The sequence below is a fragment of the Anguilla rostrata genome, chromosome 14 (assembly GCF_018555375.3).
Source record: "Anguilla rostrata isolate EN2019 chromosome 14, ASM1855537v3, whole genome shotgun sequence".
Lineage (NCBI taxonomy): Eukaryota > Metazoa > Chordata > Actinopteri > Anguilliformes > Anguillidae > Anguilla > Anguilla rostrata.
Genome location: NC_057946.1, coordinates 21,691,020 through 21,797,122, shown reverse-complemented (window position 1 = coordinate 21,797,122; position 106,103 = coordinate 21,691,020). Strand labels below are relative to the sequence as shown.

At 40.0% G+C, this 106,103-nt stretch overlaps 4 protein-coding genes across 20 annotated transcripts in view; 2 read left to right on the top strand and 2 right to left on the bottom strand.

Moving 5' to 3' along the window:
• Window positions 1-7,792: 7,792 nt before the first annotated feature.
• On the top strand, window positions 7,793-14,686 carry c14h18orf54 (chromosome 14 C18orf54 homolog). Of its 4 annotated transcripts, none has more exons than XM_064309123.1 (8): window positions 7,793-7,940; window positions 8,612-8,921; window positions 9,777-10,550; window positions 10,747-10,903; window positions 11,330-11,417; window positions 11,935-12,117; window positions 13,019-13,074; window positions 13,394-14,686. In XM_064309123.1, exons 2-8 carry the CDS (start codon window positions 8,651-8,653, stop codon window positions 13,473-13,475), a joined length of 1,611 nt encoding a protein of 536 aa, XP_064165193.1. In that variant the 5' UTR covers window positions 7,793-7,940; window positions 8,612-8,650; the 3' UTR covers window positions 13,476-14,686. The 4 variants fall into 4 exon arrangements, with proteins under 4 accessions (XP_064165193.1, XP_064165195.1, XP_064165192.1 ...); XM_064309125.1 differs by having other exon boundaries at window positions 7,922-8,061; window positions 11,330-11,405; XM_064309122.1 differs by having other exon boundaries at window positions 7,922-8,061.
• A 2,643-nt stretch (window positions 14,687-17,329) lies between these two features.
• Window positions 17,330-75,821, bottom strand: wdr91 (WD repeat domain 91). Of its 4 annotated transcripts, XM_064309117.1 has the most exons (18): window positions 75,198-75,821; window positions 32,522-32,557; window positions 31,481-31,534; window positions 28,195-28,329; window positions 27,683-27,862; window positions 27,073-27,279; window positions 26,771-26,854; window positions 26,542-26,648; window positions 25,591-25,756; window positions 24,851-24,997; window positions 22,610-22,794; window positions 21,743-21,893; window positions 21,429-21,523; window positions 20,744-20,903; window positions 20,496-20,604; window positions 20,261-20,373; window positions 19,697-19,894; window positions 17,330-19,361 (listed from the first exon to the last, which is right to left on the bottom strand). In XM_064309117.1, exons 3-18 carry the CDS (start codon window positions 31,493-31,495, stop codon window positions 19,197-19,199), a joined length of 2,217 nt encoding a protein of 738 aa, XP_064165187.1. In that variant the 5' UTR covers window positions 31,496-31,534; window positions 32,522-32,557; window positions 75,198-75,821; the 3' UTR covers window positions 17,330-19,196. The 4 variants fall into 4 exon arrangements, with proteins under 4 accessions (XP_064165187.1, XP_064165189.1, XP_064165190.1 ...); XM_064309119.1 differs by lacking the exons at window positions 31,481-31,534; window positions 32,522-32,557; window positions 75,198-75,821 and adding exons at window positions 28,571-28,658; window positions 28,759-28,852; XM_064309120.1 differs by lacking the exons at window positions 31,481-31,534; window positions 32,522-32,557.
• On the top strand, window positions 35,211-76,954 carry rab27b (RAB27B, member RAS oncogene family). Of its 7 annotated transcripts, none has more exons than XM_064309130.1 (8): window positions 35,211-35,319; window positions 35,475-35,563; window positions 35,795-35,915; window positions 71,042-71,213; window positions 73,193-73,278; window positions 74,048-74,151; window positions 74,683-74,806; window positions 76,231-76,954. In XM_064309130.1, the coding sequence occupies exons 4-8, from the start codon at window positions 71,061-71,063 to the stop codon at window positions 76,415-76,417; spliced, it is 654 nt and encodes a 217-aa protein (XP_064165200.1). In that variant the 5' UTR covers window positions 35,211-35,319; window positions 35,475-35,563; window positions 35,795-35,915; window positions 71,042-71,060; the 3' UTR covers window positions 76,418-76,954. The 7 variants fall into 7 exon arrangements, with proteins under 7 accessions (XP_064165200.1, XP_064165199.1, XP_064165197.1 ...); XM_064309129.1 differs by having other exon boundaries at window positions 35,771-35,915; XM_064309127.1 differs by having other exon boundaries at window positions 35,765-35,915.
• A 13,465-nt stretch (window positions 76,955-90,419) lies between these two features.
• LOC135239072 (cingulin) overlaps window positions 90,420-106,103 on the bottom strand; it is a 38,383-nt gene continuing 22,699 nt past the window's right edge. For 4 of the 5 annotated variants that reach the window (XM_064307472.1, XM_064307473.1, XM_064307470.1 and 1 more), the window contains 17 exons: window positions 106,022-106,103; window positions 101,830-102,447; window positions 101,025-101,288; window positions 100,581-100,676; window positions 100,109-100,240; window positions 99,679-99,771; window positions 99,147-99,353; window positions 98,419-98,523; window positions 98,032-98,184; window positions 95,902-96,069; window positions 95,443-95,616; window positions 94,932-95,021; window positions 94,429-94,512; window positions 93,831-93,949; window positions 93,225-93,333; window positions 92,765-92,928; window positions 90,420-92,419 (listed from right to left, as the gene is read on the bottom strand). The exon at window positions 106,022-106,103 is cut by the window's right edge and continues 140 nt beyond it. In XM_064307472.1, coding sequence (XP_064163542.1) covers window positions 92,317-92,419; window positions 92,765-92,928; window positions 93,225-93,333; window positions 93,831-93,949; window positions 94,429-94,512; window positions 94,932-95,021; window positions 95,443-95,616; window positions 95,902-96,069; window positions 98,032-98,184; window positions 98,419-98,523; window positions 99,147-99,353; window positions 99,679-99,771; window positions 100,109-100,240; window positions 100,581-100,676; window positions 101,025-101,288; window positions 101,830-102,447; window positions 106,022-106,103 — 2,761 coding nt within the window. In that variant the 3' untranslated portion in view covers window positions 90,420-92,316. The remainder of the gene's footprint in view (window positions 92,420-92,764; window positions 92,929-93,224; window positions 93,334-93,830; window positions 93,950-94,428; window positions 94,513-94,931; window positions 95,022-95,442; window positions 95,617-95,901; window positions 96,070-98,031; window positions 98,185-98,418; window positions 98,524-99,146; window positions 99,354-99,678; window positions 99,772-100,108; window positions 100,241-100,580; window positions 100,677-101,024; window positions 101,289-101,829; window positions 102,448-106,021) is intronic. The other variant, XM_064307474.1, reaches the window with a different exon arrangement.

The window sequence follows — 106,103 nt, the reverse complement described above, 5'->3', positions numbered from 1 at the left end:
AACCGTAAGGCTAATAAACAATACTTTCTTTAAGCATTTGTCCTTTTGTTTAATCAAAAGTAAATTTAAGTTAGATTTGCTGCAGCTTAAGTTTATCTAGAATTGATTTTAAATAGTTGTGCTTGTTTTATGTCCAGTTGAGGTACTTTGAACATTGCAATTTAGTCAGATACAGTTGTATTGAAATATTATATTCCGGGTAGTGACTACATTGCACTTTATTATTATACTGCATTTGTCAACTTATTTGAAGTAGTATGCTCAGGTAGTGAGCAGTTTAATGTGAAAATGGAGACTGTAATATTCAAGAGTCCATAGTTAAACATTGACACATTCCCATTTACTGTATTTAGTCACAATGATACTCTATCAGTAATGCGGAGCTGTGAATAATTGCTTCTGGCCGGTGCAAAGGCAGCATTTTCATCTTTGGGAAATGGGAAAAAGGTTTTAGCTGAAATAATTCAGTAGATTGTGTATGCAACTCTTAAGTCCCTCTTTCAGTTTGCAGCGTGCAACGATTGTGGCTAGAAGAAGGAAGGAAGGTGCGATTAGAGAATATACTCACTGTGGTACTGTGGTTAAAGTGATACTGGCACACTCATCCTATCAACAGATGTCTGGCATCATTTGGAGTCGTTAAGTCACCTGTTACCCATCTTGCATGTGACTTTTTTCCTTCACTTTTATGTAGGGCAAGTGCGTAAGTAAGCGCTGAATACAATGTATTGATTTTCAGCGTTAAGCACATACTGTATACTCTCTTGAACTGCCTCCTATTTGTTCATTCTCTGAATTGTTTGTTTCTATGTTGCGACATATCTATACATATGATTCCAATGCCAGACGAGCAGCCTGATGACCGTGGAAGTTCAATGACGAAGACTATGCCATGCTTGCATGTAGTCTTTCTTCAAGTTTGTTTCAGTCCATCGAATTGTTGTAGGGTGCAAGAAGACCCCATGTAGAGAATGTTGTGATAATTTGTATGACAATATGGCCTTATACAGCATGCATAATGCCAAGTCTATTTCCTCCATCAAATACTAAATATAGCTCTGGGGCTCCAGGCACCGTTTCATTCTAAAAATAGCCATGTGCACACTCCAAATCCATTTAAAAATGTAATCCTAACTGCTCCTTGGGGTTGCCACAGAGGAGACACTGACAGTCAAGATTATACCTTTGCTTGCGTTTTATTTGGTCTTGAAGGCAGAGATAATAAAGAAAGGTTAGAGTTGAAATACTGGTCACTGAAATTTTGATAGCAGGATGAGACCCCAAGGATAAACAAGTGCGCCATTTCCTATAGCAATGAAAACATAAATATAAATCATAACTGTTGAAAACAATGTTTTAAAAGCAGCGTATGGAAGAACTGAGCAGCAAGAAACCGTCAAAAGCAGAGGTCTAAATTGGATTTTAACTTTTTTCCTACCCATTTCCCATGCTGGCTTTGATTGGGATGGTCAGAGACAAAGTGCAGCTGTATTACTGTTGTTGACCAACCATGCATATGTGAGAGGTGGAGAATGCCATTGCAGCTGTTCCCTATGGTACAGCAAGGGAGAGAGCCTGCAGCATCCACTAAACACACTCAGAACCTGAGCCTGGAGGCTGCTAGCACCAGCACGATGGTCACCTCTATGTTCGCTATGCTCCTGAAGGTAGAGCATGCTGGGGGGACACAACGAAAGGGGTACTGCCTGTGCTCTGCCTGGTATTGCTAGAGGGGTTCAGTTTTCTCATATTTCCATCATTGGGGGAAATATCTTTCTGAATCTTCCATTTGCCAGCCACTGCAGAGAGTAGCAGTGTTCACAAATGTGGACAGTTTTTTCTCCTTTCTTCATAATCCTGAGTGCATACCTTATTTGGCAGAAAATCAATGATGACAACAGTCCCAGAACTTTTATCCAAAAGAAAAGTTGACTTTTGATGAATAGTCCAGCCAAAAAAACAAATCAATCAGAAAATTATATGTGCATTGAAAATTAAATGCACAATTTTATAGCAATGATGATTAATTACAAAGGGAGGCTTTGGTTGAGAAACTTTAATTGGCATTTTCGGAAGATATCTTCAGCCTTGTTTGCAGTAAACAGTGAGACACACTGGAGGCATAGCAAGAAGATAAACCAATAAAAAAATGTTCAAAACACCTATTGCTTTAAACGAGAGTACAGTAAAATGAGTTGTTTTAGTGCACAAATTAAGTGATGGATATAGTTACACTTGCATTTCTTCATTAAAATGAAATGAGGTTTTAAACACTACAGTATATTTCTTTTAACATAATTTTTTATCTGCTTTTAGTGCAGAGCGTCACATATGTATTTTCTTTTCTGTCTAATCTGTATTAATTTATCATAGGGATCTCTTACATCTGATGTACTTGTGCCCAAAGATAGGTCATTCATGAGCCTAGATTTCAAGTTTAAAAAATATATATATATAAACAAGTAGCCAAAATTATGCATTTTACCACAAGTTCCTTAGTGTTGACATTTCATCTAAGTACTCTTGAGTTCTTGAACTCAGTTATCCATGCGCCAAGCGGTTAAAGCTTTGCCAGTTGGATCAGATTTGCACATGTTGTCCTGCCAAAAACGTCAACGCTGTTACCCTTTTATGACCTTCCGCAATATTTGAGTGCCGAACCTTATCGTCTGACCTTTGCCTTCTCAGTCAGGACACACTAGAATTAAACCCTTTTGCTTTTAATTCTACCCCACAACTCACCTAGAATATTCTGCATCAAGTTTGAATTTAAGTGTGTCCTTGCACTAGACTGCACATTTTATCAAATGATTTGCTGATGCTGTGATTTTTTTTCTTTCTTTTTTCTCTTACAAACAGTGCATCCAAAATCAAGTTCCTAACCTTTTGGCAACTTGTAAAACCCAATAAAGTGATTCAATAGGCAATCAGGAATACTGCACAATCACAAAACGGAAATGGAAATTTTGAGGAGTAGCTTTGTGGAAATGATTGCTTCTTGCCTACTTGTCTACAGTCATTTTTTCTTTTTTTGTATTATTTGCCTGTATTCAATAGTTTACTCAAATGGGGCACACAAACAAAACCCTCTGTAATAATAGTTGTGTTAGTCAGCATTCTTTCCCTTCTGCTTTCTGTCAGTTACTTTGTTGAAGAGCTTCTTGTTATTGACAAAGTAGTAGTGCTATATCTTGAATGGAAGACCATTGTATGAACTTTGTGGATGACGTTAGCCTGAGTCATCAGAACCATGCATATTATTTGCTTATTTACACATATTACATTTATTAGGACTAATGTCAAAAATTCAGCCCTTTCACCTCATCCTGAAAAGCGAGCCAGTGGACAGGCAAGGGGTCTGTTGTACACCCCCTAGGAGGTTCGTAGATGCTTGGTTCACATAACAAATATTAGCTGATACATCACATGTATGCCCCTAAAGGTGGTCGAGGCATTGCCTAAGAAGAAACACTGATCTTAATGAGCCTATATGCTTACTTAATACTGTAATTTCACTTTTTTTGTTGTCTGTCTACATTGATATTTTCGTCGTCAATTGGCGTCACACCTTCAACAGTATGAATACCACTGTGTCTGGCTCTCACACAGAACATTTTTACATTGCGAGTCCCTGAAATGTTAATCTACATCAGAAGTCCTTTAATTATTGCAACCTTTTCTCCTTTGTCATACATTATGCAATTATGAAGTGCAATTATAAATAGCCAGGATGTCACATTGCTGCATGGAGTCAACATTCAGTTAAAGTCCTCCTAATGGTCTATAGCATCATTAAATCCAGGCCATTTATGCCGTGCGACTCAGTATGTGGTGTATCTTAGTCTGGCACGCTTCATTTCCCCACAGAACAAGCCATGTGTGGAAGCCAGCCCTGACACAGGCCTCAGGGTAGCAGCAGTGATATATATGGCGAAGAGGGAGCCATAGCAACCAGCGCTTTGGAGCCGAAGAGGCCTCTACCGTCTCCAGGGGTCAAACCCAAGGTGTTCCAATGGCTTCCTGAACACATCTAAATGATGTAATCCCAACGCAGTTTTCAATCCCAAAAAGGCCATTTTGTTTTTGAAAAAGAATTTTGACCTTTACGTGATGCCAGTACTGTACATGCACACATGATCGTTTAGGAAACGGGCTGTAGAACCAGATCAGATGTTTTTTCTCCACTGGGTGTTTGTGACTGTTAAAGATGACAGAAAGGGAGTGGGGAAGGGGTGGAAGATCGTTACAGACACACAGTGTGAAAAACAGCAGAAGCAGCACAGTCGGCTTCCCCCACTCTTGCCTGCCCAAGCATGGCAGAGGGGGCTCTGCTTGCGCTCATCAGAACGAATATGAGGCAGAAGTCCACTCTCGCACTACACTCTATAGACTGACATCATAAATATCAATGACTGCATTCAATCCATAATTTGATCTAGACCTCTACCAACCCCAGGGGGTCTTAATTTTCCATCCTCGGGTGTGGAGGAAGAAGGCACCAATGGCCACATGTTACTCAACACATTATGTTTCATTAGAAGGTACAGCTTCAAGGAGATATCAGCCATTCAAAGGGTTTGACACAGATAGAAGGGATCAAGGTGTCCATCAATTTATTTAATTAAATCTAATAATTATCTGCACTCCTTCTGGATGCATCTTCCAGAAATCTGTTGTGTTTGAATTAGAAAGGAAGATGAAGAGTACAGTCTGTATTCCACACTTTTTAAAGCTGTATGGAAAAAAAACAGCAACCAGAGAAGAAGACACAGTAAATGCCGTTTTGCAGTACTTGCTGAGGTTTCAGGTATGATTATTGTGCCACTTAGCATTGTATATATAATTAAACGAATGCTTAGCAGCTGAGGTGATGTCCCAGCTCAAACTAGCTGGATTGAACTGAGATAATCATGGAAATATACAGTCACTGAGCCAACAACCATAAAGACTTTCGGTTTTCATAAAAGATTGAAGAAGCTAAGAACAGGAAAGGCTATATTCTTATCAAATGAATTCGATATCATTCTTGTCATGTGTTATTCAACATTGACTAGGAGAAATACAATGTTTTTACTTTATATTGTAATGACAATGAGCTCATGTACCTGGACAGAAGTGGACAAAGAAGATCTATGCAGCATACTTCCAAGGTCCAGCTTGATGGACAGCACAAATTCCTGTTCCCTTGAGTACACAGAATAAACAAGCGCGAGCTCATGGCTAAGCAGACCTTGATATAAGCAGAATTCAGCTAAGAAATGGAAAACAGGGAAGGAGAAAATAAGGTTGGTATTTTGTCTTATGACATACTATATATTTTTTATCAACAACACTCAGTTTGCTACTATACAAATGGTCTCAAAGTGAAACAGTATGTGTCCTATAGCTGTGTAGGTCATGTTGCACAGCTGTACTTGGCCATTTTTCCTTTTATGTCTCTTTACACCAGGTCTTACATAATCAGCAGGCTTTATGGACCTTTTCCCTATAAGAAATAGCCAACAGTGCCCGCTCATGCAGAAGCACCATGATTGATTTACTCTGTCAGTAGAGAGCACACATATCCACTGGGGTGGATGTGTTCTCTGACGTGGGCAGTAGATGTAGGGCATTATGAGTAATCTGCACCAAAAGCTGTTTTTTAATTTTATTTCATTTTTTTTTTTTTACAGTAGTTCAATAATGCAGTAACATGGTGTTATCTTATTGTTCTATTGGTGAGATTTACCTAATACACTCACATATACACCTTCATGTCTTCACACTGAAAAGCTTAGCTCTCAAACTAGCTCTAGTCAGTCCTAAACCATAATATACGACACTGCACTTAAACCAGCTGTGTCTTATTGAAAATAAAGAGCATCTATAAGCTAGTCATTTTCAACTGCATCACACATAGGCTACTTCCAAGTAGTTCCGAGACAACACTCACCTAACATGAGATCATTTTGTAGCGAATTACACTGCAGTCACTTGGACAGTTTATGACAGAGCTGATTAAACTTGCCATGATGGGATCACGCTGGGAGCGTGCCACCAGCAAATCTTGGAAAAACCGGTTTGGTGCACGACAACATTGCTTTCCTGTTTCATATACTTGGAAGACACCAAGATGGAGGATCTTCCCTGCTCATTATATTGTTTCCCAGTGTGGTGACTGTACAGATTCACCCCAGTCAATATCAAGCATCCATGATATTTCAGCTGTATGTGACATCTCAAGCACATATCACAAAGGAACAAGGGACACCATTACAGAATAAAAGCCAGATAACATACAATCCTCTGTATTCACCTGAAAGAAACCAAGACATAAGATGGAAACACAAATAATCATATAGGCCTTGGACTATGAAACAAAAGGTAGCTTTTATGCATTATCACACAGTCACAAAAAACTATGATACACCATTATGCAGTAAATGTCTTCAGTCCACAAGCATACAGAAAGCATGTCATATAACATCACAAGTCATTGTTTTGTGTATACTTAACATGTGTAATCTGTCTTCCAAAAGACCCTTAGTTCAGGGGTTTTCAAACTCAATCCTGTGGCTGCTTGTCTGTTCTGGTTATTGTTTTTTTATTTCTTGCTTTAAATTATTTTAATGCAGGTTTAGGCCATAGCCATTTGTTTTGGTATGAACTAATAATTTCCAAGATTTTTTATTTATTTATTTTGTGACCAGATATCCACAGTCCACACAGCAAAAAGGCCATTTTAAGACGCTAAATTAACACGACGAAATGCGCGGCCGCATCACAGTTACTAGTTGGAAGTTGTCTTACATCATTTTGTCTCATAAGGGATAGGCTAAGTTAAAAAAAAATGTTACTTTTCGTTTGAGTTTATGACGTGCAGGATGCCAAGCAAATTTACATGAACGAGTTTGTACTACAATGCATCCACTTATGTCATTGTGGTTTTCCTTTTTATACTTGACATCCAATATCTACAATTCAACCCCACCCTTCCTCTAAGAGGGAATCTTCGGCGCGGTTTTTCAGATTGAAAAAGAGGCGGGTTTTCCTATGTCTGTGTTTACGACAGACACAGATAGGAAGGCGGTAATGAGAGAGCCAACTAGTTTGATTTTACGGCCGTGAAAACTATAGAATTATGCAGAGGAGATAGAATTTTTTTTTTAATTAAATGCTGATTTTTTCCCCAACCTTGCTACAAATCAGCTATTTTTCTTACATACTAGAATAACATGTTTTTCAGTAATTTAGTAGTACCCCTTTAGTCAATTAAATGTTCTGATAAAAATAAACATGTCAGTGACATATTTGTAAAATAAAATGTTTTTAGATGACACAATTGCATCATTGTAAAAGGTCATTCCCGTGTATACCTTACCAGGTTGAACAGCAATTAATGATGTCTCACTTTCATTGACTTGTGATGGAACATTTCCATCTTGCCATTTTCATCACCATCTTTAGCAGGCCTTTCTGTCAGTTGAGGGCTGGGAACTGGTTGCCAGGTTTGACTATGAAGTCAATCTCCTCCATTGAATTGATTAAACTGTTTTTGCAACAACTTTTGGGTTTAAAACCCAATTGGCTGCACAACGTCACCCCAGACACATTCTTACAACATTTTGAGTTAAAATATCCCGATGAACACTCTCCTGAGAAAAAAAAAAAAAAAAACAGTTAATCGATTTTTAAACTGAATGCTGTGCATATTTACTCGTTGGAAGTTTTTATTTATTTATTTATTTTTTTAAGTATTGACAATTAAATAGTTTTTCCAAATACGAGCGTCGTTGGTACTCTACTCTATTCAGACTTTAACGCCATGTATCGGGGTTATTCGCACATGACGTAATTCGTGTTGAAATTTTGAAATAAACATGGCAACCCTCGCCGGGGGATTTTTTTCAAGAGAATTTGCTTCCTAGCAAGCATTTGAAAAGATTTCCTGATTCTCCAAGGTAGACTGGCTAGCTAAATGTAACTGTCTGGTTGGGCTTCCTGCATGTAATGTTTGCTATTTGTAGCCAGTCTACTATATTGCTAATTTTGGCTAATTTCACGTCAACTTGTTTGGATTAGGTAATATATGCGTTTATTGTTTAAACTGTCTTATCAGGCACCGACACGTTTCTTGAAGCCGGCCAGTTTTTACTTCTCTATTCCCTAACTTGTTAACGTAAACCTAACAATCACGTAACCAAAGCCAACTGAGTTTCCATAGTCTAGCTTGTCCAGCTGCAGATAGCCATATGGTGTCCTTGTTACGTGTAACTGACCGTCGGTTAGCGAGCTTGATAGTAAATTGAAAGTATAGTCTAACGTAAAACACGAGCCTCTTCATTTTAAAACGTACTGATTGTCCGTTACTTTACAACGTGTGTCCTGGATGACATCAAGAATGAACATAGTTGGCTGCGGTTGCTAAGATTATAGCTAGCTAACTGACTGTTGCGTTGCCGTGGAGTTTTCCTAGAAGTAGCATTCTTCCTCCCTCCCTTCATTTCACTGATATACTTGTACTGATTGAATAGGTGAAGTTTGTGCCTCTGCACTCACAGAGATTCCAATGATAGAAATGTCGTTAGCTAATGATAATTTAGCTAACGGTACCCCCTGTTCTTATTTTCAGGCTGATATGTTATCAGATGTCATGCACTGATACACAGTGATGTCTACCGACAACCTTCTCTCTCCGGAATCCACGGTTACTTCCCTCTTAGCCAGTTCTGGACACCTAAAGAGCTCGTTGACGTCCTACTCTGCGCGCTCCATTAGATACAGGGACAGGAAATACGAGTCGGCCACGGAGGCCCTGGATGCATACATTGCGGATTTCCAGAGGAGCCTGCTGGCCCCGGAGATGTCCACAGGGCGACTGCAGTTACCAAAAGACCCAGTCACCCCTATTCTTTCAGGAACCAGGTTCAGAAACAAGGATGGTAAACACAATGCGCAGATTACTCAACTAATCTATTCAGCGTCTATTCATGCTTGAAATTAGAATTTTGAATTTTAAAATAATTCACTTTATCCACCCACAAAGAGGATTCAAGTCCCCTTTTACAACTACACTTTTTATTAATCTAAGGTCGGTGCAGGCCAACAGGGCACTGCCATAGGCACTGTGAGAGGCTGTCTAGCTAGTGCACGTGCTGCCAGCATAGAACTCTCTGGAGACATAAATACAAGGAGTCCTTGCACTTTTTTCTGTCCAGTTGTGTTTGTACATCTATTGTACCATCAGGCAACTCCATTATCACAGCAGGGGTAAAATGAATTTATAACTGAATTCTGACAATACAATATACTGTCTTGCCACTTAATCTTGGCCTTCTGCTTGTGAGGGATCAATATGCAATATTTCTGCATTGTTACAGTAAGAAATTAGGGGGGAAAGCCCCAGAGAACAAGTCTTTTCACATGTTTTTTAAATGAGTATAACTATGTACACACTGCACAGTGATACAGTAAGTTTTCTTTGTAGGTGGCTGGGGACCTTCCATATTTTTTACTTTCTTTTTTCTGTTTGCTTATATCTCTCTTCATTAAAACCTCAGACTGGTAAGACTTACATCATCAAGTAGAGGATGAATGGGTCAGTCTTGCAGGATAAGGGTCTGAGTACTTAGCTGTGCATATGCAGTAACTTCTCTACAAATACAATACAATGAGGTACATTCAATTTTATATCCCAATTCAGGTATTGGTCTTATAAATATGAAAAGTCACTATACTCTAAATAAATATTTGCGAGTAATATTGTTATTCTTGACAGTTTTTCATATGATTTCCAGTGCTTAAAGAGAAGCTGACTGATGGGGAGCTAGACTTCCTGAACCTGCCTGTTGGCACTCAGCAGAGAGACTCAGATAGTCTGAGCCTGACCACTGATGACCTGCTGATCCTGCCCACTGACGGCTCCATGCCGGTCACCCGTACCTCAGCGTACCTGACCCAACGTGTGGCCCGCCCCTGGGGCGACAGCGCTAACTCCAGGTCCCTCAAGTGCCAGGACCTCCTCACATCACAGGGGATCTCTCAGCGGAAGAGGGGGCTAGGGAAATACCTGGGGGGAGAGGACTTCCTGGGCTCACACCCAAACCACCAGCTCAAAGGTACCCACCAAACACAGAGGGGGCCACCGGACGCAGTCTCCTCTCGACACTACCCCAGGTGGCTGACCAGCCTGAAGTCAGACATGGACTTCTCAGGCGTCACCAGTGTCCCGGACCAAGCGTACCCGACCTGGCTGAGGGACTGCGAAACGGCCTCGGGCCACGCCAGCTGCAGGACGCCTTTCAGGAAACTCGGGCACAGTCGCACCTTCCCGCCCTCACCCAAAGCACCGTCCTGGCTGGGCGTGCTGGAGTCCCCGTATGAGGAACCGCAGGAGGACACAGGGAGCCACCTGAGAGTGGAGCAGAGCGTGAGCGAGGAGACGGGAGAAGGCACCAGCGCACTGCTGGAGGAAGCAGGACAGCCAACACTCAGGGAGCTGAGATTAGAGTTTGCAGAACAGCTGGCCTCTGTTGAAGAGAGAGATGCACATAATGACAAACCCTTTAGAGGTTAGACTGTAACCACAAAGGGCACATTTTATTGTCCATACCTGCATTCTTGTTTTTTCTGTTCAGTTAACAGCATGCATGCTGAAATAAAATAATAATGAATAAATAAATAATACAGTGAAAATGAGGTAATACTTGCTACATTTTCACCACAGTCAGTATAGTATTGACTTTGATGTGGTATGCGTTCCTACAGATGACAAGATTGAGTCTTTGATACTGAAAGCAGAGAAGGCCCTGGGCTCCCCCTCACTAGGCCCTGGACGTCCCACGTTGAAGGACGGGAGTGGCAGTCCGCGCACTGAAGACATCCTGGACCTGGATCGGTCATGGGACAACCCCCCTGTTACCTTGTGAGTGCCAGTCTGTCTACCAGATTAACTGGATATACAAGTCACTTCCTCATTCTCTTACCAAAGCAGAATTTGTAAGCCTTTATGTCATGTTTTGAAAAACACGTTCTTGACAACTTAGATACTGTCATGTGACTTGTTCTGGCATTTACCAAATCAAAGTTACAGTCAGGAAGGCCCTTGACTGCAATTTTGTATAGAGGGAAGACCTCTAGACCCCTCCCTTTTTCAATTGTTTATTTATTCATATAATTTATTTAGAAATGTAATCATGACTTAATATTACTTTTGTTTGTTTTTATCATTTATCAAGAATTTTAGTGTGCCTTGGCTGAGAAAAAGTTATGCAGAATGGGAACACCTGTAGAACTGGGAGCACACACTGTTACACATCATATCCCATCTTTTTTTTAAAAACCTCTGCAGTAAATCTCCAGTGCCAGTAGGCGGCGCTGAAGACCAGCTCAATGTAAACAAGCCAGGAGTGGCCAGGAAAATGGAGGTTTGTAAACGAGTACGTTGCGCACCAATCAATCATTTTTCACTAAAAAGGAATCAATAAAGGAATCGTTTTCCCTAAAAGAAAATGTGAAGGTAGTTCATATAATTAATCATGCATTTGCATGTCCAGCTGGTATGTGTACTGCCGGAAGAACAAAGTTGCCATTGATTTGTTTTTTTTATCGATGCTGGCACGGTTAAATCTTTTATTCTTGATGGATCTTGCAGTTTAATAGATTGGTCAGATAACTGCCTATTTTAGTCTAGTTTGACTGCAATGCTGGCTGCTGTTGTTGTGGCTAAATGTCAGTACATGGGCTAATTATCCATTGGGGAAAACCATTTTATTGCTGAAACAGCCTAGTACAAAAATACTGGAACGGTTTTTGTTTTCTGTGGTCACTGTCCTTATTTAGTCTTCTAAGAAAGCATAATATAGTTTTGGGTGGGATGATGTAGACTGTGTGTGTTTAATAGACCAGCTGGTCTGCTATACTAAATAAGCATACCGTCAATGCTGCGTCCTTCAGGCCACAGCATCCATTTCCTCGGGTTACAGCAGTAGGAAACACCCAGGACCTGTTGAGGCCCTCAAGCAGATGCTGTTCAGCCTGCAGGCTGTGGAGCACAGGGTCAGGCAGGAGGGGAAAGCACAGGATGCCTCCACGCTGGAGACCAAAAACCCAGAAGAAGAACACTCGGAGGCCTGCACGGTAGGGACCCCAAAAGGCTGATGTGGTCTTACCCAGCCAGGATACTAATATGCATCACATTCTCAATGAGCACTTTGCTGTTGTTGCATTCAGTCGCCCCATCCCCATGGTGATAAGGTCTTCAAGTGTTCCTATACATGTTCTGAAGGCTCCTTTAAGCCTTTTGCACATTGTAGGGGAGAATCCCCAGGTCCGTGCCACTGTTTTCAGCGTGGTGTAACAGGAAGCCTGATTGCGTTTTCAGGATAACCGCGGCCTGTTGTTGACCAGCTTCCCCAAACAGTCTGGGACAGTACTGCATTTTTTTTGTAGTAGAAATAGGGAGCCTGACAGGAAATAGATTAACGAGGCTGCCATTTAAAGTTATTTAATTCTGTTTTATTAGGAAGGTTTATTGACAATGTTTGTGTATACTATACATGTTATCATGTGGCATAGAGTATGTAAAACATCATTAAAACAATGAACAGTTGTACATACTGCTTTAACCAGTGTTAGAACTGAACAGTGTTAATAAAAATTACTAGCTTATTTTGTCACAGACGCTAGCCTAAAGCAACTGTGTCTCAGGGTGCTTTGCGGCCCATTGAGCTGTGAGCGTGAAGCTGGGTCAGTTAAAAAAAAATTAAATCATGAAAACCTAGGCATGAATACACAGTGCTCTGTGGACAGCGGGAAACTTGTCCCAGCGCACACTAACTGCATTTTGTGTGGCAGTTTTGCCATGAACCCAGAGGCAGAGGCACTCCTCGGATCATTCACTCGACACACTGCATGGCAGTGCACAGCAGTGTGTATACACGGCCATCAGTGGTCCAGCAGTAGCTGTGAAAGACCCAGACTGAACCTCATTTTTGTACGTTGAAAACGTGTTTTTTATGAGATCCTGTTTACATTGCAGATTTTGGACCCGTGTGGCGATTACGAGAGTGCCCCTGGTGGTCAGTCTTTACAGAGGTAATTTGTGCTCTCTTTGAAATTTTAAATGGCCAGCACTGTGGAACTGACTATTAAACAACATGTCATTTCAGCATTTGTGTTCTAACAAGCAGTGCCACCGACATTCTCTGTACGTTTGAGAAGACAACTCATTTTATTGCCCATCAGAGCATGGTAAAAACTAAAGACTCTCTGTCACCATCTTGTCTAATTGGGTCATATTGTACACTATGCCAAAACTTTGACTTGGGTAATAAATGCTGCACTGTGCTCATAAATAGAGAACAGCAGTTGCAGAACAAGATGTTTTATTAAATAATATATTATTTGGTTGTAGGGCTCTGCATCATTTGGGGAGACTAAAGAGCCTTGTGGACGACATGAATGACAAAAAGGAGAGAGAACCTCAGGAGCAGTGATGTGCGAGAACAGTAAGAGACCACAGAGAAGAAGACTTGACCCCTCTATTTCTGGATTTTGGTTAAAGCTCCTTTGTGCCAAACTGAGAAGAAATTTGTTGAACTGTCATTTTTCAGGCCCAGTAATATCTTTAATTCAAGCAAATATACTGTCATAAAAACATTTTACATACATACTGTAGTGTGGGACAGGTGTGAAATTAAGAATCATGTGTGGTTGGCTGATCTTTTTCTGTTAATACAAGCACATTCTGTCACAACTGTATTTAAAACATTTCCTGGTTGTTATGGGAAAACAATGAACTACCAGCAAAGTTGGTGTTTCAAAGCCGTGTTCCACAATATGTTGGATGCTAGCCGTATATTGTATGTATGTGTACCACACCATTCCTGTCACCCTAAGTAGCTGTAGCTGTGTAAAATTACTTGCTGAGCTATGATAATAATCTGATGCTACGCAGAAGTGCTTTAAAATTCAATATGTGCCATCCAAATGCAGTCTTACGTCAGTGATGAAAAATGATATTGTGGTGTATATGAGATTCTGAGCTTTTCTTACAATAGTAAATGTTTCTCAGCTGACTTCAAAATTGAGAGCAGTTATCCTCAAGGAGCCAAGATTCAAAATGGATTGTTTGTCATTGTACAAACGTGAAAGCCTTAAATTGTATATTTTTAACGACAATATTTGACTAAGATGGTATTTTATATATGAAGGGTATTTAAAGAATGAATAATTTACTGTTGATTACAATTTTGTGTATTTACTGAACTCAGTGTTTAGTGTCGGAAAGTCAACTGTGATGCCATCAGAATCCAATTCCTTGTACTAATTCAATTTCCATAAAACTTTACTCACTTTCCTGTTACTCTTTAAAATGTATTTAATTAAATCATATTGTTTAAAATCCACGTTGTTCTAAAAGTGCCACAATAGCATTGCATTTTGTATTTGTACACTATTGTTATTTGTAAAATGTTGTTGCTGCTCCTGTATATTTGAATGACCAATTTATTAATATATTAAGCCAAAACAACTGTATTTTCTGTAATTATGATCTGTTTAGGGAAGTATTTCTTTAGCAATGCCTGATTCATGTTTGAAAGCACATTTGTCTATTCCAGGCTAGTTTCAGTGCTAAGCCAGCTACACACTGACCAGCAGCCTCAGTGTGTTCTGTTCAGACAATATTAAAAATAAAGAACCCTCACCAGTGTTGCTCATTGTGCTCTGTATTTCTGGACCTGTCTTATCCCTGTGTGGCTCTATTTGGAGCAGGTATTTTGGGCGTGGCCTCTCCCTCAGCCAGTGCCGCTAATGGACTGAGCGTTGCTCCACTCTCCTCGTATGGGATTAGTTTTCTGACGGGACGTGACAGCCGTATCTGGTGAAATTGAGGTTAATTTCATTGGGAAGGCCGGAACTGCAAGGGCCTGTTTCAGCCTGGCCTGCTCGTTTGCTGTTTTTGTTGTTTTACACTATGTACACGCTTAATCGTTTTGATTTGAGTTCTTTTTTCCATTATGATTTACTCCTAGTCACCGGCTTTGTTTCCTATTACTTTTAAGTTTACAAATATTTGTATGTTTAGACTTCTAATTTCCTGCTTAATTTCATTATTTAAAAAATCTATATACTTACAAGCAGTTTTGCTTGCTGTATATGCTGCATATTGGAGTGTAGCTGGGCCTTAATTTTTACCATTTTCCAAGATTTTAAATCCTGGAGGGATGACTAGGATTGTGATGGTTCTTAATGGGATACTGTAATACTGTAATACTAAACATAATTTATTATGTAGTCCTTTTTTCTTATCCTACATACATTTCGATCAATAAAACTGCAAATCAGCAATAATAGGTTTTAAATGGGCACCTTTTCATCTCAACCTACCTGCTACATGAAATGGTGAAATTCCAACTTGTAGGGAATTAATTAGTATTTAGACTTTAAGGGCATAGATTTTGTATTTTTTATTCCTGCCATGCCCTGACAGCAGAATTCTTGATTTTAAGACTATGAATTTCATCCTTTTCTGCCCAACCAATTTAACAAAAAGGTAACCAAGCTCAACTCCTCCTGCACAGCTGAGATGGCGAACAGCAAGCTGGAAAATAACATTATGAATTATTTATTCTCTCCACTCCGGGCAGCCGAAGTATCCTGGTGTCATAATAATGCGGGTTGGTGGACCAAGGACATGTTCAAGCTGTCAAGAATCTTATCACTGTCTCAAAATGGTGGCATGGCAGACTGATGAATATATACAGTATCCTTTCACAACACAAAACTGCAATAATGTTTTTTAGGCGGTGGATTATTTATGAAACTGGAAGGTACTGGATGGAAGAAACCAATGTTACAAAAATGGATACATACAAAAAAGTCTATAAAAGTTTCTTTTTTTTAAAGGATAAAAGTGCAGGAATTATTCTCACTGCCACAGTGATTTTCTGCCACACAGATGGTTTTAAACGTTTTATAGTTTCGTATATGTTTGTAGTATACATGACCCTTTTGTTTGAATCATCTCTGAGTAGCAGGGACAAGAAAGGCCTGTAGTACTGTAATGTGATGGATGGTGACTGGCCTTTGGGTGAGTTTTACAGTTGGAGGTGGTTACTGTCATAAAATCAGGTGTAGCTATTCACAAATGTTCATTTTTAAAAAATGCACAAAATCCAATTGTTACAATCCCCCCCCCCCCCTACAGAAATTTGTCTGCATTGCAAGTTGTGTTTCTCTGTTGAGATATGTAACTGCACTGCTTTCACTTTTCTCAGCTGGAGATGTGTTGGTCCACATCGGCTCAATTTTGGCCAAGAGCCTCCAGAAAATTACTTCCGAAGGCCCTTCCACAAAAATTAATTGTTTTAGCATTGCAAATACATTCTGACACTGTTCTGTGCCAAATACTAATTGAGTAATGCCCCATTGTTGGTAAGTGAATGTTACGCAGCAACACATATATTACTCACTGTGCCACAGGGCTGTTTTTAGCTTCTTCTAGAAGACTCACAGTCTCATAGCCTCTCCAGATGGCCAGATCTTCTCAGTTCTGTCAGTTCATCTACCAGAAACTTCAGTAGGCTTTGGGTGCTGGAAATGACACCTTTATTGCCTTTGGCAGCAGAGTCCTGTTCGTGCTGACAATTAAGGTTGATGTTATTCTTTCAGATGCACTGACATGTCATAACTTATGATAGTGTGAATTATGCAACTGACTCATTAACCATGTCTTACTGTCCATACTTTTTATTTGTAAAGCTACTCTGAATAAAGCTGAAACCAGCCTTTTTAACAACTTAGCCACATTTCCAAACATTTCAGCATTGTACATCACACTTTTGAATTTGCAATGCTGAAATGACTTGAAAACACCTGTTCTCTATAAAAGATAAGTCACAGTGCTGCTTGATCACTGATCCTTATGTTCTCTTCAAAAATGGAAAAATAAAAATCAAGTGGAAGAAAACATGACTAAATGTGTACAATGATATATATTTGTAGTAATAAGATTTTTGTTACACACAAAATGTATTTATATACACACACATTGGGCCTCGTTCAAAAAACGTGAATGATCACATCTGTTCATAAACTGTGTGCAAGAACGTTTCCAAGAACATTTTGGCATTCGTGATTTTTTTCTTACTGTATCTGTATTTGTTCATGGCTGTTTCCTTATGCTAATCACATGGACAGAATTGCGCAAAGAATTTACAGACAGCCAGCATTCATCATCCCATACACCTGGGATAATTTATATATAAGTTTTGTGAATGAGGCCCAATGTTATTGAATGTAATTTGTCTTATTTCCGATTCCACACAAAAAAAACTTCAGCAGTATGTAAAAATCAGCAGAATGTTTATTTAGTATAATCATCACTGTCAGTGCAGCTGTGTTTTCAGAGATATCCATTTTATCCTCCACAAATCTAGTGTAGAAGCAGATGCACTACGGCTGTGTAGTAGGGGTCCCATCGCATTTCGTAAAGCCAGGTGGCAGTTTATTGGTAGAAATCAATGCCTCCTGGAGGACTGTGTCTAAGATTTTTTTAATGCCTGAAAGTTTGAAAACTTCTTTGATAGTTACAACAAGCTTGTCAACCTTCAGAAAGTTACCTGGCCACAATGCCCAATGCAAATTAACTGAATTTGGCAATACATTTCACAGGATGTCACAGAAGAGTTGTAGGTAGCATTATCATACAAATCCAGTGGTATTGTTCAAATTCACCAAATTTGCATTTAACCTGTTTTGAATGGCCCCTACCACCATGGAACAGTTCACAGAATGGAGATGCACAATAGGCACCAGTGCGTCTATTGGTTCTCAATTCCTGTGAAGCAAATAAAAACTGGAAGAATGAATCCATTTTTTTCATATGTGACATCTACCCTCTCAGATTTTTTTGATGAGCTATTTAACACTGTTTTGTATGTACACCAAGTACTCCTGAGTTGACAAGCTGTTGGAATTGCTCCACCACTTGTCACAGGCGTGTCTGGAAAGTACAATATTAGATTTTCAATTTCTCTGTGGGATGTCAAGTTGTACATAATTTCATGCCACCCCTCACCAGGGTCATTACTGTTTTGTTTATTGACATAAGATGCCCATTCTTTCCTATGAAATTCAGCCACCATGTTTTTAGTGATTTCATGATTTCAAATGCTGCCATTTTTTGGGGTGAAACAATAAATTGTGAGTTTAGAACAAACAGTAACCAACGGTTTAGTGTAACAGACAGGTACTGTTGTGATCTTTAGCTTGAAGTTATTTTTTTCCATATTCTTTCTGCCTCTATGTTTATTTTTGCTGACAGTCCCCTGAAACAATCTTAGTTCAGTGACTGGCACCCTTATGCCATGTTCTTCAAGTGGTCGTTAGTAACTTGTATAATTACGTTCATTTGACCACTTGACACTAATCACTGCAGTTACGGTGCCTACAGTGACACCTTGAGGTTAATGCCTGAAATACAGGTTAAATGTGATGTTCATTGAGAACTCCTGGCCCAACCCATGTTAAAGCAGAAATACTGAAGTGAGGCCATTTAACTGCATGGTAACCCGGCTCACAGTGACTAAACCAGCAAGCCCCAAATGCCCCAGCTACAAGTGAGGAAATGCGGAATGAACATATTCATTCATGCTAGATGTGACACAATTAAATGAACAACTGTTTGTGTTTAAGTTACGATTGTATCTCACTGTGCCAGCTTTTAGCTTTCTAAAGGGTCTCATTTGAACAGTATGTTCAGCCATTATGAAATGAGTGGCTAAATATGCTTTGAGTTCTCAAAAAATCACATTAACTCCTTGCATATCACTTTCATTCCCTTGTGATGCACTGTCACCAAGTTCACAGAGATCAACTAAATTTCAAAAGAGTAGCAAAATGGAATATGAAGACCAGTAGAAAAGCATCTTTCTGGGTAATTTCCAGTGTCCTAGCAACGCAGGCCTACGTTTACAAATACTATTAAAAATAGCATTAGTAAAGACACAGGCATGACCGCCCACCTGACCTTCCCAAAATGGGAAAATAACAAGCAGAAGACACTATTTCACTAACAATACCAGAAAGAACATGGCGAGCCCTAAGAAAACTGAATTAAACCTTAGTCAGGCAGTCTGACACGCGGTCTCTTTCTGCTGTTGGACCACTACTGCAGGAGCACCCACTTCACGTGTCTGACACAAGCGGCAGACTCAGGACTTCTGAGCCAGAAGCGTGCTCAGTTTGATCTTGCCGTCCATGGAGGCGGTGAGGCAGGTGCCGCAGTCCACGGCAGAGCACCAGTCCACGGTGACCACCGGTGCCTTGTGACCGCCCAGCGGCAGCACGTTCTCCAGCCCGTTCTCTCCTCCGTTCAGCTGAAAGCAAGACGACACCAAGGACAAGATTACCATCTGGATTACAGGTTTATTCTTTTAACAAAGCTACATTCACCACCAAGACTTACACAGTGACTAAATCTTTAGTTCCACACACAGCAATTATTAACACACTAGACAACTCTAGACCACACAAAATCAGACAACTGTGGTAATTTTGGTTGATCTGCGTAGGCCTGATTGGCTTAGGTCTGCAGTTAGCCAAATTCGTATGAAGTAACATACTGTTCACACAAACTAGGTGGAAACTCCGCTCTAACACCGGCTCCATCCATCATCCATGCGTTTATCAGGCGGCTGGCGACTAGTCTTACCCTGTAGATGAGGCCTCCGCTGCTAGAGCAGGTGAGCACATGCTGTCCTTCTGAGTCGAAAGCGAACAGGCGCCCGTGGGGGACCTGTACTTGCTTGTAGCCGCTGTACCCAGAGAGCACAAAGGGCCCCGTTGCATCCTGAGGCAGGGAGTACTCCGACTGCTTCACACCACACCGGTGGATATTCCACTGGATAAACTAAACCACAAGGAGTCACATTAACACCATCGTGAAATGCCATTTTGGGAAACTCAATCCAGACATTCATCAATGAATACATTTTTCCACATATAAAGGCAGTATTCAGATATACTATGACATAAATACAGATGTATTTTTTTCTTTTGTTCCGTTGTGTAGAACAACAGTTGGTTCAGATTCTATAAACGGATATTCAGTTGAAACTAATCTATATTTGCATACAATCAATATTTGGGGATGGGGGGAGTTAGGATGACTGAAATGGCCCTCACTCACAGTGGCCCTCAAAAAAATGTAGGATGGCCTGGAGTGGTGGGGCCCCAATGTGAGGCCCAAAGTCCCTGGTCCCCTGTGTGTACTCACCTTGCTGTCCTCGCCGATGCTAAAGACGGTGTTCTCGTCGTAGCTGAACTCCACGCTGTACACCTCCCCGTCGTGGGCCTTCCAGCTCATGGCGGTCTCATACCGCTGCATGTCTGGAGGAAGGAGGGACACGGGGAGAAGGGCTTTGATGTGCCTCCGCTTCACGGTGGTTGACATTTTGGTCCAGAGCCTTGGCTTTTCTGATAAACGGCTTAAGATATCGACCGGCACTCACCGAACAGCCGGATGATGCCATCAGCTGCCCCCGTCACCAGCAGGTTGCCGTTGTGGTTGAACGCGGTGCAGTTTATGGCCACCGGGCCCGGTTCCAGGGAGAACTGGTGCTAAAAAAGGGTTGAGGTGGACGGACGCCATGGCGACAAACAAGAACAGGTGTCAGTTAGAACGCGAGGTCCTTGAGAATCCATAAATGACCGTAATACAGTATTCACTCCTGACCCCACCCCCATCTTCACGCAGTACCTGCTGTTTGACGGTCTTGGTGTCCCACAGAAGCAGCTGCCCTGAGACAGGCACCAGCACGCGACTGCCCCCCTCCGTTAGGCTGGACGTCCGGGAGCTGTGTGCCGCTGCAGAGCACACGAAGGACGTCCCACTGGGGCTGCAGGCCAGGGACAGGATCCTAAAGAGCACAGGAGACTCGTGCCAGCCCTCTTCAGACTCACCCACTCGCACCCTTTACTCACGCAAGCCAAGTGACCAAGCAGGCAGTACACTCCAAACAACGTAGGACCTTTTTGAAAACGAACCACTGGCGAACATGTCGCTGAACACTGTTGTCAGTATACTCGATGTCAACTCCATGCCGTTTCATGTGACTCTACATTCCCCTGGTCCGTCAACCATGAAGCAACCGACGATGTGATATTTGGATGGACCAACTGCAGACAGGGAGAGGTCTGCAAACTCATGGGCCGTTAGCGAACATTTCCCGCTGGGGGCTGGCACAAGCCGTGCCATACAAACTCAAAACACAGCGTCTTTTTGTCCGTCTCTTGTTCAGTTTCAATTGAGTACACTGTTGCCTTCACTGTCCCACACTGTCCTGCCTACCCACCCGCATCCTTCCAGAACATTCTTGCTCCGGGTGCTTCTCGCTATCCTATTCCAACCCAGAGGTGGCTGTACAGGGAACGTGCAGGCTTACCGTGGGTGTGCGTCGTCTATCGCCATCTCATACAGGTTCTTCTTAGCCTCCGTGTCATAAAGCCGCACTGTCCCCACACCGCTCCCCAACAGCAGCTGAGAGTCGACCACACAGCCAACCGTCACATTACTAAGCAGATGGACGTGCATCATTTCACAGTTACTTTAAACACGCTCACAGTCACGCCATGAGAAGCTTCACACTAAGAGTTGTGTCTGATGGCCTCTGTGAAGGACTCAGCCATTATGCCCATATTTGGACCTGACTCCACGCATGCACGGACGAGGAAAAGCGAGGCCCTGCTGGGCGTGTACCAGTCTGTCAGGCTTGGTGGCCCACTCCAGAGACAGCAGCGGAGACTTGGACATGATGGTGGCCTTGGTCTGCATGATGGGGTTGAAGGACCACACCTTGATGACTCCGTCCACATCCAGACTCGCCACCCTCCGCCCAGAGCAGTCCACCCTGAGGCACGGGAGGAAGAGTCAAACAGCTTTGGAGGAGGGCGTGGACGGGGTGGCACGCAAGCATCACTCTGCACTAGAGTCTAACAGGCCAAAACACACAATAACTATAATTACAATACACTATAAATCATTTGTTTGTGTCAATGCCTGATAACATATTTGCTGTACACACCTATTAATCAAAACACAGAATGTCTCTGTAGTTGTCTTATAGCACGGAAGCGTTCATTCCGATGGACTGGAATGGTTTTTAACCCTTGAAGAGAATTTTTTAGAATGTTTTTTTTTTGTAAATTTAAGTCTGTGTTCTAGAACTCCATTGCTATCAATTACCAGTAGTGATTGTTACATCACCATTAGATTGTTCAGTTAAGAGCATTCTAATCATTATTTGTGATCTTATACCTTAAAGGAATAAATATTATAGCTGCAGTTGAGACTTGCAGTTATTATCATTCCAGGTGGAAACAGGCCATAAGGCAAGGCTTTTTCTCCTGGAGGAGTGCAGGCCAGAAATTTTACTGTACCAACCCTCTGACCAAGGGTGGGAAATGGAAGGGTTCAGTCAGGAGACTGGCGAAACACAAAGGCCTGCAGACAGAGTGCGCTCCAGAGCGGGGCGGAGCTAAAACCTCCTCAGCAGTGACCCGAGCGAGACGCAGCTGCAAGCGAGCGTGAGAGGTGCTCCTTCCTGTCGGGCTTAATGGCGCACACCTGCAGTGCATAATGGATGAGTGGTGCTCCCCGTACTCCTCCTGGCTCAGCTTAATGAACGGCTGCTCCACCAGCCCGGCCCCCTCCCCCGCCGCTCGCGTCTGACCGGGAGGGGAGTCCGTGGCGTCGCCCGTCCCCTCGGGGTGGGGGTCTGCGTCGGCACCTTCTCCCCGCTTCTCCACGTTCTGCAGGAAACAGCGTCGCGGCGCCATAAATCTAGCGCACGCTCCTTTCCATTCTGCTCAGGGGTACACTTTCCCACATCAATCCGGAGACTGTAAAAACACTTCACGATAAAGTGGAGGTTCTCAACCAAACACAAGCACAGAAACATTATAAAAAAATATATATATTTATAAATATATATTTGGTTAGCATTTGTGTCAAAGTTATAGCTGTGCAGGTGAAAATGGCTGCTAAATTTGCAGTTGACAGTTTAGCATTTTCACCAGCTTTAGTTTTACTAGTCAAATTGGCTGAATTATCACCAATTTCACACTGATTTGCAGGCAAAAGAGAGAAACATTTAAATCACTTAAAGAAAGCAGTACTCCCGTTTTAACTAATGGCTAATGACAGTGCTGGCTGCTCACAGTCATGCTGGATGATGTCATTCGGTGTTAATCACTCAGCACTCTGTGTGATTTTAACAGTCTCACAGCTCATGTGGCCAAACTGTTCTAACAGCACAGGCCCACGGCCCTGTTAGAAGTGATAAACCCCACACACTTTCATTAATCGAGAGGCTGGGAGAAGGGTAGGTTTCACTGATAGCCTTACAAAAAGTGAAAAGATGAGACCAAGTCAGTGACCAGAATGCTCCTTATAAAGAAGATTATGTCCTTGAGGTTTCAATTGACTCCATAAACTGGCTTTTGTAAGACCAGTTATTGCAAAACTGGAGAGCAAACGTTTTCTCTCATGTATATCGTACACATCCAGCAGAAATGCACCTGAAACTGACTAGAGTGTCTGAAAATGAGGGTTTAAGACAAATAGGGCAGTAGCAGTGATGCTGCCAGATCTGAAGAGCCAAATCAGAAGGGTAAGATTTTCCTGACAGAGGCAAATGATCTCACAAATAATCTCCTATGCATAGCCAGCAGATGCCCTTTAAGGACTCACTGGTTCAGACACACAAAGCAATATTCTCAGTCTCCCACAGCCTTACCTCAGAAGGTATACGCTGATCTCATGCAGCAACAATGCAGGAACATGTATTACATCATACGAGTGGAAAATTTCATGAATTAGATCTGTGGCAGAAGTGTGGACATGCCAGCAGCCATACCACCATGTGCCCTTCCCGTGGTAAAGTGCTGCAGCTAAGCAGCTGTGGGCTTGGGTAGCACTTGGACGGGAGGCCTCCTGAGAAAATTAAGTTACTGCTGGAAGATCTGTTGAAGGACCAGTAGAGGGCACTATTCCCTCTGGATCAAAAAGAAAAACAATGCCTCAAAGTTCCAGATACTGGGGCTCGGTGGTGTAGACTGTGCTTTTGGACAAAATGTAAAACCCGGCTTCACCTTGTGGTCATTAAAACTCTTAAAAGCACTTATTTTTTTGATATGGTTATTAACCCTGGTGCCCTGGGAAATTTTTCACAAAAACTACTGGGGCAGAATACAACTGAGCTCAGTGATGAATGCAGTCTTCCCTGATCAGCCACAGCTCTCCTGAGGTATTAGATCATGTGTCAGGCGTGAAAGAGCTTCTGGCTGCCAGGCAAGTGCATCAGCTGCAGCGCTCCTTTTGCAGATTCAGGTGATTCCAAACTGAGTGGTCGAAAAAATAAAAATAATTATATACTATGATATTAGGCCTATTCTGTTCAGATGAGTTTTTTTTTTTAATCCAGAAAGTAACAGTTCTTATACTGACCCCTATAGGCAGATCTCACATTGGTCTTTAGAGACCATGTCATTACCACAAGCAATAGGAAGATCTGGATTTTGTTGTTTTTGTAAGAACATTTGTGCAAGCCCAACAGACCCATGTGTGGTTTGAATACAAGCTGCAGTGGTGGTCGCATGGCCTTTCAGCACACAGTCATTAGCCTCACCCCTCCCACTGCCCACAGACCTGGAGTCCAACCTGAGGTGGGCATCAGCCCCTCCCACTGCCCACAGACCTGGAGTCCAACCTGAGGTGGGCATCAGCCCCTCCCACTGCCCACAGGCCTGGAGTCCAACCTGAGGTGGGCGTTGGCCCCTCCCCTAACCACCCACGTGGAGGTCCTACCTGGGGGACCGGTTTGGAGAGCAGTTCTTTCCGCTGCTTCTCGTGGTCCTGGTGTCTCCTCTGCCGGACCACCTGATCACTGGCTCCTCCGCTGCTGGATGCCATCTTGGTGTCCTTGGAGGGAGGAGGATCTTTGGACTTCACTGACTGAAATTCACAAAGCCACTGGGTTTAGAAGAAACCAGTCTCTCCAACACAACTCTACCCTAATGGAAAACTCCAATAAAGCATAGCCAAAAACAGGGTCCTACTTAAATATGCATTAAAATATGTATTGCATATAGCATGCAGACTCACTGAACATCTAACAAGTGCACATCTTCATGTAATATTGTTTTCATAGCTTGTTTGCTTATGCATACAAGGATATAAGAAACAACTGCTATACATTTAATCCATGATACATCTATAATATATGATGCATTTAATCTACGATACCAAATATCAATCATTACCACTTACTATACCTTTTTACATACATTTGCACCATTATGTTTCTGTTACAACATACACATAACAGACAGAATTACAATAACATATCGCTAACATGCATTTTCTTCATATGCATTATTATACTGACATACATCAATATAATTACAGTAACATAATTACGGTTTCTGTACCAGTACTTCGGCTTACTAGAGACTGTGGGGACTTTCTAACTTTTATTTGATATTTTTAAGTTGATCCAGCCATACAGTCAATAGCTTCCTGTTATCTAGAGCAGCATATGGACTCACATGATTAGCCGCAGCATCCCTCCGCCCCATGGAGGCCTGTGTTGGTGAGGACCCTGCTCCTTGGGGCGTCTTGCCAGGTGCCCGTTTTCCTTGGGGGAGGAATGTGGAGAAAAAGTTCCGAGACGGGGTGGCCAGGCTGACATTCCGCTGGCTGGACACCAGGTCCCTGTGGAGAAATAACCGACATACTTGAGCCGCGGAGACACGGACACGGTAATCTGTTTCCACAACAGCGAGTCGTCTTTCTCGCTCCTTAAATCACAGGCCCCATTCAGGACCAAGCAATAAATCACTTCCTTCTAGAGAGGAATGGGCTATTTCAGCATGTGTGTTTGCGGAGTAAACATACTTTCTTGGATATCAGCTGAGAATATAAATAAAATGTTCCTTGAAAGACCACTTTGGTTTGTTGCCTGTGGCCTGCTGGCAGAACTGATCTGAAAACACTTTATCGAGGTCTGGCCCAAATGACACAACCAAGATTCTGTTATAAAGTGTAGTGGGAGTCAACCGATCTTTTCTTTGTTTTGGCAGCCATTCCATAACAGGCAGCTCTAATGTTTTATAGAGATAAGATTCTGAATAATCCCCAGCAGATCAAAAACACTTATTATACAATCTGGAGATTTTTTTTGAAGAAAGAGAGCTTAAAGTGTCCAAAAAATAGATTTTTTCCAGTTTTCAATTAGGAGATTAGTTTGTGGTGATCACAAAAAGCTATGCAACGTGAGACATGTGTTTTGGTAAACAAAATAACAATTCAGGCGAATTGTTTATTTGTATTTGATTGTCCTCATCCACAGAAAACACAAAAATACACAGCACTTAATATTATATACACAACTGATTCACTGCTTGTGCATTTAAGAGCATACGCAGATAGCTCAGTCATCTCATAAATATTTAAAATCCCCCTGCTCAAGTCATTCCGGTCCCACTGCAGATCCTCACAGCTCTGTGTCTCCCAGCCGGTCCATGTTCTGCACATACGAGGGCAGTTTGTGATGTACCATTTCCTCCTCCATCCTTGGCCGAGGCTCCGCCTGCCGAGCGAACAGCTGCAGGAGAAAAAGGGGCAGCCATATTTAAGCTTGCGCTTCAGGGCCTTTAGTACAGAAACTGCACAGAGCCGCAATGAAGCCTGCTAATGCCACCACCGCTTTCTTGCAGCTTGCCTCACCATTTGCCGAAGCTGTTCATTCTCCTCCTGTAGGCCGACGGTTCTCTGTGCTTCCGAATCAAAGCTCAGGAGCACTGGCAGAGGTAGGACTGTCAAGGAATTGACGTTATTCTTGTCAATATTAACCTGCCAGACTCTTACCCTAAATAATGCACAAGTGTCCATTTTTTCCTATTAAAGATCAAATCATTCTGTTTTTAATCCTTTCAGACAAACGCTCACATGTTTACACAAGGAATTGCTACACTGGGAAAGGGCAATGAAGTGCCGAGTTTAACTCGGTTCCAAGGAAAAAGGATATGCATGCACTGGAAGAGTACACTTAAGAAGTTGTGCAGGGAAACCAAGAAGGTGTCAGACCATTGGCGGGAAAAGTAAGAGGAGAATACAGGGTGCTGCTCAGGGGCGGGGATAAAGGGCAGGATAAACCAATCACGCCACTCAGGCTGGCCCTGTAGCTCAAGAGCCTGCTTCTGAAAAAACTCCTGTGTTTTCTCCATTCGGTTTGACTGGAGGGACAGAAAAAAACACAAATATATATGTAAAATAAAACAAATGCTGCAACTTATCAGTTAATACACATGTATAATTCAGTGATTTGAATATACGCATTTCAATCCCTCATTTCATTCATTGGATGCTCCATCCAAGCCAAAAGACAAAATTGTCCACCATACAGAAAGTTTTTCTTTTATAAATATACCTTGCTGCACCACTGACCATTTTGCTCAAAATTCAGCTCTGTTTGGGCAGGCCTGTTCATGTGCAGTGCTGGGCATGCTTTTTTCAGTAATTTTGTACTTTATTGTAAAAGAGTTTCGGAGTACAGGGGCAAAGTGCAATGAATTAGTGGGTGGGTGGCTCATTTACTCCATATTTACAAAATTTTGACTGTGGAGGTGGGGCTATTACCTGCACAGTGTACACCAAGTAGTATCGGAAGAGACTGGTCCTCAGCTTGTTAATGGTGGGCCGATAGACATCCTCCAATCGACAGAAAAGCTTCCGATCCAAATATCCCCAGTAATCTTTCAGTGCTGACAAGTCATAGCTCTGCATGAACTGTTGAAGCTGATCTATAATTTTATCCACCTGCATTAAAACACAGTATATAGCATCAAAGAAGTTGCAAAGGGCATTGGGCAATGGCTTTGGCAGAAAATCATGATAAACCAGTGTTCATTTTAGGTTTGTTGGTGAAATACATCAACACAATTTCAGGGACTAGGGGAATCAAAATTTAAGTAATTTTATTTCACAAGTCCGAAAACAGTTGTGATGCTGGCATCCCACACACGTGCTCTGTGGTTTGCACTTCTCCAGGACATCCCTTGAATCAATTCTGTTCGTTACCCTATGCCTTCGTATTATGTACTGTTATCATATTACGTTTGGTCCACGTTAATGATGTAAAAATGACCTACTCGGAATCCTTTCTCCTTGTCGACTTTGATTTCAGAGTCCAAATGCTTGAGAGTGCTGGTGAAACCGCGGTATATTAAATACTCTTTTACCAGGTCATCCATCCTCTCCACGGCTGACCCCATCGCTTCCTCTTCCTACATAAACAAAACAAGCAATCTACTTTACACAAATAACTCGACTGGAGGCAGTCAACGACTTACAGTGCACCAATGCTATATAGCCTAGCTGCAACCTAATCATCTGTCGTAATGTATAAACTGCTCACTAATAATAAACTAGGCATGCATCAAGAGATAAAAAGGTAGTTAGACCTGTCTAACCTGCGAGTACGATACACCCGTTTTCGATAATACAGTGTATCGTAAAAACCCGTACCTTCAGAGATGTTTGGATACTGCTAGCAAGCTAAGTTAGTTCTCCAGAAATTTTTCCATCACACTTCTCTAGATGGCAAGCCTGGTTTCTATGAAGATACAGGGCTCATTGCTTTTTTCCTTTATATGCTGATATGTAATGCAATAATAAAGGAATTAAATACACCAATTGCATAATAACACACTTACCGTACGATATTAAATCTTCTGGTATTTAGTTACTTCCTGTTTAGCTTTTCAGACCCGTCATGTGATTGAGGCCGCTCTACGTCACATGACTAGTGATACTATGCTCCGCCGTAGTGACCTCACGGAGGAGCCCTAACGCTCATCGTCGTGCTTTTGCTTAAGTATAAAAAAGTGAGATTTCATGAAGTATACACAAGTACTTGCAGATTCTGCAGCACAACTCTATACTGCCGGCTGCTCATTGGTTGGTTGGACGCAGATACAGGTCTGCCATCAAAGCCTCAAAGCAAATTACCTGACATCAGGGCAGCTCTAATTAGGTTAATCGATTTAAATTCACTTGGTTAGACCTATGCAAATATAAGAAAGACTGCTGTTTAGCAGAGGGGCTGTTTTATAACACCACCACAAGTAACGGTACAGTATTTTGTTATTCTTTTTTTATTTTTTATTTTAAAGAATGGGGTAACACAGCTTGTGTTGTAGGAGGCAATATTCTGTAAAAGTAGAACTATTTGTGAAATTGTTCTGATTATAACAGATATATTGTTGTAAGTATACTTCATATAATATTAATGTACCAGGGTGAAACAGTCTTATATTCATTGGGCCAAAAATGCAAAAAGGCAAAACCAAAATATATTAAAATACCCTATAATAAAAGATGAGAATCTGCTGAGAATCTGAAAATCAATTTGACCTCTTGTGCATTGTTTGATTGCGAATCTAAAATTATGGAATTCAGAGCCAAATCAAACACACACACACACACACACACACACACACAGCACCTGGAAATCTTAAGCTTCTTTGCAATTTCTTGCAGGGAATAACCTTGTCACAATATGTTAGCTTGGCCCCGCACATCTAAGCCAATCACCTTCTTCTTTGCCATACTTCTTGCAGCTTTAGTGCCTATTTTACTTACACTACAGGCTGCTTACACTCAATTTGTAGTTTTAAACAACTTAAGATAGATAAGATTTCAATCAATTTAACTACCTCTCCACCTCCCTTCCACCCCCTATATATTTGATAGCCTTCCAATAATTTGCTTTTACATTTTAATTGTAATTACAGCCAAATGAGACTACTTTGAGGAAAGCTATGTCTATGATTATTTTTAAGTAAAACTAATCTTTTTGTGTTATTATAGGTAAAAACAGAAAAAAAAGTTTCTTCTTCTAATCCTTCTCTACCTAATATTTTTTTTTAAACAAAAAACACAGGTGGCCTAATACTTTTGGCCTGTACAGTACATATGTGTGTGCATATATCATATATTGTAAAACAAGTTCATTTTATATAAAAGGACTGACTGTAGACCAAGGCCATCATTTAAATCAGGGGTTTGCAACCCTGGTCCTGGACAGCCATGAGCTCCACTGGTTTTTGTTTTCACCTTAAAATCAGCATCCAGTTGAGACCCAAGTAGGCAGGTGTGGTGAGCTAACTGTTTAAAACTGTTTTAACCTGCTCTAATTGAGTAAGTGTAGAGTAACAATGAAAATCAGCAGAGCCTGTGGTGTTCCAGACCTGGGCTGGAGACTACTGATCTAAATCAAGGTCACATGATATTACAAAATGTCTTGTGATGCATCTGCCTTCTTTCTTCATTTGTAATTTATGGTCTGGCTTTGAAAAATCTAATCATATCGATTTTCCATCCATATCTTGTCTTGATGTTCCACTGACAGGAATTAAATAAGGAAAAGCATAATGCTTTTTGTTATAAAAAATATTCCATTTTATACGAACAAAGTGCACTGTAAAACTTTCTATTTCATTATAAGCAGATTGTAATGGGATGTATTACATTAGAACATATTTGAAACACAATGGGTGTGGGGCACCCTACAGAGGGAATGAGACATTTCAGTCCCTGAAAATAACCATTTGTAGGGAACAAGGTAAGATTTCTTATGGATCAATGAGATAATAACGGGGAGTGAATTTCCAAACATAAGTGAACTGACCCCCTGCATCCTAGTAGAAAATATACTGAACAGGACAATTATTCACATAATGGAGGCACAGAACAATCTGGAGTGTTAGAATGTTTCATGAAAACACAAAGCAGTAGTGCGGCAGCAGTGGCATTTTTTCTTTATTTTTTTTTTTATCACCCAGCCTCTCTTTGTTCTCCTAGCTGTGCATGTACGAGGAGGAAATGAGGATATTGGTTTTCTAGCTCTGTCAGTGCAATTTGTTCGCCGTGGCCTGATCCATCCCCCTAAGGCCAGGGCCAAGCCGCTGATGAGAGTAATGTTTTTCAGCGACTTCATAAATGTTTCACCGCTAATGCTGGAGAATGTTCAGCTTTCAGCACAAGGGCTTTCTCTGCATTTAGCACCGAGGGTGTTTAAAAAGAGACGGGAAAAAAAGCTAAAATACAATTGAAAATGGAGGATAGCAAAAACAATTACTGATAATTAAACTAGACAAAATATGTTTCTTGGTCATCTAATGGCACTGCTGCTAGGTTTTGGAAATGTTCCAGCTCAATACAGACACAATCATTTTAACAAATATGGCCTGACCATATTTTACCTCAAATGTTATTGCTTAGAATGGCAGAATCATTCCTCTAATGTTCCAGTGTTTTTTAAAGGCACACAAAGAAATGGGGCTGTCCTTTTCTCTTAGACTAAAACCTTTATAATAATGAGATTTAATCATAATGACATTTCAGGCTCATGAAATCATTGGTGTGTTAATTTACCCTGAAAGTCATCATTTTAATAGGGTAGTTTCTCTTTGGTCAATCTAGTAGAATCTGTAAAAGCAGAAAACAGACAATGGAAATGCTTGGATTTTAAAATGATGTGATTAGAAAAACTAACCATTACCATTAATACTAAACTGTAATGTAATTTCTTTATAACCATAGAAATACATTAGGTGTTAAACCTTTTGTTTATCAATGAAGAAAATTGCAATAGATCTGGCTATTGCATATTTTACCTGTACTAAATGGACAATAAATAAATAATTGATAATCACCCTGAGGACAAAAAACAATTCACAAAGTACATAACAGGAGTAAACAAGGTACATTTTACAATATGCAGTTAGTATGTGCCTAAATATAATTAAGGCTTCACAGTGAGCCAGGCTATTAAGCAAATACAAACTTGTATTACATCCATTTGAATCATTTTCTAATAAATAATTCCTATAATAAATAATGTTTATGTATAATCACAGTCTAATTTCCAGTCAACCCTTCAAGAGTCATTCGTTTATGAAGTGTATATCTACAATATTTATCTTCTCATTTAAAGTTATATATAATAATCATGTCAAAAATTGAATTGACCATTATATGATCTTGTTCATTAAAATGTAAAAGCGAGGGAATGTTCTAGCACCAATGGATATTTTTGCACTCACCAAATCAAGTTTTGCACTTAAATGTGCTTGCTTTGGTAACTATTTTTTCATGCAGAGACTAAGAAAATGTATGTGCTGAATAATTATGAAGAATACTAATTTATTAACTTTTTAGGGACAAATATCAAAAAGATAACACAAAGAGGAGGACACCTACCAGACTAATGTAAGTTACTAAGCATGCATAGAACATTCCAGATGTATTTCGACTAGGCAGTTACAACTGTAACTCAGAACTCGATATCTCAGTTTTCTACATTCACATTTAACTGCAAATAATTTCATTGTGTTGAGGGGTGGGGTGCATAGATCGATGATAAAAAGAAGCAGTAGGAAGCTACAAACTCAAAATAATTCATAATAGGATTACCTTATCCTGAGTATCAATGGAGTGTTGACTTTTTTTCTCCACATGAGTGCGATACAGCAAGTCACAAGTTGATCCAAGGATACCAAGAAGACATACATTGAGAGAAGCAAGAAATAAAAACCATAATCGCAGAGCATTATGCAACCTTAAAATAAACACAAGCTTATTTCAGTATTAGCACAATAAAATATTTCGTTCACGCATAAAAATGGAAAACTTTACTTAAAACAACACTACTTCATCTTTTGGACTCGAGTCACATTACTTTGATCAAAGGTTAACATCTGGCACACCTAGACCTGCTTAAAAGAACTTTTTATGTATATGCCCATGTGACAACCTCAGCTCATCCAATGGGCACCAACCAGAGTTAAATACTAACAGTTCACTTGTAAGATGAGAGAAAATATGCAAGCAACAGTTACTCACAACTGTAATTTCCATTAAGAAAAGTTTTAAAGCTCTAAATATTACATTACAATATGAAATATAATGCACAGGTACACACACACAACCACAGACCCCCCCCCACACACACACACACGCACACATTTCTGATCAGATGTCTTCAGTTTATGAGGATTCCTTCTGTGCTGTTATGGATTCTTATTTGCAGCAAGAAGGAAAATGATGAAGTACAATGAGTAACACATATTTATTAAAAATTATAAATAGCGGAAATGTATTAAAGGCTTTATTAATTGCACATTAATCCTAATTTTAAAAATGTGCATTAAATTATGTATTAAACAGCTCCAAACCAATTATTTACATATTTAAATTTATTTGAGAGCCCACAAAAATAAAAACATTTGTTGTGAAAAACTTATAGAGCCTGAGGTCGTGAATGAATTATCAGAATCAACTAATGCTCTTTTCAACGTGCAACAACTTGTGTTTTCTTTTTTTGTGGTAAAACACCAATGCAACTCCCCAGTGTATCCTGTAATGCAAGAGTAGACCTTCATTAAAAATAATTAACAGTATTTAAGGCCACATCGGATCCCTAAGCATAAGACACAATCTGCAGCAGAGCTTTTTATCAGGCAACATTTTGCATTCATTCCTCACACAATCTCCTTCTTTTTACTGCAGATGGGGAAATACAAAAAGGTTGTATGAGTCATATACAAAAAGCAAGGTAACACTTATTAATTGGAGATGTATTTAACCATTGTTCTGGCTAACAGAACAAATGTTTTGATATATTGAATAATTAAGCGCATCACACCAAGTAATGAATGAAATGTTGGATTCACATGATGAAATGTTTATTTATCTTCATTTCTGTTTTACAATTGGCTTCAAATTCACAACAACATAATAGCGAGATGATGACAGTGAGGTATTACGTACATTAATCCTCAAAATGATCTGGTTTGAGGTTATATACTCTATGGTTCAGACAGTAGCTCTCTAAACCAGACCTGGGCATGTATTTGTCCATAAAATATTTCCAGTTGAATTTGTATTTTATTGCTCTTGGCACATTCTGGCATTGCTTGCTGTGTGAGAAGGCATATTAATAAGCCATCACAAACTGTCTGGTCTATAATTAAGCACAGCTGAGACCTTATTTTACAAATGCTGCACCAAAAATCCCCATTACTGCGAAGCACACAAGAAAAGAAGTTTGTGGAACAAATGATGTCCATAACCTTTATCATAACTTATCTGTTTTCCAGAAAACAGATAACAGTTATAGTTGTCATGGAAACTTAGCCTGTTTCTGAATATCTCTCTGTTCTGACAAACCTTCAGAAATGTTAAAGATATACACACATATAACACACTCACATCTCAAACATATATACATACATTTCTCTGTCTCTCTTTGTCCCTCTCTCCATCTCGCTCTCTTGCTCTCTCTCTCTCTCACACACAAACACACACATGCACACGCACACACATGGTAAAGTATGTGAACTTAAGAAATGAAGATTTTTTAAAATATGTATAAAGATAATTATTAATGTAAACATATGGGATTTTTTTTTTTTTTGGCTTTCTGATGCAATGGCACGGTTTCCTCCATGTTCCCTGAAGGAACAGCAAGAAAGTTGCAAATGAACAACAGTGACAAATAAGCAGACACAAGAAGATTCCATTTTAAATGTTTCCATAGAAACACACAAGATGAAGAAAAAAATCTGCTAACTTTCATGCTGCAAACAATGACTGCACATGCTGTGACACTGTACTATCTCAGGAGTAATGACTTTGACATTTTCCTGCAGAACTATGTCATAAATTGAATGTATTTCAGTCTAGGCCATGCTGAACAGGTAACTGAACACCTGTTCATTATACATATCCACAGTAGCAGGTAAATTCAAATGTTATTAAAAATGTTTGAATAGCATGCCATTAAACCAAATATAATGATATATGCAAGTAGACCTCCGGCAATGGGAAAAACCTTATCAAAATGCAATCTGGGTTGTCTATTCTGCTGCTTATTAACCAATTTTCCGTCTGCATAGACCTGGACATGAATTATTTCAGAAAATCCAAACAAACTCAATAAAACTCGAAACACAATAAAAGGCCATAGAAATATTTTCTAATTATATAGTCAAGTGACTTCATCGGAAACCGATTTTCTCGTGGTCTCGTTGGCTGACGAATCAAGGCGAACACAACCTGTTGCGTTCTGAGAACCGCATCTATTGAGGCAGGAGACGCTCGGAAAGGGCGCTAGGACCCTGGTCGATCACAGCAACCAAGTGTTATACGTTCAAGTGTTGGCGAGCTACACAAGGAAGGAGGCAGCATGCAAATCGAACGGGTTGTGTGAGGTATGAGCAATTTCAAACTAAAATATACGTACGGAGACGTTAAATGGGTCCGGATACATTAAGGTGAAGAATTCCTCTGTTGCAGACTAGACTAAATAAATCTATCGCCAAACCATATACACCATTATTTGCGTCTTTGCCTTTGGTTTCTCCAGGCTTTTGAAGATGAAAATGGTTCAGCGCTGGGGGGAAATGGGCTAGGCAGACACCTGCAAGCAAGAATTGTGCCTCATTTTACTGTTATGTAAGTGATGGATTTGATTATTATTATTATTATTATTATTATTACTATTATTTCTTGTTGTTGCTGTGACTGCACGTTTAGTTGAATATTTTAGTATGTGATGCTACTGTTGCAGTTACGAGCAATGGAAATTGTGTTGAACGAGACATTTTATATTTTCTTGGTTTTTTTTTTTCTTTTTTTTTCCGCTATCAACGTAAGCTACAGTTCTCATCTGCACCCCCATCACAGCTTCTGAGTCATACCAAGCCTTCGTGATGGCAACTTGTTCGGAAATACCGTAGTCACAAGCTGCACCATTACTGTATTGCACAGCATCACAGCATAACGGATTTACAAGCAATTGTTGAAGGTATGTTTTCAGTGTGTTATCAAGTGCACAAATAACACATTGGTTTTATTATTTCATGAAATGGCGTATAGCACTAATTAGGCAGGGAAAGATTCGAGTCCGCTTGAGTTTCGAGATTATTAGCTTCGTTCCCCGGTATGCATATAACCGGTGCATTGAGAGAGAATAGCCTACGTTGCGCATCGTTTTGTGGTGGAATAAATAGCGATAGAAATTTATGACGCAAATTTATGCTACTGTGTATAATATCATAGCAATGTTTGTTTGGATGGGTCACAATTTTCGATATTATGGGAAAGAGCAAAATCACATTACAACACATAGTCCATCCACCCCACCTTACACGAGACGCTGAATATTTTCTACCCATTCAGTGCCTTTGAATCAACGCCCAACAACCTGTTGACAGGTGTAAAGTTAGTCATTTTGGGACTGCCTCGTTTTCAGATAACTCCGATCGAAGGCTGCACACTAAATTAATATAAATAAATAAGATAAGTCCGTTTTACTTCACTGGTGATTGTAATTACTGAGAATGACGTTTTCATCTCATGGCTGGACAGAATGGTGAGAAACCATGGCATGGCAGGTGGGATCCCTCTCACACCAATTGTATACATACATGTAGGCTGGGAATTTGGTAATCAAAAATCAGACCTGAAAGGTTTCCTTTAAACATGCTACCACTGATTTGTGTTGAGTCTTCACTACACTTCTGTAGTTACATTTCTTTTGGTGGAACAGAAAGCCAAATTTCACAATGGCTGTTTTTCAAAAAGGTGAAGGAAATCCTTCTGTTAGTAAGTTACCATATTTGTTGATACCCATTGTCTCATGCCTTCAAAGGGTTAAAGGAAATAAATGTTGCCCCAACCACATTAGGTGTGTTTGGAAGTGAGTTTAAAAATCTTATTTCTGAAAACAACCTCAGCTTGGGGGAAGTCCTCATGTGCAGGGGTCCATGGACCTGTTCATCTTGTAGGCTGGATACTTCATACATGTAAACTATTAAGTAGATAAGTAGATTACAAAAATTAAACTCCCAGAGAGTGCATGTTTTACTCATGGGAAAATTTGTTAATTTCTCATTTAACTGACAGTGAATAGCCATCAGACTGTACCTGAATTTCAGATGAGCAATTATTTCATAAGATTTTACCCTTAAAATGACATCATATCCTTAAAACACAGATGCTAATAAACACAACTTGTCATGTATTGAGCATGTAGGCAGCCCCTTTGTAACTAACTCAAGTGCAGAGCCAGAATTTGTCAAACTGACAGTAATTCTATTGGAAGGATCATTTTGTGACATTGTGAGGATACATCATTGTGCTACAAAGTATTCAAAGTATTATAAGGAAACATTAACTACTCAAAGGGTCAAATCGATATAAAATGGTTGCATTGAAATGGTAGAATGCTGTACACTAAAACAGAAAAAAAAATGATGCTGCCCATATTTAATTAACCCACACCTACTTTCTCATTCATTTCTGTGAATACTAAAACAGTACACTGTTTGTATGAAGAAGAATGCTCTTTGTTTTCCAACAAAGAGCAGTACAGTTGTATTTTATCTGGGTAATGTTTAGGGTCCACTTTTATCTGTAATGTTCATATTTTGCATTTTATCTTCTTTTGATAGTGATCATGCTTTAAACATTCATTAAATCAGAACAAAATGAAACTTTTTTTTTGTGAAATATGAGGTTACAGAGAAGGTATGAACATATTACAATACTGAGGAACAGACTGCACTGTAGAAATTTTTAAATCAAAGGGATCACGACTGAGACAGAAAAGAGTGTGTTTACTACTCTGGAACATTTACACACTCCAGTTGCCTTTTATACCCCATAATGATAATCTGCTCCATGCGGAAACTTGCCAACACACAGCACTGTTTCATTTCATTGTTTCAGTCATTCCGCTGCATCACAGATTGTCAGATGAATATTGTGAATAGATTTTTACAATTGACCATTGACTATAAAATGTTGAACACTTTTGCTTTGAAAGTGGGGATGACATGCTTGGCAGAATTCCTTATTCAGCGTGACAGGACAAATCATACTGTACAATGCTGTTCATATACTATTAGTTAATATACTAAAGCAATTCATATTAAAAAATAAAGGTGCAAGAGTGATGAATTTCTGGTCACAGAACTTTTCCACCATGTAACACCTTGACTGATTAAATGAGGCTAAAGAACAGGTAGTAACAGTTTGACAAATTCTCAGTACTTTTGTTAACAAAAAAAAAGACATAAAAATATGACTGACCATGCATCTTTAATACCGTTAATTGTCCCTGAATGATGGCCCCCTGAGCACTTGCCTTGTTTCAGAACTAATTTTTTTTTTTTTTTTAATTAGCCTTCGTCCTGCCGATGCAGGGCTCCTGCAATCACTGTCTGTCTGTGTGCCGTCATGCACAACGGCCTGTTGTTCCCATAAATCATCGCACAATGAAGGAACTGGGAGCATGTAGTAATTAGCAGAAGCAGCTTTTATTACCATTTCAATATGTCCCAAGTGCTGTTATCTTTTATTACTTTCATAATTCAATTTCTAACCATCCCCCACTGCAGGGAAATCAGTAGTGAATTGCAACGAAATTAATTCATTAATCAGTAGAAGATCAATCCCTTTTCTTTTTTGGGTGCATCAGTATTCAGTTAGCTTGATGCTAACTGTTAGAATTTGATTTAGTCGTTTGGACGGAATGTTGTTTTCCTGAAGTTGAGAACTGATTGAGGTTTAATAAGCATTTAATGTTCTTCGCGGATCATTTTTTATTGTGAGTGCCCTCTTTTTAATTTCTTGTGCGTGCTGCTGTGATTTGACAATGAGAAAGTGACCAAGCCTGAGGCAGCACTTAACATTGGATAAAATGCGTGAATCCACACAGTGCCATTAGAGGTTTTGCAATGTGCAAACATGGCTGTTCTAAAGAAATGCAGTTCCTCTGAAGTGTTTTCATATACAGCCTTTGTCTCCAATGTCACAACCATATCTGCACAGCATAACTAAGTTTTGTTCTTTAGTATACTTACTGCTGAGCGGTTTGTCTACCAGCACTCTCTGACACCGAGCCCATTCTATGTAGATTTCTACAGCATAGCTCGTCATTGCTGTGGAGGTGCTTGCTTCTTTATCTACCATAAAGTCCTAGTCTGAAGAAGTGAGATCTTGGTGACTAGATTAAAGGCACAGTTTGGGGAAAGCTCAATCATATTTGACTGGGTTAGGAGGGGTATTACAGCATGTTAGAGAGCCATAGGCAGAGACAGAGAGAGACAGAGAAAGAGAGAGGGGTGAGTTAGAGAGTTCTGTGGTTCTGCTGTGGCTCGACGGGTCTGAACCTGGAATGCAGCACCTGCTCAGCACTCTGCTGCTAATTAGCGAGGGTGGGCCTGCTGTGTCATGCTGGGGGGTAAAAGGTCAAAGCAGGCCCCAGCTGTTGAGGAAGTGTTCCCCCCAGAGGGCTTTGTTTATCGACAGTCTGCCGGTGAGTGTACCCAGGGAGCTTCACCTGCTGGATTTAATGCTGGAGCAGGAAAAGTACTCTTGCAGATTTTTCACTGTGTCCCCCTAACAAATCCTCGCCAAAATAGCAACTGGTTATCTAAATGTTTTTGGTAGTACGGAGGCAGATGTCTCGAGGAGAGATGGAGATTTTCTATGGAAAGCATTTTGGTACTCATGCATGCTAAATTAAAAATACAGGTAATGTTGCAGTCTAGTATAATCTAAAAGATGATGCTCCATTTTATTACAATGGATTCAGAATTCAAAATCTGAAATGCGAGTAGACCTTACTTTACACTGCTATTTTACGGAGAGTAAAACATTCATAACCCTTTTAGAGTGAACTCTGAATCATTTCCATGTCATGGCCGTAGGTACACTTTTCAAACCCAGTATGTAAACCCAAATTTGAATTTAATCTTCCACTAGCCCTTTCCTCATCTAGAAAATCAATTTTTATTGAGGCGTACCCTCCCAGAGATGGTTTCATAAGATCCTTCATCTGACATTGCAAATGAAATTGACCTTTTTAGAACAGAATGGAAAAGAATGGAGTTTTTAAAATTTTTAACCTGGTCTTTAATATTTATGGTAGCACACATACAGAGCACTGCTGTCGGGTAGAGATGGCAGAAAATCAACAAATCAATGGATTTTACAGGGATCACTTGTATTAGATTACACAAATCTGATTAGTGGATCCCATTTTTCTGAGGGGGCTGCAGGTTTAGTGCCATATACAAGTGTACAGCTGCAGTGTATTGCTCTGAGCTTCATAAAAGGGCAGATGGGCTCTGGATCATACACAGATTACATGAGAAAATAAAGAACCTGTTGCTGTCACCTAAATGACAATGGCAAAGTAAACTCAAGGTAGTTATACAGTCGTTTTTGCAGCAGGTGGATTTTTGGCTTTGTTAAGCTGTATTCTCTCTACTCAGTAAAAGTAAAAGGCAATATTTTATTGCATCAGATGGTAAGATAAATATTCTTCTTTTTGAAGCCAGTTTATAAATTTGGATTAGAAGACTGTGAGTTTAATTAAACTTAAGATGCTGTACTGATAAACATAAAATGAAAAAACAGCTTGTGTTATTGGCCCTACCTTGTACTGAGCTTGGTATTTAGCAAATAAGGGTATATGTGATTAGTTTTGGCTGTGAAGAATACAGACTTAGTTTAGTCACTTCTTTATTTTTTACTTTTCAAAATGTTCATAAAATTTCTACATGCTCAGGCAGTGGCTTATACAGCAAGTCATGATGCCTGTACAAGCCTTGCGGTACAGTCAGCACTAGCAGTGACAAGCAGGTACATAACGTATTCGCATACAGTAATAAGCCAGTTTTCCCATTACCATTGATGAAAACTACATTTATGTAAATAACCTTGTTAATGATGCCATAAGCAAGGTCTTCAAAAACCAATACCAAATCAACCACCAGTGGTGGGCAGTACTTTTCTTTTTTTAAATTATTTTTTTATTATTAGATCATGTAACTATTAATATTGGATAATTTACATAAATATGATTATTAAAATGGATGTGCATGATAATACAGGTTCATATATGGCAAAAAATAATAAAAAATTCTAATTATTGATATGTCTTCCCGTATCTAAATGCATGCCACCAGCTACTTCCTGCTGCTCTGCAGTTGAGCTTGCAGACATTGATTTGGAGCGGGACTCTCCATGTGCAGCTAGTGCAGACAGACTGTGGGAGCCCAGCAGATCGGAGGGGGTTGCCATTGTGTGAATAGACGTGGTCATTCTGCCAACGAAAACCCTCCCTCCCAGGGTGACGTTTCAGGCAATTACGCAACACCATGCAGGGCTGCCAACCACAGCGTGGTCTGGATTTGATACCAGATTGCAATGCCCCATCCACACACTCAGCACTCCTGTTATCTACTTTTGAGAGGAGTTAACATGGAATCATGAATATCCTAGCATGCTAACAGGTTAGACTGATCTCACTGCCACATTACAAACCTTTACACATTTTCAAAACAAAACATTTTTTAGTCTTGTAATCTTTCCATCCTAAATTATAATGGAGAAGAATCATGATAAATAATAAATGCGTATAAATGTGATATATTAGCATGCTAGCTACTATCCTCTTATTTTCTGACCAGAACTAGTGCAATGCCAGGAGCCTTTTGTTTTGAAAAAAGTTGAAAGAACAGTACGAAGTAACAGGGATATAGCGGGAGTTGATTTTGGAATGCAAGGCGACAAGTGACTAATGCATACAGCTGACATGCTCATTAATTAATAAATTGTGGGAAGTCATAAGCCACACCCATAAAAAGTTCTAAGTACAGAGGATCAACTAGCTGAGTTCAATTTTATTTGAGCAGTGAGAACATTTAAACATCTTACTGCCTGTTTCTCATGCTGACTATGCAACAGATGAAAAGTTCCATATTAACTCCAGAAGCATTCATAAAATGGCAGACGATGCGCGATTACCCTCCATTTTAATTGCACTGAGAGCTAGAATTGAAATAATAAAAATGGCATTGGCCCCCAGAGTAAACTGTACCCTAAGCATGTCTCCCGTTAATATCCCAGCAACTTTCTTATGCAAATGATTTGGTTCATTAGCAAATTTATATGGAATGTGAAACGGCCGATTCTTGAAAAATTGATGTTTGCCAGAAAATGAGTGATTGGTGCACTCAAATCTCCACCCGTTCTACCTGTGTTCCATTTCATGCCTCGCTAGACAAGCAAAGTTTTATCCACTCAAAAATCCTCCATCCTGGGTACAAAGTGAATTAGAATTCTGTAATGCAATACTGCTTGAACTAATGCCATACGGAGTGTTACATATTTGAAAGACCACAAGGTTGGCTTCATGAAACATCTCATGGTTTTGAAGGGCCAGATTTAGGAAAGATCATGGGAAAACACAAAATGTATTCCAAGACATATACTGTAGTTTTCAAATGACTCCCTGGTGTCTGAACATCAGCAGGTCATCAGAGTGTAGGGCATTTTATATCCGGGGGACAGCAAACCTACTTTATCTGCTGCACAAATGTCACTGGAACATAGCACAGCATGAACGGCACGACAATGAACTTCCTTGTCTGAGGGAGAAAGGCCTCTTAAAGTGGACCTCCTGGGGCAAGCTCTACATGTCAGTAGGGAGCAAAGCCACCTCAACTCTTGTGCAGTCTTGTCAGTCACAGGTATAAATCCTCACTGATGATGGTGTTCTTCTTACTGTAAAGCCACCATGCAAAGCCAGAAAATATTGTCCTTCACTTTGACCAGGACTGCTAGAGCAGAATGTGGGGCACTGGTTATCTCAGTGACACCTGCAGGGGGCATTTTTATTTCCCTTATCTCATTAGTTAGTCCCTTAATTAGATAGAGACAGGTATCCATTTTTGGGTGACGGGCCCCTGGTCAGCCTATAAGTCGTTTTAATCAGGTTAATTGGTATCCATCAGTAAGTCCTGTCAAATCATGAAGATAACGTCTCTTACTGTTTTTTTAATTACAGGGAGCCACTTATACCCTAAAATGCATAACTTGTAAATGCTATCCACAGAAGGGCACTGCGTGAACAATTTCTGTGTGTAGGTGTGCTTAGATAGGGTTCCATGCTGTGCTGCCTCCCACTTCAATGGGAAGGAATCCAATGTGCAGCAGAGAGATTGTACAATTGGTGCTAATGAGGCTATGGCACTCTTTCCACTCCAGTTGGCAGGGGAGAAACAACCCACAACCCCCATTGCCTTAGCTGGCTCTGTCTCAGTTTGCAGGGGGAAGTATGGCTGCCAAAGAGGGAAGCCAGTGTTGCATTCATCTGGTCGTGTTGCATGTTCTTCTCCAACTTAACCGGCACTACTCTAGTGTTATCTCAGCGTCTTCCACAAAATAGCATAGTGCACAGCTGCTGAATTGATTCATAACCTGCTGGGCCTTTCCCCTTTCATCCCTGATTGGTTCCACCTGTTGCCTTTGTAATAATATTTGTCTACGAAGACATCAAGTGGGACCAACGATATATATTTTTCAGACATATATAAGTGCATTTTATATATGACTGCAAACCCCAAAGTCACACATACAAGATGTTCTTTATTTAGGACTCCAAAACTACAAATCCCATAACCTTCAATGATCAAGCTCTAAAAGTGTACAGCAACACCGGCTTTTGGCACTTCTCTGCCCACTACACAATTTTAAAGGATGCAAATTGGGGTTTAGTGCAAGGGCACAGAGGGGAGGGGGGAGGAAGGAGGGCGATGGAACCAGTCGGTCACAGTACATGTCTGCACTGTTACGAAAAGGGACCCACTGTAGATCAAGCTAGATATAATTGTTATTTTATTATAATGTAAGCCAATTACTTTGAATTGTTGTTTCATAAAGACCAGCAAAGGCATTTTGTCAAAATAAACCAAATAGGACTCCAGTGCTGTCCTTATGCGGTTACAGAGTAGACAAATGATCCAACTGTATCATTCCTAGACATCTTTATGCTATCTTGTTTGCTCCCCCAATAAGGGAGCACATCAAATACACCATGAAAAGTAGACTAACCATAGCTAACTGACCATAATAGAATGGTTTCACTTTAAACATTTAATTAAGCAGTCTTAACGATGTAATTTTGTGAGTAACTTTGGTGCTCTGACAGTCACAACGAACTATAAAATACTACAAACTACTAATATGCCAAATATAGAGCTAAAGAACGATATGGAAAATGGAACTGGAATGGAACAAGGAAAGACTAAAAGGATTTCTAAGATAATCTAAAGAGAAAAAAAAAACTGTTCAGGCTGTCACAACACGACTGCAGGCAGTTTGAAATGAGCTCAGTAATTTGTGCAGTCGTATTAGATCGGTTTGAATACATAAAGCTTACCCATCAGTCTTGGAGAGTCATGGGACTTATGGAGGCTTATGGAGAAGCAAATTTTTACCTACTTTTATGTCACTGATGTGGGCTGGGCTCCAGGTGAAACAAAGCTTTCCACCTTTGTGTGGCTATGTATGGCTCTTCTTGGCATGAAATGCAGGGCTAAATAAGTCTTTGTATATATATATATATATATATATATATATATATATATATATATATATATATATATATATTAGAATTGGACTATTGTTATGTATCCAAATGGAGGCAGGATACTCAGCTTAAGAACTAAAAAAAGTGATTTAGTGCTTATTACCCCTTTAAATCAGGCAGAGCTGATGGATAATGTACAAAGCCACACTATAGGCTACAACATTTTTCAGGCTGACTGGAAATCAATAATTCATGGAAAGCATTAGCTTGCCTGTGATAATCTGTGGATTGAGTGGCTGTATTGTATTTTGTAATAACACAAATTGTTAATTAAATTTAATTACTTGAAAGGACATTCTCTTCCATAGTGGAAAGAGCTCAGTGGTGTTCTGACGGGGTGTTCGAAGTCAAGATGGTGATGAACTAAAATATTTCATTTTTGCTTCCCCTTTAAAAATGATTGAAGTAAAGGGCATTCAGGTGAATTTGAATGCATTAACGCTAATTGACAAGCATTAAGCAAGACCCTTGGATACTACAAATGGTCAACGCCATTTCAAAAAGGGAGATTGGATAGAGAGAGCCAGAAATCTCATACAGCAGTCTGCCTCAGCATCTTAAAATGTGAATAACAAAGATTGTAAGTAATTCTGAAATGTGAACCAAATGAGATGTTTTAAATTCACCATTATCTGTATTTATTTATTTTATTTTTTACAGTGGAGGACAGTGGTTTCCTTCAAAGGGTGCAGACTGATGAACTAATTGCTTGCTTAAAATAAATTGATGGCTTTGAAAATACTCTGAAATGCAAAGGTCTTTCAGTAGAGATGTACCTCTCACTCAATTCTCTGAATTTTGAGGTAGGCAATAATTGAATTTGGGTATTTCACATTCATATGTTAGATGGTCATGCAGATCTAATAGGTTTGGCAGTAAAGCATTTAACTGTTATCCACTCCTAGCATAGTGTCCAGGACGTCAGTCTTACAGTATTTATATAGCCTTCCTTTCCCCAAGAACTCCCAAGAGTTCATGACAGCCTACTGAGGTTCTGTACTTTCATTTTGTTATGCATTCTAAAACAGTCTTAAGTCATAGTTTTCATGGAAAGGCTGAGAATTCACCCACATTTCAACTGTCAGAATTTGATGCTTGCCTCACTATCGTATCCCATTCTGCGTCATCGTATAATCAGTTAGTAGTTTTTACTGTGGTCTTTTCTACTCTGTAACACGATTTATTTAACATTTACTGTTTTCATTACTCAAAGTTCAGTGGACTGTGAGCTGGGTGTACATTTGCTGGCTGGTGTTCCCAGCACAGTCACTGGGTTTTGCACAATAACCAGGCAACTAATGTTGCTCTGGTGGGCCCACGGCTGGATCAGCACTATAGCGAGGCCGTAACCGTTGCCTAATGACTGAGGGGCTTTGCAACGATAAAGCGAGAAAGACAGCTGGAATGTTTGGACTTTTTCCCTAATTATTCCTTTACATATTTTGAATAATTTACATTTTTGAGCAAATTGAACTGGACTGGCAAGCACAAGAGGTATTTTATATAGTGTTCTCATTGTAACTTTCTGGAGAACACATTTGGAGCAGACATAATTTTGTTGATATACCTGAGATTCCCATCACATTCATTTACAATAAAGTGCCCAAAGCAGTTGCCATCTGGCTGTGCCAACTAAATATTTAATTCTTGCATTTTTATTTTGTAAGTTTACAATGAATTAAACCAGATTAGAGATTTAGATTTAGTTTTTATTTGCATATTTTAAGGCAAAATGGGAGACCGCATTTATTTTCTTTACATCATATTATGATGGCAACTGATTTTTTATTTATTTTTATTTTTTTGTGTTCAGCAGTGAACTATGCTGAAATCTTAGACAAGTAGGCACAGAGCACTGTAGCTTGCTAATTAAATAGCTTGCTGAAGTAGTTTCTTATACATTTTTAATCTGAGAAATATTACATATTTCCTTTGCACAGTTTTAGTGACTCATCTCAAGGAATATTCCATGAGCGTTCATTTTTCAGGTTGTTGTCACAGAGAATTAAACCACTGGTGATGATGGCTTCAGATAGATTACCTTAATCTTTGGATTTTGAATACTTCATATCTTCTTAATATAGACATTATTTTTCTTCCATTATTCTGATCACTGTGGGAATTCTGACTGAATATGTGGAAATCAATAATCAGTCAGTTTTTGCATTTTGGCATTGTGAGCCTGGGTTTATTCAGATTTCATGAATAAATTGTTCAGGTACAGTAGATTCCTAATGAGGGCCAGTTCAAGTAACTGCTCTCGTTTATCACTCCCTCAATTTATACCATGCTATGTCATTGATCCTAAATCACTAACTGCCTTCAGTCCTATGTACCACTGTGTGCATGAAAAAATTACTTTGTTAATTCACACTTAGAACAGTTTAGTTTCATAGTCTGTAGTGTACACGGAGTGGCCCAAAGAGGGGCGTAGCTAGGACTTCTGGGCCCCCTGAAAGAATATTGCTCTGAGCCCCCCTTTGTTAATAATACAAATTGATTAATTAATGTATTTATAGCTCTGGGCCCCTAGAATAGTCACCACCTTTCACTCCACTACCAACGGCTCAAGTATATGAAACTGGTTCAGCATTCTAATTGTTTATGAACTTTGATCAATATCAGTTTTAAGGGAATAAAAGTTAATGTGCATGTGAATGTTTTTAGGTAAAGCCATGTGATTTGCTGCCAGTTGGGCTATATCAGTGTTCTAGAACTTTACAGGTACACTATCAGAGGAGAGCAATAGTGTTAACATTCTGAAGCCTGTTCTTTGCTTGCCTCTCATGGCAGTTTTACTTTAAAAATAACAGAACAGTTTTGTTAAGCTGGTTCTATGCACAATGTGTGTCTTTATGGAAAAGCTGATTACTTTATCTGTTGAGACACAGTAGAACACTTGGATATGATGCAGTAGGATTGCTCTACAAGGGCGAATTCAACCAGTGTTTGCTGTTTCAGACTGCATGTAGTTATAAAGCTGGCGTCTTAAAAGCAATATTTAGCAATGGGGAAATGGAATAATTCATCAAGGCCAATAATTTTCACTTTGTAGAAAGCAAGGAAAGGCTTTGAGGCTTATGTGGACATCAGAGCAGTAATTCAAAGCAAACAAGACTGAGTGGGATGACACAATGTTATTAATCATAGCGAGCTGAAAGACTCAGTTAATGAACTTGTGTGCTACTAAACCCAAGCAAAAAGTCATTTGAGAATTTACTGGCTCGTCTACAACAGCACATTATCCCAAAAATCAATGTTACAGCACAAAGGTGCAAACCTGTCCGTTTAAGATACACTGACCATTCTGTAATGTGTCAGTTTGGCCAATATTTGAAGAAACCTTAGAGACAAGTTTGTGTGTGTCATTAAAAGTGCACAGGTGAGGTGATCATTGCTTACAGTCCACACTAAGGACTCAGCGTTATTACTTGAATTACTCATGAAAAAGGAAAATTTTGAAATAGGAAAATGCATAGAAGATTATCAATATGTAGAAGCATAAACAGTTTCTAAAGCAGCCTGAAAAATGTAGCAAGTAGCAACTGATGTACAGTGATCAGGGATAATCTAGACACTTGCTGCTACTAGGACATGTTGTGTCACACATTTAGGAAACGAGGGCACATCACTACTCATGCATGGCACTCACACCTAGAGGTAGATAAATATAAGAACCCTGCCTAAAGGACAAATCACCATGGATCCAACACAGCGAAGGGCTACACAACTAACATCTGGCCAGAGCCCCTCCAGCCAAGAGTTATTCCACATAAAATCAAACGTATGAAGACCTCATCCCTTCTGATTTTAACAAAAACTGCATTTTCCATTACACTGATATCCTGACCCATATTACCAACAATTTAGGAGGCAGAGATGTTCAAAGTTGAGCCATTTTGCAAGTGCCTCAGGGCATTGATGGTAGACCTAGATGCCATTTATCATAAAGAACAAGTATAGTATGAGAAATGTATGTGTTGCAGAGACTTTAAGTTCGCAACCATAGAGTGAGAAGAGGGAAGTTTGCATTATTTTTAAAACATGGTACATTACTTAAGGCATATTATTAGTGAGGGTATTAGCTCCATGGAAAAACATTTTGGAAGCAGCAGTATTGACCAGCATTATAAAGCACCAGGCTGTTTTAGTACTACTATGTCAGTTTTATTCCCAATGGGTTCATTTGTTAAAGCGAGTTTGTGGTTTACAACTAAAAAATGTGGATGGTGGAAGAGCTCATGCGCACACGAAGGGTGAAAGTACTTGCATCACATGTTGTGGGACAACACTAAAATGGCAAGACTGCATTCCTCACATACTGCCTTTAATTCAGGGTGCATGACTGTTTAGCCTTGTGTGTCATCCATTGATGACTCCCGAGACAGGTCACAGGTCAGAAGATGCACAGTGTGAGTCTGAGTCAAGTGATGTCCAGCAAACATGGACAAACATCTGCCATTGTATATTTTACTATGTGTTAACAGAATTCCAGAAACATATGCTTGTAGCAATGCTACAGTGTCATATTTGTTAAAGGACAACTTCATTCTAAAATCCGTATTTGATGGTACATTTTGATGGTCTGTTCAGCAATAGTGTGGTCAAAAGAATAGAATGGAACATTTACTAATTTGCAAAAACATTTACAAAAAAAAATCAAATTCAACATTTATTAATATTCTAGATAGACCTTCCATCGGCCTGAGCGATGTGTTTACTGTTCAAAAGTCAGTATTTTACATTCATTCCACCATGATTTCCTTAGAGCACTGAACCAGAGGGGCTGGGATGGGAAACCCAAATTTTTGTCTGCATACACAGTAACTGCTTCCTGTCCATAGTAATAGTGAAGCTACAAATCTAGTATGAGAGCTAGCATTGCTCAATAAATAATATAGCCACATATAAGTTTAGTTTGGAATCTTATCCTTTTTTTCTCATAGCATGGTTGATTTCTTTAATGATACAGCTTCGACAGCTCATGCAGGCATCTTGTACTGCAGCAACTAATAATACAATAACCCTGATAATGTAATATTTGACAGATAATGTAATAAAATGTTACTAAAAATATATAATAATCTTCAATAATGTAATAAATGAGAAATAATGTAATAACTTGGCAAATTATTATTATGTTTTATTTATTGCATTATCTGGTGGTTAAAAAACAATGTAATGATGTTGACCAAGCAGCAACCATTTGATTTAGGCTGACTTTTGTCACTAAAGAAAATGAATGAAGGATTGATTTCTACAGCACTTTAGCAGAGCTACTCTGTTTGGCCAGTTAAGAAGGGAAGAGTGATAAAGCTGCCTCTGATCACTTAATTGTACATTTTATGATTGGAAATTTGGCATGGTGAATGCCCCCCCCTTAAAATATAAGAGAAATAGAGAAATGGTCCCTTTGTACAGCTGTGCATAGTGTTCTGGGCTTGTGATGATGAGGGCCCTGCTTGGTGCATTACTGTATGTAAATAGTGTAGTCAAATAGGCAGGGTACAGTTGTTGCCCCTTTAATCAGATGGTAAAATAAGGGAGCTAGTTCTTCTTCCTCTTCCTCCTTCCTCATTGTTGTCATTGTGTAAGAGTGTAGAATGTCTAAAACCAAGAGTTAGGGTCTTAAGTGATCAGAGCTAATATGGACTGCATTTATATAGCGCTTTTATCCAAAGCGCTTTACAATTGATGCCTCTCATTCACCCATTCACACACACACTCACACCAACGGTGAAAGGCTGCCATGCAAGGTACCAATCAGCTCGTTGGGAGCAATTAGGGGTTAGGTGTCTTGCTCAGGGACACTTCGACACGCCCAGGGCGGGGGATCGAACCGGCAACCCTCCGACTGCCGCAGAATCCAGAAGGTTTGTTTTGAATGCAGGATGCAGCAAGCAAGCTAACTAGATAACCAGAAACTATCCATTCAGCAGTGGAGGGATCAATAAAATGCAATGCCATCCAATACAGTGAAGTTGCCCTTTGAGACAAGGCAAGGTACGATCCACACTGAAAAACACAGCCTATTTCGGTGTCTTATTGGTATGTCCCTGCTATTCATCTCCTTATTGTGTGGGATAAAATAATCTAGGGAAGGCTATCCATGACCTTAGATAGCCAAAATGGAGTACAGAAGAATGCCTTGACTTGATGTCTGATGCAATAATTCTTGTTATTGAAAATGTGATGCACTGTATATGCCCGAACAAGGCTGGTCAAAAGTTTTTACTAAATCTACATGAAAACACAAAAACATGTGAGTAGAATCCATGCAAAGCCATCTGTAACCAAGATCGGTAACTAGAAAGTTACAGTTTGAGACTCTTGTTGATCTCTTTTGTTGTTCCCTTTAACATGGTAACATAACTTCCTTAGGAGGCTCGACAGGGGCATTTTAAAATAAATATGATTTTTTATTATTTTTCCCTGATTCACAGCATAGACTCCTGGGAAAAATGGCAACAAAAAGTCAGTTGGGAGTTTCTTGTGAGATTCACCAATATGCGCTGTTCCACACCGGCAAATTTAGTTTGTCTTAGTTTTTATAGCAGACATTTGACATGGCAGACAGTTTATAATATAGAGGAACAAGAATTTTGGCCCACTTAATTTTTTTCCTGGTGGTCATTCATTGTTATATTTGGCCATTTTCTAGCTTCTGTGCAGCATTGCCAAATTGATAGCCTCAATAACAATCCCATTACCAAGGGGCTGCTTGAAAGTACCACTGGAAAGATGAAGTAGCCTTGCTATGTTCTGGCAGCCACCACTGCGTTTTCTCCTGATGCGAGAGTCACTGGTTTTATTATACATACACGTCAATTTTTTACCAGACTCTCGGGAACTGAACACTGATATTATTTAGCATATTTTCTTTTGTTTTCAGTGTTTCGTTTTAATTTGCGGTTAGGTTATAGCTGTCGCCTATAGTCTTTGACAACCTCCTTCCTTATCCTTCCTTTTCATTTTCTTGGTTTTGTTTGGTATGAAACAGGATTTTGATCCTCTCTCATGAGAATGAAACCTGAGTTTAGCATCACTACAAACCAGTTGTGCAACTGCCTTAACATGGTACTTTTCGCTTGCTTAAAGTATCACTTTGCTGCTCTGTTGGGTATTATTGATCTACAGAAAGGCTTAACATTCTTCACACCCCTGCATTCACTACGGCAATCATAAAATCCAGGGTCCTCTGGATAATTTCCTACACTTTTAACCTTGACTGAGTCCAGAGATCATCAAGAATTTAAAACATAAGGATTACAAGGATCTCCAACTGGGTGCAAATAAGCAGTGGCTGGCTGCCTGGTTGTAGCAGTAGAAGTTGTATCATTGGGACAGACCATCGGACGACATGATATGGACATACTTTGGGACACTGCACATCAGTTAAGCCAGAAATTGTTTGACAGGTCTGATGACACTGGAAAAGAGACCATCCTGCAGGAATCTGCGATGCTCACAAGAGTTCAAGTATCTTGACCAGAATCGAAGAGGTGCAGATGAGCGACCTGATTTTTATTTGGTTTGAATAGTTTTCTGTACCAGATATCTGCCATGATGTCCTCTTCAAAGAAGAGAGGGCTGCACCAGGATATCTAGGCTGAGTGTAAATAGTATGGAACTTTTCAGGGTCATGCACCAGGTTGAGCAGTTCTTGAACACTTTGAGCTGAGTATGAAGGCTCACTTTCAAATGATTAGTTGTCATCCACACAGGGAACATGTACACATGAAGTATGCTTTAAGGCTTTCAGCAATAAACACACATACGTACGTTGATGGTCAGTGGTGTGAAGAAGAGACAGTGTAGATTAGTAGGACGTGACACAGTTTTGCGGTACGACGCAGCAGGGCCTGGCACGAGGCCTGAGGGACAGAGCTCTGATTCATGGAGGGAACGGGGCCTCTGCTCGCAGCCGAGCTGCAGTAATTGCTGTCTCGTCTCACGCATCAGTGCGGCCCTCAAACAGACAGCCTGAAGTGGGGGCCCCGCGTTATTCCAGAGCGGCCGAGGGGAAGATGATGGTTAATTTAAGGGTTGCGCTTCTGTCGTCTCCTCTTCCCTTGCTTAGTCCTTTCCAGAAGACTCTTGGAGCTTCCGAGAAACGAGACTAAACACAGCAACCTGATCACACTGGTTTCCAAATGAACTACAAACAGCGTCGTTTTATTTTTCTTTGAAATGATTTCTGGGAAAGCAGCACTCATGCACTCCGTAAGGTCCTGTTATTTTAGTTGACATGTTGGCCTTAAAATGACCCTAGTTTGTTTGAGATTACATTTATAAGACACATGTTTCTAAATACCCCTCAGAAATAACAATTTGTCAGTTCTTAAAAAATATAAAATCCTCAGGAAGTTGTTAGGTTGTACTTGCCATTCATTTATTTTGCAAGGTTTGTTTACTTCAAGTATGCTTGGAAATATATATATGTATATATATATATATATATATATATTTTTTTTTTTTTTTTTTTTTAAACAATTCCAGGAAACAAACAATAGCATTCACTCTCAAATTAGGAATGAGGTAAAACATTTTAAAAATGTGAACAATTATGAAGTGGTATGCTGCACACCCCCACACCAGAGGCTATGGCCATCTTCCACCACAGAATGAAGGCCCACCTCTACGAACTGTACCACAGCTCTAGCACTTTTTGCTAGCACTAACACTTGATTAGAAACTTCTTTTTCTTTATCACCCTATATGTTAGTACAGTAGGATGTAATAAATAACAATGAACCCACACTGGAGGGAATCTAAAGATGCACTGTGGTAGTGGGGCACTTTATTTAAAGGGGAACTCCACTGCAAAACATTTAACACATTTAACAGATCAAGGCGTCATTTATTAATGTCTGTACAGAGATATCGACAGAGAAAGTTGCACATTTTAGGAATTCTGGGTAGTTGCCATTTCAACTGTAAACAGTATGTGCTAGCTAGCATAGTGGACTTAGATGCTCTTTGTGGCCCTTTTTTGACAAGGATCCACTATCCTTGGATGAGGTGGGGAACACGGATGTTATCCATAGTACTGACACATTAGCAGGGTAGACCAGAGACTGCAGTGAAATCACTGATCTCCAAAACATGTTGGCCAAACCCAATGCTAGATACAGCGACACTACTCAAAAAATAACAAAATGTGTAGGCCTACTACTGTTAATTATATTGTAGGCTAGCATGCTTCACTGTGTTTTATTCAACATTTTAATCAAACAGACTCAAGTTGGCTAATGTTAGCTACTTGCGTTTTGCTACTGCTGAAATGCTATGCTTGGTAATGATATAACAATACTTTGCCATTGCTATGCTCCAGCATCATATTACAACCACGATGTCATCTACCGTACACACATTATAGAGGCACATGTGGACTACCGTCAACATATTACTGCCAGTAATAGATTATACATAAGTGCACATTTGTGTCTTTTGCAGTCAGTAAACATAAACATAAATCGATCTATTATCAACTGCATTTGAAGAATACTTAAGAATCTCAATACTTTAAGCCTGCATGCAAGGGAAATTTAATTCTACAAGAACAGCACGGTATGGCGATTTCAGAACATTAAATTTCCATCCGTAAATACAGTACCCACCCGTGCCTACAATAAATGTTGGGCTATTTATCTGTAGGCTTTTCTTTGATGGCTACTCAAGCATCAGATGTATGCAGTTTAAAAAGAACACAGAGACTTACCAAACAGTTTACTAAAAACATTTAAGTCGATGCTTGCATTAGAAGGACATATGCAAATTGAGGTAACTGACCCAAACCTTGTAGACAGTGTACCTGTGAAGTGGCTAAAACCCTACATTGAAAACATTTTGTTTTTTGCAGTAGAACTGGTAATACTGCAAATTGATTTCTCAGGTCCACATAGGCTACTTCTGTCTTTAATTGCACTAAAATGACAAATCATTCAGGTTGTTTCGCTGTTGGTGCATTGCTAAGAAAAGCAACAAAAACGGCAATAAATGAACAAGAAAGAGACAAGCAATATTCTTGTCAGATGATTTACTGAAATGCATAGATGCGGAGAATATCTGTATCAGCTCTCTTATGAAGGAATGCCAACCATACACTTCTCCTTGACTGGCTTAGTACCCGTCTCCTGATCGCCATTCTCTCTCACCTCCGATATTGTATAAAAATGCCTGTTCTTGCTGTATTTATTATGATAATCAAATATTGCACAAGGCATGACCATGCCTGATATAACTTGCTGAGTCTGCTGTATAAATCACAGTTATAAGTCACAGTAGTTCTGTTAAACCCATGCAATTTGCCCCACTGAAGTGGCATTTTCTTTTTATAAGGACTTTAGCAGTAAAATCGACTGAACAAAACACATAAACCTAGATTTTTCTTTCTTTAGTGGCTAGCTTGCTAGCGAGTAGTGTTATCCTCTCTCCACCAAGTAGAAAGGTCCAGCCCATACATTTTTATTCAGTAGAAGTGGCAACCTGTGACTAGCTGTTTGACGCTCTCCCATGGACTGTAAGTACCCGCGCCTTGTAGTCTTTAGTAAAGCAGGAACCTGGAGCATGCGCAGTAGTTTGGGGCTATATCTCTCCACTCAGGAGGACAGGTTTAATCAGGAGGACAGCTACTCTTCAAGTAAAAGTTCATTTTATGGTGAAATTGCCCTTTAAGTAATTAACTTCAGAGAAAGATCCTGGCATGCATGAATGGACTCTCAACCTGGGCATTTTGAGCTCTTGATAGCTATGGCTAGACGTGATGAAACAGCACTGTTCCCAAGATTGTCCCAAAATTGAATGCTATTTGCAGCACTTCAATAAATCAAGACTGCCTGATTATGTATCCATATAAAGGAATACCATCCTCATAACTGGAATGCCTTCATCACAGACTCCTGTCTACCAATAACCAATTAAATAGAAATAGTGTGTTACATATTTTACAGCATTTATTGTATTAAAGCGTTGGAAAAAGTTATTGCTAATACAATATGCAAGCTCGGGCCTCCTGAATGTACAGTTGAGGTGCTTGAGTTTAATACAGTTAAGGGCCCTACACATACCAGAGCCAGCTATAGCTGGGGGTTCATGACAGAGAGCAGAACTGGCACAGGACAGCACATATTTCAGAGGACGCTGTAGCACTGTAGGAAGGTAATTACCTGCAATAATCATTACGAATTTGGAAGAAAGTGGGCATTAAAAGAAAACTAATCTCATGCTTGCCCTGAAGGCTATGTTGAGCTGGAAACCAGTGCAGCAATCCACCATCAGTTGTATCCTCTATTGTCAAAGGGGAATGCCTAAGGTGTTCTCTGCAATACGCAGTCTAGCCCTCCCCTTTTCTAACTCCACCCACTTGCATGCCAGAAAGAAGAAAACCTATAGTAGCAGCATGACCTCGACGGGTTTGCCTTTAGTCAGGGGTGTGTCTATCGCTTCAGCTGGATGTTCCTCTTGACTGCACATAATCTGCCCTGTTGAAGGACATTTTCATTAAAAGGGGCTAAAAAAACGGTAAGGACTGACTTTTCCTGATCTGATCTTCAGAGAGCAAACTCAAAAGTGAAAGGGAGGTGTCTGCTTGAGTCTCACTCTTTCTTCGGGGGATGTCTTAATGGATGATTACTTCATGCTTTCCTTAAAAGCTTAGAATTAGGAAATGTGATCACACCCTATTCTACAAGTTGATAGTTGTTTGATCACATTACAATGACTGTCTTCTTGAGGATTACTTGGTGGACATTTGATGGAAATAAAAAAAGATTTTTGAAGTGTGCTTTTTGCACACTGTTCCAGAAGCTATACTAGGCAGTAGTTCAACATTTCTTCAGTTCTGTGTACAAGACAAAGACACTGTTTGGTACTTAAACCTAGCATTTACTGCACTGAACTCAAAAATGTAATAATTTCAGTAGTTAACATGTATGTATGCTATACACCTTTGTGCGGGCAGGTTTTTACACTTAAACAGGCGCATGTTCATGAATATGTTGTTTGAAGCTGCATATTCAGCCGCATTTGTAGCAGCATCTAACTGTTCACATTAGCATACATTGTTTGCAGTTTTTGCTGGGTTTCTTCAGTCAACATAGTATAATGTAACGTCTTATACACCTTTTTTATTATTTCTTGTTGTTCTGAAGTATCACAAAGAAAATTGCTGTCTGAAATGCATTTACAGTGTTCATTCAAAAGTTTATTTGGCCTCTTGACGGTTTAGATGCATTATAATATAGCATTGTAGAAACACAAGTAGGGTGTTCCTGTATATTATTCTTCCATATAAGTGTCTTGCATTGGTAGATTGCTAGATCACTTCTGAGGAAACTTGTTAGATGATCAGTTTCACTAAGTAAGCCTTTCACTTTAAAACAATCACTCTAACTCTGTCACTGTCTCTCTCTATCTCATTCTCTCTCTCACCCTCGCTCTCTCTTGCTCTTTAATGAATAAAAGCATGTGACATTGTGACAGATTGTAAAGACTGCTTGTGTTGTTTCTGCGGGACAGAAAAAGACTTGTTTGTGACCCACTTCATTCCTGGTACTTATAGCTGTGAAACACACTTCCAGACCCAAAAAAACAGCAAACAATGCCAAATGTGCTGATTACAAGGGCTGCATTTCTGGTGGGTTTTTAAATTTTTATTTTATCAGTTATTTTTGTTTCTCATATGGTAGGTTGTATAAGGTTAAACCTTACCCTCTCACAAATGATGTTACTTCTCACAATGGTGAAACAAGACCAATGACTTTTTTATCCTTGTGGCTGCAGTGATGGTGGAAAGTCAAACACTGTTACACCAAACAGAGGCCCTAATGTTGTGCATGCAAGCTTGTGACTTTGGCGGAAAATAGTGTGGTTTTATTGAGTTAGCTGAAATATTTAGGACCAGGAAGAATGCGTACGCTTGTGAAAGCATAATAACACATTTTTATCCTCAGCTCCCCCTTATTTCCTTTAGCAGATTTTGAATACTGTGATTCATTCATTTATTTATATAATTACTCTGGTCCAGCATCTTTATAGAAAATGGCTTTTGAAACAAAATAATTACAAGAAAGCTGTTAATGTGGGGGGTTGCCAGATGGTTCATTCAGTTAAGGCACCATGCTGTGGTGCATGGATGTGCCTCACGGCCTTGCATCAAATCCGGACCCTGCCAGTGCCAAATATGGTTCTAGGTCTCGCTAGATAACGATGAGCACAGATCCCTAACCGACGAAACCAATTGGTGATAGTGCCACCCAGAGTATGGGAGGGTTCGGTCGATTAGGGATCTGTGTTCATCGCTATCAAACGACCCCTGCTGTGGGATCAGGCGCCTGTGGACTCCATGTGAAAGCAGCATATAAAAGGTCTTCCTCCAATTCCACTCTGTGCAAGCTTAGCTGTAGTCTTGGATTGGAGATGCACAGCCCCAGGAGTCCATTTTTTAAATAAAAAAAATGTGAAAATGTCACCTGACCTTCGGAGCTTACTTACACTAACCGTTCATCATGGAGCTGAGTGTTAAGGAAAAACAGATAAGACACAAGATTTTCAAATAATAAAAAAAGGAATCTGTGCAAAAGGCTCACTTGCGCTTAAATGAAAAATTTCAGAAGTATGGCAACTCACCATTTTATCATTTCACATAGGAAACAGTAGTTTTTTAAGCATTGCAGCCAAGTCTACTGAGCTTCAGAATGGGTTTATTTATATTTCTAACCAGAAGATCCCTTCATAGAAGTCATGCTAAACATTTTCACACAGCTTTCCAGATTTCCTGTTAAATGCAAAACGTACTGGGACAGTGACACAATTTTTGTTGTTGTGGTTCTGTACTACAACACACTGGATTTGAAATAAAACAATGAATGTGAGGTTAAAGTGCAGACTGTCAGCTTTAATGAGGGTATGCATCATGTCAGGTGATCCGTGTAGGAATTACACCCCTTTTTCCAACGGCGCTGTGGGCTATGCATGACATATTGTGGTCACTCAATCACTCACTCACGGACGACCTTTGGGGTGCGTTTTGTAGGAAGCATGCGCAGGTGGTGCTTCGTTTAGTAGGACACGTGCGCAGGTGGTGCCAGCTAAAATGTGTCTGCGGAAATGAGTTGCACTGTGGGTCTGGATGGTTCTGTGCTTGTTATACATAGTCCCTCCATTGTAATACCCTCAAACTAAAGCGAGCAGTCTGCACTTTAGCGTCATATTCATTGTTTTATTTCAACACCAATTTTCTAGAGCACTGAGGCAAAACAACAAAAATTGTGTCACTGTCCCACTAAATGTAAATGTGCCTAAAACTATGTAAACACATTTCTGTGATGAGTCTGAGCTTGCCTGGCAGAGCCAGCAAATGTGAAGGGTGATCATAGAAGCCTTTGAGTCGCATGCTAAATCTCTATAATACCACAGAATATAGTGCTAAAATTTCTAGATGAACAAAAAATAAAAGTAAACTCAGTGTCAGTAAAAGAAAGGTCTGTTTGTAGGCTTCATTAATATAATTAATTAAGCTGCATCAGGTTTTCACAGTCCCACATCAAGACATTAAACTAAAAAAGTTATACTTTAAGGCTTTCCACAAGTTACAAAATGTACTTTAATTTACATCATATTATGAATAATGGCAACTAAAGACTAGTGGCAGTATGCTTATAGTGAATGAATTGGGCTTGTGAATGAATGTTGCAGTGGGCTACTGGCATTGTTGCTGGGATTCAATCAACTTTGTCCTTAAATTTGACTAACAATTAAGTGCAAGAAGTAGGCTATTTTTCTATTCACAAACAGAGTTCTGCAAGCTCAGAAATAGCTAAAACTAACTTGCCAAACTGAATTTGTGAAGAAAAAGTGTAATGTTTGTGTTAACTTGTAAGACAAAGTTAAGGACAAATGTCAGTTTAATATAAGCCAGTATCTTTAGGCATTTTGCAAAACTGAACTGCTTCATCCAGCTGCATAAATGGGTAAAAGTTGAAAGAAGTCCTCTTGGATAAGGCCATCATTCAGGTTAAGGAATACTTTTTGGGTTTGTAATAACATTAATATATTTTCCATAATAAACAATGACCAGGCATAAAGAAACCAGAGTCAAGGGCTATGCAGGTTATCAGCACATTATTGGGGTGCATACATTACTGAATTGTGTCCTGAGACTAAAATAGCTAATGTGATTTGAATATAGCTGTATGTAATATGCTGGGTACCACTGTATGCATTATTTTACTGATTTTGTTATATCCTTTGTGCAAATAATTTTTTTTTTTTTTCTTTTTGTCTTAATCTCAAGAACCATACATTCTGCTACAGTATGATGAAACCTACAATACATGGGACATTCAAATAAAGTCAAATAATATTTATAAATAATATTTTCATGTTTTGTTTTGTTGGTCATCCAAGACACTTGTATTTGGCAAAAAAAAACCTTTTTTCTGGTGGGTCTCAGGGGAAATTTTGGAGGACACATTTAAAATCAATAAAAACCCATCCACAGGGTTAATCTATCCTAATTTAAAAATGTATTATCCCCCATTTTAATTTCATTCAAATATTTTAAATGTCAAGTCTTATTTTTAGGCCTGTCTCCTTGCTGAAACATTCTTTGTCAATTGGAGAGAGTGCAGATAGTCATTTGTTCCAGAGCATATGCAGCCAAGCACTGCTGCTTCAGTCCACCAGCTGAAGTATGCAGTTATGCTTTTCAGAGGATTCATTACATTACATTACAAGCATTTAGCAGACGCTCTTATCCAGAGCGACTTGCACATTTTTTTACATAGCATTTACATTGTATCCAATTACACAGATGGATATATACTGAAACAATGCAGGTTAAGTACCTTGCTCAAGGGTACAATGGCAGTGTCCTAGCTGGGAATCGAACCTGCGACCTTTAGGTTACAAGACCAACTAACCAAAACCTTACCCATTATACCGCACTGCCACCCACCCACACACCGCCAGTGCAGGCAGACTAGAGACACCAGATCGCCCAGAGGAGAGGAGCCTTTATTGTCCTATTGTATCCCCTAAGTGATTGAACATAGCCTGGCTTGATAGCAGCCAGCCCTGTTGAAGCTAAACCTTACTCATAATGAACCTTACCATGAGAGTGAAGTAGTCACCACAAAGTTTCTACAAGCACACTATGCCACACTCAAAGAAAATTCCAGAAGAGATGATCAAAACATTGTTTAAATGTATCAGCCTGGAAAGGGTTACAAAGCCATTTCTAAGATTCTGGGACTCCACCGAACCAGTGAGAGCCAGTATCTCCAAATGAAGAACACTTGGAACAGAGGTGAATCTTCCCAGGAGTGGCCAGCCTACCAAAATTTGTCCAAAGGTGCAGCAATAACTCATCCAGGAAGATCCCAAAAGATCCCAGAAGAACATCCAAAGAATTACAGGCCTCTCTAGCCTCAGGTAAGGTCAGTGTTCATGACTCCACAATAAGAAAGAGACTGGGCAAAAATAAGAGAGTAACAATGTGGAAACCACTGACAACCAAAGGAAACATCAATGTTCATCTTGCATTTGCTAAAAAAGCACCTGGATGATCCCAAGACCTATTTGGAATAACGTTTTATGGAAAGATGAGTCAAAAGTGTTTTTGACTTTTTGGACAATGCAGATCCCATTTTGTCTGGCGTAAACCAAATACAGCTTTTCAGGGCAAGAACAGTTAGGCATGGTAGTGGTAGTGTGATGGTGTGGGGATGCTTTGCTGCCTCGGTACCTGGACGACTTGCCATTGAAGGAACCATGAATTCTGCCCTGTACCAGAAAATTCTTAAGGAGATGTCTGGACAGCTGTCTGTACGCTGAAGCTGAAGCATCAATTGGGTATTGCAGCAAGACAATGACCCAAAACACAAAAGCAAGTCCACATCTGAATGGCAGAAAATAAACTAAATTTAAGTTTTGGAGTGGCCTTGTCAAAGTCCGAACCCAAAAGAGATGCTGTGGCAGGACCTGAAATGAGTAGTTCATGCTTGATAAACCTACCAATTTGTTTGAATTAAAGAAGTTCTGCAAAGAGGTGTGGGCTAAAATTCCTCCACAACAGTTGCAGTTATTGCTGCTAAAGGTGGTTCAACCAGTAGTAAATTTCAATAGGGCAGTTTATTTTTCACATGGGTGATATGGCTGTTTGATAACTTTTTTCATTAAATAAACGAAACAATTTTAACGTGTTTTGTTTTTACTCAGGTCCCTTTTGTCTAAGATTAGATTTTTTCCAAAGATCTGAAACCACTCAGTGCAACAAACATCCAATAACAGAGGAAATCAGGAAGGGGACAAATACTTTTTCTTGGCATTGTACCTGTGAATGGCAAGGATGGACTCAAATCCCACTGTCAAGAAGTATTTGCCATATTCATAGTGAAATTATACCAATGCCTGATTTGAGAATACACAAAGCTTATGATGAGTCATAAAAGATGAATAAGCAATGAATTAAGGACATTATGGTCTTGATGTTTGCAGGTTTCTGTATTTACTTGTATTGTTTCTTATCTAGTCACTATTTAATTTGATTGATATTCCAGTTGAATCTACCCAAATTGAAAGCTGTTAGGTGTTATGATACATCAGGTGATATTGTAAGATGATCATTTTAAAACCGTTTCTCCCTCTCAATCACTTCTCAATCATGGATCATTGTGGAATGGTCTTTTGGCCTTTGAACGACAGTAAAGAAGGTGAAACTAGCAGTCACTTGCATTCACACACTGTGGCCTCTTAACCCTCATTCAGCCTTTTATTATGGATTGTGAGTTTGTTTGGTCAAATGTACTGCTTCCTGATGCCTGGCAGAATCAGATTTGATTAATATAACTTCACTCATTCATCATACGAGATTGCATTTAACATAAATTTAGTTTTATACTGTGCGCTCTCAAAAAAAAACATCAGTGCAGCCAAACCAATTAGCTCTGTTCACTCATACTATTCAGGAACATTTTGGTCTGTATAAAACCCTTTAATTACACGCAAATTGCCCTGTAATTAACATAAATACTGCATTTAGACTGTAGACCTCTTCATCTTTCACACCTCAGCGTACAGAGCACCTAGCATGCTTTATGAGTGCTTTTGAATGTCACAGAGAATGGCGGAGAGTATCGTGTTGCATTCGTGCTCCACAAACCTTTCAAACAGCTGCCACCCCGTTAACTTGCTTTTCAGAGTCTTTCATCAAATGTCAGGCTCCATTATATCATATTGTGTATATAATATAGCTGTCCTGTTGAATTTTATTATTAACGAGATAATGAACATCTCAGTGGTTATAAGAAAGATCATTCTTTAGGGATTTAACTATAAAACTCAATCCACTGAAAAGAGGCTTGAGTGATGAATTCAGTAAAATATAGAGGCCCAATGTAGCAAATCAGTCCCAAAACCAATATCCCGCAAAGTTTTGGAAGAATAGTTTTGAGAAATTATATTTTCCTAATTCGAAACCCTTATGCTGAGTTTTTAAATAATGGTTGATTAACGGTTCATTTCACACTTTATAAAGCTCAAGGGCTATTGGTTTCAAGTCTCTTGGTCAAATAGGGCAGGAGTTATGACGGTGTAAATGTTGCATGTTCAGTAACCTGATATAGTCCCACCATGTGCCCAGTTCACCTCAAAGTTTTATCAAAGTGTGTTCGGATTGCCCTTGGTAAATGTGCAATGTGTTTCATTAGGATCAACCAAGTGATTATGGCTAAACTGAGCAAAGTGGCAGGTGAGTGATTACATTCCAAAATGGCGGCTAATACAGCACATGGCAGCAACCCTTACAGCAGATAAGTTTTGCAAACGTGGGGACTGGTCACGGACCAGGTTTTTACAAATCTCTGCAAAACTTTCATTCATTCCTTGATGGAATTATTGGTCTTGCTCCAGACATTGTCTATTGTCTATTCAATTTCCTGCCAATCAAAAGAGCTATGAAAGAATATGCAACAGAACTCAGGTTTTTTCTTCTTCTTTTTTTAAAAAGGTGGAAAATCCAAATGAGGAATTCTATGGGTCCTAAGAGCAATTTTATTTATTTATTGATTGATTGACTGTGAGAATGGTCTTTTGACATTGGCTACAAGTGCAGGTCAAACTGGGCAAGAGCAATGATCATTATGTGTTTCCCATTCACTTTACTGGTGTAATACCTCCATAAGGCCAACTGACAAATATTTTCATTGACAATACCCCTCCGTCAAGTTTTGTAAAAAAAAAACAAAAAAAAAAAAAACACGCCAGTACCAGTAGAACCTGAAGAGTCCTAAATGGATAAACAGATCCAAACTTAGCAGTCAGTGGCCTCCAGGTTCCCATGCTACATCTCTGTGTAAATGCGATCTCACACAGAGACACACGGCGCTTAACCTTTGCGCCTGACTGGAGGCGGTGCTGACTACAGGTGTTGGCCAGCCACCCATGGAGCGATTGAGAGTCCCCTGGTGCATACAGTAAATATATGTGGGCAATCCGTAGGGCAATTAAAGGGAGAGCTTCCCATCTGATAACACACACAGTGCACTGGTGGGAGACTCGGCGGACACCAGCGATGACATCATATGAACTTGCAGAGACCATTAAATAGATAGGGATGACCTTGCTATTTTAAAATACATGCATTTTTCTGGAAAAAAAAAAACTAATAAATGAGTCAAGCCTAAATTGCACTGTTTAAACCAGTAAATAGAAATGGCGTCACTTTCAGTCTGGGGAGAGGCGAAGCAGAGCTTAAATGAAAGCGTTTGGCAATTTCATCTGAGGCACAGATACATTTCTGCCTCCACCTTTCCCAGTTTCCCCATTTAAAATGCAAGCATTTGCACTGGCATTGGAGGGGTGGTGTTAAGAGGGGTGTGCTTATTTAAATATATTAGAGAAGTGCTAGTGTCATGCATTTTAACCAAAATCAAACTTTTGTGTACTCCCCCCAAAATCACATCTAATAGAACTAATGCAGTTAAAAATATGCATGGAAATAGCTTTGCCAATGTTAAGAATTACAATCCTATATTGATAAGAATTGTATATTTACATTTCCACTGCATTGTTTGTTTTAATAGGCTATTCTCAATTTGTAGCAATACTATAACATCCAATGATCATCCATGATCCAATGATGGATGGTTCTTGACTTGTATGTATTATAATAGCAGAACAGGTAAATGAGAACAGACAATTATGAGATAAAATGTACCATATATCCTGGGATATGTTACACAGACATGCCAGTGATGTTCATCTCTTAAAGACATTTAGTCTTAAGTACACATATAGCTATATCTGTGTTTGATCAAATTTTGAAGTGTGACTAGTTTAAGATGTAAGAAAACTACAGCCGACAGACAATGAAGATCACATCCCATAGATGATAAGATCACAGCCCATTGACGATAAAGATCACAACCCGTAGACGATACGATCACCTACGGGCTGTGATCTTAATTGTCTATGGGCTGTGATCTTTTTGGTCTTCGGGCTGTGATCTTTAGCATCTACGGGCTGTGATCTTTATCGTCTACGAGCTGTGATCTTTATCGTCTACGAGCTGTGATCTTCATTGTCTATGGGCTGTGATCTTTATCGTCTACGGGCTGTGATCTTTATCGTCTATGGGCTGTTATCTTTATTGCCTACGGGCTGTGATCTTAATTGTCTATGGGCTGTGATCTTTTTGGTCTTCAGGCTGTGATCTTTAGCATCTACGGGCTGTGATCTTTATCGTCTATGGGTTGTGATCTTAATTGTCTATGGGCTGTGATCTTTACTGTCTATGGGCTGTGATCTTTACTGTCTATAGGCTGTGATCTTTTTGGTCTATGGGCTGTGATCTTTTTGGTCTACGGGCTGTGATCTTTTTGGTCTACGGGCTGTGATCTTTAGTGTCTATGGGCTATCTTTCTCGCTGGCAGGAATGAGGCAGCATAAGCACTAGAGTGTTGGATGGACAAGAAGTGCATGTGAGGGAGGGAGGGGGAGTGTACCACCCATTACCACTGCCACTGTGAGATCCGAGTAGCAAGTGCGTGAAGTATGGTACAGTATCACTGATACAAAAAATCATTCTGCCACTGTATACCTCCATTTGTCTGTGCAACTCAATGAGGGCTATTTAAAGAAACTGTGAAATGTTTGCCTGCATCACATACAGTTTTTCTTTAGACAGTACTCCATCATCAGTTATGATATTTTCAGGGTTAGAGAGTAGCACTTCTGAAATAGGGGCCATTAGGCACAGTAGGCATTTCAGCCCTTTCTTGTCATCTCTCAAGATGTCACAAGTATCCAGATGTAATTACTATTTTCTGTTACCTCAGATCCACGTGCGACAACATTTCGATATTATGCTCTTAAAGCCAAGCCCTGCAAGCCTCAGATACACGCTTGTATTGTACTTGGCAGAATTCAGTAATGTCCAGATTCTGATAACTCACTGCCCACTTCAGAGACACATTTGCCTCCTCTCTCACTGATTCCTGAGGGTTTACAGTGCATGATGATGTTATGTAACTGTGTGTGTGTTTGTGTATGCATGCATGTGAGCATTGGTATGTGTGGGGATAAGTAGGCAACAAGATCCAAGGAAACTATGGCAGTGATTAATTTTTCTTGACTCCAGAACTGTTAGGGTAGATGGTTATTGATGTTGATTACTGATTATTAGACTGCTGCTTCAGCAAAAGGACCAAATATGTACAATATATGAATACATTTTTTATATTAATACAGTATTTTCATCCCTCGTTTTTTTTTTTTGGAAAAAAAGTGGTTGGTTTCAGCTAAAACAATTGCTGAAATGTTTTATTTTATCATACCTTAAATACAATATTTAATAGGCAGCAAGTAGCTTTTATTTAATAATTCTGCAATTGTTTTTTGACAGTTTTGTCATATTGATTTGCCTTGAGAGAGACTTGTTCCATTTTAATTTGAACAGATTTTTATGAAGGGAACAGAAGAATCTTTGTCAACCCCAAACATTTTGTTAAAATGTAGGCCCCGGGAGAAATGGATTGCAAATTAGGTTTTGGAAATGGAAGTGCTCTAGTATTCAATTATACATTCTAAACTGTACAAAAATTTAAGTGAACAATTTTGTTTCAAGCACTGCTGTAGTCAGATCTTCTCTGATTTTTTCATTTTTAGTTTTATTTTTTTATTTTGGGGACTGGGGACTGTTCAGTTATGGTCAGTGTGTGCGTTTTACCAAATTGCTCAACTATAGTGTGGGGTACACAACAATATTGAATTATTTCTTTTTTTTTACTTTAACATGGTAAATTCTTTTTCAGCCAATCCTTTAGAATAAGTATGAGGTACATAAACATTTCTGCATTGACTGGCCTTGGGGGAAGAGTATTTACAGAGGCGTTTAATCCTGTGTATTACTGTATCTGAAATGATTGATGGAGAAATATAGCTGAAATATTGTCACCAGGCCATTGTAGCTGTGTAGATGAACAGCCTCACAGCAACCTTCCCAACAGCTCTCCAGGTACTGATTTAGAGTTGGGAGATTTATAGCCTCTTTCATTCATGACATCAGCAACTGCAGGAACAAGGTTTTGCATTGGTTTTGTGCTTTTAGGAACCACTTAGATACAATAATGAGAGGTGCTAGAATGTCAGTGACAGCCTGTGTATGCTTGATTTATGTAGTGGAAGAAAGTGCTCAACTCAAGATGGAAGCGACACGAGACCCTTGGGTTATTCTTGAGTCATGGTTTCAAAGCTGAGACACGCTTCCTGTGGATCGTTGCGTAACTCATCAAACTGCATTGCTGCAAATGAAACATAGATTTACGTGCATCTCCTCAAGTGAATGGCAAGGAAACGGAAGTAGTGGCTCCGTGCTTTATACATTTCAGAACAGGTGTGGTATTTATTCAAATATGTCTGAAAAAGTACTTTGGCCTGAGTGCTCTTTCTGCTATTCTTTCACTTTAAATACTTGTGTTTTAAATACTTTCATGTTATAAGCAGTGTTTGTTTTCTTTAGGTCTATATGTTTTTTAAATGGAGCAAATGGAGTATCGTAACTATACTGTAACAGTTTGGTTGTTCAGAAACTTGCAAAATAGTCTTATAAAAGCAACTTAAAAAAAATTGTAATCCATATCGTGAAACGTGATATGTCCTTAAAAAAACTGTGATGTGATATTTTGGCCATATTGCCCACCACTACTTACAAAAACATTTATACGCTATAAATACCAATTTTTCATGTTCAAAATTAGAATTCATTGTCATGTACAGATCCACTGCTCACAAAACATAGTAAGCAGCAAATGACTCTGGTTTTTAACATGTGAATACATATTGTATTCATCTGTATAGTAGTACAACACATTAATGGCACATTGGGATGACAGCACAGTGAACTATATTTATGAACCCAATTTTTCCAAACTGTTGTTCTGAAAATGGAGGGCATGCGCTTGAAAAGGGCAACATGGCTGTATAGTCAGTGGAAGGATATAGAGGAAAGGTCAGACCTCTGCATTTTAGTAGACAGTAGAACCAACGTGGCTTCTGGGAAATTAATTATTTTCTTAGACAATTTTAAATGTAGCTTTTATATGCAGCTCCTTTTTACACATACAGCTACATTTACACACACAGTACCATATCAGATTAAATAAACAGAAATTAGAGAAATAATCTATTTGTTTTCCCATTTTATGTTTTATTACACATGACCGTTTAAACTGCATTAGTAATGGGTACAATCCCTCAGTGTGATTTTATTGCCTTTACTGGTTTCCCTGTAGACTGCTGTGTTTCTTTCTGATAACTCCATTCTAATTGCCTAGCAGCATCATGATGCTTTACAAAGACATTTTTACTTTAAACCTTTTCTCGATGACTGGCTCTCTGAAATGATTCCCAACTCAATTAGGTCAAAATGGCACCAGAGCACCAGAGATCATTTACAGTACACTCATTTACAGATTCCCCCCCAAGATCTGCTATTCTTCCAAAGTCTTACCCCCAAAAGTACCGTCAGGACTGCTTGTGTTTTGTGACTGCAGTGAAACGGTGTCACACTGAAAGAGGCTGAAGTGCACGTGAATGGTAATGGAGGGAAAGCTAAAAAGGGGGGTGTGTTCCAAATGTTCTGAGAACTTGGAGGCACTGGCAGAGGAATGAACCAGCTTACTGGAACGTATGCTGAATTTTTCAGTGTGTGTGCTGTTATTGTTCAGTCACCTCGTGAAGTAATAAATAAACACATTGATATTCCACCTTTTTCTAAACTGTGCATCTTGGATGGGATACAGTTGGCTTACAGTGTAAACTGTTCCGAGATCCCATTATATTATGAACATTTAATCGTGGGGATTTAATATCAGTGAGGAGTTCTTATGCACATTTTTTGTACATGCTGCTTCCATAAAATAAGCAGTGGCATGCAAGTGGGACAGTGTCTTCGGGCAACAACAAAAAAAAAGTCTTGCTAAAAAGATGATTCTCTATGTCTAGCCTAAGTCCTAAATCTGTATGCTTCTGTAACGATGAAGCATCAATATCCCTCACCCTCTTTCTTTTTCATCTCGCATTTTCACCTACTGAAAAACCATGCGTATTTAATGAGCCTGAATGTTTAATGCTTATGGGTATTATAACATGGCTTTGTTTTTCATTACGTAACAACCCTACTCCTCCAGCCATTAAGCTGCAGATAGTTCCCCCGTTGGGCTCAGGGAAATATTACAGTACATCTTAAAAGCCCTGCCCCAATGGAATTGAGGTCTACGAGCTGCGACTGGCAGAGTGCGTCTGGAGACCTTCACGTTGCTTCAGTTAGAGCCCCCCCCGCCCCTACAGTCTGTGTGGCTTACAGTTGCCCTAAGATACAGCATGTGAGCGATGGTGCCGCGTCGCATGAGAACAGTTTGTGTGTTTTAGCGGCTGCGCTGAAGGAATTTGAGTCGCATGATCTTGTCTAAATATAACGCATATTGCCACGCATCCAGGACAAACGACGCATACATCAGGCCCTGGCTGCTGAAATCATCTGCTCGCCTTTATGATAAGAATTCTTTATGAAATTTCCAGGTGACATCACTGTGCTTTATTATTATTATTATTATTATTTATTTATTTATTTTTTACATACAGCCCAAATATGAGCTCTTATTGAGAAACACTTCCCCTAACAGGAAATTCAATGTTTCTCGCAAATGTATAATTATGTTAGTCTTGTAATTTGCCTTATTAGTAGCAATGTACAAATACACACAAATCATGAAATCAATGTCGAAATGTCACATTCTAATTTCTGCTGCCTGGCTACATTACAAGCCTGTAAGCCAAAGGCTGGTGTCATAGCAGTGAACTGTGCACAGCTTTGCCTTCTGTGAGTGCTTGTGTAGTGAGACCCTCCTGACTGCTCATGCGGAAACAGGGCTGGATCTTGTGCTGGGATCAGTCTCCCATTCTTCCCCTTCTCCCTCCTGCCCAATCCTTCACTCCCCACAATTCCGCTTCCTGGCCTCTGTCATAATCCATTCAGCTTCAAATATATGTAGGATTAAAAAAATATATTTTTTAAAGCAAGTCATGAGACTTTCATTTTCTCTCTGTGTCATTTAGCCCATAGAAATTTAACTTGGAACAAAGGAGTAACTTTTAGCCGTGTGTCTTCAAAGACAAAAAGGCTTGTGATTTATCTTTGATGTTTGCTAACAGTACGTGAAGTGCGTGTTAACGATGTATTGGCTCAAGTGAATGCAGCACTTGCTACTTAATAACTACTCTGACATTACTACAGTAATGTGCACAGTACCATAGAAAACTTTTACTTACTTTCAGTTAATACCTAGAGTACTACTAATTTAGCAAGTTCATATTTTGACTTTGGAACAGGGGTTAATCTGAACAGGTGTTTAATCTAAATGAAAATGCTAACAACTTTGGTTAGCACCAGTTCAAAGTTGGCTACCACCAATTCAATTTAACACTTAGTTACCTATCCTTGTGCCACATCAGTAACACTGAAATTATTGTAATCACCATTCAATATGATATTACTGCTCTTTTTTTAGTCCTCTATGCTGACTGTTAAAACAACCTTAATAGCAGAGTCGATATTCAAGATATTGCATGGCTATATAGAATGTGCTTAACATCATGGTGGAAAATCCAATAAGGTGGTCTTCATGGGTCAGTTAATTGCACTTAGCTGTACATCACAGATGTTCCTGTTTTATTGCAGTTCTGTGGTCTAGGTGTTTACATCACTGGTTTAAACTCCAGCAAAGCACACTGCAGGCAATCCTATAGGTCCATTTTTACAAACCCAGTAAAGTTCACCAGCATTTATTAATCTTTAAAATGTTGTTAAAAGACATAGATCTGAGCCCAGGAGAGAAATAAAGAACTTTCCATCCTGAGTCCCTGAATTTGGCAGACTTGCACAGTTCGTGCCATGCGGTGATTGGCCAGTGTTTTCTTTATTGCAGGTTCTGCGCAGTCAGCACTATGACTGATGGTGACTATGATTATCTCATCAAGCTCCTCGCTCTGGGGGACTCTGGAGTGGGAAAGACCACCTTCCTCTACAGGTACACCGACAACAAGTTCAACCCCAAGTTCATCACCACAGTGGGAATAGATTTCAGGGAAAAGAGAGTGGTAAGTGTACTTTTCCCTTCACTTTTACATTACATTACATTTATTTGGCAGATGCTTTCATCCAAAGCGACGTACAAAAGTGCATACCAAAGGTCATTGGAACAACTACAAAACACAGGTCCGATAAGGTACAATACTCATTTTTTACAGTTATTCATAGCCAAGAACACAAAGTCCAGTTCACACAGTGAACATTACTCTGACCTAACCTATGCTAAGTCAAACTAGGGGGCAGTACAAGCTACAACATCAGTACGTTGCTAAAGTGTACAGAGGTAGGATCCCAGTTCGGAATGGAACCCACAACCCCAGTTCCCTAACCATTATACTGCTCACCCCAGTGGCCTGTTCACACACCTGCCTCTGATTAGAAAGCTGTGGTTGGTATTCATCCCAATCTGTATTTATACATCTATAGCAATGCACGGTACTGTACAGGTTATCACTAAAATAATCATGCTGTATTGAATTCTCTAAGTTAGCCTAGTTACTGTACTCATGACCTATATTTTAACCCATTGGGGGGTAGGTAGAAGACAGACAAAACTCAATTCTACAGTGAACTACAATGCAGAAGACCCATGGAAACAAATGGATTGATTAAGAATCCATTCCCATTCCTAGACACTTAACAGTCCTCCATCAGAGCACACTGAAGCTTGGCCTGGACGCTTGTAAAGAATTACATGCTAGAAACTAAGGTTTATTTCAGGACATCAGTTCAAGGTTTGCTGGCGGAATGTATACTTTTACGTGTGTAGGGCTCTACAGTAGCCTTCAGTAAGTCACTTTCTCTCACTGTCCTTTTCTTGTTTGAATATTTTTAATACAGTGATTCATGGGCTGTGATTACTTTCCTGTTCTTTCATTTCCTGTGCGTTCAGGAAGAGTGTTAGAGGGCACGCTAATCTCATACCTCGCACCTCAACCACACGCTGCGTGGTGGAGAGAGGGTGATAATGAGAGATCATTTGCATTCCTTTATAACACCAGTCACATGTCCCACTGAGTACATCCTGCACGGTTAGCGTTCCGCGTCATACTCTGCGTCTGTGACATGCTGTCGGCAGGGTAACTGTAGGTTATCGTGTAGGCAGCGCAAGAGGAACACCACACGGGTTACCGCAAATCCCACAAATGAGACACGCATGTGAAAACCTCATTCCGGTCCGACTGACCCGATTACCTTTCTGAAACCCGTCCTGGTTTAATATTCAGAATTTTCATTTGCGTGTCCCTTCCCGTCAAAAGTAAACAAGACATTTGTGTGGCAATAAAGATAATCAAGTTAATTACTCGGTGCTTATTGCAGTCCTATAGCTTTTCATGCTTTGCAACTCTATTGCTAAATTATCCATTTTATAAAGCCAGTCCAGTGATATTCATTATCAACTTCTTCCATTTACTGAAAATGCTTCTGTATTTATGCTATGCTGATGTTTAAGTCCACAGCACTGTCATATGAATACGTTCTGCTTATAAAAACCAAAATAAAACAAACATGAGAATAAAGACTGTTAGAAAAAACATATGGCAAGATGCAGGTTGTCATTAAAGTTATTATCGTTATGAATATTAATTGTTCATTAAAATAGAGTTCAAGCTTAATTTCAATGGCTATATACTGTTTGAATGGTTTTAGTCAGATATGAATACAGATTTGTAAAACAAGTTAATATATTACAGACTATTATTATGTATTCAAGAGCAATTTTAACAATACTAAAAGCCCACATCTGAACTCAGACAAGGGATTATCAATCTTCTTTGACAAACAATGCAAGGTTTCTTAATTCAGGAATATTACAAAAAACTTTTTTTTTTTTAATAACACCTAAAATGTAATCTGAAAACCTGCTTTGTAGCAAGTCATGTATAGGTTTCACTAAATGTCCACAGCTTATCGTTTAAATATCTGTGCAAAGAGACTGGTGTTGGTGTTGGAGTTGATGTTTCTTTCCATCTCCGGGGTCATTCAGGTATACACGGCAACCAACTCCAATGGGACCACAGGGAAGACCTTCAAAGTGCACCTTCAGCTCTGGGACACGGCGGGACAGGAGAGGTAGGTACCGCCCCCCCCGGCCGGATCATAACGTGACACGCAGAGGTCAAGAGGGTTCACACCATCGTGTAACTGCCATCATGAGTTACTTTCTGTTTGGAGGTCCTTATAGGAAGTTTTGACTACTGAATTCTAAGTCTGTTAATTGCCAGTTATTCAAACTTTTCAGTGAAAATAGACTTATTTATCATCTTGCTTCTCATGATTAAGGTTTGTTGGTACGCTTAAATATCTATTCTTTTTTCCAGAATGACTTGGTAATAACTGTCGTCTGATCTTTGTTGTTAAAGACATTAATCGTAGCAGGACCCGCCACTGTAACTAGTGTTTGAAGTCATTCAGTTGCGCATTATCCCAACTGAGCTCAGGGTTTGCACACAGGCCAAGTGTCTCTGCCGTGCAAAAATGGGAGGATGCAAAAACAATTGTAAAACCGGCCTCTGTGAAGGAGTTCAAACACTACGCAGCCATTTCACCCTCACTCCACTGAGACTCAAATGAGACCCAAATGAGCCATTCCCTTTCCCGTCATTTCCATACACGCCCACACAAATTACAGTAGTTACAGTAACTGACTTGTATATCCGCACAATAATCCCCGTTTAATGAATTCAGAAATTACCCATATCTTTTTGCACGGCCAGGTTACTTGGCACAGTGGGTTTTGCCATATTACTGTGGTTAGGCCGCTGTACTGTTCTGTGGAATTGCGATGTGTCCGCACAGAACAGCGCCGTTTCATGAGACAGCTGATTTCCATGTCTTCCAGATTCAGGAGCCTCACTACAGCCTTCTTCAGAGATGCCATGGGCTTCCTGCTCATGTTCGATCTCACCAGTCAACAAAGCTTTCTGAATGTCAGGAACTGGATGAGTAAGTCACACAACACGATAAGTCCAGGGTTAAAACACGGTATTTGATCAACTGTAAATAGCTCATGTCGAACATGGCGCCACACTTTTTGTTTTCTGCTTTCCAACCCCTTCCATTGCGGACTCATGAGACAAGCATGCACTATCCTCCAAGGCGCATAATGTCACCTGCTTCTTTACACACTGCAGTTGTGCTTGCACAAACATGAGGTGGAGGAAGACGTATGCTACTCAAACGGTGAACTGTGACAGCCTGATTGGCCAGGGTCCCTTGTGCACGATAAGACATGGCAGAGATGCTAGCAGCAGCGGTGCATTGCCCAGCAGGGTTGCTGGCCACAGTTGGCAGTAGTTTAATAACAAAAAAGAACAATTAGCCTAGACTGTGGACAGGAATGGAAATATTAACTTTATGAAACCTGCTGCTTCAAATGGGAAGCCACTAGCTTCAAAAACCTTTTTGTGAATATTGTGCCTTCACTGTCATTGTTTCAAACACCCAGGTTAATCACATCTTCTTTGTAAATTTCAGGTCAGCTCCAGGCCAACGCTTACTGTGAAAATCCAGACATAGTACTAGTTGGCAATAAGGCAGACCTGGCTGATCAAAGAGAAGTGCAAGAGAAGCAAGCGAAGGAGCTAGCAGACAAGTATGGGTAAGTGGGACCTTATAAAACTATGAATACTACATCCATCAAACTAGGCACACTTGTCATTTCCCATTGAAATTGTGACTAGTTGTTAAAAATAACGCTTTGTTTAAAAGTTGAATGGCAGTTTCCACAGCAACAGTAACAATGACAATGTCAAGAGAAGTCTGTACTGATACAAAAAAAAAAAACCCCAGTTTAGCAGAGAACTGTTTTTATTATGTATTTATTTTTACAATGCAGCACCAATGTGTACATGACAATTTATAGTGACATGAAATTGGATTCAGAGTTCTGACCAAGAACTCCGAAATTTGTAGAGGACCAATGTGTGTGTGGAGCATGTAACCTACCACAAAACAAATGAAACCTGAATAATCCAAACGGAGAAACTTACCCCAGACGTAGGAAGCAGTCCTTTAACCCACAACGGTCCAGTCTCCAAGGCGTTTCCCAAGGCCTGGCGTTTTCCTCCTTGTCTCCATTAATTTTGGAGCAGTTCCTTTAAATTTCGTTTAAGCGACAAATAACCTACACGTGAAAGGTACGCGCAGTCGTAGGTAGAACGTGAACTAGCTATACAACAAAATCACGAGTAAAGTGAGAAGGAGAATAGATTGCTCCACCGTCATTTCTTACAGCAGGGAATGGCAAACTGGCGTCTTTTAGTAGTCTGATGCATTGAAACTTCAGCTTCCACAATATGTTTCTTGAAACGACGAAGCTCATTAGCCAAACTGTTAACGACGCATCAGTCCTTTACGCTATCAAAAACAGCTGGAAGCCGGGTTTCTACAAAAGCGCGTTAACATACGGACTATTTAAAAAGCCGTTTGTGCTTGTAGTCTATTGTAGCCTACATTATCCTCTTTCTCTTTACAATACGCGCTCTCTAGAACTTCTCCTCCTCGGAGCGATCACACCTTAATCTTCAATTTATTTATTTTTCGATTATTTATTATTGGCGCCCAACACGATATAGGTCATATCCGATTCTCACCTTAATTTTGAACGTCCAGTTAATCCCATCTCAGCTGCGTTTATGACCGAACCCCACTGCAGGGGAGACACGTGGATGTGCGTGTTGTGTCAGGACATTCGCAACGCTGTTCTAAGTAAGAGACGAATTGTAAACACCATAAACGTCATATTTTAGCATAATAATAATTATAAGAAAACATGTCACAAAGAGGAGCAAAGAAGGCTATACTAACTAAATTCACTTTCCACTATTCAGTCAATAATCAGGAAGTTAATCATTTGCTGACTGCATTTGCATCCTTGGAAATAGCACCATAGAAGTATGTACTGGAAAATTAATACCAGCTTTACTCATATTGATTCCCTAGGTTTTCACTGAAAATGAGAAAAGAGCTGCCACCCACCTGGTGAAATAAGGGGAAAACTTTCTGTCTTCTCATTTTTGTCAGGATCCCTTACTTTGAGACGAGTGCAGCCACGGGTTCGGAGGTGGACAAGGCCGTGATCACACTTCTAGATCTGGTGATGAAGCGCATGGAGCAGTGTGTGGACAAGCCCACCCAGGATGCCCCCAACGGGGACGGCGCCAGCAAACTGGCGGCTCCCCCTTCCAACGAGAAAAAGTGTGCATGCTAGGCCAAATCTTCTCCCGCCTCTCCCAAACCTTACCCCCCCCCACCCCCACCACCTTGGCAGGGCCCCCACCTCATGGATGAACACATACGCAGAGATACACTCCACTCACAACACAAGTAGATGTTAGACAACAGAGGCATGACAAGTGAAACAGGAAAGTCTAAAAGATTCCGGTACTCCTTCTTGGTACTCCTGGGCCCTTATTTGAGTCACTGTATTTAAGAGTATTTATGATGGCCATTGTGCTGCCATTTTCCACAAAAGCCCTCCTGATTCACTGCCTATTAACCCACATTAATCTGCTAAACTGTAGATTTTCCCTCTATGACTTGAAAATATTGCCTTGTTAATTTACACCCTACCATTTGAGAAAAAATGCACCTGCTGTTATGCAGAAGTGCTCATTTCTCAAGAATGCGTTACTATACGATCTCAAATATGGCCAAAATTGTTTTTAGCATTTGTTCTTATGTGAACCACTAGGGAACCCAGTATTGCTTGGAATGAGATGAAACGTCATATAATCAAAAAAACAAACATTTCTCACTATGATATACTGAAGATCGTGTGAATATGCTTCAAAAGCTGGTTTGTATTTAAAAGGTCCTTGAATATTTGTGAATAAGAGTCATTTTTAATCAATGGCTGGGCAGTAATTTATCCTTCAATTCCTTAGTGTTAAAGACACCAAGAGACGTTCCCAACATTCCATCTGTTTCATATTCTATAATGGAGTGAGCCTCTGTGTCTGCTACTGTTTAAGGAGAGAGTGACAGGGTATCATTGCAAGGCAATGATTTGTCCTTAAATTTCCTAATGTAAAAGCTGCCAAGAGACTTAATATAGGCTTTCCCAGCATTCCTTATGTTTCATATATTATAATGGAGTGAACCTCTGTGTGTATGTCACTGCTTAAGGGGACATTGCCGAATCAGTGAACCTCTTTAGCTCTAGCTGCCTAGATTAATAACTGATAACTGCTGTTTTTGTGCCAAAACTCATCCTATTTTTATTACAGTTAGTTCAGCAGTGTCTGCCTTTGTACACGGGGCCTTTGCTGTATCATAGCAACCAACATAGCATGGAGATATTGCACACATTTTTCTCCAGTACTGCAAGTATTACAGAATCACACACCTCAGTCCTGCATACATTCTTGTGTACTGTAATACTCCTCCACCTCATGGTATTCCTGAATGTAACCATGGATACGTTTTCCTGTCACATGCATTGGTTTCGTAAAGCTATGGTATTCTTTTGAGACGTTTAAATTACGCGAAGGTGTTGAAGACAAAACAAACGACAGTTCTGACAAATGTTCTCCTCTGAAAAGAAAAAGGTGTTCAAGTGTAATCTTTGTGCTATAATTGGGTGAAGTGGGAATTGTGTGTGAAACCAATCATGTAAGAACATGTAACACGATTTTTAAAGATCAAGTTTTGTGATGTACTGTAAGTTTACAGTAGTAGCAAAGTTTGTGCAATTTTCTTTTAAAAGTATTGCTGTTGAGGTTGCCCATGATTTGTAACTGTATGTGTTTGAACAGATAATTTCTCAGTCTTTAAGGATTTTACCCGTAAAACACTGAATATTCTGTGTTTGCATGTCAAGAAGATGATAACACCAGTATTTTTCTACTTTAGATACTATTTTACAATAATTAAGGCCTCCAGTTTGGGACATTAATGTCTCCAAATGGGTTTTTGATTTTCAGTAAACTGTACACAATATACAGTAGTATTAGTTACATAGTCTACAAATATATAAGAAAATATCTGATTGAAACTTCTTCCCCATACCATGAGCATTCACTTGTCAAATTCCACCTCATTTGTGTTTTATGACTACTGCTATTGAAGGATTAGCTTCCTTTTTACTTATTATATGAAACCAAAATTGCCATTAAAAATAGTAATTGATTAATGACCCTAGTAGGTGTATGAATATCCTAGGTCTCCAGATCTTTGAGAACTAATGTATTATTCATTTTCTCTTCTCTTAGAACAGAATTAAAAATAAATGTTTTGGACTGTATGCATATCCTATAGGCATCTGAATGTGCTGAGATCTGGCCTGGTATCATCCATATACAGTATGACTAGTGGAGAAAAGCCTTTATTTGTTGTGCATTAATATGTAATAATGCCTGCATTTATGATATTATAAACAAAAGCAATTGCGTATAGCCAGTACAATATAGTCTATAGTCTTAATATGCTGTACAGAATGAATTGAGACAGAATTCATGTAAAGCACATTTTAGGTTAGCATTATCCGTTGTTGAATTGTTAATCTAATTATTAATAAAACAGTTATTTAATCTAGAATGCATATCAAAAATTGTCATTACAGAAAGAGAATGACTAAATATGGTATATTTATACACCATCACAAAACATTAAACAACCTTCTACAGTTAGGGCATGAATGGTAACAGTTGTGCCTCCAGGTTATAGCATACACCGTTTTGAGAAACTGAATCAGAAAACAGCACAGAGATTCATAGTATAGGTCATTGTAATTGTCCGAGAGCACCGTTAAGTATGAAGTGGGAAAACTGTAGAGCTTATGAAATAGTTCTTATCTGGTATGGGTCCACGAAATCCTCCCTTTACAGTGAGAGCATTATATCCCAGTGAATATTTTTGTGGTGAAAAGTCAGTGAAATTCCATCTAGGCATTCAGGTGAAAACCTGGTTATAGTTGTTTGAAAAGTGTAAGTTTTCTTGCTGACTAGAACATAGCTAGGCTACATCCAGGAAAGACGTGAGCTTTATTGGGGTTAACCTAGTTTGTTTATGTCAAAATATTTCTCAACCCTAGATTTCCACCCCACTAGATGTCTATAGTCTGGCTTTTGCTCACTGGGATAGTTCTGCTTCCTGACATCCTCCATGGAGGCAAATGCCTGTTTGCTGCTGTCTCAAACACATGTCCTTTAACGTACAATTTCCCTAATTAATAAGGACTGCCGTGAGACTAAAAGGCGGTGAAAAATGTCAAAGCCTGCTACCAAAAGCACCACGTGGTGACATGTTTGCACACCCTGGAACATTAGCGTTGTTTCGGTACACAAGCGTTCGTTTCAAGCCTCATCTCTGTGCATCCGGCCACATGAGGGCCATGGGATTCAAAGCTGACATTCTTTGTGAAAGGTTTTATTCACATCAGCCGCAACGGCGCGCAGTCAGAAAGGTGGAAGATTCCGGCCTGGAATTGCATGTCTTCTTAGTCAAGCATAGGAAATACCTTTAAATATGACAATCTCTGGACCAAATTTGAGACTTTTTCTCACCAATTCGTGCTTTTGTAGTCCTCCTCTCCCTCATTCCATTGTCCATTTGGAAATTAAGAAATGGGCACTTTCTGTACTGACTGCCAACAATGACAAGAAGGTTAATATCACTAGATCTCTGTGGACAACCAAGTCTTAGAGTACTCACAAACCGCTCACATTTTTACTGTATCATTGCATAGCATGTGGATTTATTTTTCGAATTGTAACTTTGAGCAAACTGATTACACGATTTAAGAAAACAAAAGGTCTACAGTTTGCTTACTGTTGTTTGAACCTGTCATTTTTGAAAGTTTACATTGTCTGGAGGATTTCCTCTTTGCTGTTGCGTGCCTGTAATGCTCTTTGACCAATAATATCCTGTATAATCCTTTGTATAGGTTGTGAACAATTAAAAATATTAATGCAGAAAAATACTAAGCAAAACTATATATATATACATATATATAGAGAAGATACATAGACATAGATATATGTAACTAAATATCGAGTTTGAATTGGTATCTTGAAGAGCATTATTTTTAAAAATGTTCCATATGTACTGGAAAAAAAAGAAAACATGCTTTAAGTATTGACATGCCTGAAATTTCTTAAGTGTGTGCACTAATTATATTTTGCCAGGTTGTTAAATATTTCAATGCACCATTAGCATGACCAACCTGGGAGTGAGCTTTGAAATAGTCAGTGTTATGATATCTGTGGGTCTTATCAGTGTGTCCCCTTGAAAAGTCCAGTCTGTCTCTGTTTCTCCCTGGAACTGCTAAAACTGAAATTGACTGTAACAGAAAATGACTAATGCGGTTAGCTCAATCTCATTTACTTGATTGAATGATGTTTTGTGGCAAATGTCAGCTTTTCCCTCTTGTTTTTGTTTTAGAGGCTGTTTTGTGAGATTATTTAGTTTGATGTAGGTTTATCTAGATCCAGGATTTTTTTATTTATTTTTTAGGTGACACACTAAAATAATTTCTTTTTAAAAACTCAAATAAAGTTTTAAACACCACATGGTGCTTTATCAATTGGAGCCTTTGCTGTGTCTACTATTTACAGTTTTAAATACTTTAAATGTTTATTCTCAGGTCACAAGGTGACAGATCATTGGAAGTATGCATGATTTTATGGATATGCAGTGTTGTAAAACTCACTAAATGAGTTGGAAGTTAGAGTTTATCTGAGAATATTCTGTAATAGCTGTCTTCAAGTGATGACATCTAACTTATGGGGTAATTCTTATTTGTGAAAAGTGTGATGTCATAAAGAACAGCCCTTGAAATCTTACCGTGCGTTCTCAAGTTCTGTTGATAAGCACATCTCTGATATGACAGATTTCCCAGTCTTTGGAGGCCTTATTAGAGTGGTTAATAATTATAATTTGTAACTAATCACAATAAGCGGCCCCTACATGTCCTTCATAAAAGTATTTAAATATTATACATTTTTGTAAGGAGTAAGCTCTTTCTAAAGTGCAACATGTCCCTGAAAGTCCCTGTTTGTGCTTAAACTGAAATTGATGAAGACCCACTCCTATGTGGTATAAACTGCATATTTAAAAGCAAGGTGATGGATGGCTGATGGATGTCTGTACTATAGGGTTGAATTCAGATTGATCTCTGGCAGCAGTCTGCCTGTGACATCAACACAACCGATGTTCACTCTTGAGGACAGATATTTTGAAATTAAAGGTCACAGGTTCCTAAAGGCCACAGGTTTGATTCCCAGGTTCGACACTGCCATTGTACCCTTGAGCAAGGTACTTAACCTGTTTTTCTTCAGTGTCTTCATATATCCAGCTGTATAAATGGATGCAATGTAAATTCTATGTAAAAAAAATTGTGTAAGTCACTCTGGATAAGAGCATGTGGTAAATGCCTGTAATGTAATCCAAAGAAGCTAATGAAGATTGCTAATGCAATGTTAAAAACATGGTTTGGAAGCATTCTGGAGAGCTTTGGTATTCAAACTTTGACATTTTGAGTATTCAAAAAAGAAAAAAGAGATTTGGGGCAGACCAAAGGGGAAAAGGTCAAACTGTTCAGGATGTGATTACTTGACCATTTTATCTCTGCTTGTATTTTTCATGTCTTTAGAAGAAAGCCCCATTGTGTTAAAAAAAAAAAAACAGATTGGACTTTGTTGTAGTTCTACTGTGCAAGGTGCTCAAGAAATGGCGACAAGTCAAACTTTTAGATGTCTGCAGTATGTAAGCAGAAGTGTGTTAAAGTCATTGAAGGCAAAGATGTCTTTTAAACAAATTATTATGATCATTAAAAATAAAAACAGTAATATAGTTTCATTTGTAAGTCTTTTTCAAGAACACCTGGATTTTTTGCAGTGAATGACTGTGTATCCCAGACCCCTGGAAGTCATATAAATACTGATTGCCATTAAATTGTATTTATTGTATGGTATTTATTGTAGTTGTCTTTCTTTGTACCTTGTTAATATTCAAAAAAAGGAAAAAAAAAGAATTCATATTACAGTTTTGTTCCCTTTATTGTTTTTGTTTTCCCAGCACAGTGAACATAGACGAGCATAGCGTAGCAGTATAGACTTGCCACACATACTGTAAAAGTTGTCACTTTGCCAGGTTGTCAATCTTGATTAGAAACAAACATTAACATTTAAATGAGGGTGTTGTATAATCCCTTAGGGCACTTGTGCAGGAGGTGGTTTTGCATGAGTTTACTGCAGTTTAATTAGCCAATACACATTAGACGGACATAGTTTCTGCTGCCATTGTTTTGCATTGCAAAATTCAATGAAACTTATTTTCTCATGTCTAGTTTTAGGGAAATATTCCCATTCACCCAAATAAAGGCCGTTTCTACATTTAAGGAGATGAGATGCTACAGAGTGGGGTTGGAGAAATGTGGACAAAAAATGTAAATAGATGCTTTAGGGTGAAATTTTTTTAATTGTTTGTAGAATTAATTGTTGGCAGTAATAGTGTCAGTACATTTGCCAACATCTTTCTGGTAGTGTTAAGCAGAAAGATGAGGTGATATTAGCTACATTCAAAGGGTGGCTTATTGCCTTGAAATATTGAAGTAATGCAGGTCTGATAAAATCAAATGGGATGAAATGTGATCAGAAAAGAAAAAGCAGACAGTGGCAGTGCAAGCTGGGCTAGTAATTATATTGAAAAATCCAGAAGGAAACCAGGTCAGGTGATTTTCAACATTCCAACTATTCCTTTAAGACTAGCAGATTCCTCAAGGTAGGTTTATAAAAACAGTGGACGAAGTAGGAATATTACAGTTTGTAAATTAATATTCTACTGACTCAGTCCCTAACCCATTATGAGGTTTAGAGGATAGAAAACTGATACAGTATAATGATGAGACTAACCCCCATTCTTCACAAACCCCAGTAATAAGCTATTCAGCTTTGGAATGATGCAAATGGAAGGCCTGCAACTTTCTAGTCATCTCATTCTGTTCAGCGAATGAGGTTTTATTATTTTATGCCACCACGTCCCTCTCTAATCAGTGGACAGCTTTATTTAAGCATGATACACTTTTGTATTCACAAAAATTCAGCTTTACAATTGGATGGTCATATTATAAACATCTGCTCCCTTTCCAGCCTCTCACATTGAATCCTATCCCCCACCCTCCCTCACCTCCCATTACTATTGGTAAGCTATTACTACTGGTAAGTAGGACTTCAGCTTCAAGTATTTTCTATAAACAGAGCTGGCATACTTCTGGGGTGGGAGAGCCGGCATATTGTTTTCCCAGTTTGAGAATCCGATCAGTCGAGGCCTTTTGGAGCACTTATTCCAATGCGTTGTGCAAGGCGTAATGTGTCCCCATAGATATTCATTCAATGCCTCCCAGACAATGGTGTTCATGACCACAGGTGACACAGTGAAATCTAATAAAACCATAATCAGCTCAGCATGAATTTCACGAAGTCCTCATCAGACAGTTAAAATGTACCAGACTGCCAGTGTCTTCTTTGTATTCTTTCAGAAGAGAAAGACATTTCTAAAGCACGTAGAGTATGATCTGAAATTACTGTGTTAGGCAGTAGTCCATTCATGAAAAAGGTATGATCCATCCATCATCTAACCCACTTATTCCTGGCCGGGGTGAAGGGGGAGCTGGAGCCTGTCCCAGCATACACTGCGAGAGGCAGAAATACACCCTGGACAAGTCACCAATCCTTTGCAGGGCACACACATATTGAAAGGGGCACTCAAACCAACAGGCAATTTAGAGTCTCCGATTAGACTAAACTGGGACCTTCATGTTGTGAGGCGACAGTGCTACCCACTGCACAATCATGCCACCCGAAAAGTGTGGTGTACATGTGTTACTTTTGTTTAATTTTGCCACGTGCCAAATTCCAGCCAATTTTTCCCAGCTCCAATAACAATATATAACAATAAATAAGTTGGTAACGCCCTTCATAACAAAGTAACAGTACCCTCAAATGTAATCTGCATAACATACACTGTAACCATCGAATCCATTGATCATATGTGCAAAAGCTAGCCAGCTGAAACAACCTGTATTCTGTAATACATTTTATAACTTAAATACCATGCATACATGCAAGGAATCACTGTACACACTCTTCCTGAATTACCCTGTCTATACTACACATTCCCCATTTGAGTACCTCATGTGATGTGCAGGTGCACAATATAGTCAATTTCATTCTTTATTTGTTGGTCTGGGCAAAATCATCTGAGACCAGCCTTGTCATCAATGTGAAATACTATTTTCCACGGAATCAGACACTTGGCATAATGTCCTATCTGAATGTCCAAACACACTGTTATGTATGCCACAATGTTGTCACAACTGGACGCATTAATCCAGAGCTGTTTGCCTCATGAAATTTTTTTACTGTTTTCCACACAATGAGATTTATACAGCTGGTGATTAGCCACCATTTCCAAAAATGCAAAAAAAGAAGCTCCATATTGGATTGGAATCTCCAAGACTTCAGTCATGATTGTAGAAGCCCATCTGCCTTTACGCAGCGAGACACGCGCACTAGTCTGAGAGTATTATCGATTTTAGACGACTTTTCTCCTGAACGGAGTCCATTTTATTTTCGTTTTCTGTGCCTCCTCCTTAGAGCTGTGCTGTTCATCACCGGCCTACATGCTGAGACAGGAATGCTCTGCGCCTGAATCTTAATATGTCATTAATGTGCAGCTCCCCTTGTCTGACTGGCTCTTCTGGATCAGGTCACATTTAAAAAGACAAGATGCGTCTTTGGTGTTTAAACAAAGCTAATGGCTTGTGTGTGTGTGCGTACGCGAGTGCGTGCACGCGTGCGGCACCGTGTGTGGGCTGAGATGGACTGACAGCCTCCATCTGGATTTGTGTTCAATTAAATCCATCTCGTTGTCAAGGAGGTCCTTTCCCGCAATATGTTTCAACATGTCACGTATGCCGTTGGACAGATGCACAATCTCTTCTTGTGTCTGTTTTTATTAGCAATTAGTTAGGGAATACAAATAAGAGACAGGAGAGAACCGTTTCCAATTTTACACATATCTATGCAGGTTCTCAGGGACAGATTTTATGTTGAGTATCAGGTGTGTGTGTCCGTGTGTGTGTGTGTGTGTTTGTGAGAGAGAGAGAGAGAGAGAGAGAGAGGGAGATTTGGGTTTTGCCCTTTGGTGATTGCGCATGAAACCAACAACAATAAAGGATGCACTTACTAAAATGTCACCGCAAGTGGTATTGGTATTTGGTATTTTCCTTGTAAATGCCCAAATTTCTCTTTTCTTGCCGTATAATGTCTGTACAGAATTAAAAATGGCTGGAGTTGAGAGTGCTGAGATGGAGAACAAAAGGTTGGATTACACACTCCACAAATCTGTTGTATTAACCGCAATGTTTAAGCACATCGATAAGACTGCTTTTGGTAAAGTATCTTTCTAAAGCTTTAGATCCCAAATAGGCCAGAAACAGAGGGGAACAACATGACCCGGTCTTGAATCCAACAGCCTGAATCATGCCTGTACACTGCCACCGTGTTACTGCCACTGCCAGAATTGTATTACTTTCACAGGGTCCATAGGTGTCATGGCGTCATATCTGACAGCTGGAGGAATACCACTGTGCCATGTGTTATTTAAAATACATTATTTATTGGTTTTGCACCCTTATCCAGAGTGACTGGCACAGCGTAGATTTCACACATTATTCATTCATACAGCCGGATATGTGCTACAGCAGTTATGAACCTTATGCGAGGTGTCAGAAAAACGGTACAACAGCAGTATCATGCCATGGATCACTGGTTATACTGTCAGGCTAGCTTCCTGTGTCACAGGATCACCCCCACATTAACATCCCTGCATTCCATACCTGTGCTACCTGTTACTTACAGGTACACAATGGAGCACAATGGAGCACAGATGACTAGGACTACTGAAGACTTGTGACGTAGAGGAAATTTCACCTTAATATTTGTTCATACTGACTACTTCAAAAGTAGAGAAAGTGGATATTTTCAGATTTTAAAATGATATCATATTGGTTTCCATGTGTTTACTTTATTACCAAGTCTAAATTGCCAGGTTTACGAGTAGAGTATTTTACAAGGAATAGTAAACTAATAATAAATTATAAATCTTGTACCTAAGGTCATAACCAAATGTCTATTGGCAGTTGATGTAATAAAATATCCAGGGAAGTATAAACTATGCATTGTAGCTGGCCACACTCGTCAAATACAGACTAGAAATCAGAATTTGACTTTAAATACAACTGTAACTACAGAAGCAAGCTTGTGAGTATATTACTACAGGGAACTTTGACCAATCACATACCCTATGCCAGCTGTTTAACACAAACTTATTCTCCAGAAGGACATACAGTAGACTGCAGCCACATGATTGCACTCTAAACTACAAATGCACTTTTACTAGATTCTGTTTTTACAGTGTTTAAGTTAAAGCCAAAGGAAGTCGAGCAGAGGAAACAAAATCAACTGCCAATTTGACAGAATTTACCTAACTCTCCAAAAAAGAAAAAAAGATATACAGCCCAGCCTACAGATGGCGTTGATGAGATGCTGGCATTCATTTACAAGCTATCTCCTCAGGAGACAGATTTAACTGAATTCAAAAATGCTTTCGGAACAGGATGTGCTATGTTGCTCTTTATGTTCTTCAGTAATTTCTCCAAAAAAGAAGTGTAATTGTTTGAATTAAAAAAAAAAAACAATTGCGAGAATAATTGTTGCCATAAAGAGAAAAACATATGCAAGCCTAAATTACATAGGATTGTGTCACTGGGTGGCAACTTTTGCAAATTATAATTATGTAATTCTTCCAAGGAAAAACATTAGACTGATCAATAAGAACCACTAAGGTCTCAAAAAAGAATTTAGATAAAAAAGACTACATTTTTTTAATGTGTTCAGGAGTCAAACAATTATGGTTTACCTACATACTTCAAAGAGTGCGTAAATACAGTTACATTATACCATGATTGTAAAAAGTAAAATAATATTTGTAATAGGCCGTGCAGAGTCATATTGTGATTCTCACGGAGACACATGCAAGCAGAGTGCTTACTTAAGGTATCATTCCTCTATTTTTGAGGGTGCTTTAGAGATCTCATTTTCCTTCTGAATAAAGAAGTGTATATTCAATTTTCTGCTTGCTCGTATAGTAATTATGTAATAACATTAACAAGAGAGGTGTTTTGCATGTTTACAATGATACTTCAATAGGGAAACTACATATGGAAGCATAAAAATAATGTTCTATGAATGTGAAACTAAAAATAAAAATTCAGGAGGTACTGTTTAAAGGCATAGAAAACCAGCGAAGGGATAGGTATGAAAAAGCAATTGAAGGCAAGTCAGAAGTGACAGGAAAAGAGTAGCACCGGTAAGATCTCTTGGCTTTGCTGGGGATTACCTTGTTTCTTTATGTTAGGGATCAGCCAGGCTTACAAACATACATACTGTCTATACAAATTATCCCAGCCACTTGTAGAGAGATTGCGTGTCGGAATGCTGTCTGAGGTGGCATTCATTTCTCTACTTTAATCTCAGATTACCAGGTAAGCAGTGGCTATGTTTCCTTTATCATGACATAGTGAATGTGCCTTGCACCAGGACCAGTTGAATTCACTTTAAGCACGTGTTTGATATTTCAATGTCAAAGTGTCATTGTGAATATTTTTGTTTCACTTACATTTTCCTAAACTTTTGACCATTGGAAATACTCATTAATAGCATCATAACATTAATATAAGTTTTACTTTCATTTTATTGCAAACCGGTTACACAGAATTGAGAGGCAGCATTTTAAAGTCCCATAAATAGATCCATATGGAAATGCATGTATGTGGTCAAAGTAAGCAGTTTGAGTGTTTCAGTGTATCATTCATATATAGAATGAGTAAGAGGGATCTGAAATAGAACTGTGTGGGACTTGGGTGGAATAGGGGTGGATGGAATATGAACAAAAAAACAAATAGAAGCAAAAATAGATGGGTTGATATCTAACGAGAGTGGTTTACAGTGTTAAAGCTTTTTTTGGAATACAATCTATAAATACAGTATGCTACTAGAGATGCACACATGGTAGCCTAACCTTATTTTCCATTGTTGCCGACAAAGGCAACATTTCACTTATTTAAGGTACAGTATATTGTTTAAGTTTCATTTAGGAAAAAAAAAAGTTTACTTCAAACAGACTTGGCTCGACCCAATAAGCTGCTTAGAGCCCCATGACTGCCAGGGTGCCCCTAATAATTCTAAACTATATGTATTATTAATCATTTTGGGTTGGGGGGGCCCCCAAATCAAACAGCGCTTAGGTCCCCCCAAAGGCTAGGGCCAGCTTGGGTCTCAAAGTAATAATGTCACACCATAAATAAGAACCTGATGAACAGGTGTTGTTGTACAGTGTGCATCCACTGATTGGAGGGTAAAAGACTGGTGCTTACTTATGCTTAGATAGAACCTCATGTGGGAAGTTGTAGTTTTAATATTGAATACACACCTAGCCTTATTCTGTGGGCCTTGTTACACGTATATAAGCTTCTTGATTGGGAAAGTAGGATTTAGGGATAAGTGTAAGTATGCTTTTTTTTAAAAATAATTCGTTGGATTCAAATACAGAACAAAAATGAAATTAAATTTATTTTTAACAAAAAGAACAACCAATTAAGGAATATACTGTATATATAGTTTTATATATATATATATATATATATATATATATATATATTCATTAAAAGTTCTCTGCAAGAAATCAAAACATACTGCACAGTGCATTAAGAAAGTTTTAATAAGAAAGCTTATTTCACTTCACCAAAAATATTCTAAATAAATAGGTCATAACACCTTAGAAATATAAAAATACCTTGATAAGTCCATGTGGCACATATTCCCATTCCCCCCCCCCCTCCCAAATTATCCAGTGTTCGTTCTTGAAATATACATTAACATTCTTGTAAAATTCCTCATTTAATTATTTGGTAAAACTTAAAAAATGCATTGTGCCATTCAAGTCCAGGAAGGTCATCTCAATTCCATATTAATGCTTTATCATTTGACTCCAGAGGCTGAAGGCAAATTGGACTGGATCACCAAGGCTTACAGCAACAATGACAAACCATCACCTCACAGCTCAGAAAAAGCAGGAACAGAAGCATTCTGCCCTCAAGTTCTGGTCCTGGACTTCCACAACCCTGGCCCCACATAATGAGCCAATACGCTCTCTGTGTGACCCATACCTTAATAAAACATAGCCCATTGTATGTTCAGATACAGTATTACTAGTTTTATTTTAACTCATAAAAACAACTGCACTCTGTCCATATGCCCTGTAACTATTACTGTGCTTAATTTGCCTGCTGGGAGCATTGAAGGAAAGTATGTGATAAATGGCAAGTTTTTTTTCATATGACATTTGTGACTCATCTCAACCCCTTACCACAGCCCTCCTGCAGATCCTGAAGCACCACGGAACCACAACGGTACAGAATCAGGGGTGGGCACCATGACCCCAGACATTGACACAAAGCAGCCGGCAGTATTAAATGGCTCCATTCAAGCAGCTACCTTAAGCAGCTATATTAGAACTGCAATAATTATAATTCTCATTTCTCATATAATTGTCCTTTCATGAGCAAAGTATGAGTGCTTTTACTTTTTTCTTTTCTTTTTTGCTTGTGGGAACTGTTCTGAAATACATTTGATTGTCACCATTCACATAGAATATTAACCATTAGATACTACACTAACAATAGGTGTCATTAAGGTAACTAGTATGGTTTATTCAAGGATTCTTAATTTATTATCATGCCAGTTAATTCTTAGAAGAACAATTGTATGAAGTTAATATTTTACTGGGGCCCACACAATACTTGAAAACAGCTTCATAGTTCATAATCATTAATGTATTTTGGATGTCAATGGTCTACTGAATTTCACAAGCTACAGGTATCACAAAAATGCTTTTAAATAGTATGACACAAGAACTATCATAAAAGCATTGACATTTCTGAAGCATTATAAAGTGTTACACAGTACCCCTTCGGGCATTTTGTGGGATCCCTAATACCCCCAAAGGCCCTGTTTGCAACATGCTATAAAATTATCTTTACATTCAAGGTCCAAGTGCATCCCCACATGATATTAATTTTACTCAGTTTCAAGGCACAGATTCTAATTTGGGTGAATGTTGCTACTGTTCAAATGAAGGCCATTGCACGGTTATTATAACTGCAGCTGTTTAATATCCCTTAGCACCACAATACAAGTGTCTGATAAAGGCGGTAATGGTTTGTTTATTTGCATGTTTTGATATGCCTTGTAGACCATAAGGCTGGAGTGAGATCCCAATGCTGGCCCATCTGTTAAATATAAATGACAAACTGAATGCTGCTTTACACGCCAGAGGACAGTTTGACCTGTTTCCCAAATCAGATATTTTTCTACATTTGATTATTTGCATAAATGTACAGTTGGGTTATTTGTGGTATTGAATAGTAGCCCTACACGTTGGTCTTCAACACTTAATGCACAATGGATATTAAAGTTCAAATAAAGGGAATGGCTCTCAGAAAAGCAAACTGAAAGACCACATATTCTAAATCAACATATACAAATACAAAATCACAATCATACCCAGCTAGATACAAAATATCTGCTGCAATGGTACATAGCAAAAAATAGTGTTAGAATTATTTGAAAGTTATCCTGTACAAGTAAATTGTCAGGTTAGAAAGCTTCGTTCGCAAGCTTCGAAAATTCCTTTGAAATTATTTAATACGTTAAATACACCACTTCCTTCCATCAAATGCATCACAATGCAGGGGCATAATGTTACTAGTATACATCTGATGTTAAATGTAAATCTCTTAAAGGCTATGGTAAGCCAAGAGTAAAAGGCTCAACTTGATTAATAGGAACACTAAGCAAGGCTCAAAGTGATGTAAACAAGAAGCTGTAGATGAACACAGATCAAATACTTTGCAGCCTTAAACTTGTTCAGGATCTTATAAGGTGCGGTGCTCAGGTGTCATCCAAGTTTACTGTTCACCAAATCTTCCCTCTGAAAATACATTCATTTAACATGCAATCGATGGCCTTGGACTCTGTGTTCTTCTTCAGGGGAACACCCTGTCGCCTTCAGAAAACATCATTCACCATACAGAGAGTTTCATGACATTAAAATAAGATAAAAATAAGACAGATTTAACCCTCTCCCTGTAGTGCATTTATATATATTGCTGCACTATGTAAGTACTGTGTCAGAGTTTGCACTTCACTGTCTCTTTGGTCTGTTCCACAGTGCATAGATGTGGTTCCAAAGGCCGCCACCAGTGTGGTAGAATTCCACTTTTTAGTCTCTTGTCCATTTTCATTTACTGCAAGTTTCTATGTGACCAACGGAGGCCTTCTTCCAGTACTCCAGAATTCCAGCTCAGTGGTCGATCTGTCCAGGTCAAATCCATGGTGTCCCAAACCACAGAACTGCACCTTTGCAATGCTTTACATTTAAGTCCTATTTAGAAATATTTCTGTAATTTGACATCATCAAAAAAAGCTACTGTACACCATTATATCCACATGATACCCAGACTGAGGCAGTTTAAGAAAGACAATATCCATTATCTGTAAAGTTCAATAGAAAAAAAGCTGTATAACTGACAATACCAAAATATCTATCTCCCTTTTCAATTACATCCAATTACAGGGCACAAGATAAGATATGTCTGCAAAAAACAAAATAAGCTTATTTCTCAGTAATCATAAAGCCAACCCCAGTGGCTTCAATGAACCTGATTATGTCCCTTAAATACTTGTGAAAATACAACCATTTCAGTGGTGTAACAAGAAAGAGTAATACATGGACAGGCAGGAAATTAACATCATTTTTTCCCATACCCTCTACCTCCTCCATACCAAACTTTATAACCTGATAAAAACTTAGGTCACTCAAAAGACTCAGAATTTTTGTGTAATGTGTTAGCATTTGAAGATCTTGGGCCAGCATATTGCACATGCTCATTGGCTGCTCATGCAGTAGTTTGGCATTGGTACTAAGCCACCGGTCAGTGGAATATGGGTCTGGTTTCCGGATGCCACCGCTCATGATTCGGTTGCCTTAGACAGTGCTGGTCTGGCCCACTGTCACCGGCTCGTCGTCATCACTCAGGTCCAGTCGGAGATTGTCCAGTGTCTGTCTCACCGACAGGGTCTCATTCCGCCTACACACAGAACATGTGTCACTTTCTGTCTGGCTGTGCGCCCTGGCCAAATTTCATTACGGCTGCACAAAACTGGAACACACTGCTACTGAAAGCCGTCTATCAAATCTTGACTTATTGCATCACCGGAGTTTAGTAAAGCCCCTCAAACCAAAACCAAAATAAAAAAAACATGCTTCAGCATTCTCCTGTGACTGAAGCACTTTTACGTGAGTGTGAGTGTGTGTGTGTGTCCGTGCACGTGCGTGTGTGCTTGTGTGCGTGTGCGTGTGTCCGTGCACGTGCGTGTGTGCTTGTGTGCGTGTGCGTGTGTGCGTGCATGTGTGTGTGTGTACGTAGACTCACTTCATCTTCAGATGCTGGTCCAGCAGCTGTCTCTGCAGACGGGCGTTGGCCTCCCGCTCCTCGGCCAGCTCCCTCACAGTGTGCCGGTGCTGCGTCTCCTTACGGCTCGCCTCCTCCTCCACCTCATTCAGCTGCCGCTTCAGAGAGCGGATCCGCTGGGCCATCTACAGGCAAGGCACAGGGTTCAGAGGTCACTTTCTCACTCTCACTTACCTGTCCCCTCATACATACTGTACAAACATACATACAGAGTGCATAGTAAACATATGTTCATTTTTAAACAAATTAACTATAAATATTGAAATGACTTTAATTAAATACTGTAATTTCATACAGTTTCCAACTGGAGAAAACAATTAAATGCATAATCAATTGTTTCCAGCAAGAAAGGAGTGAGAAAAATGGCAACCTACAGTAAGCTCTCTATCTCCACCTTGTGGTGCACGGCTGGTTTTCTTACCAGTTCCTTCTGCTCATTGGCAAGCCTGTGTTCCTCCTCCATCTGCTCTGTCAGCTCACCGATCTTCCTCTCAAGCTTCCCAATGTTGTTTGAAAGCACCATTTTATTCCTGCCAATGTACAGCGCAGCGATTTTACCGTGATTCACAAAAATGGCATTTAACTCAAAACTGCACAGTTTGGGCATACAGGTATAGTAATGCTAAAAGAGAAAACCATGAATGGGAGGAGAATGACTATTAACTACTAATGGTGGGAGCATGACATGTACAATTAACCATGTTGTTTTACAATGATATAAATGAATTGGCAACTTTTCTGAAAAACTGGCAAAAACTGACCATACAAAGGCATCCAAGGGTGCTGTCTTTAAAATCCTCAATATACATTTTATATCTATTTGGTGATGGAAAATCATTTTTAGTTGCCCAGTTGAAACTTAGAGTCAGAGAAAGTGTATTTTGGAATGATCAAATCCACACCAAGCACTGGTCAGCGTGAGGTGCTCTAAACTAATTCTGGTAGCCTCGAGCATTGTTGAGATGGTGCATTTCTCTCTATTTTTACGAAGCCTTTAAGATTTAAGATTTGGTCAATCCTCACTGACCTCTCCTCGGTCCGGAGGCTGTTCTCCAGCTCCTTGGCCTTGTTCTCAGCCCTGGTAATGACATCTTCCTGGACCCTGGTGCTCTGGAGCTCCTGCACCTCCACACGCAGGTCTCGGATCTGTAACACAGCACGAACAGGATGCTCCATCAGAACTCAACACAACCATTACACATCCCACATGACACCTTTGCCAGCAGTAGTTGGCAAAAACTGTTCACATTAACTTTCTTTTAAATCTCAGGCTGTGACTCATACATGTAATGATGTTACATTAATAACATCAATTCTCAATTATTGTTTTTTGGCATTCCTCAAGTGATCAGTGAGTCACAAAGTTAAAGTTATCACTATGCCAGGAGTGTAAAAACAGAAAAAACTGTTCTGTCTAAATGAGGATTTATATGGCGGCTCCAGCCTGACAGTTACTGGATCTGAAATATTGAAAAATGCGAATCCATTTTCAATATATACCAGGATGGGTGTAATTATTCAATGTATTAAATTACACACTCAGACGTAAAATATGCAGATATAGGAGGTTCTATATCCGTACTTATCAGTATCTACATGTGGTTGACCTTCGGTAGGAAGCGTACCTGTCTCTCCAGGACAGCCTTCTCACAGTCCTGCTGCTCTGTCAAGTCTTTCATCTGTAACAGCTTCAGCTGCAGTTGTTCAGTCTATAAAGCATATAGACACAGTCAGGATAAGGGTAGTAAAATAATAAGCCATGTTTCCCAGAGATATGCCTGTGTATAGCTACTGACTGAGGCTTCAGATGAACAGAATTTACATTAGCGAGAAAAGGACAATGGCTACGTTTGTGAATTTGTGATATGATTTTATTACAGCTCACATGACCAGGCTTATTTAAATTACTTTTGGAAGCTTGCTTCTCCAAAATGGCTCAGTCCTCTCCCTTTGAATTTAACGTCTCAAAATGAGGTGATCCGGATGTCCAGATGATGTGCTCTTTTGAAAGCCTCCATTTTGTTTGTTTTTTTGAGTTTACTAAATGCTTGGCGCTCTCCAGTGTATTATGAGTGATGTTTTTGTACGTAGTTGAGCTGCTGGGGGAGGCGGGGTGGGACTCGCTCACCTGCTCAATGGCCCTCTTGTGCTTGCTCGCCCACCTCTGCTCGTTGTCGTGCATTTCTTCCAGGTCGCTCTCCAGGTCGATCATCCTTTCCTGTTACACAAACAGCACGGTGGGACACCTGTGCACCGCTCTTACAGTAACTTAGGCATGTCCACAATGTTTCAGAGGGCTCAGTGTCATCTCTTTACAGAAATAAACTTGTGGTATTCTTTCCATATGAACTATATTTGTCCAAGAATATATCATTTTTTCAAGAGTAACATTTTATATGGGTGTCAGTTTTTCTACTAAGGGGTTTGTCTACAAAGTGTTTTAAAGTGATTTACTTGTTATTTGTGATTTTTTATAAATGTAGGGTCATGTACTGGGGTTTAGTCCATGAACACTTTCCCTTCCATTGGTATGAATGTGGCCTCTGGTTTGTCTCGCTGTAGAGACACTTTCCCTTCCATTAGTATGAATGTGGCCTCTGTTTTGTCTCCCTGTGGAGAGCAGGTGGCGGGGGCTGTACCTGGGCTTGTTTGAGCTGCTTCACCAGGTCGTCTTTGGACTGGCCCATGGTCTGCATCTCCATGCGGAGGTCCTCCAGCGTCCTCTCGGCCTGCTTGCACTGAAGCTGCGCACGCTCCCTCAGCTGGATCTCCTCCTCCAGAGTACGCTCCTTATCAAACAGCTTTCCAGAGACCTGCACACACACAGACAGGGATAGCACCTTGCTGAACAGAAATTATTATATTTTTTATTTCCCCCACCTAAATTGTGCAAACTTATACATCTGCTCATCAACTGCAGTAATTGAGGATGGGTAGGAATCAAGAATACAACAGCAGCACCCCACCCCTCATTTGACCCCACACCCTTCTGTTTAGTAATCCAGTTCCTCAGCCATTACTCTAGAGTGGTGTCTGTCCCAGTAATGATGTGCGCGGCCACAACGGGAACACTGTGGGAAGTGGGGGTGATCGCGTACCTCTCCCTGCAGCCTGTTGACGGTCTCCCGAAGCTTCTGAGCCTCCACGTTCTTCTCCAGCAGAGTCTCCTCCAGCTCCTCAACCCTGGACACCAAGTCATGCTTCAGTTTCTCTTGCAGGTTCATCTCGGATGTCGCCTGGTTGGAAATCTGTATGGCCTCCGATAGCTGTCAGACACATGGCACTGTCACACACAGGAACTCTCTCTCTCCACAGGTGGACAGTTAGGTAGCATAGATGTCCTCCTACAGTAAAAAGGCCTAGATACTTTTCTACAGTAGGGAGGTGTGCATCCAGTTGCCTCTCTTCAAGTGTAACATACCGACTAATTAAGCTGCTTCGACTTCTTGCATTTACATTTTTGGTTGATTTCAGGACTGGGAATACATAATCAAGTTGAACTTAATTTAATTTTCATTTTGAGGTCACCGTTTCGTGAAACGAGGCATTTCTGTCTGGCTAAATCTGTAGTTAAACCAAATTAAATCTATTAATTAACTATTGCCCCTGTGTAAGTAAACAAAAATAAGACTCTTCACAGGAAATATTTCTCATTGCAAAAACACTGCAATAAGAATGCACCAGACTCATTTCCATGAGTGCTTTCTGAAGATATTGCATTGCACTGCCCCAAATTGTCTCACATTGCTCCCATTTCATTGATTTAGTCAATATTTTTTTCATAAAATGGCAAAACATTTGGAAACACTTTAGAAAAAGTTTACACTACTTGACATGTACTAATGCATTCATTAATGTGAATTAATTAACTAATGCACATGCAAAGCACAAACCACAGTATAAACTTAGCCACTCTATTATTGTGTATAAGGATAGCACAATACAACAGCAGTTACATTTTTAATGCTTTGTTAATGAATCAGTTAATGAGTTGGTCATGTGGGTCCATTAAAAGGTTTTAACCCCTTTTATCTAATAAATTAAAGGCTCTACCAATCTGTCTATTACTACTGTTAATGGTTCTTAATGTTGGGATCTGATTTCCCCTATGACAATGTGTATCACCCCCTGTGCACTTACACTAACTAATCACTGTGTTTTCAATTATGTGTGTGCACATTGAACCGTTGTCGATTGCTCATATATATATTTTGTTGATATGAATGTGTATGTTGTGTTTATGAAAATGAAAACAATTTACTGTCGCTCTGATTTCTAACTGTGGACCTTGGTGCGAGAGTTCTGGACAATGACACTCATTGTATTCATTTACGCACACCCAGACTGGCAATAGAGAGAGATAAACAACAATTAACAATCTATCTTCATCCGGATAGCATGAATGCTAACAAACAAATGCACACCTATGCGTGGCTTTAAACACCCACTCCACTAATAACAGCACATCATTGCTACCTCATTGTATTGTGCTCATTGGATTATATTTGCAGCTCTATTAACAACGCCCTCTCTTCTCGCACCTCTCCCCCCAGCTTCATTCTTTTGAATTGGCCATTAAGAGCCCCCTTGTGCCCAAGCTGTTTCTGCACCATATCTGCCACCCCTCATCAAGGCCCTGAACAGGAAGGGTGGGAGTACAGGAGATACTAGGTGCAGCTGTCCAGTGAAGAAGATCAGAACTAGCAAGGTGTTTTAAATACAAAATGACAGCGAAGTACTAAGCATAATCGCCTGACAACGTGATGTGTAACAAACCACTGTTATCCTGACCAACCAGATTTACAGACTTCATATAAAAAAGTCTGATTGAGATAATTAGCATCCTGAGCAGAACATTGATTCTCTGACATTTCTGTCTTCTCCCTAGCTCCCAAATCTCTGTGGCTACAGCCTTGGCTCTCTCTCCCCTTCCTCCTTCCAGTTCCTCACTCAGTACTTTAGTTAATGAGTCGTGCATGTCAGTTAATGCATAATTCATTCAAATTAATACATACCTTATTCTAAGGCATTACCATTTTATTGGATTAAAATGAGATGCTTTAGACCAACAATAATCTTAAAATGGGAAAGTACAACTTTAATGCAGGTGAAGGGTGTGAATATTTAACAGTACTATAAACCTTTTAAAGTATCAGCTGAACAGGATCAGGACACTTTAGATTCATTTGATTTTATGAGGTAATGAACACACAAATCTGTATACGTACCTCTAACTCCAGGCGTGCCACGGTGCTGGTCAGGTCTGCTGTTCTCTTGTCTCGGATCTCTTGGTCTATACTCTGCTGCTCTAGCTCCCGTTCTGCAAGCCATAGCTTTTCGGAAAGCATCTGAATATGCTCCGTCTGTTTCTCCAAAGCTTCCTGCAAGGAAGAAGGCCTGCCATTATCACCAGCATTCCTGATCACCGAGCAAAATGTCACCAATCGCATTCATGCAGACTGGGGATCGGCCTGTGGTCAGCCTCTGCACTAGACCATCACCGCTTGGTCAGCTTGCTGAGCTGTACTTCGTGGGAACCATTTTAAGTCGGAGCAGATGACCTCTGTCACCAGAGTAGATAATCCTGTTGATCCAAAATACATTGATCACTGTACCTCAGAATCCCGTATTTTGATCTGTAGAGACTGCTGCAGGTAGTTGAAGGCGTATTCCTGAGTGTTGGCTTCCACCATCACCTCTCTGGCTTCTTTCATCTCTGCCTGTGACACAACAAGAGCGCAAAGTTCACATGGTGTATGTAGTCAGAGACACTACCGTGGGAGAAGGCTGGAAAGACGGTTGAGTTGTCTGTTACATGTAGCCTATTTTGGGACTGGGGTCTTTGGGGTTAGATTTTGGATATAGGGATTTTTGTACCATGGCACCTCAATGTTTCCATAAACCTGTTTTGCTTTAATTAATTTTAGCCAGAAATACAGCACCATCATAATGATGCACTATTTACTGTAATTAGAGAAATGACATTTATGGTGGGACTATGGCCAGTGACCTAATGGACTATAATAGTCTATAGTGATTCATAAAAGATCTTAAGCCAAATAATAAAAAATAAAAAATAAAACAATTTATTGATATTTTACTATGTTAAAGTATTTAAAGCAACGGTTGGAATTCTTCTTGGATGCATTTGCTTTTACATAGAAGACTGTCTTCTGACCAGCCCTGTAATTTCACCATGTACTGCTGGCAGGGCCTACCTCTACATAATCAGCTGGATTTTAATGTGTATCTACTGATGTACCAGAGCCATTACGATCTGCAGAACTGAATGAGAGGTTGTTTCCTGTGAAATGCAGCAGAGGGAGAGAGCACAATGCCACACCTCCAGCTGTCTGAGGTGGTCGGTCTTCATCTGGATCTCTCTCTGCAGCTCCACCATAGTCTCCCTCGTTCTCTTCATCTCTATCTGCAGCTGGGCGTTGGTGCGCAGCAGGTCCTCGTTGTTCACCAGCAGGTTCCTCATCTCGAAGCGGATCTGGTTTCTCTCCTTCTCCATCTCAACGCTCTCTGCCTCCAGGAACTGGTTCCTCTGTGTGCAGAAGGGCATAGGAAATGTGATCAAAACAAAGACCAAAACTTAACTTCCAAATCTGCCAATTTCAACAGACTAGATTTCATCAGACAGATCTACTACAGTTATTGAATGTTGAATGTTGTGTTGTTCTTGAAGTTGCACAGAATACCCAGAGTTTAAATTAAACAACCTCTCGCAACTAAACAATTAAAGAGCCTAATCAAACCTCATAAAAGAAGTATTTTACTGAAATGCTTTGAAATGGGCAATACTTAATTTGATTCTGATTACACTGACAGTATCTGCAGGTAAATGTGAGAATGTTCTTTGAAGCTCAGACCTTCTGACAGGCATCCAGCTGCTTGGTGAGCTCCTCAATGAAGTCCCGCCTGTTGGGAACACCTGGCCGCATGACCTGAACATTGGGCGCGACCTGGAAGAGCGGGAAACAGATCACACAACAGCACTGTTGAGAGAGCAGGAAAGCATGCTTGTGATATGCTGGTCTCCAAATTGAACTAACCAAACAAAGAATGACCACAAGCACAGGCAGTACTGTACACTGCATTACATTACATTACAAGCATTTAGCATACACTCTTATTCAGAGCGACTTACACAACTTTTACACAGCATTTTACATTGTATACATTTAGATATATACTGAAGCAATGCAGTATATATCCAGCTCAAGGGTACAACGGCAGTGTCCTACCCGGGAATCGAACCTATGACCGTGCTTCACTGCCTCTCGACAGGTAAGGCCTCACCTCACGCCTTCGCAGGGTATCGTAGGCGGAGAAGCGCTGGCGGGGGGCGCCGGCCCCGGGGGTGTGCACCGGGCTGCTGCTCCTGCTGCTGTAGTAAAGGTTGATCTCAGACGTGGCTGGAGAAAGGACATCCTAGAACGAAAAAAAAAGGTGGGAGGTCAAGGGTGTCTTCTCTATATTTTTGAACTGACACATGCGCAAGCTGAAAGTCTAAAAGACACTGACTGTGACTGACACTGACTCTCGAAATGTGTATGGACTGTATGTATATCTGCCCAATGCACACATTTACTACAAGCTGCAATGATGCCTAATGGTGTAAGGACATAAGATACCTTTTCACAAGAAAACTACGTGCCTAGTGTACCACATCAGCTACTATTCAAAATCCATGATTGATTCTCTCGGGGGTGATCATTAAAAACAGACTGGAATGAATCGATTAAGTGAAAAACATTCAAGCAGGCATTACCTTAAACTCTGACACTCTGTGACTGGGGTTAAAATCAATGGTTGAGTTTGTGTAGGGACTGTTGAACACTCTGGGTGGACTGTCAAAACCACCCACCTGAAACAAAGAAACAAGCATTTCATATTTCCTGTCCAAAGGTATAATGCATGCAGCATTTTATACTTTATTTATACAAGCGACATATTTAAGCATAAATGCAAAATGAAGTGCTGTCAAACAGACTGCACACAAATTCAAAGCACTACATAAATGCATAGTCTGAGGCAGCTGAGTTATGGAGCTCTGAATTTGCCACATTAAGGCAGTTCAGTTGTCAGAAAAAAAATGGCCATGGAGGTTTTTGACCCATTTGAATATCGGGCCTACACTCCACATACTCTCTGAGGGTAATTATAGCTGTGTGATAACCTGGTCACCTCTAGGTCCCCGTGCTCCCGCACTCACCCGGTCCGACATGGTGTCCCAATCCCGCGATGCCAGAGACTCCAGGGAGCCGCGGTAGTTTGTCCCAGATCTGGAGCTGTTGCTCTCCCAGCGGGAGGTCCTGGACCCGTTCTCTCCCGTCGGTCCGTCCGTATCCCGGGAACCGTTCGCCATCACATCGGAGCTGAGGAACAGCTGATATTTGGGGTTCTGGCTGGGTTTGGGGGTTGATGGCGTCTCCAAAAAGGGACTTTCTGGCTGCTTGCTGGCATCAAAGCCTGATTCCTAGAGGATTATAACACATCAAATAGGATATTAGTTCCATAACTAGAGCAATACCATACCAACAGTGCTGAATGGTGTCTTTTGATCATGCCGTATGTTGCACTGGGAGAAATTTCCAATGCGAAAAACAGCAGGTGAACCACACTGAACACGACGTGTGGCGGCACATGCCGTGCCAAACAGGAATAGTCAGAGACACAGTATAGACACACAGCAGGCACATTGCAACCTGCAAATTATCATTCATGCAGAAATCTCGATGAACACCTTTTGCAGGGCTTGTGCAGGTCATCAGACCAAGCGAGATGTGAAAATCAAACACTCACATTCAAAATTCACACCCCTGAATTGGCAAAGAGAGGGGCCCCTACTTGGGAGGAGGGTTAATCGAGGCTGTGATTGCAGTTAGTGTACACCGGATGGGTGACAAGGACAAGGAACAAACAGACCATGCAGGTGGATTTCCGTGCAGAGCACACTGACCAAAAACAGGCAAGTGATGGTGCAGGGTCTTACTCCGGTCCATCACAAAAGGACTTACCGAACCTGCCCCATTAACAGTCACCGATCCATTGAGGAGCCCCCCCTTGTTCTCAGAAATGCTCTTGAAGGTGCAGTCTGTTGGGGCCTGGGGAAGCACAGAGGCCTGTTCCTTTTGGGATTGAGCTTCCTCTACAGGCCGCGTCAACCTCGTAGAGGGTAAAGGGCCCTGTCCAGCGGTCTCTTCCCCGTCCCCGCTACTTAAAGAGACGGCGCTTGTATCCACCGTTATCTTGGGCACTTCGGGTAATGCAGAGCTTAAATCGCTCTCCTCCACGCGCGTCCCACTTCCGCGCTGAGCAGCGGGAGGCTCGGTCGGGGGCGAGGCGGCGGACCTCGCCGGGGACGCCTGCTCGCTCTCGGAACCAGAGAACTTCTGGATCAGATCTTTGACGCTGCTCGCCCTTTTCAGGTTGGATCTCGCCACCAGAGGGACCGTCCTGTTTCTTTTCCCGGCCCCGGCTCGGTCCTCAGTTCTGGCGACGGTCTTCCCGTTAGCGTGTACGAGCTTCCAGGGCGTAGGAGACGTCGGCGATACGGGAGAACGCCCGTTAAAGAGACCGATGAAGCGCTCCATGCTGCTTCCCGACCCTCCTTTAGCCTCCTTGCGGATGGCTCCCTAGGAGAAAATGAGCTTGCATTTCAGCAGTAGCACTATGGGAAAAGGGAACAGTGGGCATGCTGAGGACGTCTGTGCCCTTTACTCTCCTTTCTGTGCTGCCAAATTCCCTACACTTTTTTTCCACTGTGGAACAAGTGTGGGGTTTTTTTTTTTTGCTGATTGAAATTTGGGTCTCAGAGGACAACATGCCGTTTCTGAAATCTGTGTGAAACAGCTAAAGACAAAGAGCATTCACAGATTTCCTAGTTTAAAAAAATAAATAAATCAAAGTTCAGGGAGAAGAAAGGCAAGCCCAGTGCTTAACTGGTATTGTGGCTGCCAAATTCACCAACTGCTATGCAACACATTCAGGTTACAAAAAATAAAAGTAGACGAACAAAAAAAACAAACAAAAAAAAGACAACCTTAATGCCTTGTCTAGACGTGGGAACTTGTGAATGAGGATACCACAGGACTCCCACTCACAAAAGCATGTTTATGCTCCCAACAGTCGGAATTCAGCCATGATATAAAAACAGCCCAGGAATGTCCCAGAGTCTGAGACTGTCTGACCTCACAAACCAGACAGTGTTTATGTGCCCTCTATGAGACCAAGTCGGCTCCTCAGATACAATCTCTTATCAGCAGAGCCCATGTGGTAGACAGAGATGCACGCTTGCTGATGCACGGGATAAAGTCTGCATGTTGCCTCTGTGTTTGAGGATGGAAATATGACACGCTCTGTACCGATCACTGTGTGAAACTATTTACCGCTATTCATGCAGGTTACAGGCCATTTGACTTTCCAAAGACAGGCCGGTTATGTTAAAAGCACAACAAAGTCATACTGTACCTGCCATTTAAATCATTTTATATGTTTAGTTCAGGAAGTCTTAGCAATTCTGGACGTTCACCCATCACAAATAGCATTTGGAAATCAATATCAATTACACCACACTTGGACAATGGCACTCTTTGTTAGTGCAACATGGCTATCATAAAGGGGATGAATGATAAAAATTTGTAATGGTGTGTTTAAGTCTCTTTTAATTATGACTGAGCCACCAAGAGCTGAAACCTATAATCGGGCCGATCATGTGGAAGGCTGGACCCAATGACCATGTTCCTGTGCCTAATGTAATTGCATTATCACATATTTTCCATACTTAGGGGGATTACAGTCAAAAAAGCGACAAATTCAAATTACATAAGCCTCCTTCCTCTCTCTGGCAGGTTATGTTTAATTAATGAGATGACTGTCGTATTTACGTTCCGGGTTTACCCAAGCATGCGAAAGTAGGCCCAAAGCACAGCTGTAAAATGCAGCGGAGGTACATTTAAAAAAGAGCGGCACTCCTTCAGATGTCAATCCCTATTGAGAGCACTCAACATCTGGGCGTTCATCTAAAAGGCAACCTCCTCTCCACCCCTTCACCCCCCCACCCTAACATGTTAAGAAACATTAGAGTTCCAACAGACAAGAGTGACAAAAATGAATAAACTTCCAATTTAGCCAAAAACTAAAAACCAAGCTCCAATTAATGATCAAATGCGATTATGCTAATGCTCGTTATATAAATGAACTGGACGGTGTCCAGGAGCTGATTAGCGGCCTGAGAGATTTGGAAAGGGAATGGCGGTGCTAAGCCTGGACCTCACCCCTCATTCTCCACCAGCGAGCGCTCCGCTGGTGGAACAAGCCATGCCTCTCCCAGAATTAGGCTTGGCGGCAATCACTCTCTTCCTTTAAGGCTATTGTGGGAATAATCGGTTAATCTAAAAATCATTCTTAATCACATATGAGCTCATTGGCATTTGCTCATCCTTTTCAACAGTATGACCAGCTTTGGCTGTTCGACACACTTTTGGAAGGATAGTGGAATTATCGTAACAAAACAAAAAGAGTAGAAATGAGAAATTCAGATTACGTTCTGAATTAAACCATAACTCGGCAGAGCAGCACCCCATAAAGGACTGTTAATTATCAAGAATTACAGGCTTAACGGCACCTTGGAGCTACTAGATGCCTGTTGCTATGCCAACGGTATGCAGTCAACACAGAAACAGAGGTAGGTGTTGACGCTCGGGTAGGGAGGGGCAGAGAGGTCCCAGACACGAGTGCGGGTCATGCTAGCCCATGCGGTGGGTTCATGCCTGTCTGCAGGCTGCTGGCCCACACCCAATCTGGGCTGAGTCACCCAGGGAAGAGCAGTTCAGTACATCTGTCTCAATCCCACGGCTCCTCAGCGCTGCCTATCGACGGGCTCCCCCCCCCCAAAGCCATTTCCACAGAGCGACGGCAGACAGCCCGCGGCTTCAGATAGGGGGGCATCGCGCGCGGAAAGAGAACGGGGGCGCAGATCCTCCGTGGCTCACCGGGGGAACATATGGTGGGGAGTTTGAAACACGGCCTGACCCAGATCCGCCGTGACACGAGCCGTATGTGTGTGTTTGTGCACTTAAAAAAAAGAAAAAAAAACAACATAAAAACGAATTCTACTTAGTTCTGCCTGTCATCATCTGAATGTTTCCACTTATTGTCTACATTGTATGCTTGCAAAGAAGAAAATAATTTTGAATAAAATATGCACAATATGTTCGCAAGCCACGCCTTAAAAAAAACAAAAACAGACACATCGGCAGTCTAGCTTAGCTCAGTGGAGTGACAAGATGGCGGAATGAAACCACAGTGTCTGCATTCTTCCTTGACTTGTGACTGTAAACAAAGACAGAGCTTCTGGTGCCTTCAAGCTGAATGAAGTATATGAGTGTACAGCCTCAGCAAAGCCAATACGAGAAAATATTGAACTGTGGTTGATGTGCCTTCTCTACACAAGACGAAAACATTCTGGAATATTCCGCCCAAAGCAATATGCTACACAATATGTTCTGTAGCCTTCTGTGTAAGTGATGTTCACTTCTCTCTTTTCCAACCACAAAAAAGTGACTTATTTATCACATACCTTCCAGTCAGCATTGGTGGGTTCTGAATACATCCCAGAATGCTTTTTTTTTCCATCAAAATCAGGTAACACGGTATTAATGATAGGGTACACATGCACTATTTTTGGGGACATCATTTTACTGCTAGTTGGGTGACAGCTGTTTTCTCTGCAATCAAAACTCGCTTTTCACATGTTGAATGTAAAACCACAGATTATTTTCTCCACCCACAATTCTAACCCAATTTATTTTGTATGATAGTGAGGAAACGGACCCAGGATCAACGTTTGTTGAAATGGAAGTGCAACATGGCAAAGGGACGCAGCTGAGGAGATGGACGAGATGAACAGAACACTCTATTTGAAAAATAATATCTGGTTATTGTCATTTATGGATGCACAGGATTGGCCTGTTCACTGAGGAACACATGTCATCTGCATTGAAGAGCACATCCAGTCTATTGTGATTGTGAACTTAAAGAAAAAAGAATCTGTCTGAGTCACCCAGTAAACAATGTAAATATTCTTCCTTTTGAAGTCTGTACTGGATGTAGGCTCTCCTCAGAGAGTAAATAATGGTGAGGTTGGGCGATGGCTCGGTGGTTCTTCCCTGTGGGGAGTATGAGGAAGATCACACTGACAAGGATTACCTTATTGTTCTCCTGCGTGCGCTCCTTCTCCGCCTCCATCCCATTGGACATTTTGTCAGAGAAGTCCTGCAGACGTTGAGTC

Excerpts from the sequence above, each read along its gene's own strand:
- wdr91 (XM_064309117.1), bottom strand. Across the intron at positions 27,863-28,194 it reads ACAAGGAGAAAGGATTCCGA|GTGGATAAAATTATAGATCA; the intron begins GTAGGTCATTTT and ends GTTTTAATGCAG. Across the intron at positions 26,855-27,072 it reads GTGTACTCTTCCAGTGCATG|CCTCTGCCAGTGCTCCTGAG; the intron begins CATATCCTTTTT and ends TTGACAGTCCTA.
- c14h18orf54 (XM_064309123.1), top strand. The coding sequence starts at position 8,651 with ATGTCTACCGACAACCTTCTCTCTCCGGAATCCACGGTTACTTCCCTC. Across the intron at positions 10,551-10,746 it reads TAATGACAAACCCTTTAGAG|ATGACAAGATTGAGTCTTTG; the intron begins GTTAGACTGTAA and ends GCGTTCCTACAG. Across the intron at positions 11,418-11,934 it reads AAATGGAGGTTTGTAAACGA|GCCACAGCATCCATTTCCTC; the intron begins GTACGTTGCGCA and ends TGCGTCCTTCAG.
- rab27b (XM_064309132.1), top strand. Across the intron at positions 73,279-74,047 it reads GACACGGCGGGACAGGAGAG|ATTCAGGAGCCTCACTACAG; the intron begins GTAGGTACCGCC and ends CATGTCTTCCAG. Across the intron at positions 74,807-76,230 it reads GAGCTAGCAGACAAGTATGG|GATCCCTTACTTTGAGACGA; the intron begins GTAAGTGGGACC and ends CATTTTTGTCAG.